This window comes from Watersipora subatra, chromosome 7, assembly GCF_963576615.1.
Source record: "Watersipora subatra chromosome 7, tzWatSuba1.1, whole genome shotgun sequence".
NCBI lineage: Eukaryota > Metazoa > Bryozoa > Gymnolaemata > Cheilostomatida > Watersiporidae > Watersipora > Watersipora subatra.
Genome location: NC_088714.1, coordinates 24,898,204 through 25,042,382, shown reverse-complemented (window position 1 = coordinate 25,042,382; position 144,179 = coordinate 24,898,204). Strand labels below are relative to the sequence as shown.

Genomic DNA, 144,179 nt, shown 5'->3' with positions numbered 1-144,179 from the left:
CATTTGTTAGTAACCAAAATGGCAGTGTCGATAATTAAACCAATCAGCAAACGAACTTCTCAAGTTTGGAATTAGAAATACAATGTCTACTTTTTTCTTCTTCTGTAAATAGAGATCTCGTTCACTCAAAAGGTTTTTGGTTTTTACACTGTTTGTTTCTTCAGCTGCCTTCAACACTTTTAATTCAACAAAAGTAGCCTATGGTATTTTACTTGTTTAACACCCTGCATAAGTCGAATTCTTCCTATTTAACTTTACTTACCGCTAGTAATGCAAACAAACTGCAGGAAAGGTTTTCCATTACTAATTGTAATTAAAAAACGTTCACATGAATGCTGTCAGATTATTGAAAAATAAAATTGTGACACCAAGAATACACAAAAATACTTTAATATACATGGTACATCGTATTTTATTTACAATATTATACATAATGGATTGTATTTTATTTAAGAAACAATCTAGTTTATCAAAAATAAGTTTATGTAGCTCAGTATCATTCTCTATATACCAACGGATTGATGAACAATAATATTGATAATATTGCATGACCTGTGAAGTGGCATCATTAATTGTGTTGTGAGTGAAAAATTCCTCAAAAATTGAGAACGATGTCTGCTTCGCTTTCTACAAGCAGAGGCTGTGTGTGTTTTAAGAGCATTGTCACACAAGAATTAGTGCTGTGATTTTGGCTGGACATGTCTGAACTCAGTGGCAAGGAAAAGAAACCTCTGGAGACACAAACAATTGCAGAGCGTAAATTAAGGTTTGATGCTATTCCTATTACCTCCGGTGGCTTTTTCGGGAATTGGTCAGATGTTGCAGACTACTAGGCGGTTGTTGCTGTCATTTTGTTAGCGAGTAATTAGATTGACTCATCGGTTGAACTCTCTATTTTAATAAAAAACAGTTTTGTTTCAAAGTCGGCTAATACGCGAGTATCTACAGTATTTGTCTTTCGCATATCGGCTTAGTTTGCTGATTCCTTACAAATGTCTAACCTTAATGTTCATTAATGCCAGTGTGAGCCCACAATTGCTCCAGCACCTATCCTGAAGTCCTTGAAGGCAAGGCGACGCCACTTCATATCTCAATGAAGCTGGCCATGATTCGTATGACAAGTACTGCAACTTTAGTTATTCCACAAAGGATATAAATTAGGGTACTCTCATAATGCCGTGTACATTGTCGTAGTTCTACAGTAAAGTATGTACTCTACTCTGATCATATTAATTTGTAACCTGTGATGTTTGCATAATAAAGATAGATTTTGGTGATCCTACAGTAAAACATAAATTCTGATGGCATCATAAAAAGGCATAACATTTTTATGGCCTCTGCAGCAATGACTAGACTCTAATAATCTCACGGTAAACAAAATGTAAAGTATAACCTTTGATGGTCCTATATTGAAATATTTACCTTGGTGGTCTAATAGTAGAGTACCTACTTGGGTGGTCTAACAGTGAGGTATGTACTTGGGTAGTCTAACAGTGAAGTATGTACTTGGGTGGTCTAACAACAAGGTATACTCTCCTGTAGCCTTACAGCCAATTATTTACTGGGGTAGTTCTGTAATGAAGTGTGAGATCTCCTGATCTCGCAACATTAAAAACTCTGTTAGTCTTGTAGATTCGAAACCTTGACTTGCGTAGGCATCCTTCTCCTACGTATAGTACAATGTTTTGAGGCACTAATATTTGACAATCTACTTCATTTTAATGGTTCAAGGTGTCCTCAGACATTCTATACATAACCCCGTAAAAGGTAATGAAGAAATATGAAGAAATTAAGAATATCTAAAAAATATTTTTGCTAAATGAAACACAAAATAGCTGATCCCTTCGGTCTATGAGGCTACCTTTGCAGGTCACTTTTATCAATGTGTGATTGGTTCAGTAATGACTAGATTGATTGGAGGGTGATTTTAGCACCAGCTGAACACGCTTTTATTCGACAAGCATTCAGTTACCATAGTTACCATAGCCTATTAGCGAACAATTTGTTTTGTAAGTTTATCAGATTAGAGTTTTAAAGATGAACTTACACAAAATTTTAGTAGATTTTATCAAAAACTATCAGTATTTTTCCATTATTTGCCAATGTTTTTAATGTTTGTCATAACCTGAGGGCAAGGATGTTTCAAGATTAAAATCTACAAAACTTTATTGCAGCTAAAATGCTCAAATCAAAAGAAAATGAGATTATTACGTCTGCAGAGTTGCAGAGAGTTGCAAAGAGACAGACAGAATAAAGATGCCTAAAGCTGAAACTTGAATGCGAGAGCCAACATAACTATAGTGACGATATCAACTAGTGATGACGTTTCGCGCTTATTTCTCTTTTTGAGTGTTTAAATCGTTACCAAGTTTTGTCGATTTTAATCTTTCAACATCCTGACAGTCAGATCATCTCAAACATAAAAAACAATCTCAAATGATAGAAAAATACCAATACTTTCTGAGAAAGTCTAATAACCTTTTGTGCAAGTTCATTATTAATGGTGCATTGCTAGAAAGAAAATACATTTGCTTATTGCCAGTAGGGCTTATGTGACTAAATTAAGCCTGGTTCCCATATACGCCACAAGCACTGGCAACAGCACCACTATCAGCGGTGAAATGTGAACCTACGCGCCGAGTACAGCCGAGTACCGCCGGTAGTTGCCGGCGGTCAACGCAAGAGTTTAGTGCTGTGCAAATTTTGCAAAAAGCCACAGGGAAAACCTTCCCGAAATGCACTGTACAAGTGAAAGTCAGCTCTATCGAAACAGCATGGAGAGTGAACATTTTTGTGCAATTATTAGCGATGCAGCTTTATGTGAACAGAAGCCCCCCGAGCCTAGCGACACAAGTGTTTTGCTGCGCAAGATTACCGATGGGGTCTCACAATCGATATGGGAACCAGACTTTATTGTGCACCATCATCTAACCCAATCAGCGCCAGAAACTAATGTTATTATTTTGCATGTCAATTGTGAGGAGGTGCATACAAATCTTAATGTACCACATATAACATTCTAGATGAATTTACCGCACTGTACGGGTAACAAAAAGTTTTTTTCAAGTTAAAGATGAAGATGTTATTAAAGATTGGCCGGTGTAATAAGTATGTGTGCAACAACTCAGTAATATGGCAAGGAGACTGTGTGGCGTAAGGATAGCACGCCTTTTTGCAGAACTGGAGTTTTCGAGTTCCATTTTAGTGCTAAGTGGTTTTTTCGTCCTAAGTTTTAGTCGCTGTAACTGGACACTTGAATGGCAGACGACAGACAAACAAACACTGATATTTATATATATAGATATGTATATTGCCTACTTGTAGAGGTTATGTACGCTGACCATGCATGCTCTTGCTTTCGTTCTATTAATAGTTTTTAATCGTTTACCGTTATTAATCCTATCATTCGGTCACAAACAAACATAAAGTTGGGATATTTATAAGCTAATCAATAACACTTCGCAAAATTTTTTTCAAAGCAAATCGTGACGTTTCATTTTCTGCCTTAATGAAAATGGAAGCAACCATCTTACCAATCGCGCAAAACCTGTGTCAAAGTCAGTACCATGCGTTACAAGTTTTGCAAGTTGTATGATTTTATTTTGCTTTTTTATTTTTAGATTTGTTGTTTATCAAAACATTTCATGGCTAGAAATATCTTGTTGTGCATCCGCAAACTGTCTGCCATAATCATGGCTTTATTATTATTATGCTTATTATTTATTATTATTATGCTACCGCTACTAGCTGACAACCTATTTTTTAGCAATATACTGTTGGAAGATATTGATGTCTGTGCTGATGTCAAGGAAAGTATGTGCCAAAACTTTGATGTTCCCATTAGCATTTGTTTTGGTGCCACATGTTAGCAACCTAAACATTTACTTTTACTGTAGCTGTACTTTTTAAATATTCATCCCGTTTGTTAATCCAAAGCGTTCATAGCATACATTGCGATGCTTGCAGCAAAAAAATTAGCCATTGCTTTGGTTTTTTTAGTAATTCTCCCAATCTACAGTTCTGGATATGACGTTCAGAAATTTTCAAATAGCGAATTACAAGTACATTTATTTACGCATTACTGGGCAGTAGTTCAGACCAACCTAGTGCAGATGACTAATTTATGAGGAGTTTTGTATGGTTAAAAATGAAGTCTCCAAGCTAGCAATCTGTATGGGAATAACTCTTTTTAAGCGCATTTGACTCAAAATAGCTGAAACGTGTACAAGTTTTCAAACCACAATCTATTACAGTGTTTTAAACATCAATTTTGTTAGCGGCAAAACGATTTTGTGTTATAATGTTAGAGGAAATGAGAATCAAGCAGAAACATATTATTAATGGCTATAGTAACACAAACTTTCCATTATTACTAGCTGTTTTCTTGTGTTGCTGGATTTCCTGAGTAGGCCTACACTTTTTTTTAGTCGTATTCATTAAATGACTTTTTCAGACAAATCATTTCAAGTACAAATTCTTTCCTCTTTTGCTAGTTTGATTTACAGATTTAATATAGCGTTTGATTTATAGAAATGAGAAACTTAAATCTGGATCATACATCTCTCAAAATACTAAGTAGAATAGTTAACGTGGACAACGATTACCAGCTCATGACTTTGGCTCACAAGATTAAGTATAGGAACTACCTAGCAGCATAGCCAAGTAAATATTTTAATACTATATTATTGTATTATACCTAGTATCTCACTCATCCCTTAACTTTGGTCATTTTAAATCTTTACCCGTTGCAGACTGAAAAAATCTTTCGAGTTAGTCTACAGCTGAATATGTCTTGTTGGTAGAAAATAGTTTTTCATCCATACTAATACTATTCAATCATTCTTCAATATATTTTTAGAATATAAAGTAGGTTTTTTAGAATTTATAGCCTTGATCACCACAAATGAGGGGGGAAAACCATCAAAGAAGTTTTTCAGCGTTGGTTCTAAAGCCTTGTACACACTGTATTGCAGGATGTTGAGGTTGTCCTTGCAGAGATTATTCTTTAGCCATGTTAACGTATTAACAATGGCTAACATGGCTAATGTTAACGTATTAACAATGACATCACAGAGACAATGCAAATGTCAGAATACATTGCAGCTGTCAAACTTTCCCGATATTTTGTAGTGTGTTCACGACAGTCTGTGCAATATCCACTATTTCGGCAATGGTAATTGGCTGTTTCAGATTGTGTCACTTATATTTTTTTCATGATGGTTGCTTGGGACTAGAATTTCAGTAACCGCATTATATAATGTGGACACTATGTCACAAACTTTTTGCCGATGCTACAGCAGATGGGTTTGTGATAGCGCAAATAATGTTACCACATGTGATCACCGACATAGCGTGAAGTTGTGACAGATATACTGTAATACTAAGTGTACCAGTTTTTATCGAATGATTCACAAATACATTTTCAAATACATGTAATTTAATTGATCTCTTTAAATAGAAGTTCTTAGGTAAATTTGAAGTTCACAATTTTGTGTTTTTGTATTTACATGAAAACGGCTAACAACCTCCTTAACTTTGATTTATATCAAAATCAGACATGTTCATATATAGTTTTTGGGTATAAAACATAAAATCTTCATCAGTATTTCTGATGAAATTGCGACAAAACTGGGGTAAAGACTAAGGTCAAGCTTCCAAAAAGGGTACCTGCTTGTTTTTGCTCTTTTTTGCGCAACTTGAAAACTACTGACTGTTTTTAAATTGTTCATATTTGTGAGCGATTCACAGAGGTGATGCATAGATATAGCTTATTTGGTACATAGTGCAGTTATTATTTGCCCGTCTACAATACAATAAAATGCTCTAGTAAGTCATAAATACCACCAAACACTCACATGTCATCAGTCATGGGATTTAATTGAAGCGCGCATGCGTAGCCAGATATTACAAATAAATCAAATGTTATGACACAGAGTGTTTATGAATGTTTTTAGGAAGTTTTTTAGCTTGGCTTGTGGCTATTCTTATGTTTTTATGCAATACAAACAATGATATGAGAAAACGATTCAAAGTATATCTACATCGACAAATAGCTGATCACAATTATTCTTAGGTAGTACACTTTTCTCAGTTGTTAGCTCATTTATTGCTACATATTTTGACTCATAAGATATTATTTATAAATGGAAGCAATTATGTTCAGGTATATAAAGTTGGCTGATATAATCTAATCACATATTATCAAGGCATTTCTTACTTTGGTAACAAACAGCGGTAGTATGACCGAGCAGATTTGAATGTATTAGATTCCCGGTAGACAGTGTTGAAAAAACTGTCAGAATTGACCAGTATATCTGCAAGTGTATAAATACAATAGCAAAACCGTCACCCTTTGTTACTAAACATTATTATTCAAACAGATTTATCAGAAAAACAATTTTGTGATTTGTAACTCTTAGTCTGTAGGCCTACTCAGCTGAATTTGACCTTCTTCAGTATGTCTAGTGCAAAACTTAGTCTGTTTAGTGGTCTTTTATCTGTTTACTGCTTGTTTTGTATTTACTGTTGTAAAAGCAAGTCTGCTGATCTACAGATAATACTACATTAAAATCTGAAGGCTCTGCGGTTAACAAGTAATAAAGTCAAAATTCGTATAAGGGACAGTCAGATCTAGTCATTTGATCACCACATTATAATGAAACTGAAAAACTCAGCGCTGATGATGGATTTTAACAATTGTGTTGAAATAGAAATGTGTTGTGCCAGTGGCCATTGTTGAAATGACGATACACTATGAATTTAATAATTTTGTACATCACCTCTTTTTAAAAAGGTTTGTTAAATAATTAAAAGCTATTCCAAGTTAGTACCTATTGCACATTTTCACAAAAATTCTTGAAAACTAAACCATTGGAAAGTGAAGGTTTGTCCTAAGTTTCAAACCTCTCCTTAAAATTCCTTTGTATGTGCCTAAAATATGTTCCGGGTCTGGGCTGTGTCTTTTATGAAAATTAAAGTTCAAATGTTGCATAGCTCCTTCATCTCAGTTTTGAGTATCAATATTAGACATTTAATAATGGTTTTAGAAAAAAAACTATTCCCATCAAAGTCATCTAAATTTTAGAAAAATAAACAGTCGAAAAAACTCTGCTTTGATGCTGGACTTTAAAGGTTGACTTGCAACAAAATTCACATTACAGTTATTTGATATCAAAAGATTCACCATGTCTTACCCTGTTGTGCTGTAAGTACCAAATATGTGGGAATGTGATTACAGGCTCTTAAAAGCTAAAAAAAACGAACAGTTAATCGCAGCTACAAAGACCGCCGTAGTTTGGATTCTCTTTGCAAAACGGCTCAAATGTGACGTAGTTGTGGTAGATGGTTTCTGTTTACACTTTCATGCAACCTTATTCGTCGAAATATTTTTACAAATATACTTCACGCATTCAATAAAACCATGTCTATTGTTCTTACGCGCCTATTTTATCGTCATTTTAATGCTGTCACCTTTAGCAGTGATATCTTATAACTTACCGTAAAAATTCATTTAATTTTTTAACCTTACCTCGAAGGAATACATATCATTGTCTGATAATCAAGACGAGCCTGTTGGTCCCCTGTGGTAATCAAAGAGTGCTGCAAAAAGTATTTGCGAAGTATTGAGTCACATGATCAGATTACGACTTGACGATTAGATCAAGCTGAAGCAAAACTGTGAAGTAGCAAGCATCTATATTTGATACGGGGTCTTCGATAAAACCCGAAGTGTTTGTCATAAACTAGTGCTACGATAAGTTTTATATTGAGCTTTGTATTGGCCTTTCAATTCACGTGAGAACATCACGTGACAAGACAATAACCAAACTGTAATGACTACGTCAGAGAAATAAAGAGATTCCAATCTACGGCGGCTTTTCGTTTTTGAGCTTTTAAGAGCTTGTAATCACATTTCCACATATTTGGCACCTACAACACAACAGAGTAAGACATAGTGAATCTTTTGATACCAAATAACTGTAATGTGAATTTTGTTGCAAGGCAACCTTTAACAAGTTTGTTGAAATGGAAATCGAAACCAATTGCTCTTTATGGTTAAATGGAGTAAAAAAGGAAGATCAGCAGGCAGTTCTACAGTAAAAGTTACATGCTGCAAATGTCAAATATAAAGATATAAATATAAGATATATATAGGTTATAATATATGTATAATATACATTATGTATATACTATATATATAATATTTATATATCTTATAATTAAAGCTTTCATAGTTTACAGACGCTTAAATTACTAGTCGTATCATTGAATTAGCTAACAATTTGGATGTAGGATTGGGAAAAGCAGAGTGACTTTGTCATATTGAATTGGAGATAGCTGCGTAAGTATTATTTGTTACGGAGTTAGCAAAGTCTCGGCTAGGCATTCATACTTTGTTAAGGAATCAGTCTCAGAATATGAGAAGTGCAGTCAATCTTTCTAAGTACACAAACCACCACTTTAAAATATTGGTAAATGGTGTTTGGGGGATTAACTGTCTGTTTACACGACATTATTTTTCTGTAATTCGTATTATTGACAACAATGAAATTTACAGCCTGTCTTTAGAGTCATAAATTCATTTGCATTCACGTCAGTGATGACGCATTGAACAGCTGATCTCTCTCCTAAGTAATCGTTAGCTTCAATTTATTCAATAAAAAACTTTCTGCTTCAAAACAATCTGACTCAATATTATACTGTAAGGGAATGTTAATGTGCAAAAAGTCTGGAATGCCAACTTGATTTTAATCCTATTATTTATTTAGTTCACAATATTAATGTAGAAACTTATTAACTATGGTCATGGTTAGCCATCATATCGTATTGTTTAATGATCCAATGTGAGAATAAATGACGGCCAGCCGACTGCGGAATGCAGCGGTTCAATTCATGGCTCCGTTACGATCAGATCTAGTAAGAAAATTACTTATAATAAAGTGAAAACAATTGAATACTGAAAACATTTAACTTAAATGAGTATTAGGTACAAGTTATCTGTTGTTTGTTACTCGGCTAGAGTGCAACGCTTGGAAGTCTCGGCGCGAGATAATTCTTGGAATTGTTTTTGTTTTCCCACTTTATCTTACGCTCGAGTAAACTCAGCCAAGTAGTTTCAATTTGTTTTTTCTATACTTCAGAATTATTTAGATTTGTGAAATTCTGGTTGTTTTGTGCGTAATATATTTTTAACAAAGTTTGAAAGTTTGAAGTTGATTGAATCCTTAGTTCTTTAGATAAAGCCAAAAAATACCAAGGATACTTTCGAGCGACCAAGAAATGAAAATTGGCTGCAAACAGAATATTAGGTTCTAATGACGCACTGATTGAAATACTTGGTAATGAAGGAAAAAAATAGATTTTTTCTTTTCAGCAACAAGAACCTTACACTAAATCTATTGGTTGTTCTATGCATAACATATACACACTCTATTGGACTAGGTCTACAGCAACCATCACGGTTCTTCAGTTACCTCAAAAACTTCACTTCTTGGAAATGTAGTGAAAAAGTGACTTGAGATGATCTGAGTCAGTATAATGCCAACATACTGTCACTAGTATGAGCCCTTATTTGGTTCTTTAGGTAACACACACTTTCATCAAAGTGTTTTCTTCTAAGTCTAGAACCTTTTCGCAACGAGCCAGTTAGAAGACAAAGTTCTTTGCATTGCTTGACTAGTACAGCTCTAGTAATTTGCTACTAGGTTGTGATTGGATAAATCCTCAAAGGAATGCAAACAATTCATTATTTATCAAATATTGCTCAGCTACAACTGTACACAACAACCAATATAAAGTTGAAAGGGACGTTTATAGACGAAAAGCCGTTTATAGTTTCATTTTTTCACGTAAAGAGTTGTTTTAGTTTAGGTATTTTAAATTAGCAATGGAATATTTCAGCTCAAAATTATTCTTGCATTTAAAATCTTACAGCGTATGTAAAAAATCCATTGTGGCCCTTCACTTCTTTAAACTAATAAAAACTGGCCCCTTTGATTTCTAATAGTATATGTGTTTGTACAATAAAATATAAACGTCACGGTTAAAAAGTGTTACAATATAAGACAGTATGACTGAATGGTCACAGTCAAACTCTGGCTAGTACTCGTAAACACGAGGGATCAGCTCTTCCTGCTCAGGGACCAGCTGGTCCTTTTTCTTCTACTATCAGCCAGATCAGCTTGGTCACCATCTGCATCTTGGCTTGGCCGAGTCGTTGATTCCCTGATCTGGCTGAGCAAGGCTGTTTGTCTCTCAGCTCAACTGAGCCGTGTTGTTGGTAGCTTGATATCCTCTCTGGGGCTGAACTAGGATCGCTAAAGGGCCGGCCAGTGGCTGCCACAATTATACAGTTTGGGAATTTTACAAATGCCTGACAACCTTTCAATTAAAGTTATAGAGCATAGGTAAAATCAATCAAAAGGCTGACAAAAGGTCATAGGTAATGTCAGGTAGATTTTCAGGTTTCAAATATTTAGTTTTCTAAAGCACACAAAAGATTCTATTTTAACATTTTAAAACGATTGACAACTAATTGTAAATTTTACTTGCACTCAAAAGGCTAAACTAAAATTACAACTGTAAGTAGCAGTATGGAAGAGTCCATAGCTGTTATAATGTTTTGGTGACTAGCTGTAATGCTGTGACTAGCTGTTATAATGTTTTGGTTGGTCCTAAAAATCGAATGTAACCTATTATTAACTGTATATTTAACTCAGATGTTAGATGGTTTTAGGTAAGAGCTGGAGATTGAACTATAATCAGAAAATAAAATCCTTTTATCAAGCAAAACTCTTAAGGATTTTTAAAAAACCTAACTGATGTAGCGTTGATGTAGTTCACAAAAAGACAAAGTTCTATTCTTGCACAACACAGATGCTGCCATAAACTAAAATAAAAGCGAATCATGATAATACAGGTTTATTGCTGCCATATGTGTTTTCCATTTGGTTGTATGGTGAAATGTATGACGAAATGTTCTAATCACCTATGTCCCACATACTGCTACCATATGGGCTCCACATTTCACAGCGTAGCAGCGCAGTTATGGGTCAGCAACAACTAATATCTCACAGACTCTTTTCGCTGCCTCTCCGCATACAGCCACCTCTTGGCATATAAGATTGGCTGATATGATCTGATCACATAATTATTATCAAAGAATCTCTAACTTTAGTAACAAACAGCAATAGTATGACAGAGCAGGTTTAAATATATTAGATTCCCAGTAGACAGCATTGACAGAACTATCAAAATTCTCTGATACACGTTCAATTGTATAAATATAGCAGCAAAGCCATCTTTTGTCGCTAAACAATATCGTTCAGCTAGATTTACTATCAGAAAAATATTAGTGCAACCAGTAAAAATGTGTCTATATGCAGCTAAATTTAAACTTTTTTCACTAAGCCTATGTATACTTGTATATTATGTGTACTGCAAAATTTAACCTGTGTTTGGTGAACTTTGACCTGTTTACTGCTATATTTATTCACAGCTGCCAAAGCAGCTCTAATAGTCTACTAGCTGACTAGCATTTCAAGGCTCTGCATTTTTTAGCAATAAAGCCAAAATTTAGATAAGGGACAGTCAGATCTAGTTATTTTATCATTACGATGAAACTGCAAAACTCAGCTCTGAGAATGGACTTTAACGAGTGCGTTGAAATGAAAATGTCATAGCCATTGTTGAAATGGCAGTACACTGATCATTCAATCATTTTGTATTTCACTTCTTGCTTGAAAAGTTTGTTAAACTATAAAAACAACAATTAGCATTGTGCCAAGTTAGTAACTATAGCATAATGTTGCTAAAATCACTAAAAACTAAACCATTAGAAGGTAAATGTTTGTCCTAACCTATATCTGGTTTCAAATCTCTCCTTAAAAATATTTTATGCACGTGTAAAAATTTTCATGGTTTGGGCTGTGTCCTTCAGAAAAGTTGAAGTGTAAATGTTGCATAGCTACTTCATCTCTGTTTTTGTATCAAAATTGGTATCAATTAATATTATACTAATATTAATTGTTTCAAAATTGTATCAAAACAGATGGTTTTAGAAAAAAACTATTTCCAGCAAAGTCATCAAACTTCTAGAAAAATAACTAATCGGAATGAGTAAAACATATTAAAAAGAATGTAGCACTATGCTATCCAATTAATTTATTACAAAAAAAGTATTTCAAATTTTAAAAGACAAACACAAGCATGAACAAGAACTAACATAGGTGACAAATTTTGTTTAAATAATCGCAAGTGTGTTTGTTGTCAGCAGATGACTTTCATGCCGCAAAAAAATGTAATAAATACTAAAAGCACAAATGTAACAAACTCAAACTCAATCCCTCAGCTCCGTCTTCATTTGATGTAAGAAATATCTATTAGATTCATCTTTCAGATACTTCCTACAAATCTTTTCAATGCTACTCAATGAATATGTGTAATTATAAGCTTTCAGTACTGGCTTTGACATGTTTCTCTGTGTAGCTAATGCTATAAGTTTTAAATTAAGTTTTAAGTTTTAATTTAAGTTTTATTTGCCATTTTCACCAATAGCCTGGGCATTCTAATCTTTTTGTACAATCTTATTCACGAAAACTTTCTCAGTTTCATCATTAAAAAGTAAATAGCGTTAAAACAAAAATTAGTTTTATTTCGTTCAAGTTCAAACTTTCAAAGTGTATTCTCGCAATCTAAGATAGAAGCAGTATCAAATAATAAAAGATAAGTTTTATCACCGAGTAGTAGGGTTGTCTATTACTACCAGGAGTCAAGTCAGTTTGGTAGATTTTTGTTGCTTTTTGCATGGTTTTTGCTCCATATTTTTGCACTGTTATTTTGACTGCACAAACAATAGACTATTCTATGTGACATTTAGGCACCTGTACAGAAGACTAAAGCAAAATAAAGACTGTCAGATTTTGAGTTGTTTTGATACAAACACTCCCAGCTGATTCAATTATGTTGGAGATTAGTTCACACAGGCAAAGTAATATGAAAAATATGAAAATGATTTAGGTTTGCATTTCGTAAGATGATGTCATGCAATAGTACGTGAAGTATTTAAAGCCTATTGCCTAGGGAGGAGCTTCAGTAATGTACCCGGTAAGTAGTCACAGTTATTTGTTGTTCCTTCTTAAACCATTGTCAGAAATACACATATTTCACCATCTTTTGTCAGATTTCATAATCCATGATATTAATCAAAATTCAATTGAAGGCTTGAGCCAACACCTGAATCAGATTATCTCCTTTACTCAATCTCATCACAATCATACCTGCCGCGGAGTGAATCATCTACTCCTGATGCTATCACTGTTTTAATAACATTTCATTATGTTAAGCAACTCTGCCAACTCAGTTTACAATAGATCTTTTGAAACGTTTCCAAGTTTGCAAAAGCTTACTAGAAAATTTTTTGTATGTTATATAAGCAAAAAATGGTGAGCCATATTGACTGCTTTTAAGATAATCACCACCGATTCCTCTGCACTGATTACAATAAGTTTAAGATATCAAAGGACCATTTAGAGTTTTAGACCAAAGCTGTTTGTTGGCCAATGCATGCTTTACATTTAATGGCGTGTTTGCAAGTATTTCAATTCAGTTTTATAGGTTTTCACAAAATAGGCAAATATGCTGAGCATTAACTTTCAAATTTTCTAATATGATAATGGTTTTGCATTGAATTCTATTTTCAAAGTTGCATACTGGTCATGTAGGCAACAAAATCGTCTGCCAACTTACAGTGAGATTTTCTGGAAGTCTCCTAATTTGAACCTGGCTTCAAAAAACTTGGGTATCAAGACAACCAAAAGATGGCTCACTTCTTTGGGTTGTCATGATTCACGATATATAAGCTTTAGTAATCTATGATTAGCATGGTGAGATGAGGCTTGTTCATAAAATAGACATACTAAATATATTCATCAGAAGGCTGTAGTAAATAAAAATTACACTAAGATAGTTGGCTAGCTGAATGTTCTGCGGATGCTTCCGGAATCAGTTCAATTCAGACGATTGCGCATAAGTAAGCTTTTAATGCGCGCCATCTGTTATTAGATGCTAGTTTCTGAAACTATTATATGACCAGGAGCTGAAATAAGGCTGGGCTGTATTGTCTTGTAGACTGTATCTTACAACATTCTTAATCAGCATATCATCTTGTAGGCTGATCTTATGACACACTCATTCAACATATCGTCTTGTAGACTGTATCTTACAAACACTATCATTCAACATATCGTCTTGTAGGCTGATCTTATGACACTCTCATTCAACATATTGTCCTGTAGGCTGATCTTATGACACTCTCATTCAACATATCGTCTTGTAGGCTGTATCTTACAAACAATCTCATTCAACATAACATTTTGGCATTTCCTGCATAAATAGCGATCCGATAGTGGGAAAAAAGACACAAGCTCTTTAAGTATATTATGGTATTGTGTATTATGGTATTATGTATTATGGTATTATGTAATATGGTATTATGTAATATGGTATTATGTATTATAGTATTACGTATTATGGTATTATGTATTATGGTATTATGTATTATGGTACCTAACATAGCATGTCAGTCTAGTCTTTCATAGGCTTTTCAGCTAACGTGACCTCATTTGACTTTATAATTATATAAGCTACGTTTGCAATATTTCTGTTAAATTGTCAACACTGCATCTTTAGATAGAACAAATTTTAAACATTGAATATTAAAGTTACTATCGCTCTAGAACACTTACCGTATTGTCAGCAATGTTGCTGAGCCACTTTTCTGCAGTTTTTTCGTTAACGTTTTTTGCTGAAATTAAGATGAGTTTATAGGTTGTCTGTAAACAGTTTATGACCCCTCTAAAATGGTTATATAAATTGTGAAAATGACAGTAATGGTCAAGCAGAATTGAGTCATTTTGGGTGTGAACTTAGCGTGACCTGTCAAATATTCTCTCCATTTCGTTAAACCGTCACCCTTGAACTCTTGTAGTATTTCCAACTGTTGCTATAATACATATGTAAATGTTGAGACAACAGCGAAATTATATAAAAGAACACAAATATGAAAATTATTAAACTCTCAATTTTAACGAGTAGGAGCATTTGAAACCAATCGCTCACCATCTATATATGTCAATGTAGCCTAGATAGTTAAAGGTTGACTTGCAACAAAATTCACATTACAGTTATTTGGTATCATAAGATTCACCATGTCTTACTCTGTTGTGTTGTAGGTACAAAATGTATGGGAATGTGATTACAAGCTGTTAAAAGCTAAAAAACGATCAGTTAATCGCAGCCACACGAGACCGCCGTAGTTTGGATTTGCTTTCCAAAACGGCTCAAATGGGACGTAGTTGTTACAGGATGATTTCTGTTTACACTTTCATGCAATCTCATTCGTCAAAATATTTTCACAAATATACTTCATGCATTCAATAAAACCATGTCTATTGTTCTTACGCGTCTGTTTTATTGTCATTGTAATGCTGTCACTTTTAGCAATGATATCTTATAACTTACCGTAAAAATTCGTTTAATTTTTTAACCTTAGCTTGAAGGAGTACATATCATTGTCTGATAATCATGACGAGCCTGTTGGTCACTTGTGATAATCGAAAAGTGCTGCAGAAATTATTTGCGAAGTATTGGGTCACATGATCAGATTACGACTTGACGATTAGTCTAAGCCAAAATAAAACTGTAAAGTAGCGAGCATCTATATTTGATACGGGGTCTTCGGTAAAACCCAAAGTGTTTGTCATAAACTAGCGCTACGATAAGTTTATATTGAGCTTTTTATTGGCCTTTCAATTCACGTCAGAACATCACGTGATAAGACGATAACCAAACTGTAATGAATACGTCAGATAAATAAAGAGAATCCAATCTACAGCGGCTTTTCGTTGTTGAGCTTTTAAGAGCTTGTAATCACATTTCCACGTATTTGGCACCTACAACACAACACAGTAAGACATGGTGAATCTTTTGATACCAAACAACTGTAATGTGAATTTTGTTGCAAGTCAACTTTTAAAGGAAGGCGGAATATCTGTAGGTTGCATAAATTTCAAAGCAATGCTGCACTCAGCGAATTAATAAATTACAAATATATGTCAGCTATTATAAGTGCATTCTGAATCACATGAAAGCCTCAATGTAACTCACATATAATGAACCAGCAGGAGAACTCTGACTCACTCACGTATGAGGGATCAACAGGAGAATTCTGACTCACTCACACATAATGGACCAGCAGGAGAACTTGCAGAATGCAATTGTCCAGAGCTGTTAACCAAGCATAAAGATCGTGCAAGATACTATTCATGGTACTTATGGTCAAATGACAAATCAAGTCGCAAAGTTTTTCTAAGTTGTGTGAATCTTTCAGGTTCAATGTTTAAGTTTCTTTTTTTAAATTTATTTGCACTACTCTTTTTTCTAACCTATAACTCAAGCTTTAGTCTATTAGACAAATTTATATATTTGCATATTTATATATTTGCATATATTGTACTATTTTTAATGTTTTAAAAAGAACAAATACATAAAGTGTATAAAACTTCACTTGGGAAACGTAACTATACTTAAACCTTCAGATATCTTTGCAGCGAATCATGACTTTCATTGAGCTCTGCCAACAATTTTAAAAAGTTAGACATGAATTTACTCTATTCATGACTGGATCATGCAGTAAATTGTCATGCTTTTAGTTGTCAGCAAACTACAATGTTTAGCAAAGATGATATTCTAATTATTTTTCTGTAAAAGAACTATTTTTGTCGGGAGATTCATTTTCATTTACAGATATCGAGCTGATATCAGAGGCTGTGATTGAAAGTAGTCAGCTACAGATAGAGTTGATTTGTGCCTCCCACCAACCAGAGGCCTGCTGAAGGTCAAGTTGGAGGTCAGCTGAGGATCAAGTTGGAGGTCAGCTGAAGATCAGGCTGAAGTTCAACTGATGGTCAGCTGAAGGTCTGCTGAAGGTCAAGGTAAAGGTCGGCTGAGGGTTGCCTACGATTGCTTAGTACTATCAGTTGTTTTACGTCATGAAGGTTTAATTGACTGTTGTTTTATACAAGTAGCCTAAAGTGGAAAAAGGTGACACAAATCGTTTGAGCATTTAAATCTTTCAAATAAGTTTTTTAATATTAGCTTAGTTTCTCATGAATTTGGAAACTTGGCTATTTTTATTGCCATGGTTTGTGAAAAAAACCAACGAAGCATAAAAAAGTTGCTAGAATTTGTGTAGAGTAATAATAATATTAATAATCCTCTAAATTTTTCAATTTTCGTAATAAAAATTTTGTACAGTCATATCTATGAGCCTCTCAACCACATAAGGCTATCACCTACACATATATCGCCATGACATAGGAATGGCGTATGTATGTGTAGGTGATAGCCTTATGCATAATACCATAATACACAATTCCATAATACATAATACCATATTACATAATTCCATATTACATAATACCATAATACCGTAATACATAATACCATAATACATTATACCATTATACTGTAATACATAATACCATAATACACAATACTATAATACATAATACCATAATACACAATCCCATAATACATAATACCATATCACATAATACCATATTACACAATACCATATTACATAATACCATATCACATAATACCATAATACCAAAATAGGCTACATTATACCATAATACCATAATACACAATTCCATAATACATAATACCATATTACATAATACCATATTACATAATACCATAATACCGTAATACATACATGTAATACCATAATACATTATACCATTATACTATAATACATAATACCATAATACACAATACTATAATACATAATACCATAATACACAATCCCATAATACATAATACCATATCACATAATACCATATTACACAATACCATATTACATAATACCATATCACATAATACCATAATACCAAAATACATTATACCATAATACCATAATACACAATTCCATAATACATAATACCATATTACATAATACCATATTACATAATACCATAATACATAATACCATAGTACACAATACCATAATACATAATACCATATTACATAATACATAATACCATAATACACAATACCATGACATAGGAATGGCGTATAAAGAACCTGTGGTGCACCATATAGATTTATGATATTGTAAATGCATTTGGTAATATGCTACCAAAGAAGTCATATACTATTCAACCCACAGCATTTGAGGATGATGTGAGATTTAAAATGATTGATTGGTAAAGCTGCCAGCTACCTTTCATAGTCAAGACAGCAGTTAGTTTTCTCGAAATGACATAATACCTTTTTTATAGGATAAAGTATATTGAAGTGGTAAAAACCAATCAAATAAATAACAATCATCTGTGTCTGAGGTGGAAACTGATTAGCTTTACAAATTTGCGGCAAAGGACGTAATAAATACGACAAGAGTTGAAATGCTGGATAAAAAAACGTTTATCTTATGGTTAATACTGTATATTGGAGGAAGAGAGTGCAAGCATAATTTTTCTACATCAACATCAATGAAATAAATTCTTGCATTGCAAAATGTATTGTAGTATATACATAATATTAGGTACATGCAGAAGTACATACATTCGCAAAACTAAACTTCTCAGATTACGTACAACCAGCCATTATTGAATGGAAAAGTGGTAATATGCAATGACATAGAAATCAGTAACTAGCCATATTTGAGTATTATCCCTCACCTGAGCTCATAACTGTAAACACATGTATGTAGTAGCTACAGGAAAATGTAGACTAACTGAAAACCCAGGCTAGAGTACGCACAGAGGTTTTGAAGCCATTGTCTTGCAATAATGTTAATGCCTTTGCTCCATAGACCATAAGGTTGCAACGTCTTTCCTTTTGGGGTTAATGGTTTGCTCAGTGAGATGAAGCAATATATATATATATATATATATATATATATATATATATATATATATATATATATATATATATATATATATATATATATATATATATATATATATATATATATATATATATATATATATATATATATATATATATATATATATATATATATATATATATATATATATATATATATATATATATATATATATATATATATATATATATATAAAATATGTATAAGTGGAACTTCACTCTATAAGTTAAACATTTTATTACTAATAGTTTCATGTGGTACAATAAGTATCACACTCTTCAGATAAAATGTCTAAAATGAATTTCATACACCAGTAATAAATACGCTGTTATGCAGATAAGCTGATAATTGGATGAGTGCACAGAAGCCAAAAGCCGAATAGTTAAGTGATACAATTACGTAGCAAGAACTTAGATGAATGTCTGCATGATCATAATAGCTCGTTACGTTTATTAAGAGTGCCTAGTGATGGTCTGTAAATAATAAAGAATTTCTCCCATAGGCTTAAGTTACACTTGTTGGAGATAGTGTTGTATGCTTTAGCATGTCTTAGAGTCTTCCATGATATTGTGTAGTTGGTATTATTGTCCTTTAGTGATCATATATATTTACTTAATTCAGTAGAGTTTCTCATAGATGGGTGGTTGAAAGAAGCTTTATGGTTAGTGAATCGCGTCTTGAAAGTGTTCTTTGTTAGTTAGTCCAATGTATGTTTGGGCTGGTGAATCGGTGATGGTTTTTACAGTAGCCTGGTAAATTAATGTTTTCAGGCATTCTCCATTCATCGGGCACTCTTCTCTTTTTCTACAGTTGCATGTTCGGTCTTCATTTGCGGTGTTGGCAGTCAGTATAATTTTGTTGTGAGCATTGATGGACTTTCTTATATTGTTCATACAACTGTAGCTAATTTTGATATTGTTGCTGTTAAATATTTTATGTAGTGGGTGCCTTGTCGTAAATTCCTTCTTGACTAGTTGGATGAAGAGTTTGCCGATGTTAGTATAGACATTACTGCTGTAAGGTGGGTTGTACCATGTAATCGCCCTGCTCCGTTTGCATTGTCTCTTTTCAGATGTAGATAGATGTTCTTGGTATGTTAGTTGGTGGCTATATCCACTCTTGGTTAGTGCTTCTTGGTAGATATTTGCTGTTTTATTGAAGCATTCAGCATCAGACGAAATTGTAGAGAGCCTCTTATTTATACTTGCTGGGATGTTTCTGATTATGCCAGGTGGGTGGTTGGATTCTTTGTTGACATACACTGGTCCTATATATATATATATATACAGTGAAACATGGATAACTCGCCCTCGGATATAGCGAACACATGGTTAACTCGACTGGATTTGCTTGGTCCGTTCCCACGCAATGATAAATGGCTCTATATAACTCGAATTCAACACTGTTATAACGAACTGTTTTTTGCCCAACAGCTACCGAAACGGTTGCTATCCCTTTAGAAAATCACTTTATTCCAAGCCATAGAGGTAAACCTCAACTTTTCGTAATTCATAAGCGTCGTTATTACCTCCATCGGTAAAATATTTTTGTCAACGACTGTTCTAAAGGTTTAGTGAAATTTGATTTATACTGCTATACGATGAATAGCACGGACTGGCCCGGCCACGGGCGCAAGGACTTTCGCCACGCACATACAAAACAAAAACAGCATGTTGTTTTTGTTTTGTATTTGCGTGGCGAAAATCCTTGAGTGCGTGACCCGGCTAACCCGTGATGATTAGTTTTTCGACGTTGATTCCGTGTTGAATTAACGTCGGAATGTTGAATGTTTAAAACGTCTTAAAAATGTTGTAATCAAACGTATACGTTATCTTAGCTAAAAAAAACTATTCATCGTTTGACCTAAACACAAAATACGTGTGTACATTCAATAAGTATCCATTCAAAAAGCGTGAGTGATATACAATGTACCGTAAAACCTCGTAAAACTTTTAATTGAACTGCCTCGGAGTGTTGCTCTTAACGAATCCCAGGTAAAGTAAGGTAATCTTTCCATAAACTTCAAGAAAGATCGGCAAAATTGATCGTGGGTAAAACGCTCAAAAGAAGTCTTTTCTTTGAGCATTTCAGCAACGATCAAGTTTTGCCAATGTCAATCTAAAAAACGTCCTGGCAATAACATCACCTCAAACAACAAACCAATCTCAAGTGATAGAAAAATCTCTATACTTTTTGATAAAAACGTTTTAAACTTTACATTAGAAGCATTTAATTTGAAACAAGCCATTTGTGCTTTTGATTTATATTATAGTTTGTATATGTTCATGTATCTACTAATAAATAAGTGAATACATGGACTTGTGACAGTGCTCTGATAACTTGAACACTCTGATAATTCGAACACTTTTGCTCGGTCCCTTGAAGTTTGAGTTATCCGAGTTTCACTGTATATATATATATATATATATATATATATATATATATATATATATATATATATATATATATATATATATATATATATATATATATATATATATATATATATATATATATATATATATATATATATATATATTTATATATATATATTTATATATATATTTATATAGATATATATTTATATATATATTGCTTTATTAGAAATAATTTTATTTCAAACATAAATAGTTGCCAAAATATGCCATACAACAATAACTAGAAATTCCACTGTCATACAGCCCACAACCAAAGTGATATTGGAAAAAAGAAAGGGTACTGATGGTTGAGAAATGCAATATTAGCAGTCAAATGGCACTGCAGTGCAATTGGATAGCTGCAATGTACTGGGTGTTATTATATACAACAAATAGCAATAATGAAAGGAAAAGATTATATGTTTATATCTCTCCCCCTGCAATAGGAGAAATACAATATTGGCCAATATTAGAAGTAAAATGCACTGATATTATTAGAATAACCAATATTATTAATATAGTAATAATATAAAACCAATGCACAACTTTGTTTACATTTCAAAACGTCATAGCTAACAATATCAAGAAGTTGTGATATTTATATAGCTTTTTAGAAAATCTGTTCTACATAGTCATTGTTCTGTAGTCATCCAAACTTATAATTAAATATTGTAATAATCTCATGAGAATCGTTAGAAAAAAATATCATTGTCATTTCCTTTACTTACACTGCGCTGGACATCAGTTAGAATACCAAAGTACTCAAAAGTGTCTAAAATGTCAGTTACTTTGAAATCGGCAAAAATGAAACGATTTCAGTACTCCTACGTTAATTGCAGAAACCTTCGGCAATTCGACAATGCTATAGACTGGTGAAATGTGCACGTTATTTTTTCGTGAAATGCGCGCGACTTAATCGTTTTATTCTCTGTTGCTCGGCGTTTCAATTTCCGGTCTTAACTTTGATAAAAGTAAGGCTTAGCAAGTTTTAATAACGATTTTCGACCAAATAAATCTGTCTATTTGGGTATAATCTGTTCAGATGGGTAAGTTTTAAAATACTGTCGACACTTTTCAAAGACTTGGTAATATATTTGAATAGGTTTATATGTGTTTTGTATCGTTATTATACTTAAACGACTCTACAAAACGATGGTTGAGTTTGTTGATGAGATTTCGAAACGAGGGTTTGTGACGTTGTTGATGAATAATTTTCGTAAGTTGTGTGCACATGCATTTATCGTAAAAACTCTCAAACTTCGCTCCGCTCATTTGGTCGTGGGATAAATTAAACAAAAGGGCAAGAGTTGGCCACTAAAATCAAGTATATGGTTTGACATGTAGTGAATGTGCAAGAGGCGAATAGTGAAAAGCAATAGCCCTTCTATGAACACTAGCAAACATTTGTCTAAAAGTGAGTGCCTGAGGTTTCACCTATACATGCTTTTTAAACCTTAAAATTCTCACAAATCAATGTAAAGTCTAAAAGAGCATGTACATTTTTTTGTATGCCGCTCTATATTGACTGAACATTTCAGGTGTCTGCCATTTGTTCTACTGATACTATTTTGCATGAAACACTTATAAATGTGGTTATGAATATCTAGCAACTCGCATAACTTGTATCATGCCAACTGCTATTCATAAAGGTGCAAGAATCACATCAAGGGCTTTGTGTGCATAAACACATAAAATAGGTCCGCTTCTCGTGTTACCCACACTTGATCATTGTTTGTCTGATAATCAATAAGAGATTTAGTAATGAATTGTGAAGTCATCAGCGACACATTCGCATCAGTCGTTGCTCAAGCATGACAGCTGCTTCATACAATGTTATCATCTTCTTAGTTTCCAAGAATTGAAAAAATTAACCGAGCATAAGTATTTAAAATTTATAAAAATCTTCTTTGTTATTATTAGTTTTGGAGTTGTCACGCTTGTTTGCAATCATGTTGAAAACTGTACTCAAGGTCTTATTGGTTTTCAGATTTCTTCCAATCTATTTTATCGTAAAATTTGGTAGCAGCATATGATTGTTTTTAAAATTCAACTTTAAAAATTACAAAGTTTATTTGAGAAATTTAAATTTAAAACTTCTGCAGCATCATCATAAATCTGTGGCCTGTTATTTGGAGGTCTTCCCTTTGCTTACCAAAATTTCTAATATCTTTCAGCTTTGGTTCATTAAAGTAAACAAAACATCGCTTATTATTTACACAAATTTTTCATGTGTTTTGCCAAAACCAAAGAATATTTATCATGTCATGCAGTTGGAAACATGAATCAGCTATTAAAAATTATTATAAAAAGAAGTTGTCTTTTCTTCAATTTTGTAACTATGCAAATAAGGAGAATGAATTGGGGCAATATTTTCATTCATATCATATGGTGGATAACCATTGACGTGTTGCTATTTTTAGATATTTGTTGACAACCTGTTGGCAACAATGAGCTGAAAAATAACTCCTAAGTTTTATGAGTTCCAAAGTGCTGGACTATCTCTTTGGCATAAAGTCACACAGATTTGATAACTTACATAGTTTTATTTAAATAAATACAAACTTTTAGCATAGTATAATTTGGTAATTGGTTAAGAAATTCAATGCCATATCTGCACAAAATTGAAAAGCAGTAGATTAAAAAACTTCTGCTTGTAAAAGTAATTAAATAAAATTATTTAATAGTTGGATACCGGAGTTGAGACAGAATTCACGCACTAAATATTATAATACTCAATGTAAACTGGCTGGCACAAAATATGAGACATACAATAAAAGAGCTGATGGTCGCACATCTTTAAATACACATATAAATATATCATGGAATGAAGTATAATACTAAAATGTGAAATAAGTTTTGCAGAGGTTATCACAGGAAGGCTTCTTAGGTGATTTCTTGATGCTCTCCTCTTGGAGGAACATATAGACTATAGTTTAATATTCTAGTAGAGACATTGCGGGTAGAAAGTCAGCCTCCCATTTTACTTGCTGGATACATGTTAGGCTCGCTCTATTTCGCATCTGCAATATAGAGAAACTAATATAATATAGTCATATTATATTATATTATAAATGTAATATAGTCATGAAGGCCTTGGCTTTATTTCTGTAGTCTGTATGTTTGTCTCTCGTTTACCCACTTTATCGATAAAATGTTGATTTATATTATTGTAACATTGTTCATAGGACTAATATGAGCTAGCCACTTTACCAGAGCAAGCAATCGTTCTATCTATCTTCTCATTTTAGTATTTAACTTATGATCTACTTACTGTCATAATTAGATTCACAGCAGCTGGAGTATCTACGCTAGTATCTTCCTGAATCTTTGGTGTATGCGAACAGCATGACATGTCAAGGCAGGTGTCTTCGCATATCATGGTCTCTTCTTCAGTCATATCAGACATCTCATAAAATTCCTTGTTGGCGTACAACTTTCCCATGTTGATAGATGAGATTTTTGACTGTGAAATTGCTTGTTTAGATCTCTTCGCTTCTACGCTTTGATCAGTTATGTTTCTTTAGCTAAAGGCACTCACCTTTTATAGCCGCGAAGTCTCGGCTTCCTCTGCCTTGCGCAAGAATTTCACACTCGTTGATTTTAAGAATTGGACATTCTTATTGGCTAATATGTTTTGACGCCAAAACATTCTTTGCACGTGTATTGGAATGAATGGAAATTATTTTTAGCTGGTCCCACTTATTGATGAGGGTCTACTAGTGTTTGCTATTTACATTGGTGGTACATCCATGGATTTAACGCAATTGAAATGCCTTAGCGAGGTTAACGGGAAATGCCAAGGTTATGATGAAGCAGTTCCTATTTGGTACTGAAGCAATATCTCATTGAGTCACATATGACATAAATTTTAAAATACACCACTTCATGCTACAAGATAAAGTGAATCTTTTGAGTTGCACAAGAAGACAACTTCTGTTTTCACTGTTAGATGTATGTTACCAAGTTTAAACAATGTGGTTATTCAAACGCTATTCTTTCACTTGGTTTTTGCTAAACTTCAAAAAGGATTCTAACAGTAAAGTTTTTAAATTAAAAAAAACTGAGCTAAGGCTATCGCTGCTGTGTTTATAGGCTAATGTGTTTTTAGAAGTTGTCGTATGTTCGTCAACTCACTGAAGTTGTTAGCGTTCACGAGGTGAAGCTTACGATTATTCTTTATTGGACAGATTCAAAATAGCTCAATAACATTTTGTTTTATAAGTTGTGCAAATAGATTTAAGAGCTAAATGTGTTATAATCATCATCCTACCAAGCTTTCATTGATATTGTGTTTTAGCAAACAATGATTTTATAAATGCAATTATTATAGGTATCACCTATAAATATATTAAAGAGCAGTTATGTTGATTTGTACCATTTCCATACAACTGCATGCAAAAGCTTGGTATAAAAGAACACTTTCATACGCGTTACTACAGTCTATCTCTTGGCAGTACAGATATGTAATCCGGTGGGCAGGAACAGGTCCATGCATACTGGCGTCTTTGATCAGCTGCAGCGGCTAGCTGGGTGATAGGTTTATCTATCTCCTTTTTTGCTATGAATATATTAGCTATATATTTATTTAGCTGTATATTTTATTTGTTTATATAGCTGTTTATATTAGCTAATATAAACATGTATGATAAATAATCTAGAATGTGGCAGCAAGGGCTCATTTCAGTTAAACAGTGCGCCCTCTCTATGCGATGACCCTGTCGTATGATTTTTTGCCTTACGATGTAGAACACAATGATTTTTCACCCTCTCCATACAAAATATTGTATACCATTTGATATCAACAAAAACTTTTTTCGAAAATTAAATTTGGCAGTCATTGTGCTGGTTTTGTCACAATGACAACTATGCCGATATGCTTCTTACTAAAATCCCTCTAACAACGAATGAAAGAGATACGATGCTCAATCTCACTCAGTTTTGCGTTATTCGTTATTAGTTCTTGTGAAAACGAAACCGGAATAGATGGGGGATAAAATTTTAGCAATGAAAAAGTTGAAGTTTGGTAAAATAGCTAAAAATGCATATTAAAACTTAGGTTTAAGTATGTGTTTAGTAAGCTAAATTAATTTAAATTAAATTCAACATTTATGTGTCCAAATAAGCTTATTCTAAGTACTTTTTTATGAATGACTTGACACTAACCAATAGTAGCAACCAGAAAATCTTTTACTGTCTATTTAATGCTTCACAAGCAGAACTTCCTGTCAGAGAGTTTTTAAGTCTCTTGATCATGATATAGTATGGGCTCCTTATAACTATAAGAAATTGATTATTATATATACAAAGAACACTTTTCTCTTATGAGAAATAATATTATACAGTTGTAACGGTTTCTTTCTAATAATCAGATGAAAATTTCATAAACTTATCATCTTGTCATGAAACTAAATTTTCTCATCTAGTATTGTAAAGAATTCAAATGCTTTAACCTACTCTCAGCAATAAAGTATGTCTAAAAGCTTCCGAGGAAGGTAGCTTTTGTAAAGAACTGGCAGTCCTTTCTCTGTTGCAACGTTGTTTTTGAGAATGTAATTCGTTTAGTAGTTTTGCACCTACGTCTTCTTTATAGTTGGTAGGAAAAGCCTTATCATAGATCACGTCTCCACAGCATAGAAAAAGGGAAATAAGCGCATGAAAGATGAACCTACACATGATCTTTGTAGATTTTATCCAAAAGTATCAGTATTTTTCTATCATTTGCAATTTTTTATGTTTGAAGTGATCAGATTGTCAAAATGTTTCTAAATTAAAGTCTATAAAAATTTATCTCGATTAAAATGCACAGATCAAGCGAAAGTGCGATTATGGTGTCTATAGTTACAAAGAGACTGACAGAATAGGAAAATGTAAAGCTGCAACTTAAAAGCAATAGCCGATATCAACTATTGCAATGATAACAACTAGTGACATCATTTTGCTCGCATTTTTCATTTGACTGTTTTATTTGCCACCAATTTTATTATAAATTTTAATCATGAAACATTCTGGCAATCAGATCACCTCAAACATCAAAAACTATTGCAAATTATGTAGAAATACCAATACTTTCTGATAAAATCTCCAAAAGTTTTGTGTAAGTTTATTTTCAAAACAAGTATTACCTTTGACTTCATTCTTAGCTAGCAATAAAAGATAATTCAAAGGACCAAAATAATTTGCATTAAATCAAAACTCTGTAACTATACTACCTTTAAGCACTAAGGAAAAAACTCTGAGCTTTGGTAATTACAAATGTTTGTAACAATTTGATACAAGATGTTGTTTGTTATTGTTGTTTACTTTTTAATTTTATTTTTATATGCGTAATACTGAATGTCCAGTGTTGTCCAGGTAATAAAAAAAGCTTTGAACAGAAAATTTGTTTTTATTTAACTTATAGCAACATTTGCCATTTTAATTTGTAAACTTCATATCATGAAAAAAGTGTTTTTTGTGCAGTTCTAATGAATTAAGAAAAAAAAGAAAACAACTGTGAAGGTTTTTAAACTTTTTCAAACGACTGTAACTTTTAAATTTTATATCATGAAAGAAGTGTTTTGGTAAAATAAATTAGGAGAAAAAATAGAACTGTAAAATTTTATTTTAACGTGCAGTTTTTTAGTAACTTCCAGGACAAGTAATGTATTGAGATATTTAGGTTTAGTAAGAGAAGTTTACGGTGGTCAAAGAGTTAGCTGTATTCATATTTTTATTTAAAAAGGTTGTTAATGAAAGTTAATCGAAAAAGCACTAAGAAAGCTTCTTCATTTTTAGAAAATTATACCTAAAGCAGTTTTATGCTTTATTTCATCATTATACTTTAAAATGCAATCTGTGGCAATTGCTATGGGGCTTTTGATTTATCTATTTATTTTTGAGTGGCTTCTTTAGCTTTTAGTTGAAGAATCAAATTTTGCTGCTGCTAGGGTCAGCAGGTCATCAACTTGCTGTTGTTCATCAGTAGCAATGATGGTTTTAATATCAGCTGAGTGATTATTACAACTATAACATATTATATATCATATATATTATATGGTATTGTGTACCATTGATTGAGTGACTGTCTAAAAATTGGTCAGCTAGTAAATATGAAATACCTGAAATACTGTAAACTTATATGTTACCAAAACTGTCACCTTCAAAATAGAGTTTTAAAATATTCGTTTAAAAAGATAATGAGATCAATTAAATAAATTACAGTATGCTAAAAAGAGTGTATGTGTATAGAATTAAAATTTTGAACAACAAAAAACAAAATGAAATTGAGAAAGTTTTGCTTCCACACTATTGAAGCAGCGGTTTGGGACCACAAAGATTTTGATACAGAAAAGAGGATAAGAATTACACCGATGCTTAGACGTTGTTCACAATATTAATAGGAGGTAGTTTTAGCTGCCATTGGTTTTTATGAGATGCCGAAAATGAGAAGTATTGTAATCAACCCATATATCACACTTGCATGTCTGATCCACACAGGGGAGTAATAATTATACGCTTTGGACAATATTTTAATAGACCGTTTTATTGCATCAGTCTGGTTTAGATTTAAAGATATAAGGAGGCTGACTCGCTGACTCGCTTTACTGCCCCTAATCAGTAAAAACTACAATTTTGCGAGGAGTCGTGCTAAATTCTAGCAGCCCACTCACAATATAGGATGGAATGTGTTTACAAAATCAATTTTCATCTTGCTTTGATAAATCATTCTTGAACACTTTATCTGACTTTTGACCCATAAAATGTAAATAATACGAAATCCTGTTTCAATTGTCATTGATGTTGTCACATCAATGAGTCACTAGACTGACTAGAGTATCAACATACATGCATACTGTTTTAGCAGGATGCTGTTGTTCTTGCCGGAACACTTTGTGCGCTCGTCGCCCACATATGTCAGATTAAGATCACTATAACAAGCTTTAGGCATAATTCAATGACAACTGTGGTATTTGCACTTTTTGAATATCCTAGCATTACTCATATTTGTAAAATGTTTAAAAGGTCTTGGCTGTTTTATGAAAAATTTATTACTGTTTTTGGTTTTTACTTTAGTACAAAAATGATTTTTATGGCAACGGAACAGTAAATAATAATGACAGATTATCAACTTTTACAATAGATTGCAATTTAGCAAAATGTGGAAAAAATACAAGTTGAAATTTTATTTGTTTATTTGGTTTCATTTATGTATTTACTTCAAAGTTTTGTTTTAGCATTTATATCAAAGTTTCACTTTTTCCATCTGTCTTTGAATCTTGCAAGATTTTTCAATGTAGCATTTAACCCACTGTTGCTTTTAACACATAGCTTATGCTTTCCTTTGTTTTAGCAAAAAAACTATTTTTTATGTTCACTGAATTCATGTTCAAGATTCATGGTAATATTTGTATGCTGTTACTTGAATTTTGTGTTAATATGAAGGAACTGACTTTGAATTTTTATTTATTATTTGTGCTGCAGAGTTATACGCACTTCCACCAATCACATCACAGTTTTTTAACATATTGCCTTATCCCAAACTTGCTCATTTCTGTGTTGGTGTTACAGGTTGCAAAATACTGCTTAAACTATGTTCAGAATATTCGTATTTATTCTTTCACATATATGAAAAACAACATTTTCTATATCCTGACACGAACATACTACATGTACATACACTATCGTATGTTTCAGTTTATGAACTTGCCCTTACTACAACCTTCAATTCTCTATCCTGACTCCTCCACAATACTAGTAGATTACCACCAGATTATCAGTAGATTACCACCAGATTATCAGTAGATTACCACCACATTATCAGTAGATTACCACCAGATTATCAGTAGATTACTAACTTTTAAAACACTTTTGTTTGATTCATTCAATAATTCCTGATTTCTGTCTTTTTATTTTTGGCATGTAATGAAAAACATTATTTTTTTGATGATACTAATGATGATAAAATGTTATACAGAGATACATACAGCATTTTAAAATAAAAATATATTGCTCATGACTACTACTAATACTTGTGGTTGTGATACTCCCATGATTTCAAATTTTTTTGTTTTATTTCAATCAAAAGTTTAAAATATGTTAGTAGGACCTATCGTAAAACAAGTTAAACATGAGCAAAATAATATCATATTTTTAATGTGTGATTCTAAGTAATTTTTAGGCTCACAGCTATTCATAGTTTGTATACAGCAAAATCAACACAAAACTTTTATAATATTGTTTTAGCTTAAAACAAAATGTATCCACAAAATTAAGTTGCAATTTTTTTTTAAACGATAACATGAAAATACATTTTACACAATTTTTTCAAAACAAAATTTTTAAGGATTTTTAAAAAAATGCTCGATACATCTAAAAAAACAATTATAATGAAGATTTACTTTGTTTCTTTTTTATTGTGAATTTGCAACATTTACACAGCCTGTCATGTGTTCAAATAACACCAGAGACAGTCATAGTAATATATTGGTTTTATACACAAGTGTTAGTGCCAGAAGATAATTCTTTCTGGAATAAAAGCTGTTTCCATCAGCTGTTGACAAAATATTTTGCATCTTATGTGATTCAGACATTAACATTTGACTTTGCAGCCAAGTACTCCCTATGACCTTGATCACTTCGCAACATCATGGAATCATTGTGGGGATACATACTGCGCATGACAATCTTTTATGGTGATTAGTACTGCTATGGTACGCATGATACTGGCAGTTGAATTTATGGGAGTCTGAAACATCAATTTACAGAACTCTGAAACATCAACCTAGTGGAATCTAAAAGATCCTGCTTAAAAAACTGTTTACCCACTTATGATTTACACACCAAGTATTCAACTACTAAATTTTGGCTGAAGCAAATTAGCAAAATAATTTAGCAACATAAATTAGCAAAATTTTTCTTTCTATGAAAGCTATGCTGACGGTAATATGCTGCTCGGTTCTAAAAATAACAAACTCAATTTAAGTCTAGTCTGTTCGTTAACAAAACCGGAAAGACTCCAGAATGAATTATTTAAGCAATGAGTTGAGTTTTGCGGAACGATGACGGTCATTCCTCCGTCAAGCGTCTGCACTGAGATATCATTTAATTATTCCTAAGAGTTGGCTGAGGTGCTAACTTCAACTCTCTCATGTAGAAGCGAAGCACTTGAGACACATTGGGTTAAAGGAGTACTTTTAGAGCTCATGCAGTTCAGTAGCTGCTGTATGCTGTTACGTTTACCTGCGGCTCGAGCATTTGGGCTAACAACATATGTTTTAGTCTACTCTGACTGTTACCGAAGTGGTCACATCATTTTTAATACACGTGATTAATAGTACTACTGACAAAGGGATGTTGAATTTCATTGCATTAAAAGCCAAGACAGTTTTATATCCTTTTTGTAAAGTACTACAAAATTTTGTGATAAAACTAACCTGCTTTCAATATAAAGTGACTATGTTTATTCAGATATTTTTTGAAATTGCTCTGATGAGTAGCTTAATTTTAACTGGTGATAATACTGTGGGTACACTATCAGGGAGACTAGTAACCTCTATTGACAGAAAGTTTCTGCATAGTTAGCTTGCTTGGTAAGGAATTATCATCATATTACTGTAAAACAGCACATCTGCTAGGTTCTCTGATGAAAGTTTAAAGTTAAATTTTCTATAGAGCTTACTTTTGACAAACAGTTTCCGATATTCACTTAATATATTTTAACTAATGTCGTTCGTTAGGTAAAATATATTAAAATAAAACTAACGGTTCTGGCCAACTTGGAGTGTGCAAGGTATGTGGTGAAATCCTCTAAAGCAGCTAGTTGCATAAACAATAAATGCATTATCATATGCCACTTACCAAAACATTTGATTTTGGACTAGGGCTCAGTTTCTTTCTAGTTGGTTTTAACTCATTAAAAATATTTTTGCAGAAGTAGAAACAGCCATATATTATAGCAGTGATTTAGTTATAAAGTTTCTTACGTTCTAACTTTTTCATTCAATATTTTAAGCTTTGTGCATGGTTTTTAGAAAAAAACAAATTATTGAATTTAGCTAGTTAAAGTTAGTTTTAGAATACCGTAGTTAATATTTTTTGGTTTTTTAAGATTTAGTAACATCTTTAGTTTTGCTGTATTATTTAACAAAGGATTCTATAAATGCTCTTAACATACATAAATACATACGTACATACGCACATACATACATACATGCCTACGTATATACGTACATATGTACATGCGTGCATACGTACATACATACATAAGTACATATGACATACGTACATACAAACAAAGGCCTACATACGTACATACATACATACTTTAATCTACATACACACATACTTTCACCTACATACATACATACATACATACTTTAATCTACATACACACACACATACTTTCACCTACATACATACATACATACATACATACATACATACATACATACATACATACATACATACATACATACATACATACATACATACATACATACATACATACATGCATGCATGCATACATACATACATACATACTTTAACCTACATATATGTACCTTATATGTACCTTATCTGTACATTATATGTACGTTATATGTACCCTACATGTACTTTATATTTAACTGCATATGTATCTGCATATGTACCCTACATGTACCTTATATATACCTTATATGTATCTGCATATATGTACCTTAAATGTACCCTACATGTTCCTTATATATACCTTATATGTATCTGCATATATGTACCTTAAATGTACCCTACATGTTCCTTATATGTACCTTATATGTATCTGCATATGTACCTTATATGTATCTGCATATGTACCTTATATGTATTTGCATATGTACATTATATGTATCTGCATATATGTACCTATGTATAAGTTCCTATTGCACCTCCTTTGTTTCTTTTGTTTAGCAATGAAAGCCTTTGTCCTGATACTCACACTCAATCAGCCAGAAATATTGCTTATTCTTCAGGACTTAAAAATGTCAACAACCTCTATGACTAGCCTTTAGCTTTCATCTACATCCTCATATCAAGTTAAAAATAGATTTGAGTAAAATCTTTCCCAAAAAACTATAAAAATTAGCAGAGTTAGATTAAAAAAGGTAAGTTCCTTAAAAACAAATACATGTAGATAGAAAACGGTATAACGCTGCTGATTAAAAAGACTTCAAAAAAGTTGTCTCGGCTTTCAAAACTTTTGACCAAAATATTGATTTTCATGGGTGTTGGTTACCAAAATATTTGTCACATTTGATTGTGAGTTCTAAAGTTAAATTCTTGCCCTTAGTAATCTGTATCTTCATACTGTACCCCCCCCCCCCCCCTCCCGCAACATTATTGAATAGCTAAACAAAATATGTGGCAATATGACATTAATGCGGCTGCAGTCAAAGTTTGAGTCATATAAACAAGATAAGAGAGCTTCAGAGTTACATGTTTATCAATGTTCATCTATTGATTTAGCAGGCCTATTCCCTATGTAGGACAATGTGGAGTATGTTGCTTCGTGGCTTTCTCTACTCGGTCTCAGGCCTAGGCAAAGTGGATTATGGTACTATAAGCTAATAATGCGCATTGTATTGAATAATAAACAAGAAGGACGATGTGAACTATTCAAAAAGTCACGCATTTCTTGGCAAGTTGACAGATGTCTAACATCCGTGTGTTTGAATTAGTTCACAGACTCGCTGGCTATAAGACATTTTCAATTTTGAACAATATTGTAAGGCAACGTCTGCCCTTATCCTTTTGTCTATGAATCCACGAACCTTGCAGCTAGGTTCTAGTTGCATTACAATTACCAAATTCATGAAAGTTGCTGCCAAATTAAGGCTGCCTCTGCGGGCAGCAACCTCAAATACCAGTTTATAAAAATTTCTTTCCGCTATGGACTAAACAGCATCATAAACTGCTATAATTGGTTAATCGTGTATTTTATAAAAACGCGTTTTATTTATTGTTTTACAAAAAAAAGATAAATCGCATTGCAATGAAGATAAGACTATATGTTTTGCTTTTTTTTAATTTGAAGCTAACCTAATGTACCTAAGTTTGCGCACCCATCTATGTAACCAAGTGAAAGTATGACAAATCACGATTTGGCGATATCTTTTAATATGGTGTAATTATTGTTTATTGATTTTTTCAAAAGTTGTTGAAGTGATTTTGTGAGAAGAATAAAATTATTTTACTCTTTTTAAATTTTTGAGATGAAAGTCATTACTATGGTTTGCTGCTTGTGTTTTTATATCGGCTAAACAGCTGTAGTATTTAGAATATATATTTTTCAGACATAAAAAACTCCTATTTTAAAGCTTTGCATGAAACAAGACAGAAAGAGTAGTAACTGCACCAATGATGGTAATTATCATACAAGTCATTTATTGAATTAGATTTTTCTGAGATTGCTTGTCAACAAATAGCATCAAGCACTGGTCTAAGGTTGTCAAGACATGTACTTGATACAGCAGTGCAAGTGAGAGTTGAGACAGGCAAATACAGTAAATATCATTATAGGTGAGCTAATCAGGACAAAGTTCCTAATAAGAGCCAGTATTCTTTTAGTATCATCCCATAGAAAGCAAATTGAACTAATGCTATATATTACGTATCTATAAAACATGTTATTGTATGGTACGCAAGGGTATAGAGTGCATCAAAAATGAATGGTTGGTTAAAGCTATTCTCCCACAAGGAAGAATATCATTATTCTATTGATTCCAGCGGGCTAAGATTGAGGACATCAGAGAAAAGCACTCGAGCGTGTCAACGCTTACATTCACCTTGTTTACACCTACGCGTATTATTCACCCGCCAACCAGTTTGAGATAAGTACTGGTGTACTAATCAGAAACCCTGTCTCTGAGTTTATAGCATGATAAAATTTAAAAGCAAGGGTAAAATGCTGCTGCTGGTCAAAATCAATAGCAGCTAGTGTTTTTGTTGTTATAATTATTACCGGGTGTTTTGTGGCGTTAAGCCATAAGTTTTCAAAAAAACTGCCAATAATTTATGTTATTAGGATTTATTTTGAGTAGTAATATTAATTAACAACTTTACAAGTCAGAACATGAAAGAAAATAATATATTTAGAAAAAATGGTAAAATTACATAGTTTTCCAGTGCAAGTAGCAAAAGATATGAAATGCAAATATTATAAGAATGAAAAGGTTTCCAGCGAAAACATTGCATAAATTTTAACCCAAAGATGTAACAATGACTAAGATGTTTTAGAGCGTTTGCAGTGGGTATCTTACAAGTTAGAGGAAGATCTTCTCACTAGTTAGAAAGCTATTAAATGATGAGCCTGATAAAAATATCATAAAACTGATAAAAAAAATTTCTTGTCAGAAATTTTTTTATTTCTTTTTGGAAAATATTTAACTATTCCTGAATTAAATTGTTTCTGAAATACAGATTGTTAGAATTTTCAACTAAAATGAAAAGGTTATGAAGAATGATGAGCCTGCCATAACTTGAGCATAGAACTCACAGAAGAGGGTTGAGCTAAATGTGAGAAAAATGGAATCAGTAATTTGCTTATTAGGGACCAAGTTTTTGGTCAAAACCAAACGTGAGTGGGGCTCTTCTATAGATGGAAGCTAACATGTTGCTGTTGGACACAATAAAGCCTTGTTCAACCTATTAGCTACGAATTTAACCAATTTTGTTAATTTGTTGCGGTGTGATCTTCACATAAGAAAAAATCGTTATATACCAAACTCGTACAACTTTATCGAAACAATTTTATATTTAATTCTTCCGAAAACACACACAGAATTATTGCCAACCATATCAAAAAAAGAAATGACAATAATAATGGCATGCTTCTGTCATGTTGTGACAATGCTTGGTAGTGTTCTCATGTTCTAGTAAAGAAACACACCGCAAGGACTAGTTTTTTTATAAACTACACTGGGTAGTCCTAACACTTCTCAAGGGCTTCTTCTGGGACTGTCAGATTAACCCGAAGTGATGCATTTTGCAACACGCCCAGTCTGACAGAGCCGGGTAGGTAGCCATTTCGCTTGCCTGATGTACGAAGGACAGAGGTGGATCTTTAATGTGCCCACGTTGTCAGTGTGGTACACACTGACTTGACGACCACACTGACAGACCGCTAAGTTATGGTCTAAATCTGAAAGACCCAGCATTTTAGGGTTGAAAGCTTGCTGAGAGCTTTTTGTCAGATCGGCATTAAGCAGGGCTCAAACCACCAACCTCAGGGTTGATAGTCAAAGACCCTACCACTAGGCCTCCCTGACACCCTAATGATAATAATTACGTAAAAAAGACATGAATTTGCACAAGGGTAACACGCATACTCAACCATGAAAACAGTGTAAAAGATTTTCCCAGATGATAGCAAAAACAAAATATGGTAATTGTATGGTTTGTGCTCTAGCCATAACGCCAAGTGCGCAGCTAGCTAATTCTATGAATAGATGTTTATGCTTATTTCATGTAATGCCCTTCAGTTTGAAAGTCTATAAACAGTTTGAAAAATTAAGGCTGAGTAACATATTGATATGTCAATTTCTTACATTCACCACGCGGACTTCCTGTACAACGAGTAACAAGGATACTGTGTACATGAGATTGCACGACTCAGCCCTATAATGTTTTGCAATAATAAACCTTATTATGGTGCGTCTCATAAGAGATGACTGCTTTTTAGCACTAGTAAACATTTTTGCCAAAATTATCATAATTACAACAAAGGTACTCATGAAATGTACTTGGGTGGTGAAATATGCAGTACACTTACATGTGCTGGTACCTTTGAAAAAATCAGTGTAAATATTGTTCTCTCACCACCAGTTTAGTAGAGAGCTGAATGTCGGAAATTTTTTTCAATTTGTCATCGACAAGTAGATCGGTTTTGACTGAAGCTAGTCGCCATTTGATCAATGTCACTCATGGCCCTAAAGCTCAGGCTAGCCAACGACAGGTAACCTGCAGTTAAAATTCAGACAGCAGACTTTGGAGACAGCAAAATAAGTGAAGTTTTTTGTGTTTTGCAAAAAATTAAATGACTTTTAGGCATACTTATAGGCTAACTAAGTTTAGTGTTTTGCTTTGTTTCCCAAAGAATACAAATCATTTCCATCACTTATTCCATTTACAGCCTCTTTGTAACAATTTTTGTAAAAACACTTTCAATGAAAATGCATTTTTACTGTGTGCAACGCTTGCCAGTGTTTGTTGTTACTAATATAAAAATAAATTGCAGAAATCTTTTCAAATAATCCATTTTGTTGAGCATTTTGGAACTGGCATATGTTTTAAAGCTGCTATTTTGTTGGTTCATTTAGTGTTTTGAATTTCTTTCTAGAACAACTAAACTGAGCGGTCCAACACCTTTTTCAGAATTCTTGCTGATGCCCGTATTGCAGCGAGCTGCACATTGGTGACCTTATTTTTTTTATTTCTTGTTTTGTCAACTCCTCCTCCAAGCTTTCAACCACGCCAAGTGGCCCAATCGCCCTTGGTAGCAGATTGTCTGATTTCCTCCACAGTTTTTCAGTTTTATCACCAACCTGATATTTTTCTACTTTCTCACGCTCGTTGTTTATCACTATTCCACCTCCTGGTTTTGGTACAACTATCAGCCAGGTGTGTGCGAGAAGTTTGTCTTTTACTACAATATCTAGTCTTCTAGCAACAGCCTTGTGGTCTGTCTGTGTTACCGTATTCCACAAGTTCTTTGTCTTTTCATTTTCCATCGCTGTATTCTGTTGATGGTCACGCTATTCCTTGCACAATTGGAAACCATATCGTTGAGAGATATTCCAATGCACAGTCTTGTTACACCATTAGGACCCCTTCTGTGCTATGTACCTGCAAGCTTAAAGCATTCACTATATATATCAACTAGCTGTGCTACCCAGCGTTGCCCGAGTAATAAAGTCTGGACAGAAAATTGATTTGTATTTAACATGTAACAACATCTACTATTCTAACTTTCAAACTACATATCATGAGAGAAGTGCTTTGAGTAGTTTAAATAAATTAAGTGAAAAATGAAAACAACTGTAAGGGTTTTAAAACTTTGTCAAACAACTGTAACTTTCAAGGTGTTATCCTGGCACATTGCCAATGGAAAGTTGCAGTAAGCTGCTAGGCTTCTAATGACGGTACTCCATGACATTGCATCAGCATTGTTGTCCAGCTGCAGTTATTCTAATAATAGCTATAGCCGAAATGCAGACAGACATACGATATACACACGGACATACTTTGAGAAATATATTAACGAAGGAGGAATTAGGGAAGTTAGACTTGAGAAGGAGGGAGATAGACAAAGCACAGTTTTTTGCTCTGTTGGGATCTACGAGGATATTACGGAATGTACTAGAACAAAAGGGAAGGGGACCTGACCGGTATACTATCAGACAAAGAACTGAGAAAAATCAACAAATAATCATGTGTAATTATTACGCTGGAGGAACACCAGTGACAATTACTGATGGAGAGAATACAACAACTACCTAGAAGAAGAAGATGATTACAAGTACCTAAGAATACTAGAAACAGACAAGATCAAACACAGCAACATGAAAACAAAGACACTGAAGGTATATGCAAAAAGGCTCAAAATGGTTCTGAGGTCAAGGTTAAATTCAGGAAACATGTTCAGCGCTATCAATACACGGGCTGTATTCCTGTGCAGATACGAACAGGAATTATTGAATGGTCCAAATATGACTAGAGGCAAACTGACAGGAAAACCAGGAAAATGATCGCCATATACAAAGGGCTACATCCAAGACTGGATGTCGACAAACTCTATCTGAGCAGAAACTAGGTTTAAGCTCACTTACAGTCAACCTTAAATGTTGCGATAAAAACCTCCCATAATAATATTTATCTATAATAATTGTAACAATTATAACAACAATAATAATAACAATTTCTACGCATTGCCTGAAATAATGTCAAGCAATCGGTTATTGTTTTAGGGCCCTGATCGCAATTGAGATAAATGTTGTTTTTACTTCCCACAGTTTTAATATCTCTCGTTACAGGTCCTGATACTTTTTCATTTTCTCATCTTATTTTTTTATTATTCTTATATCTCCTGGGGCAGCAATATCAATGACAGCCCATTCTTTCAGTTTTTCCTTGGCTGGAATGGTACATATCTGGTCATTGTGTTTCAATGAATATGTTAAAATGAACACTAAAACCTTAGAACACTTTCACCTCAGCATTCTTTACAACGTTTGCGTCAGTTTTCATATCATTCTCTTCTGTCTCGGTTGTCTTTAAATGTCTACCATATGCTCTCATATTTACCATTTCATGGTTGTCTTTAAATGTCTACCATATGCTCTCATATTTACCATTGCATGGTTGTCTTTAAATGTATACCATATGCTCTCATATTTACCATTGCATGGTTGTCTTTAAATGTCTACCATATGCTCTCATATTTACCATTGCATGGTTGTCTTTAAATGTATACCATATGCTCTCATATTTACCATTGCATGGTTGTCTTTAAATGTCTACCATATGCTCTCTTATGTACCATTTCATGGTTGTCTTTAAATGTCTACTATATGCTCTCTTATGTACCATTGCATGGCTGTCGTTTTCACTCTGTTTCTATCCTATATGTAATCATCCATGCTCTCCTTTTCATATGTAACCATATCCAGTAAAGTCATCAAACCTCTTCAAACTCCTTCTCTCAAATAGCTCTTTCCACTGAGACTCTCTCCACTCCTCTCTCTACATCAGCTCCTGGTTGTACTGCCCCATAAGCGTACACCATCGTTTTAGCTTGTCGATCCATATTTTCTAGCAACTGTAGATTCCAGTCTGTTACCCCTCCACCTTCTCTGACTAATGACATGTGTATATATATGTATAAATATATATTTATACGCCTATTTAGATAATATTTTCACAAGGTTGCACTAATTAAGCTTTTATTTTAGTACCTTCTCAGCCAGCTTTCGTACTTTTTTAATTTCGCTTTTCATTGCTTTATACTTTATGTTATCCAAGTCCATTGAACCTAGATGTTTGTAGAAAATGTAGCAATTGTTGTTTTACCTCAGTCTTACTACACTGGTAGAATTAACTGTTTGGGCTTTAGTCAAAAACTGAATAATAAAATTCATATTGTTAATTATTTAACTACCTGCAGCCTTAAAAAAAGAACAAAGATATATAACCTAGTTTTAAATATGTGAAAAAAAATTTGTTTTTGTAAAATAAAAATGAATCTCCAATTGTTTAGGTTCTTTTGTCACAGATGCTTTTCTGCCTGAATATACCTAAAAACCACAACGTGCCAACGTTGTGTTATTATAGATTTGCTATCGGTGATCAGTGATAGGCATAAACCGGATCCTTGTAGATAAAGGCTTTGATATATTTAGCCTATGTTACAATCATCAACGAATAAATTAATAGAATTATCTAGTGGCTTTGAATAGGCTAGTAGAATTGTAAATGAACCAGGAAGTGAGAAAGCAATCACGCTGATCATGTTTTGACCCGGAAGTATGTGTCTTGTCTTCACTAGACTGTTGTTTTTAAGTAATTCTGCAAATCACTAGATGCTGGTTAACGTCCTACGCCGCTGTTTTTATAAACATTAGCTAATGCCTCACTCCAGAAAAATCTGTAAGTGAATTAAATGAAAACAGTTCAATGGTGTGCTGTACTTCAAGGATATAGTTACATCCTTACAATTACAGGATGTAGATACATCCAACAATATGCAATAGATTGCTTATCTATGGAAGAAAAGTATGACAAGAAAATCCTAAAACCATTTTGCAAGTTATATGAATCCTGGTAATTTTGTGGCATTAATCTAAGGCTTAACTTGATAAGTGCGCTTATCGTTATATGATAAAAATGTTGTTAAACTTTAATAAAATATCATTTGATCATAACGCATAGCGAAAAAAGTAATTATTTATGCAAAACATTTTCCAAAAATGTTGTCTAGTACAACAATTTTAGTTGCATCTGTTCTTATTGTGTTTCTTATTTTAGGTAACAAAGACATGCAATATTTTATGAAAACATCAAGGTGTGTACCTTTTGTACAAGTATGTACAGTATATATTCTGGTTTCAAGTTGTCTTTGTTTAACAATCGGATTACATTCTGATGATCTTGTCGTTAAATGGACACCTTCTTCGAGCCACCGTTGATAAACACTCTGCTTGGTATTATGCTACTGTACCGTATATGTATAGACTAATATTTACGCTGTGATGTACTTTGTTACCTTTTCTCTTTCTCTATTATCAATTGCCTTTTAATGATAAGCAGTAAACTTGAAACAAGTATATTAAAATTTTTGTTTTTTTATTCAGCTTTCGTTAGTCCACGAGTGTGTATACAAACGCTACCGGTACCATAAAATACATTGAGGTAGATGCTACATATTTTACCCCCGATCTATATGCTTACTTTTATTGGAATTAATTTTTACATTTAGTGTTTTTATATATCATTAAAATATACATTTATTTATAATGCGTATTTGTAAACATTGTAAACAAATAAACCTTTGTTTATAATTTTTAAACTATGGCAGAGATTAGCCTAACACCTGATGTTATATGTGTATAAAAACAATGTCATGGCCAGCAAACATGTGTTAGTGAATAAATACATTAATAAGTGGGCATTACTTGTACACTTGAATAGAAACCATGGAGTACAGATACAGCAGCACTACAAACTATGGGTACACTGGTATAGGAACCATGGAGTATAAATACAGCAGTACTACATGCTATGGGTACACTGGTATAGGAACCATAGAGTACAAATACAGCAGTAATACATGCTATGGGTACACTGGTATAGGAACCATGGAGTATAAATACAGCAGTACGACATGCTATGGGTACACTGGTATAGGAACCATAGAGTACAAATACAGCAGTACGACATGCTATGGGTACACTGGTATAGGAACCATGGAGTATAAATACAGCAGTACTACATGCTACGGGTACACTGGTATAGGAACCATAGAGTACAAATACAGCACTACTACATGCTATGGGTACACTGGTATAGAAACCATGGAGTATAAATACAGCAGTACTACATGCTATGGGTACACTGGTATAGGAACCATGGAGTATAAATACAGCAGTACTACATGCTATGGGTACACTGGTATAGGAACCATAGAGTACAAATACAGCACTACTACATGCTATGGGTACACTGGTATAGAAACCATAGAGTACAAATACAGCAGTACGACATGCTATGGGTACACTGGTATAGGAACCATGGAGTATAAATACAGCAGTACTACATGCTACGGGTACACTGGTATAGAAACTATGGTGTGCAAATACAGCAGTACTACATGCTATGGGTACACTGGTATAGGAACCATGGAGTATAAATACAGCAGTACGACATGCTATGGGTACACTGGTATAGAAACCATAGAGTACAAATACAGCAGTACGACATGCTATGGGTACACTGGTATAAAAACTATGGTGTGCAAATACAGCAGTACTACATGCTATTGGTACACTGGTATAGGAACCATAGAGTACAAATACATCAGTACTATAATTTATTCTCTTGAAATTTTATTTTTTAATAAACTTGAGCTGGTCGGTGATAGTCATATATAATCATATAATATACGAACTGAAAATTATAAAAATATCCTAACTTGAATTAAAAATATCAGATGACATTTTTTAATTCCAGTTAGTCGAATATAGTCTTCAATATTTTACAAGACTAACAAATACACGTATATAGTATACAAACTATAACAAACTTATAGTAGTCAGCAAGAAGCGACGAGTATTATAAACTTATAGTAGTCAGCAAGAAGCCACGAGTATTATAAACTTATAGTAGTCAGCAAGAAGCCACGAGTATTATAAACTTATAGTAGTCAGCAAGAAGCCACGAGTATTATAAACTTATAGTAGTCAGCAAGAAGCCACGAGTATTATAAACTTATAGTAGTCAGCAAGAAGCCACGAGTATTATAAACTTATAGTAGTCAGCAAGAAGCCACGAGTATTATAAACTTATAGTAGTCAGCAAGAAGCCACGAGTATTATAAACTTATAGTAGTCAGCAAGAAGCCACGAGTATTATAAACTTATAGTAGTCAGCAAGAGGCCACGAGTATTATAAACTTATAGTAGTCAGCAAAAAGCCACGAGTATTATAAACTTATAGTAGTCAGCAAGAAACCACGAGTATTATAAACTTATAGTAGTCAGCAAGAAGCCACGAGTATTATAAACTTATAGTAGTCAGCAAGAAGCCACGAGTATTATAAACTTATAGTAGTCAGCAAGAAGCCACGAGTATTATAAACTTATAGTAGTCAGCAAGAAGCCACGAGTATTATAAACTTATAGTAGTCAGCAAGAAGCCACGAGTATTATAAACTTATAGTAGTCAGCAAGAAGCCACGAGTATTATAAACTTATAGTAGTCAGCAAGAAGCCACGAGTATTATAAACTTATAGTAGTCAGCAAGAAGCCACGAGTATTATAAACTTATAGTAGTCAGCAAGAAGCCACGAGTATTATAAACTTATAGTAGTCAGCAAGAAGCCACGAGTATTATAAACTTATAGTAGTCAGCAAGAAGCCACGAGTATTATAAACTTATAGTAGTCAGCAAGAAGCCACGAGTATTATAGACTTATAGTAGTCAGCAAGAAGCCACGAGTATTATAAACTTATAGTAGTCAGCAAGAAGCCAAGAGTATTATAAAATGAGCCAGTGTTAGATTCATTTATATTTACACTATCCTGTCTCACTTGGAGAGAAACTGAAAGTAATTTATTAATTTGGAAAGGAAAGTTTATATATTTTGTGGTAAGTTGTACCATTAGATATTCTGTGTGACACTGTTATTCATCTTTATTTCCGGGATCCTTGTCAAACAACAGTATTTCATATCTAAATATACCTATGTTCTACCAATAAACACATTTCTTTATTTTCCAGCAAGTTTGGTTACTAATAACTACGATGGAATATGTTTCCATCTGTCTAAAAAGCAAGCGAACGGCAACAATTTTAACTTTTTAAAAACACGCAAACCTGACAATGTATTGAGTAATGCTGTGAAAATGTGTTCAACATCACAGTTTGAATTTATCAAATAGCAAGAAATGTTTTGTTTCTTTTAAGCAGTGGTATCCAGCATCGCTGTACGTATTGCACCAACCAGTTTTGTATGCTCTTTCATGGTAACCTTCTTTATTGACAAGTAAAACATGGTTTTTATATTTAATACAAGTATATATATTACTGGTGTGCGAAATGAGCTGTGTGTTAACATCACTGTGTTCAGAGAACAAAGCCAACGCAATGCATAAACTTACGACCAATTATATATCATTTCATAAATACATGACCTTGCAAATCAGTGTGACTTCTGCCGATGTCTTTGAGAAACCTCTAAGGAACCCCTGAGATTAACTCACCAAACCTCAACGGTTAGATTGAACCCATGTTAAAAACTACTGCTTTAGACCATGCTATGCTACACGCTGACACATGCTGACCTTGTGTTTAGTAGGACAGGTTTGAACAAGTTCTGTATAAAGCTGTAATATGACAGCACGTAGTCAATCAAACGATTGCATTGAAGGCGAGTGATTCATCAATTTGACAGGTTGATACCGCAGCCTTGTATTTGCTCAAATCTAAGAGTGAATCTCATATACAATGAGCACAGCTTCACGCTGGCTGCACAATTGGAACTAACTATTTTGATTATGTTCTGAATACAATAGAAAGAAGTTGTAGGAATGGCGTAACATATATTTGATTCATATCAGAAGTTATCGTATTAATTAATTATATAAACATTTTAATGATATGATTGATGTAAAAACATATACTCATGTTGTTTGAGAATAATATCACAGTTATATACAATTATATTAAAACTTAATTGCTTTTGTAAGTTTAGTAAGAACTGTTCTTCACCATTGTATTCAGAGTTTTCGAGTGATAACATCATAAAGTATGAAAATAAATTAGTTTAAAAATGGCACAAATATGAGTTTCTAGTGAGAAAATAATAATGATTAAATGTGTCTTTCCGCCGGCAGAAGACGTCTGTATCTTTCCATATCTTTGACATCTATTTATCTATATCTTTGTTACAATATAGGTATTGGAATAGCTGGTAACCATTCTTGTTCAGGCGTTTCTGTTTCATATATAGAGTTGTGTTTTCTAAAGTCCTGTAGAAATAAGTTTCACCATTATGTTATACATCTAGTGACTCCTGGTGACCAGGATAGCTAATATACTAGCGCTAGCGTGAAACTTGTTAGAGATATCACTCTAGAATGTTTATGATACCTTTTTTTATGTAATAGAACTATTAGTGTTTGTAAGTTTTTTAACAGCATTGATATGCTCTTACCTTTTCGACTGATAGACAAGTTAAACGCTGATGTGATACAGCCTTTGCTTCCGCACTCATTTCATCAAATACTTCTGAAGTGTTGCAGATAGTTTCCTCAGAGAGAGAAGAGATTTGATAAAATTCTGGATTAGCGTATAAGCGACCCATTGTTCTATAACGAAGAGTTTGAATAAGGCTGACTGCGGCTTAGAGATAACCCAAAGATTTGAATAGTCAAGCATAATTTCACCTCTTTTATAGCAAGGAGCCAGCTGATTATTGACGTTTGTTTACAATAGCTGTCCAATCGTTGACAGAGTAAACCGACACTAGGTGATGTAATCATTTCCTCTTATTGGCTCGGTCCTGACTAACTATAATTCGTTTTAGTAAATAATGCACCAGAGAGTAACAGGTTGTACTCCCTTAGTTCAAGTAAAATATTCATTCCGTATTGCAACAATGCAAATGGAGAGACTGATAGAATGACATTGATTAATTCATTGATTGAATCAGCTGCAGTTGTGTAGGTAGAGTATTTATACTTGAACTAAGAGATGTACAAATATGGTGAGACTTCATGGTTTATTTTAATTACTTACTGAAATGTTAGTCACCTTAAGTGCTGTGGGCCATTGATGGCATTTGCCCTCAATCTTTGCTATTGAGGGCCAATGATATCAATAGAATTTGTTTGATTTTATAAGAATATGCTATTATTATTAGGCCTATATATTATTATTATTACATTATTATTGCTTGTATAAGTCCTACAATCAAATGAAAGTAATAGTCGTACAATTTTAGAAATTAAAATAAATTTTATGGCTGAAAATTCATGCTTTTCTTTATGAAAAAACAATAAAGTATTGGATTTTTCACAACAATGTATTTTATTAGCGGTCTACCAAAATTTAACGGAAAAGAGCATCTTTAAATGACAGACGGCTGGCATTTATTTGTTGATTTACAGTTACGGGTGAAATAGGTTTAAATGATTACAGTAAATAATATACAGATTTTTACATCCACTTGATTAACCGTAGATCAAAAATTTTTGAGTTTTTATAAATAAACGTATTTTTTGTTTAGTAAAGCCAAACTAATATAGTATGAGAACAGGTGTTAGAACTTTAAAGCTAACCAGGCTTGAGGTACCATTACCAGATGTCACCATTGCGTAGGTACAAGTATTTCCAAGAAACAGCTAAATCTTCAAGAAAAGAACAGCTGTAAGTGGTTCATATAAGTTGTATATTTGGCCAAGGTCAGCAGCTAGTTGAAACACGTACGTACTACGTCAACCCTAATAGCAAATATTAGGTTTTAAAACTTCACTGCAAATGTTCATTTTATCAGCAGGAGAGCATGACTGGAAAGCAAATATATAGAGACAACGATAGAATTATTTCACCAAAAAGAGTCAATATACTTCTACCACAAAAATGTTTTCTATAGACCGAGCTGAATCGTTACGCTTAGCTCACAAAAGAAACCTGATTATGCACAAGTCGTCATCACCATTGTTCGACTGTACTCACACCTACGCTTGATTGCTTTGAGTATCATGCGAAGTGCCGAGTCATGCCCAGACGTGACTCATATTCCTGCGCGCTGAATTACGCATTCTACTCACACGCATTGGTTTATTTTGCAAGATAAGGGTGAGTTGATAACAAATTCTATGAAAATTCCTTTGTGAGAGTAGAAGATAAATTGGGGACATTTGTAACTGTGTGCTTTAGAAGCTCCAAACATACTTAACTGTTTTAATGAAACGATAATATGCCCTGGTCTGTACATTATTGTGCATTGATCTGTACAATGCGAGTGGTGAAGTAATACCACCCTACAGAGGAAACTGTAGAAAGCTGTATATCTGTTATACATGTGTATGAAGTAGCGCGGATGTTGAAATATGGCCCAGCACTTCAGTGCTTGTTAGAGTTTTTTGAGTTGTTTGTGTTGCACTGACTAATTTTGCTACTAGTTCACTAACTTTTCCTAAATCTAAAGCTTACTAGAAACAATAGGCTACTATTACGGTACATTTTTGAGTCCAATAAATAAAAAAACCAAGAGAAATAAAAATGACCTGTAATGAATAGCTTCCCTCTCCAATATACTACCAGTGTAGGAATCATTAAAATAATGTGAAGAGATCAGGGGAAACTATAGCTTGATGTAGCCAACAGAGTCTATGTCTTGGGTTGGGTGATCTTGTTGTACCGATAAAAAACAGAACCGCATAAGCACCTCTATTAACATTTTATAGTTGTTTATTTTTGTGTTACACAGAAATGCATCTAAGGTAAATAGGTAACCTTGATACGTGCTTACACAATTTTGCAAAAGCGAGTCGATGTGATTTAAACCATAACTGTCACGTACAACTTTTATCGTATTTACTAGGTAACCCAGACATGCTGATTTCAATTTTGTACTCAAAATAAAGATTAGTCCACTAACTTTCAGAGTAATGAAGGCTTTTTTACCGCGTTTTAATATCGGTCTCAAAAACAACACAATCGGCACAACAAGCTCCGCCCATAAATACGTGACGTAACTTAGCTTTTTAGGCACAGAAGTTACGTAGGGATGTTTAGACCGATTTAGAATAATAGAGATGGGTGTTTTAAAATCCATTAATATCTAAATTCAGCCTTAAAAATAATCTTTGTCTTTTCTGAAAGGTAGATTAGCTATTTAACATTGCATATTTAAAAAGCCCGATAACAACGCTACCTTGTGATAAAATCACGCTTTTTGAGCTCACTTTTCTCGGCGTCCAGCCTATTTAAACATCATGTAACAAGTAACGAGCAATTTTAAATAGTTTATATACCTTTCATAAAAGACTGCGATGATTTACAGGCTGGATTAAGATAATAATGGGTTTTAAGACACCCATCTCTATTCTTCTAAATCGGACTAAAAATTCCTAACTTCCGTTCCTGAAAAAGCTAGGTTTCGTCACATATTTATGGGTGGAGCTTGTAATGCCGATTGTGTTGTTTTCGAAACGGATATTGAAACGCTTTAAAAAAGCTTAAATGACTTTGAAGGTTAGTGGACCAATCTTTATTTTGAGTACAAAATCGGAATCAGCGTGGCTGGTTTACCTAGAAACTACGATAAAAGCTGTACATGACAGTTGTGGTTTAAATATTGTACTAGTAACCTTATAGCATTGTATAACCTTATATATTGACCTTTTAGTACATGGTCAGTGCTAAAAAAATTGACATTTCATCTGTATGAAAAATTTACTCTAACAAAAATAGTTCAACTTAATATGTGGTCATGAGGCACAAAGAATGACTAGCGTGTGGATTAGTGATACAATGTCGCTTAGGATATTTGGCATACCAAATTTATTTGTCGCAAGCTTGAAACAGTTGTATTTATCTAGCAGGTTAAATACCTGTCAGTAGTAAAACCTTCTAAAATATAATAATAAAAAAGCTATAAATGGAACTGAAAGTGTAAGGTCTTCCTTTTACTTATGCTCCCTTCAAAAAATTTTTTAAGAGTATTTTGAAGAATCGAGAAGAGGTGGTCTACCAATTTCAGAGGATGAATATTTGTAAAGTTAACCTAAAGGTAAACTCTACAAATAGCAAAAAATAGTTAAATATATTTTATAGTATAACCATATCTTTTTTGCTGCCGTAGAAAATGAGGTGATCTACCTGACTGTTTATATTTTTGGCCGTTTTGGGTTAACTCAGCTGTTGGCAAAATAAGAACAACCAGAAATTAAAGGCAGATTTTAACCCGTAAAATAGCAACTTCTAAAGACTTTAGGTGAACTGATGCAGAAATAATAACACAACAGATTTTAAAATTATTAGATTTTTTTTCATGGCTCTAAAAACCAACAGCTCGACTATTTTTCTAAATTGTCTCAGCGTTTTGAAACCTAGCAATAAATTAAAAACTGTTGGCTTGTATAATAAAAAACTCAAGAAACAAGCATTACTAATTTAATAAACAAGTAAAAGATTAAATCTACTGAGTTGATAAATGTTGTGACTTAACTGTCTAGACCAGTGATTTTTAACCTTGTTGGACACACTGAACCCCCCCCCCAATTTTACATGTGTTTTCACCAAACCCTTTTTATTTAAAAATAAAATATAATTTTTTTCACTTTAAAGATATATGTATGTTTTACTGATATAATAAATGAACTGTGCATTAGCATCGATGTGTTCAAAGAACAAAACCGCTACAATGTATGAACTCACAACAAATTACATAACTATTATAAAGACATGAATGATCTTTCAAAACAGCTTAACTTCTGCTGTTTCCTTTCAGAGTCGCCCCTTGAATCTCTGAGACTGACTCACTGCACCCCCTATTCCCCCAGGACTTGATTGAACCCAGGTTAAGAACCATTTATATAGACTAATCATTTGCTAAAGTAGGTGCTCATAGAAAATTTGTTTAAAGGTTGACTTGCAACAAAATTCACATTATGGTTTTTTGGTATCAAAAGATTCACCATGTCTTACTCTGTTGTGTTGTAAGTGCCAAATATGTGGAAATGTGATTACAAGCTCTTAAAAGCTCAAAAACGAAAAGCGGCCGTAGATTAGAATCTCTTTATTTCGATGACGTAACCACGAAATTTGGTTATCGTCTTGTCACGTATGTTCTCACGTGTATTGAATGGCCAATAAAAAGCTCAATATAAAACTTATTGTAGCACTAGTTTATGACAAACACTTCAGGTTTTACCGAAGACCACGTATCAAATATAGATGCTCGCTACTTTACAGTTTTGTTTCGGCATTATTCAATCAAAAGTTTTTGTGGTATTAATCCTCATGCTGTCCTGATTTCAAATATCTGAAGCAAACACCCGTAAAACTATGTTGTTGCATGATTATGCAGGTTAATTTCTGATCATTTCAGTTTTCTAATGCTTGAGGATAACAATCTGTACAGATATGATTAAACCACATACATTTTTATTTGCTACTTTGAGTCATATATACATGTATACGACTCAAAATGAGCAAATTTATCTTGCACTGTATGTGCCTGCTTTGTATGGTTTAGACAATTCATCGTAGAATTAGTCCTCCTTGAAGATTTTTCCAGCATAATGAATGCAAGCATTTTCCAGCAAAATGATAAGCAATTACCATTTGTCATTGTTTTAATGCCAGTTAATACATTCCTGGTAGTCAGCAGTCTAGTGCTGCTCACTGACAGGTTCTGCCAAAAAAAGACTTCACCTGTTGGATAGTACTTTAAAAAGAAGGCCTTCCGGTGGTATTGGCAGGCCTTACAGGTGCCTGACAGGTTATTAAGCCTACGCAAGCAGTGAGTTAGAGTTTCCTCCAATCCAAACATTTCCTAGCAAACCAAATCATTTGCTATATACAAACAAGAAAAGCTATTCTTGTGCATTAAATCACAATTTAGGCTTGCCTCAGATTTGGCATTCGAGAGGTAATACTGAGTAGTTGACGGCCAAAGTAACTCAGTACATTTTATCTCTTCGCTTGACTGGCCGTGACTGCTTATAACAGCAGCCTAAAGGCTGGCCCACAATGTATCATCACATGTCCGGGAGGGGGGGGGGAAGGGTTCTCCTCTTGGCGATTATTCGTTAACTATGTGCGCCGTAAAGGCCGGTTCCCACTATATCACCATTTGTCAGCGTTTCCATTTCGGTGTTCACCATTGATTATGTAAACCGAGAATTGATGGCATAGATGAAGCATTGTGGACACGTCGGGAAATTTGCAGCTGTCAACCTTTCTCGATATTTCGCCGATCATCGACGACCGCCTTTCAAATGGGAACCATTTCAGCGATCGTAATCCGCGGTCGTGGATAGAGTGATTTATTCATATCCGTTTATGATAGTCGCTGTGGGACTAGTTTTCGATTCAAGTCCGCGAAAACAAAAAGGTTTTTTTGCGAAAATTAAAAAAAATAAATGAAAACACTACGTCAGGGAGTATTTTCTAATGCAAATGCGAATGGGTATGTGATAGTGTGAACATAGTTATCATCGGCGATAACCAAAGTATTGCAGCAACAACGCCGAAATACGGCGATATAGTGTGAACCAGCCTTTAACTGATGACATCGCCGAGGCAACGGGATTATGTCGGAAAACAAATGCAGCTGTCAAACTTTCTTGATATTTCGCCAAGCATCGACAATGGTCTTGATTGTATCTGCGGGACTAGTATTTCATCGTTTCAACATGTGCGATAAAAAAGCTGCGTCACAAACTATTCGCTAATGAAAATTTGGATGGGTTTGTGGCAGTGTTAACAATTTTATCCCATTTTATTCAGTGTGTACCAGCCTCTTTATAATCTAACTCAGTGGGTCCGACTACAGTATTACTAAAAAAAGACGACCCGTACCATCATGGATTTTGGACACAGCTATATGAGTGTTGGAAAAAAACATGCACATACTGATGCTCGATAACACAAATATTAATCAAATATTAAAAGGATTTAGTTGGAAAAAAGCGTGTACATTGTTTTGACAGAAGGATGCACAAACTGGGTCATTATTACCAAAGAAGCATTGCAACTGGTGTGAGACACAGTAACTAAGGAATCATCAAAAATTCGAAAAAAGCAATTTTTTGCTGCTGCTGCGATGCTGTCGTGTTAGACATAGGACCATTTTTGAATTGGTACTAATCCAAGCATATAAATCACTTCCTATCTACATTCATGTTAGGAATGCAAAGCTTTCTTATCTGTATAAACTGTATTTGCATCTCAATATGTGCAAAAACCTTGCGTACTAAGTATTTGAAAGGCCTTGAGAGTCAATGAAACTGCTATTAACTTGCCACTCAAAAGATTGTTGAAAAAAGGAAAGATTTTCTTTTGGGGGGAACAGACTTATTTATGCATTGTAATATTTGCATATGTAATTGCTATGTAATGTAATTTTAATGTATTGTAATGTAATTATTATATAATGTAATGCAGGAAATGTTTATAACAGCGTATACATTTACACCTGTGCAATATTAAGCAATTATTCTTCTTTCTGAGTTCCAAGCGGACTTTGAACAGGATTACCTCTCGGTAGCCAGTAAACAAAAAGTTATGCGTGGAGGTGGTGGTGACTATATCTATAGCACCTGTCAAGCACATGCCTAGACTGGTCTGTACAGCTGTTTTATTGGCTGAAGCTTTTGATTCATGCACGCACTTGCAGTTACAATTAGCAAAAGCCATGAATTTCCAAGATTTAATTGATTCTCCTATTTTTTGATTGTCTGACATATGGGCGCTTGATGGCGAGCAGTCAATCGCTGAGTAAAGGGTTAGGAATGAGATGAATATATCATGACAATGCGGTTTTGATATCAGAATGAATGAATCCTTCTGTTACAATTTCATATTGCGTCTTTAACAGGCTGCGGTAAGACAACAAAACCTTGAAAAAAAGCAGCAACTGAGAAGGCAGCAATTGAGAAGGCAGCCTCATGAACTAGTTTTTATAGCTGTGTTAGTGTTATGCATTGCTTGCCTTTGGTAATTTTTTCACGGTTTCTGTCCTCATTTTTTTACAAGGCAGTTACATACAAGCTTTCAACTCATTTCTTCTTCTGTGATTGGAACAAATTGCCAACATCTAATAATTATTTTGAAAACGTGGCTAGCTGTTTTAACAATTTTTCGTCTAATAGCAATTCTTTTAGCAGAGAAACGTATTTTCAACACCCAATGTCGAACCATTTATTCGATTTTATATCTATATAAAAGATTAATGTAAATATATATATATTTACATGAGTATAGTTATAAAAGATATGTATAAATATATGTATATATATTATATAATTATACACTAACAACCATATTATAATAATTACTTATGAACAACCGACTAACACTGAGATTTATATATATTATGTATATATAATATATTATGTATATATAATATAATATATATAGATATTATATATAAATCTCAGTGTTTGTCTGTTGTTCGTGAGTCCAGTCATAGCGATAAAGATATTAGAATAAAAAATCTGCTTCGCATTGGAATAGAACTCAGTACCCCCAGATCTGCAGACTAGCATACCAACAATTACATTACACTTCCAACAAGCAACTTGAAAGCATAATTGCCTACATCATACTTATTATACCTACCAATCTTTAATACCAATTGGTTAAAATAGCACATTTTACGCTTCATTTAAAAACTTGAAGATCATGATTGTGTGAGAGATCATTACCGCAATCTTCTTTCCTAATGCTGGCTTCAGAGAGACAGACATGGCTTTTACTACAGTAAAAATTCAAACTAGCTTAGGCTACTCAATTTCATAATGTAAAGAAACTTAGCCAATTGAAAATACATTTTTTATGCGAAAACTTTTTTTATTACCCGAGCAACACCGAACATTCAGTAGTACATATATACATATGTATAATACGTACATTATATCATTATATATTATTATTGTATTATTTGTGAGCAACCAATAACTTGTTATAACACCACCTTTCACTAATTCAAAAAGTTATACTTCATTTTATGTTCAAAGTTTGTTTCAGTGGATTATTTTGAATTTGGTTATACATTTCCCGCAATTAAATAAGAGATGTCTGAACTAGTGCTGGGCACGGGTTATAAAACCCGTTGAACTCGCGAGTTTATATTCTTTCAAGTCTCGGGTAATAAAAATTTTGAGCATTTAGATTTTGTGGGTTCGGGTTTTGACTTGCGAGTTCGGATTTTGGTACACGAATCCGTCAAGCACAGCGGACAAAAACCCGGATTTATTGCGCCCTGCACTGTTTAACAACCCGCTTGGTAACGCTGCGAGCACAAATATCGGTCGATAGAAAATAGTAAAAAATAATAAATAAATTGTATAAAATTATAATTGCATTGTAAATCTTAAGATATGTCTGTTTGGAAATTTTAGACGTAAAGACCGTATCAACAAACTCGAAATCCGAAAAACCTGTTGGCCAAGAAGCACTCGTGCCAAGCACTACCAGCTACCTGATACTCGAAAAATTCGAACGGAAGTCTAAACTCGTTGGCCGAGACGTACTTATGCCCAGCATTAGTCTGAACCTGTTTAGTTAAATCCCAGGTAAAAATGAGTGTAGATTGTTTAACCTTGTTGAAAATTTAGTTGCATTCAGAAGACCATCTTCATGCTGGGTACTGCTAGTATCTTCATCTTCCAGCCACGTACTGCTAGGAGACAATTTATGACAAAAAATAGGTCTTATTGAAAAGATTTATCTTTATTTATCTTTAAGTAAATTCCAGCTGTAAGTAAATTCCAGCTGTAAGTAAATTCCAGCTGTAAGTAAATTCCAGCTGTAAGCAAATTCCAGCTGTAAGTAAATTCCAGCTGTAAGTAAATTCCAGCTGTAAGTAAATTCCAGCTGTAAGTAAATTCCAGCTGTAAGTAAATTCCAGCTGTAAGTAAATTCCAGCTGTAAGTAAATTCCAGCTGTAATTAAATTCCAGCTGTAAGTAAATTCCAGCTGTAAGTAAATTCCAGCTGTAAGTAAATTCCAGCTGTAAGTAAATTCCAGCTGTAAGTGAATTCCAGCTGTAAGTAAATTCCAGCTGTAAGTAAATTCCAGCTGTAATTAAATTCCAGCTGTAAGTAAATTCCAGCTGTAAGTAAATTCCAGCTGTAAGTAAATTCCAGCTGTAAGTAAATTCCAGCTGTAAGTAAATTCCAGCTGTAAGGAAATTCCAGCTGTAAGTAAATTCCAGCTGTAAGTAAAAAAAACTTTAGTCAAAATGTCTGAACATTTCACCAGGTTGCGTACAACTGTTGGGAGTTAAACTGTTCAGGCATTTCCTGTTTGTGGCCACCCGCTGCGGACACTACTCATTTCTTGAGCATAGTAGTACAGTTATTACTGGTGACATTCCTTTTAGGCTTTGCTTGTGGGTGCTTTAGTTGCTTGTAAGATTTTCTGCAAATACTTGTATTACACAAGAACTCTATAGTAATGATTATTTATTTTGCGATTTGGTTATATAGATTTGGTTTACGTTTGTATCATTTTTTTATCATACCTAAATAGAATAGGTAATAAAATTCAAACTATTTTTCAATTTTGCTGTCAGCTGACTAATATACACTGTTGATCAGCCAAAAAGACCAATTTAAGCTCAGCAGGCCTTCCTGTCATCACCAATAACCTTCCTAGCAATAGCTTTTTCTAAATAGGTCGGACACTCTCGACCACTCCACCACAACAGAGAAATTTCTTCCACAAACACTTCTTTAACAGATCTTTATCTATGTCTCTTGCCTTCTGAGCTCTACATTTTTTCTCATACCTGTAATTAGCGGGTAACTTCAACTGCCAACTTTTGTAGGGGTACAGCTGACAGTCAAACAAAATAAGTAGCCATTGGTCAACTTCATTTTCCGTGCGATCTTTGTTTGAGCTGATAACTTTACTATTCAAGATAAATTATATGTCTTTGTTGCGGTTAAACGAATGCGTGATTTGTTGAAATTGTTACAAGTTTCTTTAGTTGTTGGAGTTCACTATGAAATATTTTCTAAAATGAACAGTTGAAAAAAATAGCTTTTAAATTTCTGAAATTACGTATTGAAGCCACAATGGTTAATGAACCGGCAAAATCTGTTGTTAACATCTATGGCAACTGCCGAAATGGTTTTGCAGTATCTTAGAGGTTCAATTGGGTACATGTTCAGCTCTAGTTTGGCATATTTTAAATTGATTTATGGATCATTATAAATAATTACTATATCAGAGTGACAGAATGCAAAACCACTGCCAACAAAATGAGCATTACAGTTTAAGATGCTCTGAGATCAAACACTATCAAAAACAACGTAATTCGTGGAAAATCTGCATTACATATTAATGGCAAATTATTGCTGGCAAAGATTCTTGGAATCAAAACTTCGTTGGGTTAAACAGAAATTTATTTTGCATCAAAAGATGCCCTGATAACTCAATAGCTGTTGACCGAAACCCAAACTTTTATCAAACTGATCCGGATATCCTGAACTGTGCACTTTGGTTGGGAGCAGAAGTCTACGTACAAAACGACCAGCCCAAATCTCTAGGTAGTTGCTGATGTAACAATGGGATGGTTTGGTTAAAGACAATGCAAACTCAAATGAACTTTGATTTGATTAAATTTACATGCAATATTTTTTCTTATTACATGACAGGCAGTGATCCTTCTACAAAATGTGACTAGTCACCATCACATTGTATATAAAGGGACTTCAAAAGCTTTCCATATATACGTAATGTTTGGAATCTTTATAAGTAATTTTATACGTAATTCAAGTTTGAAACTTATTTGGGCGCTGAAAGAAACTCCTTAATTAATAATATTTAATATTATTTATTCTTCAACTAAACAAAAATATATTACAGTAAAAGATCGTAACTTCCTAGCCAATATTTGGTACGATAAAATGCTTACCTATATACAATAAAATTCAATTCATACATACAACAGGTAAATTGGGTCATATATCAAACAGATGCAAAATGTATAAAAATACAATACTACAAAAATATAAAAGATCTAGCAATAACTTCAAAAACGCATGAATAAGTAAATTTTAAACGTCAGTAGTTTTGGAAGGTTGCCAGCGAGAAGATTGACTATCTTGACGGCGATTTAAGATCTCTGACCTTCGCCTTAGCAGCATTTCTGTCTTGGTCATGTTGGCATCATACGTTGGTTTAAGATTATAGTGACTAAGCTGATATTGATGAGGTGATTTGTCCCCTGCGAGAGTCTGACTAACGTCTGACAGAGTAATGCATGGCTTGATGTCTAACTGCACAGTAATTTTGTTATCTTGACCGTAGAAGTGAGCCTGCGGTGTATAACCTGATGTGAAAACATCATCGTCAGAAAGTTCAGCGCCTGAAGAGGTGTAAGAGCCGAGTCTATCACCGGTAACAGATTGTCGATGACTGGTGTCGGTTGCGCTCCGCTGTTGCGCCTTATACATGAATGGGCTGACTACAGCGGAATTCTTATCCGGTAGTTTCTGTTCCAAGTCGGAGACAACACTATGTGAAGAGCTGGTGGAAACGCTGGCTACAGCACTAGTTGTAATACAGGGTGCAGAGCCAGCCGAAACACCGGCTGATAGGCGGGGTGCAGAATTGATTACAGCAATAGGTGTTGAGCTGACTCGATCACTGGCTGATGAACTGTCGGCGGAGCTATGAGAGTGACGTTCTGAATCAGTGGAGTCACCTTGAGATTCAGTTTTACAAGAGTCTGGTAACAACGCAGCACTTTTCTTGTGACAGTGATTACCTTCGCCTCGAGGTTCTCTAAAAGAAATAGATGAGACATAGGCGGAATTTCCTGTCAGACTATTTCCACCGGATGAATTTGTAGTTCCATTTTCTGCTCTTTTTGATGAGCTCATTTGCGAGGGCTTCACTTTGGCTAGGCCAGTAATTCTGCTGGAAGTTTGTTGCTTGGAGCCCGGCGGTAAATAAGGAAGTTGGTGTGGTTTTGCAAAGTTCCGAGTAGATGCGCGTTTCTTTTGACAACCAGACGACATAGCCCCGTCACCTGAAATCAACAAAATAATGTCATCAAAATAAATGCAGCAACCCCGCGACTAGGATCGTGGAAATATTAGTAGCAACCAGAAATTGGCATACGGATATAAATAAATACAACACCCAATAAATTCAAGGGTATATCAACCAGCCCATAACAGGAGAACAACAAGTGAATTATGCATTCCAGACAAAAATTATATGATTGCATAAAAGTTAGGAGAAGACACAAATTTTTGTGGCCAGTAAATGAAGTTTGACACTGAGCACTGCATATAGAGTATTCCATGGACTGTAGATCTCAATGAAATTAAAGTACTATTGGCTATAAAAGCTAATCTAGAGGTCAATTGTGATTTTGTAATTGTACAACAGGAACTGTGAAAAAATGACTTATAGCAGATGTCTGACTCATCTCTTGACAAAAAATGAATGAAAAACTATAAAAATCTGCTCTCTATGTGAACTAGAATAATGTCAAACAACTATTTTAGTTTTTTGAGTAAAATAATTAAGCCTTACCATATATTGCAAAGAAACAATAAAGACGGGCTAATGCAGTTTTTGCAAGATTATAAATCACTACAGGAGTGAACACTCCTCCAAGTGTACTAGCTAGTAAATGTATCCCGTGTATATTAGCGTGCACGATTACAGGACAACAAGAATATTGTACAACTCTATGGACAGCCATGTTACCAGAAGTGAGACGGCGTTTAGTCTGTACCATCAGAGTTGATCTCAAAACTAAAGAAATAACCATGCTGATAGAGTATAGAAGAGCAACCTGCCCGTATACAAAGAGTACGATGGAGTGAGAAGAATCTGTTGGTGCAAAGTTAAAGATTGAACTTACACAAAAAGTATCGCTATTTTTTACACATCGCGATTATTTTTGATGTTTGAAGTGATCTGACAGCCAGAATGTTTTAAGATTAAAAACGATAAGGTTTGACTCCGGTTAAAATGCTCGAATCAAGCAAGTGTGATTATAACATATAAAGTTGCCAAGAGGCTGACAGAATAGAGACGCGCAACTCATCAACTTGAACGCAATAGCTGATAACAACTGCAGCAATGATAGCAACTGGTGACTACATTTCGCACATATTTTACTTTTGAGCGTTTTAACAACTATCAAGTTTTGTTGATTTTAATCTTGAAACATCCTGGCAATCAGATCACTTTAACATCGATACTTTCTGATAAAATCTACCAAAATTTTGTACAAGTTTATCTTTCAGGTGAGTATGTGTTAACAATTGAAGACAAAATTTGTCTGACGTAATCTTATAAGTCGTAAAGAAATTTGCTGTACCACACCTTTGTTTACAACTTCAAAGTGAAGTTTCTATATTTTTACACGAGCAAAAACCTAATATAAGCATGAACATCTAACAAAAATAAAGAAAGGAAAGTATATCTACAGCCTCTTAGTGCTTTAAAACAAATCAGATGCAAGATTGAAAAGAAATAATAAAAATTTTAGCATATTTTGATCACCACCTCTACACTTCAATAGAATTATGAACAACTCTATTGACATAATAGATGAAACAAATATAAACTTTTATGCTACAGTACCGAATTAAATTCTGCTCTAATGGCTTTAAAAACTATTACTACATTTGACCGAAAATAAAAATTCATGCTGCTGTTTTTCAACATAATTATAAACTTGATAAAATCCTAACTTCTCATAATGGAAGTAAAAATGCGCAGTAGCAATCTGATTGAATATCATAATTCCCTTTCGCAAATTAATTATAACAGTGACTGTGACACAAAATGACTTCTAACCATTCAGTTATTTAAAGTGCAATTAAAACACATTATAAACCATTTATCAGTTTCTTAAATACAACCACAACCTAACCGCACCGGCTATGATCTAATTCAATGTTTAACCAGCTAGCCGTACCATAAATTTAAATAGCTTTACTCCAATGCTAACTTATCTTCTCTTTTCACTATCTGGTAAAATTGCAATAAAATTGATTAAAAAAATCCAAAACAATTTTTCCTAAACAAAGATTTAGCATTTTCTTGAGTATGAAACTTTTTAGCCAAAGGGATCAAAGTCCAATCTATAAACCTGACTTTATACAGGAGAGGAGTGAAACTTCAAGCAAAGGATTTTAAGTTTCAGAATGCGTCGTCAATTTTAAATGAATGTGATGGCTTAGAGTTGCTAGATGAGCAAATAAAGATATAACTTGGCTGTGCAATTGGAGTTCTTAACTTCATTCATTTGATTGCGCTTACCTAGGATTGATTCGGCCACATGTGGGAAAAGGGAGAACGATTCAAAATAGTGCAAAAATTGGATCTGGGATGGAAAGGTAAACAGGCTATAGTAATGATAACAATAGATCACTCAATTCCATCTGGCAAAAACTATATCTGCTATAAATCATGCAGAATTAAATTTTTTAAATCTGAAAAAGTTGTATAAAGTGACCTTGACTTGTCAAAGTTTCTAAAAAGTTGATTAGACACGTACAGAGAGACAATGTGATAAATACTTGCTTCCTGGCACACCGATTTTTCGATCTATAGCCTTGTAATATTGCCAAATGAATTCTGGCCAACTCATTTATAATTCATGTCGTACCAACTTCTGTATTTGCGTTATTGAATTGCGTTATTGGATTGCGTTATTGAAAGCGCTAAACGAATTCTGGCGATCTCATTTGTAATTCATGCAGCACCAATTTCTGTAATTGCGTTATTTTAGTATTTAGTAATGCGTTATACTCCCTTTTTATAGATTTACCAAAAAAAGCAATTTAGTACATAGAAGAAAGCGCCTGCCAACGCACAAACACCTCCAACGAATAGTTTGTGTTGCTGGTACAGATCTATGTACGAATAATATGAAGCAACTGCAACAATACTAGTTGGACTAACCTGCAGCGCGATGCAAGGCAGCACTCGGAGAAACAGCTTTGCCTTCTCGCCCTTTTACTGCCGCCATTTCTCCTAGAGCATCCCTCGATGTACTCGCAGCACCAACTGAATCAACACGACTCACCAACTTTCCAGCAGCATTTTTCTCCTTTGTTCTAGGCAGAGAACTCGGTCTAACAGCTGATTTTGGACTAGACTGCGTAGGACCTGGAGGAGTAACGTTTCTACTATTACAACTGACGGATCTAAGGGCACTAGTGCTTCTTAAAGCAGCAGTACTCGTCTTGCCAAGCTGGGAGGCAGCAGCTGCTGTATCATTATCCGAAGCGGTATTTTTGCCTACACGTTTCGCTGATGCAACATTAGGTGAGTTCTGGTGAGCGGATGTCTGGTTGCGTTTAACAGGAGTTGATATCCTTGACGATTTAGCATTCATCTGGGGAATGTTGTTGTTACTTCTCGAGATGACCTGAGATCGCTGACTATAGACAGGTTTGACAGAGTTGGTGGGTTTGGAAGGACCATGTGATTCCTTTACTTTACTGTTAAACTTTCTAAATGGACTTTCTGGAGCCCTGGCAATTTTGCTCTGTCGGCTTAACGATGACTTCGCACCAACACCGCTGACAGCTTTTTTGGTAGCACCTTCAGTGTTAAGTTTTCGTCCTGGATAAAGAGGTTTGCGGCAACCTCGAATAGCTTTCGACTTTTCCAAATCAGAGATTGGTTCTGCGCTGTTGATATTTGGTTTAGTAATTCTGGGTCCCCTATGGCCACATTTGTTGGGAGTCTCCCCAGTGCCTTCGTTAGCTACGCCATGATCTTCCTCATCTACTGAACTGACCAGCTCTGGTGCGGTAGATGAGTCTTCAACAATACATGACGGAGGCGCAGGTAGATTTAAGGTAACCATATTAAAAAACTTATCCTCTGGTTCCTTGGCAGCCTCTTCAATGGCAGCCAAAATCGCGTTGACATCCTGTTTGAGTAGTTCACCATTTTCAATGAGAAACACGTCTTCAAACTCATCCTCGTCGCCTGAGATCTCGATGTTGCTCTCGATGGAGGGCCCATTGGACGTATCGGTCAAGAGGGCAATAGCCGATTGGACCTCACTCGTAGTGACGGTGTAGGTACGACGTCTCAACTCTCTCTCTCCGGCTGACAGCCTCCTCTCCTGCAGCAGTAGCAAAATATGATCAGCAGTGTATAAATAATACAGATAATTATAAGAGACCAACTAAAGCAAGACTAGATACTAGCCTATGTCTGAGCATTCCATTTTTACGAATACTTCAATTGTTTAGTTCATGTTAAGTACTACACTTAACATATTTTCATATATTCACATTAGTATTTTCTATAGCATTTGACACTGTTTTTTCAACAACCCAAAAGAACAAATGTGCAGCCATATATAGTCTTGTTTTATATAAAACAGTCAGAGCCTAAAGACAATTTTGATGGCCTAAGAATGCCATTCACATCGGGGTTAAAAAACAAGCCATGAAGCATACCAATACAGACTTTAAATTAAGGAAACTCAGGCTTGCGGAATAAAACCCTTTACTGCCGACAGAGAGTCTGCATTTCAAAACCTGATGGTGGCTAAACTATGACACCTAAATCTGGACACCAAGCACGGTTCAGCAAACTTACTAGAATATGTTCTACAGGTTATTACTGCAGAATTCATAATTATACACAAAAACATAATTTTAAATAAAAATCATAGGATAATTTCATTGAGAATAAACCGACCAGAATTAACCACAGCACACAGAAAGGATTATCAGATACAGCTTCTATCCTAAGAAAATCTACATAGTAAGATCACTAACGACCCTGTAAGAGTCAATGCAGGCAGTACATGCAATACAGGTGGCATGCAATCATATAGAAATAGGAAGCTGGACACGAATAAGCTGAAGCAAAGAGGGAGAGAGAGTTTATAACGCAATGCTTACTTTAGTAGGCAGCTGACATGCTCGGTGCTCGAGGGTCTGACTTAAACAATTATATCTAAAATATAAAACACAAAAACAACAAAAATCAATTGACAACAAACGCAAAGCAAAGAACGGAGAAGACATTAGAAAGAAGAATGAGAAAGACTCGTGAGGGGACTCGATAAGGGGCCACGAAAAGAGAACAAGGGTGGACTAAGCGGAATAGAAGGCTGACTGAGAATATATGCGGTAAGCTCATTGTCAGCAAGAAGAAATGAGCCAAAAATGCACTAAAAAAGCTCTCCTTCCTCTCGCACCTCTACTAATTACCGTACTTTTCGGACTATAAACCGCACCCCTATATAAGCCGCATCCTCTTTATTTTCCAAAAACCGATAATAAAACAATACAGAGGCCGCGACTTTGTATAGGTCGCAGAACTCAGGACTGCTTTTTAATGCGGCAGCAACTTTGCTGTTTAAAACGGAACAGTGCCAAACGGCACAGTTTCATATTAACCGACGCTTTTTAACTTAGTGCCTAACGGAACAGTACCGTGAGGCATTGTTTCATATTTTCTTTCACCGCTAGAAGCGCACTAATTGGAGGTTCTGGTTAATGCGCCCTAGCTGTAAAAGAAAAAGCCACAGATTAGCTGCACCCTTATATAAGCCGCATGGCTCAAATCATCAGAAAAAAGTAGCGGCTAATAGTCCGAAAAGTATGGTACATTTCTTGTGTGGCCTGGCAGTAGTTTAAGTTCTTGAATATACAATGTTTACCCATCTGCAACTATGACTTAGTAGTAATGGATTTAATACACAGCCAAATGCCCACTGTTGGTATCAGATTCACAATCAAATGAAGTTATTATATATATATATATATAGGCCTATATTTTTTTTTAAAAGTCATACTTCATCCCAACTTAAAATGCAACCATATTTTACATGTTAAAAATTATAACAACAGAGCTTACATTAACTGTAGGTCATCACAAAATTCAGGTCTAGCGGAGACAGACCTTTTATATAAATCTATGGTTCACAACATTTATGAATTACAATATTTTTGAATTTAGATGATGTTTATCCTTGGTTAATAGACACCAATGAGAATGCAGGTAACACTCATGAACCCTGAAGAGACAATATATATATTTTAGGCTTCTATTCAACCTTATATTGAACAGCCGAGGACGAATTCTCCATTCATAAACATATTTGTTGATAAGCATCAAAAACTAAAGCTCAAGTAACAACACATTTTTATCAGCTCCCTACTGTTAGGACGATTATGAGAACCACATTCGTAAATAACACAATTGTGAAACATCAACATAGATTTCAATTATATACGCAAACGAAAATTACCTTAATTTATGCCCATTACTTTTATTGTTTGGCGCTAGCTTCAGCCACATTTAATAATTGTGGGCATTCGTTGCGAAACTATTTTTCCACAGACTTGTATCTATACTTAAAATATATTGACCAATAAGATGCGATATCATTCGATAATTGACCAATAAGATGCGATATCATTCGATAATTGACCAATAAGATGCGATATCATTCGATAATGGAAAAAAGCTTAACTCGGTTTTGAACTTATATAATTAGCTATAGAGGTTCAAGATTTTCAAAAAATCACCAGATGATTGAATATTGCAAATAGACGATTCGCAATATATCACGATATCATTATTATGTAAAAAAACTTGTAAATATTTGTTAAAATTTGTTGTATATTTTAACTTAAAAAGAAACTGTTTTGTGTTCTGATAATTACAAACATTTATTTCATGAACGACTGTTTATTTCATGAATGACCTGAATGACACATTTCACGGAATGAGTGTATTAAAAAACTAGATGACCAGGGCATTTTAGTTCCAGTGTCGTTCATTCTGAAAATCGGCAGGTGTGAGATAAATCGCTATTACATGACTATATCGTTTATACGATATCTCTTTAAATGGGGGCGATTTTCATATCGTCTACCTGAAAAATCGCCACTCATCAATTAAATCGCCACAAACAATTAAATTGCCACAAACAATTAAATCGCCACATCTTGAAACTGTAATTAGCCATGAGAAGCACTGACGGAGCATCTAGAAAGCCGTGAATGAATAAATCCCATATGAGTAGGCTACCCAAGAATATGGAGGGCCTGTGAAAAGGCCAAATGAAGGAATGTAATAAATAAGCGGAGTATAAGGAAGAACTCTGAAGGTATGAATGTGATTAGCGAATGAAGAGAAGCCTGAACGAGTGGGACCGATATCTGTGAGACAGTAAGTAGGAGTTTGATCATCACTCAACAGAAATGACAAAATATCGAGTTTGTGGACACCTAGAGTTCATTTGCATTTTTGACAAGTAATTAATTTTTTGAAAGTGTCAACCTACACGTTACCAGTTGTAATGCCAAAATAATAATTACCATAAGAAATGAGGAAAGCAAATTTTAAAGAGAACAGCTATCAGTCAGAATGAGGGTGTCTTTAAGGTGACCCGAGTAGACACTGATCAGTTGTTACGCAGAGATGACCGGGAGATGCATCTCACTCTATCCCAGATATTGATCAACAAAAATCTCGATTGAAGAGAAGCCATTACAGGCGTCACAGGATACGCACTGCTAGAGTACTAACAAAACATAATAGAAATATTTATTGATTTCTTGCCAAAACATTTAATGCTACACAATCGTATGCAAAAAATAAAGCATTGCAAAACAAACTTTGTTAGTAATAACAAAAAATTGGGCAGAAAAAACAAAGAAAATTATGGTATGGAATAATTATGGTGCGCTTTTGTCAAACAGTAAAAAATTCCAAACGCGCCTCTCGCCAATCAATATTATAATTTTTGAATAGATTGTACGAATTCTTGTGTCGCAACCATAAATCTCCAGATGTTTTTCATTTTTGCTAATCTGACCACAGCGTGGCAGGAAATACAAATGCAAACGATTAATTGATTCAAGCGACAATTTCACTTAACAAGAATGAATAGGTAGATATAAGCTATAAACATAAATTTTGAAAATTTGTGCCACGAAATAAATTCGCGTGAAAAGAATTGTATGGGCGAGACCAACTGACCTTGAGCTAAGCTGTCCAGTAGTCTGAGTACCTTCACAACAAAAGAAACGATGAAGAAGAAAAGAAATGGGTGAAAGACATAGAAATACTAAAACAACCGTAACTGCCCCAAGCCATGCAGGTCTCCGAACCAGGATAACAACTCATAGCAACAACAAATAATACAACATCTACTGAACCGACACATGTACCAAGTGTTTTATACACACACCTGTGAACACTAGTCACTAGTACAGGCACTATGGACTAGATGGTGATACAACTATAACATGCAATGCAGCACAATGACGCCAAACCAGACTAGAACTTGTATACCTTAGAGAACTGATTGAGAAGTTGAAGAACTACAAAACAGAACCTACCTGTGTCGACTTGTACACGGTAGACACACTTGACGGAGAGGTGGAAATGGTAGCTGTTGAGGAAGACACATGATCAGATTTGACGGAATCGGTAGATGTATCAGTAGAAACACCTAAAACAAATACCCGTCGTAAAATCAGTGTGCAGTGTTTTTAAAATGAACGCGTTGTATCTTTGAAAAGACAAAATATACATTAACACTTTGCAAATAGCACTGAAAGGAGAGAACTTTCCACATATAACATATCCCATAATCAACAACCTGAGACAGCACATTGCATTGAAATTATAGCAAAGCGCTTGATGAGGCGACCCAATGATACTAATGCTACTAAAAATATTATAGCATGTTTGTTGATATTTACTGGCTCAATACTAAAAAGCCTGGGCCCTAGACAACCCTGATCCTATGCTCGCGTAAACTTGGCCAAGTAGTTTGTATTTTTAAGCATCCGGTTTACGTATGAATAGCAAATGTTCATCGCTTTGTGCATAGTAAGTTTTCAGCACAATTCCAAAGTTTTATGTTGATTAGATGATTAGTTCTTGAGATATCGCCGAAATAGAGGCACTTTTAATCGACCGAGAAATTAAAAATGGCGGCTGAGCTAACATTAATTTCTAATGGCACACAGATTGAAACTCTTGCTAAAAAAGCTCAAAAATGTACAAAGCTAGAAAGCTTGATCTCCTCAGCAACAAGAGCTTTATAGTAAAATTATTTGTTTTTTTATTCATAACAAATATACACACTCTATCAGACTCGGTGTACTGCAACCATTGTTTCTTTATTTCCCTCCACAAGATCACTGCTTTGAAAGAGTATTTGAAGACTATTACATGTACTCTATAAAGCTTAAAAGCTTCAAAATAATATTCTAATTGCTTTGACAGCTGATGGAAAGTTGTAAGTATAGTCTAGGATCAAGGGACCCACTTTTATGCGCAAGATCAGGCTTCAGTGTTAGGTCACTTTTATGCACAAGATCAGGCTTCAGTGTTAGGTCACTTTTATGCACAAGATCAGGCTTCAGTGTTAGGTCACTTTTGGAATCACATTTGGAACTATTAAAAGCTTCATCAAACCTAATACTAATATTTCGTGTAACGGATTCCCCTATATTTCGTGTCACGGATTCCCCTATATCACAAGGAAGCTAGGAAGGCGCAGAGTGCACAAGCCCTCTGTCAGCGATACAATCATTGGCACCCTACAGCTCAAAGTGTTTACAGTAAAAACTAAATTAATTGAGATCTGAGATCTATAGTTTCCTCATAGACTAGAAATGAGGAATAAGTCCTCGGGATAAGTCATCAGCTTGCCAGTTTTGGCAGCCCCATACTGCCCTGCCATCTATACAAGCGGATGCTCGCTATTGCAAAATGCTTATTTTTAAATCTTTTTTAAACAAGAGTGAACTCCAGCACATACCAAACGCTTCCAAAATCATATTTGACACAAATACCTTTCCGATATAGGCATTTTTGTGTTCACAGCTGCCGAAGCATCTAAATATTTGCTGATGAAAGTGGTCATATATAAAGTGACAGGTACACCCGAGTAAATTTGCTTGATGCTAAAAGAACAAGACACAACTACCACAGCAATGAAAAAACTAACTAGAAAATCTACCTTTGCTAGATCTCTGAGAAACGACCATTTCACCAGACGAAGGTAGCAGATTGACTGGCGAGGGTTTCACATGCACGGGTTTGGGCAGAGGGCTTGGGGGTTGCTTCTTAAGAGTTGAAGGTTTGCCCTGTAACCGTGTGAACATCGCACTACATGATGATCGTATTGTATTTATGCACACATATACTTGACATTCATACAACATAGGCCTAATCAACTAATGTTGAAAAACAAACTGCTTAGACATAACAAAAAGTGCCTTCACACTTTTTTATCACCACGGTATCATGTTCACTTCATAGTATTTAAATTTCTAATGCTGACTTCAACTCTCTTACCAGTGAAACAAGCCACTTACTGAAGGTTTGGTGCTGTTAGAGCCTTTATAGATTTTGGAAGTCTTTGTAGCCAGAGGTAGCATGGAGGGCTTCTTGGGGAGAGCGGAGCTGATGCACTGGTCTAGGAAGGTTTGACTGGTAGTGAAAGAGCCTTGGCTCGCTTCACTGTCACTCTCGGAGGAGTCAGATACTCCACCCTCAGCCTGCCCACAAAACGGCCTACGTTTTAATGAAATCCCAGGCTTCCAAATGTAACATATCATTTGAATGCATGTACATATATGCCAATGCTTGTGTTATACATATATACTAGTACCTAGGCAGTCAGGTGCGCTGTGAGAGGTCAAGGCTAATAACTATGTGACTATAAGTATAATTATTTGAGGTGGTTGAGTGGTGAATTTGGTAGAGTGTCGATCTACCAAGCAGAATTTCATGGGTTAGCAACCCTTTAAGAGTGATCTCTTTTTCTAACCTCTGAAGTGCGGCTTCGAAAAAACTGACATAGGTCTTATTATAGGAAAGATTTGCTTGCTAAGGTGTGTACAGATGCGGTGGTGCGTGCGCTCAAATGTATGTAGGACTGCACCTATGTGTGTATGCGCTTGTATGAATGTATTTGGATATATACATATTGCAGCGCATTATCTATTACACTGTACTAGGTATACCATGCCTAGAGAAAGAAGTAACGCTCATTTTTATGAGCCATGGCCATGCTGTGTATCTTTTAAAATGCTATAATAACACTGGCTCTTGCTTGAATACATTAAACAATAATACCAAGGAACCCAATCTAAAGGGAAAAAATCAACTCCACATTTTATATATCAGACATATTATCGAATATTTTGTTATAAAACTATTGATAGAACGAAACAAAATCATATACTATCCAACCACAAGATTTAGTTCTAATCTAAGAAACAACTTTGGTAAATCACAAATGAGGATCTCCCAGCTGCCGCTGCCAAAAAGAACCAACATAAATGAAGCGATGCAGTAGTTCAGGTAGTATTATCCAGACGGTTATTGAAAATAAATGCATGATAAATACTAACAACCACACACTATCTAGATAAAAATGGCTCAAGGTAACTTTGCATCAGTGGTTTTCGCAGATAATTTTTATAACTGTACAAAATGGCTAATGAAACCTTTTTGGGACAGTATGAACGGCAGTCTAGTGTACGGCCGTTCACTAGATTGCCAGTAAACAGTTGAGCGTTAAACTGCCGTTAAACCGTTCACTAGACTTCACTTGAACTGCCAAGATAACACAAATTATTAATTATTTTACAAAGATGAGCTATTACAACTGCAAAGACTCACTAGTTGTCTTTAACTTCTAAGGAGCTTGCTCATGTAAAATTAAAAAATAAAACGAAGAGACCATTTTTTGATAATAAAAAGAAAGAAAACCTTGAATGAGTGTTAAATAGGCTAATAGCTAGCTGTCTATAAGACATTACACGTTAGCACGCTTCGCTATGACCTTGAACGTTCTAGAAGGTTCTAGAAAGGAAGGTTGAAGGTTCTAGCGAGGAATATTGTGGTAACTTATATATGTATATGAGTAAGTTATGCTTTATAAACAAGGTGACATTAAAAATATATATACTAGAATGTAGAGACTTCTCATTTTATGACATTCAGTTATTCTTACAACCATGTCTGACAGTCAATAAAGGAACTATGTCTGACAGTCGATAAAGGAACTATGTCTGACAGTCGATAAAGGAACGATGTCTGACAGTCGATAAAGGAACAATGTCTGACAGTCGATAAAGGAACGGTGTCTGACAGTCGATAAAAGATCGATGTCTGACAGTCGGTAAAAGAACGATGTCTGACAGTCGATAAAGGAACGATGTCCGACAGTCGATAAAGGAACGATGTCTGACAGTCGATAGAGGAACGGTGTCTGACAGTCGATAAAAGAACGATGTCTGACAATCAATAAAGGAACGGTGTCTGACAGTAGATAAAAGATCGATGTCTGACAGTCGATAAAGAAACGATGTCTGACAGTCGATAAAGGAACGATGTCTGACAGTCAATAAATGAACCATGTCTGACAGTCAATAAAGGAACCATGTCTGACAATCAATAAAGAAACGATGTCTGACAGTCGATAAAGGAATGATGTCTGACAGTCAATAAATGAACCATGTCTGACAGTCAATAAAGGAACCATGTCTGACAGTCGATAAAAGATTGATGTCTGACAGTCGGTAAAGGAACGATGTCTGACAGTCGGTAAAGGAACGATGTCTGACAGTCGATAAAGGACCGATGTCTGACAGTCAATAAAAGAACCATGTCTGACAGTCGCTAAAGGAACGATGTCTGACAGTCAATAAAGGAACGATGACAAGTTAATGAATCATCTTAATTAAGTTTTAACATCTAATAGTAGTTGTTGTTTAAATCAGCTGGCTTTAGAACTTTGGCTCCCTAAAATGACCAGCTATAATTAAAATCTCGTCTCAAATTTAAACATGGTTAACACCCTTTTAAAGGCACAATGAATAGAGCAAGTCCTCTGTTAATAAGCTCAGCTATCAGACGTGACAATTCTTTAAAAAACCACCATTACAGCAAAAAATGCAAATTTTTAAGACAAATATGTGCACGCTCGACGATATCGCAATATGAACAAGTACCACACCGTGGAATATGACTAAAGCGATCGGAATTTCGACTATGCGTGTGGAAGCACACATGTGCAGACCTGGGCACGTGCTCATCTAAGCGTTGACGCAAAGTCGTAGACTACAATGTAGCAATGGATAAGCCGAGTGTTGTTGTTTATAAGCCATTGTTGTGATTAGGCCTGTTACATAAATGCAATATAAATAATGCGACCCCGATAAACTACAATCATTTTGGTGTAGTATAAATATATAGACTGTACGTCAAACTGGAAGACTCCCAGATTAGTAAATAATGCTAACCTCACGGTTAATAGCTAATTTATGAGGAATATTTTTTGTCAAGATTGCAGTTATCGACGTTAAATAAAAAATTCATTTACATGAATGAAAAGGTCAGAATCCTGAGCAATGCGCAGTCAGAAAACATGCTGAAATCATACGCTCTAGTATCTAGTCTCTGTTAAATACCAACACCCACTTGCCGGGATGTACCACAACGAGGTCAACCAACTGTTATTATATAAAACACATGGACACACCAGCTTGTAAATTGCAAGTCGCTTGTTAGAAAGGTTTGAAGAAAGTCGAACGCACCGTTAATCTTTATTTTCGGAAACTGCGTTGTCAGCACCCAGAATGTCATTTTCTTTTGTAATACTATTTAACCGACTGAATCGCTGGTTAGCAAAAAATACAATATTAAAGATGCTACTTTTTAAAAATAAAAAACAAACGAAAACATCTCGGCTAGCGACGCCCAAACCTTAGTAGTATGACTAGCCCATTCACAGAGCTAACATAAATTCACAAGCCACTTGCGCAATGTGAGATTTTTCTTACCAGTTACTACAAGTTTCTCAATGCTTAGCATGATTATTAGAAAGAAAATAAAAACCAAGCTTTAGAAAAGCTGAGTAATGAGCTGCATGAAAACAAATGAGCTAAAATTCTGATTCGCTGAACCGAGCCATATTTCTGACATACATTCTCAAGAAAGTCACTAAAATTTTGTTCAGTCAATTGTTTAGCTTTATATAGTAGTCATTGGGATTCCGTTTTTTATTGCCTCCATGGAAGCAAATATTTGGTCATGTATATTAAAAACTGCTCTAAAAACTGAGAATCCTAACAGCATTTAATATTATCAAATGGCATGTGATTGCGGCTTAAAGTGGCACTGGTTAAAAGCTCAATGAATCCATAAATACAACTCCTATCCGGAAAACAATCATCACAACTGTATCCAAACGATCATGGATTATCGTCATGAGTCTACATATACGTACATATGTATGTACATATATATATATATATATATACATAAATGTATGTACATACATACATGTATGTATATGTAGATTCGTGATAATAATCCATGATCATCTGGATACAGTTGTGGTGATGTTTTTCAAATAAGAGTGGAATTTATGTACATATGTACCCACGTATGCACATACATATATACACATACTTATACATATATTTACACTGTTTATATATACGCCAAATAAAATATATACTAGATTAGGATATATTGGATTAGAAAATTTACATCTATTTTACGCTTTGTATAACATAAATCTATATAACGTAAGCGCTTTCAAAATAGATTATTTACGCTGTAGGAAAGTCTATTGTATATATAACATAAATACATGTGTACATACACACATGTACATATATGTATATATAGATATATATTTACATATTGTGTATATATATATATATATATGTATATATATACACACAATATGTATGTATAGGAGTAGCTGCGAGAAAATACATTGAGTTTGCAAAATAAGAAGACATCTTTTAATGTAAAACTTCTAAACCCCCCTCCCCTACCAACCCGCCAAATAATTATTTAAAGCGCAAAATAGTCGGTAGTAGTTTGATCAAATGGCATATTTGTTTGTATCAATATACGTAGCATGTATCTGCCCGTATTTGTTTGTATACGTAGCATGTATCTGCCCGTATCTGTCTGTATACGTAGCATGTATTTACCCGTATCAATATACGTAGCATGTATTTGCCCGTATCTGTCTGTATACGTAGCATGTATCTGCCTGTATCAATATACGTAGCATGTATCTGCCCGTATCTGTCAGAGTATTTGGTATTCGGAGTTTCGAAAGAGAATAAAAGATGCTGACCTGGTGGGCCTGACCGATGGATGCCATACCAGCCCCTGGAAGACTGTCACATGAGGAACTCAGTGATGAAAGTGGTGAATTCCTACTGAAGCAATACGGCGTACCTTCTATTGGGGTATAGGTCTTAGTCATCTACAATTCATACCAGAGTAGGCGCATATAATATTTGGCCTTTTAGACCTACGATTATGCAAATGTGACAGAATCAGTCCAGAAAAAATATGCAGGCGCCAGGCAGACGACATTTGCTACTGCCAATTAAGTGACCCAGAATATATCTTCTATCGCGAGAGAGATAAATATTGGTCAGAGGTGACAAGAAGAGACATTTGTGGTGACATAGTAGCCTTCGTGCACCAATCAGTGGTGAAAAAATTAATTGGCTAAAGGCCAAATGAGTGTCACCAAAGAAGTATTTAGAACGAAATAACGAGTACCTGGCATAGATTTTTCTGGAAAGTTACCAATGAATAGTGTCATCACGAATACTGTCATCACGGAAGTTATATAATTAATGGGTGGACGAACTGAGCTGACATCTGGTGAAGTTGGTAAACAAGGCCAGGTAACAAACCGAGTGACGTGATATTTTACTAAGGGTAAGGGTTAGCGCTGCAAGTTGAGTGCCAACTTGAAATTTTAAGATGGCAGAATGCCATTGAGACATTGGTGTGGGCATCTGAGTCCTCAAATGAGATGTAACTTTTTAATATATGCGTAGGTAGGGCTTGAGAATACTGGTAAAAACATGTAGATTATCCGGTTTGAACTTGCCGAGTAGAAATTGATGGACAGGACTCAAAACCTGTAGAATATTGGTATTTAGCCAAGTATCTATAGCGGACAACTAATGGTATATATAGTTTTATCAGCTGACAAATGATGTTTGCAATTTGAGCTCTCATTTTTGGAGGTATAGCGTAACATCCAAACCAAAAATTTAACATCAGCGAAAGTTAAAAGCATTCCCTCAAACTCAGCTGTTTGAATGACCAAAATAAAATCATTTGTTGATTGCTAATGCAAATTAATATCTTTTAATTTATGACTTTGGTCATATTGATGCTGCCAAACGATTATAACTGGCACTTTATTTTGCAAATATACTGAAAGAGATGTTTCCTTCTCACAATAACATTGTTAAATAACACAAGAGCAAAGGTAAAATAATTCATCAATCCTAATAACAGTTATTGAACAACACTTAACCAAACACTAGAAAGATGTTCTAAAGCTTCTCTTCATTTCATGCCTATTTATTAGAAATATATTTATATGAAATATTTAAATTTTGTCTATTTATCAGAAATTATATAAAATAATCAGATTTAACAATTTGTGTATTTGTTTTAGATAAAAAACAGCAATAACAGAGCAATATATTTGTTAATGTTTCTATTCATCACAAATTAACAGGTAACATCAATTAAATGAATGATTTCGGTCTAAATTTAATAAAAATATACCTATGAAATAAAAAAATGAAATGTACTTAAGTTCATTTAAATGCAAAAAATTATTAGAAGTGCTTGAAAAATGATTGAGATGGACAATAAATGAAGGCTAAATGACAATATTTTTTTCAACAAGCACATTTTTTAAAAATTGCCTCAACATAGTTTATAATTAATTTTTCTGGCACCAGGAGGCCGTAAGGCTATATCTTTATTAATTTTAAAAGCACCAAACCTTATGTTGATCAAATTTGTCTAGAGGACAGCAGCTCAGTGACTTACAGCACACTGTATAAACAGGTTATTTTTCTATGCAGCCATTTGGAGGGGATAATTACTCAGCGAACAAGTAATATAAATTAGAATGAAGTCTAAGTCAATGATGGTTACGAAAAATAAGAAGTAGAAGCGATAATACCATGTTAGTGGAATAGATGCAACAGATATTGCGTGCGTGACGTATACTGAGACTAAATAAGAAGTAGAAGCGATAATACCATGTTAGTGGAATAGATGCAACAGATATTGCGTGCGTGACGTATACTGAGACTATATAAGAAGTAGAAGCGATAATACCATGTTAGTGGAATAGATGCAACAGATATTGCGTGCGTGACGTATACTGAGACTAAATAAGATTGAAAGGAGCCAACATTCTAATAAATTACTACAATTATTAAAACCTATTAGTTTTCAAAACCAACTAGTTTTTAATAATTTCATTAGTATACTCGAAGCTGGTCCAACCAAAGTTAATTAAATACTATTAAAATACTAAAAGACTTGAGAGTTTTGAAAAAGCCATGAGATTTCGAAATTAAAAATACTTGCGGAGAAATAAATGTTTCATTATCTGAATTTTTCCCTTTGCGGTTGAATAATACACTGCCTTCCTGAGACATATCAGTCAAAGCCTCCCAGCTACACAAAATGAAAGAATTCAAAAGACCGTCTGAGACTCCAGACAAATGGATGCCGCATAAACGACAGAAAAGATAAACAAAACACCCTTTCATGAATTCTCACGATCGTTCAAACTAAAAAGTTATATAACTTCAATATATCAACAAGAAGACAGGCCGATATCATTGTAGTTACATCAGTCATCTGTCAGTAAGATGCTATGCAAATCTTTGACAAATGAGCAACTGGGCTCTAAACAGATTTATCACAAAACTCGTTTCAATGATTGTGTTTGCGAAATAATAGTCTATTATAAATATATGTATGTATACGGCCTCAAGATTTATAATGTGCTAAGTAGAAATAAATTGTTTTATACGCAAAATGATTTGATGAAACCTGAACCAAACCGCTAATACAGCTGAGAGCTAGCTCAATAAATAAAAGAAGAATATTAGTGCAAAACAGATAAGCCCGGTAGGTTAATATAGATTAAAAAAACTGGAAATGCAAAACTTGCAAAGTGGCCACAATGTGGATGTCGTATATGTAGTTTTTCACTTCGCATACCAAAAAGGAAGAATATAATTGGCAGCATTCTCGGTGCTTTATACTTTTTAAAAATACTTTATACATTGCTTAACATTTTTATAATCTGAATTTCTTCAGCTGGGACCACAGGCTATCAGTGAGTAATATTTATAGGCTGGGTGACAAACCTGGAAGTAAACTTGCAGAAGAAATGTATATATATATATAGCATTTTTTTTTATATATATATAAAAAAATTTTTTTTATATATATATATATGTGTATATATATAGCAGCAAATAGCCTTGCTGCCTTATATATATACATGTATATATATATATATACATGTGTATATATATATATACATGTGTATATATATATATATATACACATGTATATAAGGCAGCAAATATCTATGATGCAATACTAACTTCATCTCTGCTCTGAAATCCATCAGATTGAGGTAAATTGAGCCGGTCGATTATTCCATCGGTGACAACCAAAGTAGGTCGCTGGTGGGTGGCTACTGCAAAACCTACCCTCTCTGCTGAAGCTTCACTCCCTAAACAATCAAATAAACAGATCCAAGATTAGACATTAATGATACAAAACATGGTAACAGATAGGATCGTTGATTCTAAATTTAAAAATGACCTTTACTATAATATTAGCGACGCGAAACTTTGAGCAAATTGCTGCCTTGTGATACAAGCTATGAGATACGAGCATATGAGATGGTTCTCCAAGCGGCCGCTAGGTGGCCAAATATGCCGTAAGCCGCTTTAGAGAATAACATTTCTTGGTCTTCATCGTCAGATCAATTTGAAAAAAGTTTTAAAACGGCCAGCTAAAAGTCATAGTGAAAATGGGGCAAAACTCGCCAAACCAGAAGAAAAGTAATACGAAAATGAAAACAAAATTAGAATTAAGTTTATTGTAAGACTAAAACTTATTTTTAAGGGTGTGATTAGTAAGCTAAAATAATTTAAGTTACAAATGAGTTTATGTTATGTAGAGTCAAAAACGTAGCGCCACATGGCATAGCAAATGTGTTGCCATCAAGTTTCTCCCACACGTCGTTAGCTGAATAAAAAGGTAAGAACTCCATACAGTATTGCACATAATATTATTGTATTATTTTATTATAAAATAAATATATTATATTATTGCAGACCATAACTACTAGATATGTATTAATAATATAATAAATATATTATATTATTGCAGATCATAACTGCTAGATATGTATTAATAATAAAATAAATATATTATATTATTGCAGATCATAACTGCTAGATATGTATTAATAATAAAATAAATATATTATATTATTGCAGACCATAACTACTAGATATGTATTAATAATATAATAAATATATTATATTATTGCAGATCATAACTAATAGATATGTATTAATAATAAAATAAATATATTATATTATTGCAGATCATAACTGCTAGATATGTATTAATAATAAAATAAATATATTATATTATTGCAGACCATAACTACTAGATATGTATTAATAATATAATAAATATATTATATTATTGCAGATCATAACTAATAGATATGTATTAATAATAAAATAAATATATTATATTATTGCAGACCATAACTACTAGATATGTATTAATAATATAATAAATATATTATATTATTGCAGATCATAACTAATAGATATGTATTAATAATAAAATAAATATATTATATTATTGCAGATCATAACTGCTAGATATGTATTAATAATAAAATAAATATATTATATTATTGCAGACCATAACTACTAGATATGTATTAATAATATAATAAATATATTATATTATTGCAGATCATAACTAATAGATATGTATTAATAATAAAATAAATATATTATATTATTGCAGACCATAACTACTAGATATGTATTAATAATATAACAAATATATTATATTATTGCAGATCATAACTAATAGATATGTATTAATAATAAAATAAATATATTATATTATTGCAGACCATAACTAATAGATATGTATTTTTTACTTTATTAGCGTAGGTAGTGAAATAGAACAATTACAAACGCATTTTCCATCGTAATATCCTGTTTTTAGATGGTTTCTCAGATAATGGGAGCGGATTAGTTTGCATTTAATTATTTCATAGAAAAAATATTGATTTGAGATATGAGAGAATTGACTTACGAATTCCATCCCGGAACGCATTAAACTCCTGTTGAGCTGTTGATATACCTATGTTGTATTACTATATGTTGATATACATATGTTGTATGACTGCATGTTGATATACCTATGATGGATGACTATATGTTGATATACATATGTTGTATGGCTATATGTTGATATACATATGTTGTATGGCTATATGTTGATATACATATGTTGTATGGCTATATGTTGATATACATATGTTGTATGGCTATATGTTGATATACATATGATGTATGACTACATGTTGATATACATATGTTGTATGGCTATATGTTGATATACATATGTTGTATGACTGCATGTCGATATACATATGATGTATGACTACATGTTGATATACATATGTTGTATGGCTATATGTTGATATCCATATGATGTATGACTACATGTTGATATACATATGTTGTATGGCTATATGTTGATATACATATGTTGTATGACAACATGTTGATAGAAAAGAGAGGAGTCAGAGGATTTAACAAACAAGAATGAAGAGAGAACGGAGTCTGAGGTAGGTTGCCCAGGTTTAGCAGCGTTACAGCAACTACTCACTCTGTGGTGACAGCTTGAGGAGGAGCTGAAGAAAGACTAAAGCCTGCCCTAGATAACATGACCTGCTCGTGACCGTTTATCTCGGACTGATGCTTACGCAACCACAAATGACAATCTACCTGCCCAGCAGGAAATGTCATGTCAAAATTTATGACCAGATTATAAAGTTTTGAAAAACAGCTTTTACTAAATTAGATTAATAGACCATTGGCTAACTGGCTATCGCGTCACGACCACCTGCATAAAAATTTGACAAATTCATACCACATAGTTGAGATGACTACGATAATGCATAAAGAGGAATAACACAATATATCTCTTTTCATTCGTCTTTCACACCAAATGATAATATGATTATAAAAACAATATATTCATCAAAAATGTGTACAATCATCATAACACATTCATAGACTTGAGAACTGTCTAAGAGATTGCAAAAGACAGGTGACCAGTTGGATTGAACTAAATTATTCAGCATGGACGTGTCTTGCAACTGATAAATTTTGTCAACTCATGGTAACAGCGTATAGAATGATGATAAATTAATGATATTTTTAATCAGTACATTTACAGGAGAGCCTGTCATATTGATAAGCAGTTTTATTAATGAAAAAAAGACTGTTATGAACTTATTCCGATATAGCAAGCCTTATTAAAGGAGATATGGCTTGACAATTTGAAACTATCCATCGTTTTTTTGGACGTCATCAAGTCGTTTGCACATGCGCTCGTTCACGAAAAAGCCGCCATTTTTGTAGAAAACGATCGTTTTTCTTTGATTTATTAGTACATTTATGTGTTGTTTTGATACTATAATAAAAAATTGCAAACAAAAACGTCATTTTCAAATTATCATTGCAAAAGCTTCGGGTTACTAACGAAAAAATTGTCTATAAAGATGGCCGACAACGATAAAAAGAAGTCACGAAAAAACGAAGGATATACAGTACGCTCTCGGGTTACGATGACCCTGTTATACGATTTTTTCACAGTATGACATAAAACATGATAATTTTCCATCTTCTCCATGAAATATTTTTCGCCATACGATATCAACAAAACTTTTGTCCGAAATTCAAATTTGGCCGTCGGTTTGCTATGTACAGCGGAATAAAAAATATGCCCATGTGCTATTCGCCGAAATCGCTCACACAGCGCATGAAGAAGATACGATGCTCAATCACATTCAGTTCAGCGTTATTAGCTATTAGTTCTTGTGAAAACGAAACTGGAAACAAATAAATGATAAAATTTTAGCCAATGAAATAGTTGAAATTCATTGAAATAGTTAAAAATACATACTAAAACTTAGCTTCAAGTATGTGTTTAATAAGCTAAACTCATTTAGTTAAATTCAACGTTTATGTGATACGTCTGCCTCGAAGGTAAGAGTTCTCTACAAAATGTACTGCACATAATACATTGTAACGTTACATTTTATGACAAATCATAACCAGTAAACCCATTAAAGTTACTGTAGGCAACTATAGTTACTAAGGTTAACATATCATTTCGGTAAAAATTACAGTACGTATATAAAATTTTGGTGATTTTTGCCAGGTGTGTTTGCATTAGATATTTACTATGGGTTTCTATATACCTCTAAACGAAATTTTCGCCTTATGAATCCAACACTGGAACGAATTAAAATCGTATGAAAAGGGTTCACTGAACAGCAGTGACTTTTTCATGTTTGATTTTATTCAAAACAAATTATAGATTTGGACGTCGAAAGCTTAAAGGGTCACTCGAGTCAAGTTTTAAAAGTTTTTGACAGAAAGTATAGATATTTTTCTATCATTGGAGACTTCGTTGGTTGCTTTAGGTGGTCTGACTGCCAAGATGTTTCAAGATTAAAATCAGCAAAACCTAATTGCAGTTAAAACTCTCAGAAGAAAAAGACGTACCTAGGTTTCTACGCACACATTGTCATTAGTAACGCTTTCTGTTTGTCCCTCTCATTATGACGGCTATTGCGTTTAAGTGTTACGCACTTTTATCGAAATATATTTTATGTTGTATTTGCTTATTGTTGTTGAAATAAAACTTCAAATACATTGCTATAAATGTTTCAAATGATTTAAAGAAAGGTTGGTTAGAATTTGCCTCTTTGCTTTCTTCTAAATACTGATTAAACACGGAGTACCCGACGCTGATAAGAATGTGTATCTATCACTTATTTAATCTTGAAACATCCTGACAGTCAGATCACCTAAAGCAACCAACAAAATCTCAACAGATAAGAAAAATATCTTTACTTTTCGATAAAAACTTATTAAACTTGATGTGAGTGACCAACGTCGCATGACCCACATTACATGACCAACATTAACGCGGAGCGAGCAATACCTTATATATGAGTGTAAAATCAAAAAATTAGACTATTCTGATAATTTTAGTTCAGCTAAAATGGGAGATTTACTGTTTGTGTAATATTTGCATAACAAAATAAAATCCAAATCAAAAAGATTTGCAGATTTTTGAGCCGCTGCAATAGCAACATACTAATGTTTATATTAGCTGCAATAGCAATATACTAATGCTTATATTAGCTGCAATAGCAATATACTAATGCTTATATTAGCTGCAATAGCAATATACTAATGCTTATATTAGCTGCAGTAGCAATATACTAATGCTTATATTAGCTGCAATAGCAATATACTAATGCTTATATTAGCTGCAATAGCAATATACTAATGCTTATATTAGCTGCAATAGCAATATACTAATGCTTATATTAGCTGCAATAGCAATATACTAATGCTTATATTAGCTGCAATAGCAACATACTAATGTTTATATTAGCTGCAATAGCAATATACTAATGCTTATATTAGCTGCAATAGCAATATACTAATGCTTATATTAGCTGCAATAGCAATATAATAATGCTTATATTAGCTGCAATAGCAATATAATAATGCTTATATTAGCTGCAATAGCAATATACTAATGCTTATATTAGCTGCAATAGCAATATACTAATGCTTATATTAGCTGCAATAGCAATATACAGTCAAACATGGATAACTCGAACTTCACGGGACCGAGCAAAAGTGTTCGAATTATCAGAGCGTTCAAGTTATCAGAGCACTGTCACAAGTCCATGTATTTACTTATTTATTAGTAGATACATGTACATATGCAAACTATAATATAAATCAAAAGCACAAATGGCTTGTTTCAAATTAAATGCTTCTAATGTAAAGTTTAAAACGTTTTTATCAAAAAGTATAGAGATTTTTCTATCACTTGAGATTGGTTTGTTGTTTGAGGTGATGTTATTGCCAGGACGTTTTTTTAGATTGACATTGGCAAAACTTGATCGTTGTTGAAATGCTCAAAAGAAAAGACATCTTTTTCTTTTGAGCGTTTTACCCACGATCAATTTTGCCGACTTTTCTTGAAGTTTATGCAACTTCAAGAAAAAGTTACCAAAGAAAAATCTCTTACTTTACCTGGGATTCGTTAAGAGCAACACTCCGAGGCAGTTCAATTAAAAGTTTTACGAGTTTTAACGGTACATTGTATATCACTCACGCTTTTTGAATGGATACTTGTTGAATGTACAGACGTATTCTGTGTTTTGGTCAAACGATGAATAGTTTTTTTAGCTAAGACAACGTATACGTTTAATAAAAAACAATTTTAAGACGTTTTAAACATTCAACATTCCGACGTTGATTCAACACGGAATCAACGTCGGAAAGCTATTCGTCACGGGCTAGCCGGGTTACGCACCCAAGGATTTTCGCCACGCACATACAAAACAACATGCTGTTTTTGTTTTGTATGTGCGTGGCGAATATCCTTGCGCGCGTGACCCGGCAAGCCCGTGCTATTAATCGTATAGCAGTATAAATCAAATTTGACCAAACCTTTAGAAAAGTCGTTGACAAAATTATTTTGCCGATGGTGGTAATAACAACGCTTATGAATTACGAAAATATGATGTTTACCTCTATGGCTTTGAATAAAGTGATTTTCTAAAGCGATAACAACCGTTTCGGTAGCCGTTGGGCAAAAAAACAGTTCGAATTAACAGTGTTGAGTTCGAGTTATCTATAGCAATTTATCATTACGTGGGAACGGACCAAAGAAACTGTTCGAATTAACCATGTTTTCGAGCTATCCGTGGCCGAGTTATCCATGTTTGACTGTACTAATGCTTATATTAGCTGCAATAGCAATATACTAATGTTTATATCAGCCTTTTTGAGCCCTGATGGTATTCTGACAAAATACAGCGCTTGTCAGAAACACTGCCGGCCGGTATACTGACATTCATATGACTCTGTTTACGAATGCTGTTTCCAAGTAACAGCACAAACCAATCAAATTACTTCTTACATAGAACGTAAGACCAGAAATTTTACTTCCATTTTCAAAAATCTCCACCAACTTCCTTCGTTATTAAAACAATTTTAGGTCAGGGTTCAAAGAGTTAATAGTGAACAGCCCCAATAAACTTAAATTCCTTAACAATCTAGTATCAGAAGAATTGGATAGATGGCTATGCAACTATAATTATATTAGTGATATGACTCGTTTTTATGATAGATATTAGGCTAAATTGAACAGTATGCTGAGACAATGGGCATTGACCAGAGCAATTGATCAAGTAGATATTTGAATAGACACCGTCGTGTTTGTCTTTGACCAGCAATGCCCACATACTGGTTGATTATAAGTTGTTTCACTGAGAAAACTATTCTTACTTCTAATAAATTTGTCTGCTCAAAATGATTTTTTTCATATGCGTAGACTTTGTCGCTGTCACACCCCTTTTAATCATTCTGTAGACTAATATTTCAAAAGAGCTAATCCTAGCTGTGATTCGTATATGATTGTCAGAGTAAAGATGATGGAGCTGAAAGTAAAGACATCAACTGTGTCTAAATATACTAGGTGAAGACCTCCATATAAAGACCTCCATTTGATGACCACTATATGAAGACATCCATAGAGGGGGTTGTCATCATAGGATGACTATTGATCATGCTAGCAGTTCAATGTTTTTCCCTAATTTCATTGTAAGCAAAGTCCAAAATATACCGATTGCCAAACAGATAGCCAAAATAACATGTTTTTTTGGAAACTGGCTTATAGCCAATTTTCAATTTGTGTTAGCTCGACCTAGAAAGACTAGACTCCTAGCGAACATGGAATGAGCGATTTGTTTGCGACCCTTAACAAATACCCATCTTTGGGTTCAACTGTGTAATAGCAAAATTTTCGGGAATGAGGAAACTTTTTTAGCCAAATACTGTGGAACAAAGAAAATAGGACTAAGTGAAAAATTTAATTAATGGATGCCACCAGATTTTACTCCTTGAAATAGGCAAGCCTCATTTTCATATATAGGTCAAGCTAGAGCGAAAAAGCCAAAAACAAGTTATGTGCTGTATCCTATCAAGAGCTACCTAGAGAGGTAATTCGAGCGAGCTGGTATGCTTGTAAACAATTGCACAGAATGTAATTACAGCATGCTGACCAACTGTCGCTGACTCACACAAATATGTGAGGTAATTGATGTGTATATCAAATGACAATTTGTAAATAAATAATCTAACACAGTCTTACATGTGCATGACAAAACCATTACCTATTTTCACCATTAACGTGCAGGCTTATTTCTGAATGAATTAACGCTACTGTTTTCATAATTTGTGAGAATCTTTTGTGAGCAACTTAATAACTGTTGATATAGTTATCTTCTGAAACGTAGGGTTAGGAAGTGGTTGAAACTAACTAACAAACTCCCGACGATGGCACTAAATAAAAAAAAATCTTACATGGCATGGGCAGCCATTAAATTTTAAGAGCGACTTGTATATGATAGAGAAACCCTCTTCATAAATCAGGTATGACAAGACAATAAGCCTTCAGTTTGTTTTGTCGCTGAATAATATAGATTTGTTATCTTTAATTCATCTTTTAGGTAAAATGATATGATAAAACTGCCGTGTAACGGAAAGAGATATTAATTTTCATTTCATTTCCACACACAAAGTGGTCAACTAGTGACCGGTAGACATTTTTATTATGATAGATTTATTATACCAATATTATGATTGTGGGAAATGACACCCGCACAGCCTTATATCTCACTAACTAACATAGGGATAGAAAAGGAGTAACCTGTAATCTTTCTTGAAGAATGGCTGGAGTTAGACTGCCCAACTGTAGACTGAGATACAGGACTGCCCTTTCCTTGATTGCCATCCTGCACTCTCCGTTGCATAGCCTCAGTCACCCTGTCGATGATTGTCACATTCACCCCATCCTCCTCCTCCTCGTCACAACTTAGAGAACTTAGGGACTCGCGTCTGGAGTAGTTAAACGGTGTCCCTATACAACATTATTGTTAAACAGTGAGCTACTTCAAGTATGCAGCCTTATACATCGCTAGCAGACATACTATGTGCATTATTGATAACAGATTTAAAAATCGCATATTATTTCACGGACCACACACGGTGTCACACACGCTGCCATATCAGCTGCTTATGAATTGTAATATTCAAAGTTTTTATGAATATTTTATTACACTGTTATTCTTTAAAATAAAGCTGCCTGCATTAACCGAGATACTTCAATGGCTTGACGAGTCATGATGCTACCAAACGACATTTCTAGTGCAAACCGAAGACGAGATTTTTTGAGAGATATCCAGATAGCCTCGATGAATTTGATCATAATGAAATGCTCGAATAATGAGTAATAAACACATTCATTTAGATTAAGCAAGGTGAAATTTTATTTGCACACACAAAATGTTTGTAATATGCGACTATCAATGAACTACTGTCGATGACACAAATTTGATTGACAACAGGTCGATACATTAGAAGATTGATGAAAATATCACTGCAGGACGACATCGAGTCAGCAAGAATTGACAGAGATTACATTGGCGGAATTATATAGACCAAACCTGAAAAATTGATTTTGTCATGGAAAAAATTTGACCCTCAAAGATCGAACTGAGCTGCAGATATACCAGATTGAAAAATCTAATTTTGCGACCGACCTTGACACACTGTTTGCTTGACCACTACAGTTATTGCTTCATTGTTAATCAGTTCACCAAGAAAGACCTCATGGATTGTGATGAAAAAGATCGTTCAAGTAAAGTTTTATGAATCAATTGGCAAATATCGTGGCTTTACGTTTTACCAAGATCAACCCTTAAAAAATTGATTAAAAATTGGTCACAGAGAGTTACTAATTATGTTGCAGAGGCGTGGTAATAATGACATTTGGAAATACTGTGCACCGCACATCTGGTTTTCTGAAGTCTAAAATGGTGTTATATTTAAGGCACTACAAGACCACACAACTCCCACTTACCTTCCACACCAAAGCTTTTCATTTCATCATTGTCCATAAGACCTGCTGCTGTAGGCGTTTTGCATTGCGCATTAGATATAGACTGAGGTCCTTTCTGGAGCAAAGAGGTAGGCAAATGTGTAGCGCGCTGCATAGGTGATGATGAAGCCTGGGGGAGGCGAGTGAGAGGTGTCTGTGAGGGTGGACCGGTTGCACTTCCCTGACGCTTGGGTAGGAGGGATGGAAGACGGGATGGAGACGAGTGGTTCGCAATTGATTTGACCGGCTGTTTACTGGTCGGCTTGGACCCAGTAGATCGACTAGTTGAATAATGTGAGTCGATAGTTAGGTCTGACAAGGACGTGCTCGTAGAAAAGTTATTCGGAGTTCCTGCAACAGGTCAAATACAGCAGATTGGAAGGTTGTAACAACAAAATCTCTTGTTTTCTTCCATTAAAGAGTTACAGATAACTTTACAGATTGTAGTTTCAATAATACTTTTTTGTAATTTCGCCCAAATACCAGTTTTTATCAACATTTTCAAGTCGTGAAAATGGAAAGCAAAATATCGACCGGACACAGCTGCGATGCTATATAATTACATTAGAATTGCTCATTTTGAGAGCTACATAACAGATTTTTTTTAAATTTTCATGTTGGATAATGGAAGAATTTTGGCTAGCACACTGATGTAGACACAAAATTAATGTAGTTCTATAACCACTGCTCATCGCAAAATATGACACAAATCTTTTCAGTATTCGTAGAATCTGTCTCAACCTTGCATTTTTATTATCAGCCAAGTCGAGTAACCATAGTGAGGCAACAAGGAAACTGGATGGGGAAAATGCATTCGAATGGCATCCAACGGAATTGCTTTCGTCTTACGTACAATCATTGGCTAATCATTGACCTTGTATACAGTCCTTACTTTGCCAAAAAAAAATGACCACCTCATGTCACAGCTTGGAGCATGCATTGCGAGTGTTTTTCTCTCCAAAACTGGTTTTTTGTTCTTCAAAGTCACTACCGCAAAACAAAGTACTCTCAATATATTGTTATAGATAGATGTAATTTTAGAATGCTGCCGGTTAGCCTGTAAGTTAATTTACGGAGAAGAGAAAACTGAAAACTTTATGGATACGCTGACATAAAAACAGGTTGATGACAGCGGCTTTATGTATATATGTTCTATGTTTCATCAGTTAGTCAGAAATAGCCGGCTTTATGTATATATGTTCTATGTTTCATCAGTTAGTTAGAAATAGCGGCTTTATGTATATATGTTCTATGTTTCATCAGTTAGTCAGAAATAGCCGGCTTCGTTATTTCTACAAAAAAATAACGATGCCGGTTTTAGTCTTATCTTTACCCATGAAAACAATCAACGGTAACTGTTCTTTTGCAAACATCTCACATGATGAGATGCAGCGTTTGTAGTCGAGTCTTGAGGAAGCTCTAACCTATTGCATTCCGTTAAGATGACATAAATGAGCGCAAAACACTTGAGATCTGATTACAGCTTCACAGTAATCAAACAGGCTATATAGGAATGTCAACGTAGGCATCATTTACTATGAAGTGTGCTCTATAACGCCTGACACGACCTGTTTGTATTATTCTAATCTTATTGTTACAGTGAAGAAGAAGTTTGCACCGCAAGTGAATTTATTCTCTCTCTAGAAACCAATAGCTAGCTTCGCTAGAAGTCGTTTATAGCTGGCACTGCATTGACTTAGCCTAGCTTCAAAACACGTTTGCAAATATTAGTCGGAAGGCACGAGCTTCCTATTGTTTCTTCACTTGACAAACACTTCAATGTCACATATGCTTTCCAAATTAAAGGAAGTTTGGTAATAAAATTTTAGAAATTTAAGAGGAAATAACATTTGCAACATAACGTCATATTCGTCATATTTGCCCTTTGTATATCCCTCTGTGAGACAGTATATTCAAATGCTACCGTCTACATAGTTGTAGCACAGTCAACACAATAAATCGCACCGCACAGGATATGGCTGTTATCATACTACTAAAGTAGCTACAACTAAGAGATGCTACTGGTTTAAATTTTCTTGTTAGAAGTTTGTTAAAAACAAAATAGCAATAAATGCAGTGAACTTTTATAATATCGCACCAGCCTTACTATATAGCTCACAAAGAAAAATAACAATTGTTACTATAATAAGAGCCGTGTCTACTTACCTGTCAGTCCGAAGATACAATTGGAACCGACTTCCACTACAGTTTTAGAGCTGGCTTACAAATTATATAATATTATCTTACTAGGAAAGACTGGATATAAATCATTTTGTCTGTACCATAATTATTAAAATAAAACTCTACATTTTATATGTAGACATTACCGGTGCCATATCACCTTCCACGCCTGAAAAGAATACAATTAGTGAGGTAAAATAGATTTAACGGAAACATTAAAATAACCACTAACCCTCAGTTGCATAGTTTCGTATGGAGTCTGCAGAAGTTTGGAATTTCACATCTGTAGCCCGCAGTTCGTTGCTGGTATACTTGAGAGATGGCTTTTCAGAAGATGGCCCAGCGCCTTTATCTTTTTGCTCTGGTTCCTCAAGCTAACGAAAGACAAAATATAGTGATATTCAAGTGATATTCATATTTACAAAAATTTAACACGCTGCCAAAGAGATAAAAGGTTTTTATTTCACTCTGGCAGAATTTGAGGACTTGATAGAAACCATGCAGTTGGTGACACAGCTTTATAACTTGCTTGAGATACATATATAGAAGGAATAACATTGACAGCACGAGCCAATTCAACTTCCTATTGCAACAGATTTACGGGAATTTTAAATGACTGGCTAAAATTTTGGATTCAAGGCAATTTGTGTTCCAAAGGAACCATGAGAAGAGAAATACCTAATCAGTCATGCATACCTTAAACAGACATTAAAATATATGTAGAGTAAAGCCGGCAAACACAAGTGCATTTTAACGTAATTATCGCTTTTTGTTAGCAAACCTATGGTATGAGGAAATAGAAATTCAAGTTGTGCATTAAATTATGTTGCCAGATGATTATATTGCCAGATAAATGTTATAACTGATCAACAATAACAAATCAACAATTGAATAGATAAACCATCACACATATCGAGAAACCAATATAATAATTTAGACAGCTTCAATGGAATTCCTTCAACAAGAGTAGATAAATCTTCGTAATCACAAATGAGTTGTTCAAAATTGCAAAAGTGATGTGCTCACCTATATAATGTTGGAAAACAATAAGCTAATCTTGGATAAAAATCAGTATGCCAATATATAAAAATAAAGAATGATTTGAAAGTGATTATGGCTATAGTTAGACCAAGTTATCGAGCACAATATGATCTAACTTGTTCTATCGTTCCCAGTGGTTCCAATCACACACCTGAAATAGCTGTTTACTGAGACAACTCGTTTTAGAGAGAGAGTTAGTAAAGACTGTAGAATGTGGGGTAACAAGTGCTTGCATATTTTCAAAAAGCTTTGATAAAACTTTATCCATGCATCAACGTAGCAGCAGGCAGTGCCTGTTGTTTATCGCTAGCCTATGTATCACAATTTCAGTGTCGAATGCGCTGTTCATTTCCTTCATCGCCTACTCAAAAATTTTAATAAATGGAGACTGCGGTGAACATGGAATAGCATAGCTTTTATAGAATAACGCAGCCATAGAAACAATGTTTTTCATTGGAATATAAACCATTCACATGTTCAATGCTAGTTGCGTATAAGACAGCAGAGTAATAATTCTTTTATAAGTCTATGAGTCTAAGTCTATAAGTTATAAGTCTTGAGCACATAACTCTTTTGCTGCAAGAAGCCTTATAACGGCTTGCCTTAGTACCTATGCAATAAAATAGACCACAGATCCACCCACAATTTCGCCACAATAAATTTAGGATATTGGGTTATCATTTAGCTACAAAAACGAAACCAGTTAGTTTTTTTACTCACAATTTACATCATACTATCGCGATTTCCAATTTTTAGTTTACGATGGATGAAAAGAAGAATTGTAAACAGCGACCTAAAGATATTATTGCTTGCAAAATACTTCAACACTAGGCCTCAGATATTTCTAATAAATATATTTTTATATAGGGAATGTGGGTTTGCATTTTGGTTAAACTGCAAAAACAATAGCGCTCTCCTTATGCAACCGGTTTTACTAATCTAAAAAAAATACTAAACTTGGCTTTTGTTTGCCGAATGCATTGATTCTGAGGCCAAGTTTTCTGCTGGTTCTGAAAAACCTTGTATTAGCAGTCTATGACAAAAACTCTAACTTTCACAGCAAAAATACCGAGTGTTTGGCGGCAAATAGCTTGTGGCATAAATTAATTCCGTGAGAAAAGCAAAAAATTCCGTAGCGAAAGAGTTAATACAGCCAAGAACCAAGGGATCGCCTCATCGATTCATGTTTGATTAAACCCTTTCAAATTTTGCCTTAGTCACTACCCATTTTGATTCGCTACGATAGACATGAAATCTTTAGTAATGCACTAATAGCATTATTGCGGTATCCAGCTTATTGTTTGCAGTAAAATTCTAAACTGCAAAAACTGCGCTCGCCGCTAGCGAAATTAATCAATGGGACACCAACAGTGCATCAGTGTTCCAAAAGACTAGTAAAATGCTGAACCTAGTGCCTTCATGATACGTGGCTCTGTCTATATATAGGGAATCATTCTCTCAGAAAAACCACTATCACAAACAATGCAGCTTCTGACAACTCCAGTGGTTTAAAGTACCTCAAAAAATGTCCACGCTTTGTTTTGCATTGAATACAGCCGCTAATAGCTCTGTTGACATCTCTGCCTCAATCCACGGAGAAATTTAATGACAGGTATGGATACGTACATGCGCAAACAATCACTGGATAAATGATACAACAAAGGTATCCACGAATATCAAATTTTCGAGATGACCCAAATCCTGATAAGTACCAAAAGGTTTTTTTGCTGAAACCTTAACCGGAGTAATGTAGAAGATAGACCTAATTCAAATAACATTCCTAAGTTCACACCGAGTTCATGAGGTATTATTTGATACTATGGGCTGTAATCTAATGCCACAATGATGGAAAACTTTTGCATTTTCTCAGAAAACCTGACTGTCAGCTGGAAATGATTAAATAAAGCCTTAGCTTACAATTCTGTGAAACAGACTTGACAAAAACTATGAGCTCCCTTAAAATAGAGCAATATAATGCATTTCCACTCTTCAAATGGGTTTGGAGTTGCTTCCACTTCAAATCATAGAAATAGTAAAATCAATGCCCCTTTGCTTTGCTAAATTTTCGTGAAGCCATTCGCTGTGAGAGTGCTTCAACATCAAAGAAACGTTCACTGCTGATGGATCTGAATCGGTAATACTAAGATCTCCCAAATGGAAATAAAAAACTATGCACGCTTCAGATACAAAAACGTTCTTCTGTTACTCACTACTGTTTCTGTATGACTTTTTGCTTTCACATTAACACTTACACACCAAGGATGGGCTGCTTTTACGCGGATGACAAAAAAATATCTTTTTTAATATCCACAATTGGAAAAGTGACCTTGACCTGAATGCATGTCAACCTTTAACAAGTTTTGTTGCGAGGGATACATCGAGAACCTTGAAAAAATCTATAGTGCAACTTCGAAGCGTTGATACGGAATGATAGCAATTTGTTTGCGATGGAAAACTCCAAACTCATTCGAAAAGTGGAAGCGCAGTGATATTGAGCTCCAAAACTGATCCTCTATGTTCCTAACTCTATGGACCACAGCACTTATATAGGTATATAAAACTGATCATCTATGTTCCTAACTCTATGGATCACAGCACTTATATAGGTCCTGATAAGCTCATTCAATGTCAAATGCATAATTTTGAGCTCCTAATATATTGATTTATAAATGTTACGGCCTTGATTGGAAAGTGTTTTAAAACAATGGTTAGTGCGGCTATCAATTCTATATAGCGAAGATTTTTGAAAATTTTTCCCCACAAAAGTGCTAATACGTTAAAAGATAAGCAAGTAATCTAAACCCATACTTTTAACATTAGAAAGCTGTACAACGGTAAATTTTACATAACAGTTTTGATCTTTTAAAACACTAATCTAGGTAAAAATGTCAGTCATGAGAAAACAACTCTTGCAACAGTGAAAATGGCTACTAAAGTACTAATCACTCATAAACTGGTTAGAAAGAATGTACTATTGGAAAAAATGGTGGTCCCTGAAGCTGTCGCAATGTAGTAAACACCTTGCATAAACACTTGGGAATTACCCATGAAAATCCGTCAAAAACGTATAAAATTTGAACATTATGCCGCATCCTTATAATTTTTTCTGTAACCAAATGAGAAGAGCTAAGGCAAAAAAGCATAGATAAGGGCAGATAAGAGAAATCGGATACCACAAGGCTAATTCAATTGAGTTGCAGGTGTCAAATATACAATGACAAGGCGTAACACATAGTTGCGTCATAAGAAAGTTAAAAACACACGATAAGGAAATGATGCAATGATCGAAATGCAGGAAACTTGGTAATAATAAGCTCATAATAGTCCAAGTAGTTATGCGCTCTCCACAGGACAGTTATTTCTCTAACTAAACATACATTCAAGCAAACATTCCATATTTTGTGTAGAAGTTCACGCCTGGCCTTTTTCATCGCTGTGGAAAAACCTATGACAGCTAGTAACATCATGCGATGAGACAAGATAAGCTGATAGAATTGAAAGGGCTAAACAATTCTAGACAATGAAGGCCTTGTAGATGAGAAATAATTTTTTCTATAAAAAAAATGTGCCAAATGATGTTGCTATCTCGCTGCCGTTGCTGTCATTGATATTGGCTGTTGCGTTGAAGATGCAGCATTACGTGTCTCTGTCAGACTATTGGCAACTATAGCTAGTCTATTCACACTTTCGTTTGATCTTAGAGTTTCAACTACCATCAAGTTTGTCAATTTTATTCTTGAAAAATTCTGGCAGACAGATTACCTCAAACATGAAAAACAATTGCAAATGATAGAAAAATACATTTGCACTTTCTGATGAACTCTACAAACAAATTTGCGCAAGTTTATTAAATTACTTTAGTGGCATTTGAAGTAAGTCACTCAAGTTCATATTTAAAAAAAAGAAAGACCGAAGACTTTATCAAATTACTGCTAGGAATCAAGCAGATGAAAGCCTAATTAATGAATTCCCTCAGTTGGGGTTGGCACATTCCGTAAATTGCTCTATATGATACAGATGGCCAGCTTTAGACTTCACCCTACAACGGGACCCATATTCCAGCATATCATTAGCGAAATGCAGCTGGCTACCGTGCCAGAATGACAGTCTCCATTGAACTGAGACAATTAAGTAGATAAGTGTCAGCAAGCATCAAGCAGTTTCCGCTGAAGCCCTGGCATGACGGTAGAATAAACTAAAACAACCTGTCAGCATAGTATGCCAGCCTACCTGCGATAGTTTGCACGACTTCTTTGGTATGGCCGAAAAAATAGCATTGCTGAGGAGATTATCGCCGTCGCTGTCACTACTGGTATCGCTGGCTGACAGAGCACCCGCACACGCCTGTTGTTTTGTGGCCTCTTTGACAACAACTTCCGACGGCTTTGCTTCAGTCTCGCCATCTGCATTTAGAAAATTTAAAATGCTAAACAATGACAGACCGCTTCTACTTAATCAAAAACTTGGTAGATATATTACAGATTCCCACTGTAACCAACTTTTTTCAATGTCATACATAAAATTAATAAAACAAAACTGCTCATTATGGCTTGTAAGAAATACTTCAGCCAACATCATCAAAATAAATTGCGCATTTCTTACACTAGGGGAGAACTCCTTGTGTTTGTACACATATTTCTGAAGTATTAAATGGAAAACAATTGGAAAGTAAAAGGTGTATGAAATGATGTTTACTTAGAATTGACAATTCAACCCAAGAATATTTAGTCTAATCTTAAACAAAAGATAATAGTTTATTTACATATTTATTCATACTATGTACAAAAATGATGTTCGGTTTGCTCTAAATACAAATACAGATTTAGATGCTGAGATTACATGGACAACCAACTCAAAAACACATTCTCTGCACATAGAAAAATGCGCTGTAAAAATATACAAATATGACAAATGGAGATCAGCACACGTTTAAAAAAATAACAATGTTCAGAATTGCAGTTACCCTGTAAATGCATGATCGCTTAAATTTCAGAAGAAATGGTGACAGCGTTCATTTTGCACAATGCTGTACCTCATACATACATGTATGTCAACACGCTGCCAAAGACAACTGAAAGAACGATGTGATTAGAACAAATAGAAAAGGAAAGCGGAGCAAAAAAGATAAACTTTCCCCAAAGTACAGTGCCACCCGCTTTAGGATATATTGTTATTGGATAGAAATTGATATTTCCTTATATCACAACAGGAGTGTTGAAACTGAATGAGGCATGATTTAAACCCACCTTTTAAATTTCATTACCTGAATAGTTTATGCGGAAAACGTTTGACACCTAAGCTATGTCACACAGCTATGTACAAATATATTGGATTAAAATGCTAATGAAAGCAAATGGCTGGCAATGAAATTGAATACACAATGTACGCTGCCAATTTCGCTACGTATGTTATGCAAGCGAAAGCGGCTAATCATTGCGCAGTGTTAATGCAATTGAATTGTCATAAATCTAAGCTGACTGAGAGAAGTTGTGCCACAGACCAACGGAAGCATCGACATAATCAGCTGATTGTGTCAAAGCCACACGATACTTTACGCAAAGCTTTAGGTAAAGGTAGCGTTAAGAAGGCAAACTGTGGAACATGAATGTTACAACAGAGAATGACTATCAACTCGGTTGTTCAGGTACCGAGCCACTCTCTGCATATGTACACTTCACACTCTCTACACTCTCTATCACAATGTTTACATGATGTCGCTAATCCGCAAGTTTGCGTTCTCCCAAGATGAAAACGGCATAAATCCGCAAGTCAAGCAGGTTTTGCTACTCATCAATTTTAATCGAATGTTTCATGTTTGCCAAAGATGACAACGACTCTGGCGAATGATGCGCAAAAAAATGCCGTACAAGCTAGTATATTATGCATATTATTCTTTGCATAGTATTATGTCAAAAAATTCATCTTTTCTACTAATGCAGGCAATGTTAAGCCAGTGTATTGTACTCGTACAGTATGTTGTCATGGTTTGATTAATCCGAAAGCTTTTGTCAGCCACATATTGAAAATGGTGGGAACCTGCAAGTCAAGCGCGTTTTGTTACTCAAAATTTTTTATCGAATGTTTCATGTTTGTGAAAGATGGAAACGACTCTGGCAGATGATCCGCAAGAAAATGCCGTGCAAGCTATTCCATTTTCAACATTTCCCTCACTTCGGTCATTGCCATTTCAATTTGACGAGACGGGAGTGGGCCGCTATGACCTCTGACGTAGAATTCCTTATCTTTTTTTTACAAAGCGCTGACTTTAATGCGCAACAAGTGAATGTCCGTTGAAACACTTATCGCGTGGTAACAGAATGTGCGCACAACTCCAAATTTGCATCATCTTCGTACGATGGAAACGGTGTATATTAGCTGCTGAACAATTCCTGACACGTTTACCAGAACTAACAGCCAACAAATGATCCAGGAATTATACTGGAATAGCTTGCAAACTGTCCAATTGTTGAGCAAACTGCCCTCGGATAGAATGCAAATTGTATAAAATATGATGACAGCGGGCATGCATTTACAATCTGCCGCAAAGTTAGCCGAATTTGCATATCCTAACCAGGCAGCTGGGATTCATGTGTACATTTTTTTTCACTTTCCAATTAATCTAATAAGTAAGGCAAGGGAGGTTTTTGGCAAAAGTATTTTTATTATATAAACATTGCTGCAGTATCTAAAATGACAGTTAAGTTTGGCAACAAATCTACAAAGCATCTCGATAACTTGGCCAATTGTGACGAAGCCAGCGAGACCCTGAAATTTTTCAAAAGACCTTGCTTGGGTCGGCCCAAGGTCTACAATACATTTGTGTATCTATAAACTACTGCAAAAAATAGCCAAACTGGTGGAAATACTTCAGAGCAGAAAAACTGCCTAAATATAGCTTTAAATACCAGAATCCAGACCAAAAAGCTATAAATATTTTGATACAAGCAGCAACAGCAATACAATAACTAATATAAAATTTTATGAATTTAAATTTAAAATTATTATCATTATTCTATTTAAAACTGCTCTTAGCATTAAGTTGCAGTATTGTATTTATATGGTTGTTGCTACCTAACAACTACCTTCGTAATAGTTACAAAATTACTTTTTTATTCAAAACGTTGTTTCTTATTCATATTAAACTTTATATACAGCAATTCCTCAAGTTTGGCGGTTAATAGGGACCAGCCCCCTGCCAAAAGTAAAAATCCACCAAACTGAGAGTAACAAACTCGTATCTGATAAAGTCACGGTTTCATTAATCGTAAGCAATTTCTTCTTTTTCCAAGTTCAAGGATTGAGGGCGGTTAAGCGACCTAATGAAGGGTGTCACACATGCTTTACACTTTTACACGTCACAAGATATAACAGGAGAAATAGTGAACTGTGGCAGCTACTAGTGCAATGATGATCGCGATGGGATCTTACTGGGTCAGAGTATCAGAGAGATTTATATATTCTATGTATTTTAGTTTTATATTTATTTTCTTTAACTTTTAATGAATATTTTTTACCTCGCAAAGTACTGAAGTCTAAAACCTGAACTGCCAAGTAGCGAAGGATTACTATGAAACGTTTCAAGTGTTTGTCACAGTTTGTTTGTTTTAAAGGTTTACAACTTTATATTTTATTATTATTATTAGGATCAATACTTGCAAAAATGAACAGTTTACAGTGGTTCGGGAACACAGATGAAACTACTCAAAACGGTTTCAAACTATTATTGACACGCAATTATGTCAATATTGAATGTAATATATACGACATATATATGTAATATATACGACATATATATGTAATATATGCGACATATATATGTAGTATATACGACATATATATGTAATATATACGACATATATATGTAATATATACGACATACATTGTCAAGTATTGGAACTCACATGTTTATAGCATGGATGAAATGAACAGTGAAACTGAACACAGTTTCAAGGACTGGGATGACTAATGAGTCCAAACTGAGATGTGAACCAAAGAATCAGTAAGTCTATGTACGGTTTTGATATGGACTACATAAATCTATATTTAGACCTGACGGATGTGATTAAGTTATCAAAATCCGGTAAATGTCTTGAAGCCAACAGCTAAACAGTAGGCCTATGCAATTTTAAGAAATCAATTCAACAACTAAGAGACAATTAAGTCATAAAAAATGAGCTGAAATAATTCATCCGGTCATAAATATTAAAAAGATTTGTGAATCACATTCGTGCATCTACATGACGCTGCCTAACTACACTGTCCAAGAAATAACGAGTGTGGAAGGATATAAAAATAGAGATATTCTCGATGAGGAATGGCTCCATAAGAGGTAAACAATACTCATCTATCTTGAGAACAGGTAAACAGGGAGTGGAAAGGTACCGCTAACTTATGTCAATAAACAGCCGTATCATAAAAAAGCAAACTGTCACAATTGCGATTTAATAATAAACAAGGTACCAGGTACACATATCCTTGCCAACTAAATACGATTGCAAAATTAATAATAAAGCGGGAGCTGTTAGCATAACATCGAATATCATTGATTACGACATGTGCTTGACAAGGTTTGGTCAACAGGTGCTACTAGAACTCTGCACTTGATAGAACCAATCTACCATCACCGTAAAATGCACTGGGCAAATCTATAAGCATTGCAGAAATGCTTGAATGGCCTGCAGGCTTTGCAGCCATAAATACACTGTAGATTAGAAGTTATGCACGCCTGACTTCATACTGCTATAGCTATCTCTACCTGATTTATCTAGCTCATTGAGCTCGTCGTCGATGACACTGAGGTCGCTGAGAGAGGTCGCTGTAGATTTGTTGTAGGGAGTGTCCTCAGTGCAATACGCCATCACTGTTTCCTCAGCAAAATGATCATCATCAGGAGTAGGTGAATTGGCTGACACTATTGGTGGGGCTTGCCTTTGCTGCAAATCAACGACGGTAAGGTTAGGGCAGTGGCAAACACTCTCATATAACCCGTTACAACATGCCACTATTGACAGCTCTGATAGTAAAGCATCTCTACACATTTTACAGATTTGTGTAAAATGTTTACAGTACAGGAGAAACGTGTTATGAGATGTTCACTTGTGAGAGGACAACTCCTTGTCAATATAGAATACTTTGTGACACAGTATAGTATGTTGGACAATATTATCAAGCACATCAAAAGAACCGACTGCGCAAGTTGTTCTGGCTTCCTCAGATTCATGTAGAAGATATATTCAAACAACCTTAGCTAGTTGAGTTGATTTGAGGATTCTCTTAGACGGCATCCTCAGCTTGCTGCCAAAGGTGGTTTTGCTGCGGGGTACTCCCTTGCTGACTTGACGACTGGCAGCTGCTGTTACCTGACTGTCTGACGAGCTTTTGGGCAGCTTCCCTCTATTACTAGGTAGTGGCAAGGCAGAGCTGATGCATTGCTGTAAACAAATTGTAAAGGTAGGTTTAGAAGTGTGATATTGGCCTCTGCAGTTAGCTTGGACACGCATATGCTACCGGTTGAGGCCCCAGCATCACACAATAAACCAGTGGAGAAAAAAGAGAATTATGTATGATATATTTAAACAGACACTGAGATTTGATTGAACGCAAATGACAATTACCGTTGTTTCGAGAACTAAAAGAAAAATATTTTCTGGTACGCTCTTGGAGGTACATTTGCTGAAGACTGCATGTCAGGCTTCAGTTCTAATTATAATAAAGATCAGATTTTCGACAAGCAAAAACGTAGCGCAAATCTTTATCTCTGTTATTGGAACGGAAGACAAACAAGATATATCGGTCCGCAATGCCTCACCTTCATAATAGAATCACTCTAAGCCAAAATTTAAAATTTACTAGTGGATAATGCAAGATTTTCCTAATTAGTGGAACGACGAGAGATCCGCCAGCTGATACAGCTTGGCGTGTTTTTTTTGTAAAAACATTGTATATGGTTTGTCTGTGGCAGATCATAACCATAAATGAATCCTTTATGATCCACCGAAGAAACAATAAACGACGGCACAAACAGTCACTGCGCCGAGTACAAAAATATAGAGTTGCACCATCTAGTGATAGAAAGAGATGGTATGGAAAGTGTGCTAATAACAAACTAACTAGCACATATAAAAACAGTCATGGTCACCAACAGCTATGCAAAGGTGGCTATTATTGGATATTTGAAAAGTGAGCTGTGCAAAGAAGAGAAAAACTGCAACTTGAGACGAGTCAACTAAGAATTGGTAAGAAAGTGGATGTTGCAAAAAAGAGTTGAGAAATGGGTGAGATGGTTTCAAGCGAAATGCGTTGGAAAAGAAAAGAGAAAGTGATAGACAAAACCAAGGTGAAAACAGGGATAAGCTACACAAGCGATGAGTGAGTGGTGGAAGTTTAACAGAAATAGAGAGAGAAGAGCGAGGATAAGGGAAGAGCTGAGATACCATTAAACTCTTCAAAATACTGAGTCAGCCACTAGTACAACTCTTGAACTTTTGAACTCCGACACAGAGTTGTACCCCAAATACACCCCAAAAAGACAATGATGGCAGTAAACAAGGCAATAGATATTCAGCCCTTTCACACCTAGTCGACTCTTAACTGTACAAGTAATGAATATATTACCAAAACAAACTTAGAAAACTGTAACATGGTCTACAGTTATAGATTGTTCCTAAGGCTTCAACTATAACTTAACATCGTTCTTAGGGTTTTAACTGTAATTGTGCTTTTTTAAGACTAACTGTAACTAATTTGTAAATTAGTTCTTTATTTGTCATCAATTTTAAGGCCTTAGCTGTGACTTAATCTTTGCTTTAGCTTTACGGTTTAACTGTAATTCTCATCACATGCGAACTTCTTTTATAAAATTATTTTCAATCGTCATGGGGACTAGAACTAGCCAATATTAGATACAAACCTGCAGCATGAGATCATCTCCATCAGAAGATGAATCGGAATCATTCATGCTTTCACTCACTGTCCGTGACCTCTCCATGACTTTTGCTGGTGCACCATCAGCAGCTTGATTAGTGCTGCTGGCAGCGGATGCACATGCTGTGGTGTCAGATTGTTCTTTCTTTTTCACACCTAACGAGGCTGGCTTAGGAGGTAAGGGTGGAGGCTCCTCATTCGATCCGTCATTTACCACTTCAGCGGCAGGTTTCACCTTCATCGAAAGGTCTGCGAAAGAACAGAGAGTTAGATAACACATTATATCTCGGCCCCCTTCCATGATCACTTAAGTCTGCTCTTAATGTTATTGTTGTATGAAACCACCACTTTGTCTATGATACCTGCACATGAGTGTGTATTAGTAATGAAAGTCATACGTTTGAAAACAATCTTTAGCGATACTCACTCTAGTTTTTTTAAACTCGATATGTACATTAATAACGATGGACACTCAAGTAACTTTCCCGATGCAAAAGTGCAATTGAGACTAACAAATTCCTCCAATGAAATCTCAGTCACATAAAAAGGTGATGAAGAAGCACTCACAACTTACAAATGTTACCTGCTACATTAAAATGATGTATCAAAGTCATTGGTACCCTGTCTAGCGAGGTCCTTAAGCTAACGTTGAACACTCTTTTATCCTCGCTATAACAGCCTTGTGCAACATGAGTAACCAGCTCTCGAGGTTTCACAAGATTTCTGAAAGGCTCAATAACCATTTTTACACGAAGGACTGTAGAGACAAAGAACTAGCATCTTCTAATTTTTTGTCAAGTGATGGTAGGCCTACGCCTAAATAAGAGTCTACTAAAGGTCAGCTCACCCAGATTTACACTAACTTACTGTCAAAATCTGTCTATTGACCTACAATTTTTCTGCCCAGTGTGCTCAATGCCTAAGCCTTGCATTTTTCTATCCTAAACCTGATAAATTGGCAAAGAATTCTGTAGCCTCAAAACTGAAAACCTAAACAAGTGACTTATTATTCCCGACTGTAATTCCACCATGGCACCTAGAGCTCAAGCTTGAATCTTTAAGATTATATGATTTGACTTCCAACGGAGTCTTAAGTTGGTGCGATAAGAAAGCAGAGCTTTGTATAAACAATATGAACCAAACGCATACCAAGAGGCTTCAGTGAACTGCTCATTGCTGCCGCTGTTCCTATCGACTCCTTGCTCATGGATGAACGTAACATAGTGAGAGTAGACAAGGGTACCTCGGGCTCATCCAAGAAAGTAAGGGCACTCAGACTACTGCGTGTAGAGTTTGGACCAGGTGTACCTAAACATACAAAGTTTCCTAAGCAGATGATAGCAACTGATACACTGAACAATACAGAGTGGCTGAGCATGTGGTACAGTGAGCAGGTAATTGCAAAGCCTGATACTACAACGGGCCAATGTTGTTTAGGCATGCTGTTTATAATGGTTCCCTGGAACAGCTAAATATTATCAAATAGTGCAAGCATTATAAGACACATTTTTAGGAAGCTAATCTTCATATTGACCACATGAGCAGTTATCTTTTCAAACGCACAAGGCAAGTTAAGATAACTCCAAATATGATGTAAAAGTGATAAAAGGGTATTGTAACTAATACAGTTGGGTCATTTTTACAATAAGGATCCTGTATCTAACAGTTTGGGTAAATCTAGATCAATTGTTAGAAATCTATAGCCCTTCAAATGTTAACCATAACAGCCTTGCATGCCTTCGTAACGGAAGGGATTGGCCAACACTTATTATAAATCAAGGAATACTGAAACACGAGCTAAGAGTTGCTGTAAAAGGGAGCAAACACACCATTATTAGTAAAAGGGTACTTCGGCCTTCACCCAAACATTATATAGCAAAAATAAATTGTTCACCGTTTATGACAAGGCCTTTTGTTATACCAAATGCTTATTCCTACCTAGTCAAAAAATACTTTTTAATGTTAGTATTATTTATATGTCAAAATCTTTAGTCAAAACTGTAGTTATCTTTTATCATTATAGTTCATACTATTTGATTTGCAGATGTTAGGAAAGCAAGTCACGGATTGAGTACCTCATCTGGATTTCTTGGCTTTTTACATGACGATCAAGGAGTTGTTTACTCAAGACAACTCCTCAAAAGATCTCATTTTAAAGGTGAACGTGCACAAAATTTTTAGTAAATTCTACCTGAAAGTACCAGTATTTTTCTATTATTTGTGAATGTTTTTGATGTTGGAGGTGATCTGATTGCCAGGATGTTTCAAGATTAAAATTTATAAAACTTGATCGCGATTAAAATGCTCAGATTAAGCGAAAGTGTGATTATGACGTCTTGAGTTGCAAAGAGACCGACAGAATAGAGACGCCTCACGCTTCAACTTGACCGCAATAGCCAATATCAGCTATCACAATGATAACAACTAGTCACGTCATTTTGCACGTCTTTTTTTTCTAAGCCTTTTAATCACTATCAAGTTCTATTGATTTTAATCTTGAAACATCCTGCCAATCATATCACCTCAAAGATAAAAACGATCGCAAATAATAGAAAAGCACCGATACTTTCTGATAAAATAAATGAAAGTGTTGTGTAGGTTCCTCTTTAATACTTAAATACCTTTTCAGAAGTATGTGACCAGCACTTTACTATAATCTATATACATATAGTATATATCTATATAGTATATATAGATACTTTACTATAGTAGAAGATATAATACACAGAAGAATTAAGTCTACGGAAAGGCTTTCAAATTGGTTGTTAAGTTACTAGCGGGTCATTCTGTGACCAACCTTCTACAGCGTATGTCCTCACGGTATCTGACAGGAACTGGTCTACTTTACTGTTAGCTGAAAGCGAAGCCTTCTGAATAGAATGCATAGATGAAGAAGACACAGGTGCTATCACGGGAGCGGTTGACCGCAATATTCCAGGTCTTTTCATTTCAGGAGCCCCCTTAGCTACCTCAGACAGATTTGATGGCTCGGACAAAGATTTCGGTTGAGCTGAACTGTTTCCTGTCACTGTCAGATCACTATTTGCGAATTGTTGGCGAGTTCTGTCTAGCTGTGAGGTATTATGGATTAGGCGCGCAGGAGCTTGTAAAGCTTCTGCATTCTGTACCAAGGCGTCGGTACGAGTCATCAGACTTTCTGTGACCATTTGTTTTGGTATGTGTTGAGGTAGGTTTGGCGTGTGCTGTGTTCCATATTGGGCCTGCTGAAACTGTGGGTGGGCAGAGACTTGATGAGTGGGCTGACAATACTGATCAAGCAGATGCTGAGCGTAGTTGTTGGTGAGTTCATTGCTGACTTCAGGACCTTGGAGACTGGCCAAGCCTGATAGACTGCCAAACATTCCTGACAGTCCAAGGAGGCTAGCTAAGTTTTGTGAGGCCGGATCAGGTGGTGGCTGGGAGTACTGCGTCGAGCTTAACTGTTCAGTCGGAACCAAAGGAGGTGTTTGCGCATCCTTTCTTAGCTCTGTACGCTCTTTGATCTTCCGTCTAGTAGTCGGACTATGCTGAGTAGTGCCACCCGGGGAGTCGGGGAGATCACTCGGTGATACAACTTGAGAGGCTCTCCTAAACAAACCAAAAGAATATGATGCTCAAATCATTAGATCAAAAATAATAAAAACACTAAATAATGAACCACAAGCGCATCAAGGGAAGATAAATACTAAATAGATGAAGCATGAAAGGGGGAACGCAAAGGCAAGTAAGCAGCTCACCTGCTGTAGTCTGAGAACACCGAACTGTGAATAGATTGTTGATCGCAACTGGAAAGAGATGCGAGAGAGCTGGCCCTGCTGAACATCATTGGGGTTTCCTGGACATGGGCGTGTTCATCAAAGGAGACAGACTGCGAAGAGCAAATATATTTATTAGCTTTAGATGTATGATCAGGGGCAGAGAAGGTATCAAAACTGCACTAATCAAGAGCAAACACAGCTATAAGAAGTAGCTACAATCACCTTTTGCTCAAGGGGAGTTTTTAGAAGAGGAGCTTTGGCATGCGATGAAGGACTTAGGACTTCATCTTCATGTATTCTCTCCAGCCCACCCTGTGTGGGTAGAGCTAGAGGTGCGGGAACACTCTCTCGAGACATCCCATTGGTTGAAGTACCTTTTGCGTCGATAGCACTGCAATGAAACAAAAGGATTATTGCTAGAGAATGTGACAGCTATTGTCAGAAAGCACCTGCATCATCTTTTCACTTTAGAAAACAATCATATTATGAAACTTCCTAGCAAGGGTTGGTCAAACAATTGCAGTCAAGCGTAAATAGTAATGATACTAAATACAGTTAATAACACTCACTATTTAATAATACTTAATATTTAATAGTAATTACTATTTAAGAATATTTACAATATAATAATACTTACTATTTAATAACACTTACTATTTAATAGTATTTACTATTTAAGAATACTTACAATATAATAATACTTACTATTTAATAACACTTACTATTTAATAGTACTTACTATTTAAGAATATTTACTATTTAGTAATATTTACTATTTAATATAATTACATAGTTAATAATAGTTTTTTTATTGCTTGTGTGGGCACATTAACTATAGTTAATAGCTAAAAGCAACGTCAAGAAATGACCTCACCTGTTTAGACTGCTAAGAGAGCTAACCCTACTGATGCCAGTCAGGGGTGTATCCTCTGTAGCATATGTCTTAGGAGGCTCATCCTCCCCCTCCTCCTGATGCTTAGGAGCACTGGTGATCATGGTAGGAACTTTCCCTCGCAACCCTTGCTTAGCCTCTGACGAATTACCAAGTTTCGTGGAATCTTCATTGACCTGAGATTGTGTGCTTGTAGGTTGAGAGCTCACAGAATGCTCATCCTTTTCCGAGATGGCCTCTTCTCCTATCTGCGATACAAGAATAACGCTGTATTAACACTTTGAAGACTAGGCTTGAGACAATTCGGGAAATTGTTTCCCCCTGATCCTATGCCTGGCTAAACTCAGATGCGTTGTTTCGCTTTGTCTTTCCACATTTCCGGTTTACTTGAGTAAACCGCAAGCGCAGAACAAGTAAACCGGTGCGTAATATGGTTTACGTATTGCGGTATTGCGCAGCGGTTTACTTCCGGTGCGGTAGATGTTTTCAGCCTAATGCCAAAGTTTCAAGTCAATTGGACTTCAGAACACTTCTAACTGACTGAGAAATGTAAAATGGCTGCTGAAAGAACATTAGTTTCTGATGACACACTAATCGAAATTATTGGTGAAGGCTAAAAAATAGACAAAGCTAGAAAGCTTTATCTCCTCAGCAACAAAAGTTTTATAGTAAAACTATTTGTTTTTCTATTCATAACTAATATACACTGTCTATTAGACTCGGTGTACTGCAACCATTTTGTTTTTTTCAGCAATCTCCAAAACATGACTTCTTTGAAAGTGGGTGACAAAAAACTATTTACTCTATTTGATTTCTGTTTTTGTCATTGAGTTCTACAAGCTTGGAGTTTCAATATGATGTTTACTTTAACAGGAGTTGTGCTATCCCAAATGCTTTCACAGTTGATGGAAAACTGTTAATATGGTCTAGGATCAGGGGACCTGCTTGAATATACAAGAACAGACTTCAAAGTATTTAAAGCAGTATCTGTGCATTCATGAGAGGATAATTCCCAAATTGTAAATGAATACCAGGATACCTTATTGAGTTCATTCATAGAAGTGGCAGTTGAGAGGTAGTTCATCGGGGTGCCCTCTGTGCAGAATGTCTTAACTTGATCCTCTCCGTGTTGATCCTCTATCCTTGACAACTCTGGCATAGCCCGAGAACCTGAAGTAGCAGCTGTTCTTTGACGGGGCGCTTGTCTTGGAGCCTGCTGTGCCACTGCAGGCTTCTCTGCCATAGCTTTAGCTCTGCAAACATATGGCGGTAATAAAGGAGTAAAACAAGTCATATTTGTATAAATTGCTTTTGTCGAGTTACTGGTACTAAACAAAAGAGAATATTTTATGGTAAGATATAATTTTCAATTCAAAATACTAAGCATAATTCATGTCCTCTGACTTTATTCCAAGGAAGTTCCCGAGTCTGTGTGATTTACTACCAAGCGTCCTTGACTTTTTAAAAAATTACGATTAAGCATGCTTCATCACGAGGACAATTGAAAATTAATACTTCTGATGGATAAGACAGTTCTAGACAGGTTTACCCGTATTAAACCTCTTCAGTTGCAATGATAAAACTATGGAGCTGAGTCATAAACAACGGTGCTAAGCTATGACCGATAAGTGTGACCGCTACATGGAAAGCATCAGCTAGGAGGTCTCTGCTGGCAAAATTAATTGAAAAACCTAAAAAAATGTGACAACCCATAATTTTTTATTATATTTTAAAAGAAATGCGTAGATATGACGGAGCTCCTCTCAATGTAACTGTTGAAATTTCTAGGTCAATAAACGGTAAGTTGTTTTTATTACAATCAAGTGACATATCTACCATATCTTCCATTGACTATAACCTTGAGCCCTTGGTAATGATTGCGAATACAAACTGGCCAACAAAATTTAACTGAATTGCCTTTTAATATCAAGGAAAAAAATGCTTTCCAATTTTCTTTTTCGCATAGCGTGTAACCTTGATGACTCGCTCGATTCCGACATGACCTAAATGGCTGACTCATGCTCGGAGAACAGCGGAAATATCTTCTCCATGGTAATACTAAAGTACAAACTTGCCCTGCACAGCCAGCTGCTTAAAAGAGGTTATTGAAGAAAGTAATTTGTGAAGTTGTCTCCACTGACATAAAAGTTTGAGGAAGCAATTACATACAACTTACTGTAAGTAGCCACTGAACGAGGTGAACAAATCAAGAGCAAGGCAAAGAATATCAGGAAACATACTTGATTTGTTCAAGGGACGGGATATCAAAGTCCATAAAGTAGGAAGGATCCATGAAGCTGCCAGAGCTAGTCTGGAGAAGCATAGCTGGATCGTGGTGCAAGAATGCTGCTGGCAGTTGACTCACTCCATAGTTCATGTGCTGCCGCTGTAGGGCACTACTGCCATAATTTGAGCTAGAAATTCCTGAAGCAAAAAAGACTGCCTGAAATCCTCTTACTAGCTCATCAACAGTATGGAAGTTAAATAAATATATATGGGTAGATGAGGTGGAACAAAGTTAACTGAGATAATGCATATATGCCAGAGGAGTTGTCATTCCATAGACAAGCTATGACTCAGTAGGCTTCTGTTCCTATGTTCAGGTATCAGAGACGATACAAACTGAAAATTTTTACTTAGTCTGGCACTACCGTATACGGTAGATATCCAAACATAAAAACAACAAGCAAACCTCTGAAGATATAGATAACAACTGTTGCAGTCGCAATATGAAAATTACGCTCTACCAGAGTTGGCACAGAAAAAATCAAATGATTTAAATTGTTGATATAAATCATGATTTAAACAAGGTTTTTCAAAATAAATCGTAATTTAGTTTTATTTTTATGATTTTTGTACAAATTTGTGCAAATATCAGTGTTTCTTGACAAAGCATCTTGTTTTGATGCGTGTATAACAATTCTGCAAACACTCCGCTGTCATGAATTAGCAAGTATGGTGGAGATAGTTGGCTTCATGTGTAACACAAGGCTACAGAATGACCTTTGAAATTGGGACCTGGGAGTTTATTCAGTATTTTATGTGGCTGTTGGGTGCAAGAAATATAAGAAGTTGTCAAATTAAAGAAGGTAAGTCACCAATGCTGAAAAGTGGGTTTGCTGGCATTCTGACGAGCAATACAATCGACTGAGAATTTACTAGAGCAAACATGAGTGAAAAATCAACTTATCAAAAAAATTGATTTCAATAAAAAAATCATTATTTTTCCAACCTTGCTAGTTAATAGAACCATAATTTGATTATTGTAAGGAGCCTTCAACTAAATGCCTCTATGTCCAAGATTAAAAGAGAAACCTTAGTGCACCCTACAATTTCATGTAGTGCTCTAAGCACTATCGTTGTATTGAACAGGAATGAACTAACCTATCTACCAATAGACTCACTCGAATCATCAATAGAGCTAAAAGAACAGACTGTTTTGATAGTTCTATAGAGGAGAATTAATAACACGCATAACAAAACTACATGTAGAGACGTTTTTCTCCTCTTATTTAAATTGTTATAGATAGTGAGAGAAATATATAGAATTATCTGCTGGGCCGGTGTGAATATACTTAGCGTGAGTAAGCTGCATGTCTGGAAGACTGTAATTAGCAGTCCATGTCTTACATAACTAGACCTGTGTCACTAAACTAAGAGAGCTCAAAGTTAAAAACTGCTAGAGATAAACAAAGACGGAGTGCAAGACGCTAGGAACAAGCCTTGCTACACCTTTTCCAAGATTCCAAGATGCTCATTTAGGTTACACGTATAATGCTTATAGCATCACCTGTATCCTTTTTAAACATATTTAAAAAAAACATTTTGAAAACTTTCTGATTTTGAATTAGCTAACAGAATGTTTAATAATTAATTTATTTGAATTTATTGTGTCTTGCGTTACTTTTAAAATTATTCTGACAATCAACGACTCGCAGTGTCAACGCCTGAGAATTAGCCAGCGAATTCATTCAATTTTTCTCCAGTATTGTTCAGATTTATCACTATGTTTTGCGCAGATGAAGGCGATTTTGAATTGTAGGCACGAGGAGTTACTGCGCTGTAAGTGTTCCAATGGACATTCGTTTGCTGCTAAAATATAAGGATGTTTACACCAGAGGTCATAGAGTGCAATCATGTCTCCCTCAAACCGACATAAGAATGACCGAAGTGAGGGAAATGTTGAAAATGGAATAGCTTGCACGGCATTTTCTTGCGGATCATCTGCCAGAGTCGTTTCCATCTTTCACAAACATGAAACATTCGATAAAAAATTTTGAGTAACAAAACGCGCTTGACATGCAGGTTTCCACCATTTCCAATTTGTAGCTGACGAAAGCTTTCGGATTAATCACACCATGACAACATACTGTACGAGTACAATACACTGGCTTAACATTGCCTGCATTAGGAGAAAAGATGAATTTTTGACATAATAATACTATGCAAAAAATAGAAATAAAAGTCATTACACCAAAAAATAATATGTCAACATTTTAAAAACCCTGTCTGACAAGTGTAGACAACTACAAAATCAAAATGCAGTGTTAATCAAAATAGTTAACCACTAGTTAATAGTTGCTGAGACTGATATATGAAGGCATACCAGAGTTGGTTAGAGGCAGCTCGTACACGCTCCCACTCTCTCTGTACATCTGGCTGTAGTCTACTGGTTTCTCTGAGGAGTTGTCTATGTTATCATCGTTATAGGTCATACTGAAGTTCGCTCTGGAAGATCTGTCATCAGCCTCACCACTGCCGGCGGACATCATGCTGAATCTATTATCATTGAGGGGATGGGTGGGCATCGACGGTGCGAAGAATGCTGCTGAGTTATGAGAAGTCCCAGAGCTGCTGCAAATGAAATAAATATAATTGACAAGACTAACAACTGAATACAAGGAAAGAAGAACGATATCTAAAGGAATATGTACAGCGTATATTCTATCTAACCAAGGTGAGTGAGTTGCTCACCACAGATGAGTTTAGTTCAGACCAGTAAGATTTCGTAAGCAGGTACTCTTGAATATTGATGTCCGGGTTTGTAATATGAAATAACGAACTTAGTTTGCATGAGAATTCTAATTTTTGAAGGTTCGATCTTACCAAATGATATAGAGCTTCCAAATACCATAAAACCTCTATTGGAATGCCATAGCAGCTTATTTTCAATCATTCCCCTAAAGAGGCATTCCGTCAGAGGTGGCGTTAAATACAGCGCGGTGCTGTATTATCCGACTAGATTGTTAGAATTTTGGGAAGATATATTTAACCCCTTTACTGGTGAAGTGATGTTAATGTTAATATATTTTGCACTATCATTTGGGCAGATGGACATTAATGTTGTCAGCCTCAGCATCTTTGCTAAACGTTTTTCATATACGTCAAAGCATCTGATTGAATTAAACATGGACCTACATAGATTACAAAATGTTAACGAGATACAGCTATTACTTATTTTGATGGTGTCGCTTTAAAAGTTTTAAAGAAAGAGTCGTGATGCTTTAAAGTTAGAAAATAGACATACAATTGTTAAATTTTAAAGACACTTTTGACGTTTTAAAGTTAGAATATGCCATAACAATAGCTGCTATTACATCATACGGCGTTCCGGAAAAGTATTATCATCGTTCATCAAAAAGTTTTAAAATCTTCAGGTAAGATTGTAGACCACATCATGGACGAATCTGAAAACATGGATAGGATTTAGACCTTAGTGATGTCTAATCGGAGTGTAGTTCTGATGATTGTGACGATCGATCTTCTCAGATAGTACATCGTCACCAAAATCGTGGCAACCCATCAGCAACAACAAAACAATTAATTGTTATTGATTGATGTAATCGAGCCATTATATGAACTATATTGTGGGCACTTATCTCCTGATCAATTTCTATTACGGGTTTGTAAAGATCATAGAATGTGAAAGTGGCAGGCAAATACGTAGGGATGGCATTCAATTAAAGGGTAGCGCTGTATATTTCATCCTTTCTATAGTGGCGTTATATTAGAGGTGGCATGTTATATTAGAGGTGGCATTCAAATAAAGGTAATGTTCAAATAGAGGCTTTACAGTAAGCCTACTCCCTTTCAAATGACATTTTCTAACAATTATTGTTGAAACAAGGCGTTTGACGTGGCAATATTTTATAAAACTGGCCTACAGAAAATTTATATTAAAGGAAATTCAGTGTTTTCAAAACATTATGTATGAAGTTTTAATACACCGAGTCATGAATGCATACTAAATGTAATGTTTGAGACTGCGGGATGTACATAACTTGTCTAGTGTTGTTGAGTGGCCTGCGAGCAAGCTTGGCACTATCCACCGAGCATGCCCGTGGACATAATGCTTTCAGTTGTGATTTCAGTGCTAGTTTACTTCAGGTCGGAGCGCCACTAGTGGATGGCTCCGTGACAAAAACAGTGGTCAGAACTGCTCTTTAGTTTAGGAGGCAGTTTTGTCGACGACTGAATACCATTAATAGTCACGATAAAAAGACTGCATTACAAGCAGCCAAAAGAACTAGCAAGCGTATTGCAGCTCGGTAACTACGTTAAAACCAGCTATTGATACCAACCTACAAGCACAATTGAGTGATGATCTTCACACAACTGGGAATAATTTAATAACTCCACTAAAAACTATCAGTGGATTGGACCCAAGAGAGAGGCATCGTGCATTGTGGAGAGAGTCATTAAGTGACGATCTAAGCTGAAGCTATACAGAACTAACAACTACTCAAGAACATAATAAACCGGAAACCGAACCATTAACTTGGGTCTGCCAACGACTGAACCGCAGTGGCTGGAGTAAAAATTTTTACTCGACCAACTTCAGGGTGAACAACGCAACCTTGAATCAAATTAGAATGAGTGTTTTAACCGCGATCAAGTTTTTTCGATTTTAATCTATAAACATCCTGGCAGTCAGATCATCTCAAACATCAAAAACAATCACAAATGATAGAAAAGTATCGACACTTTAAGATGAATTTTATTAAAACATTGTGCAGGTTCATCTTTAGTGAGTGAAATTGCTACCAGTCTGTCACAATCATTTTTATTCATATGAATACGCAGAGCAACTTTGGTCTCTGCAATTCAAATATAGTCTGATTACAAATGTTGGCTCTGTTGATATCTGGCGAATGTCACAAGATTGTCTTACGACAAGCAGAATATTGTTACTAACCGCTTGTGGTGAACCCTGGGAGAGAGGGCAGAATTATTGCCACTTGTTGAGATCTGTCTCACAGGGTTGGTGCTAGCTTGCAGGGGGTAATCTGAACTCTTTGTCATCAAAGTAAAGTTGGAAGCAACAGGCTTGCTTCTTGGCGTGCTAGAACCTGTGTCAGTATGTCAATTTAAGCGAGTCATACACATCAGTATGTGGCTAAGTTGTCACCAATAAACAGCTGGCCGGCAATGCCATGTGGTTGCACCGGCTTCATTGTAAATGTCCCACAAGAAGCAAATATCTGAAATTCACATCACTACTTTACTTTGGCAATAACGTGACATTTGACTTGATGTATATTTTACATATTAATAGTGTTACACATTTGATGTTTTACTTTAAAGTTTAGAATTGAGAATCAAAATAACAAAATAAAAAAGAAAAATATTATTTTATGATTGCAAGTTTTCAATTGCATTCAAAATAAGACTTAACCTTTGGTTTTGTATGTTGATGACCAGAGATGACAAAAGACTCGCCTAACTGCGGAAGGGCTGTATCTCTTGACTTACCGACACCAGAGTTTGAACTACTGGCTTAGCAACAGCTCTGTTGATAACGGCGAAGAGCTAGACCGAGTATGATATCTTTTATAAAACAAATACAACTCGACACATAATGATCTAAAGAGTTACACCCGTACCACTATTTATGCGAGTGTCTGAGCTGTGTGTGGAAGAGGGAACTCTCTTCAACTGGTGCATTTCCATGTTAGCCTGCATGACCTCCTGCATTATATTCTCAATCTTGTTGAGTGTTGTCAAACCCTCCCTATTGGTTAGTGACGAGCAGCTGCCCACACTATCTTGGCTCCCTGTCTTCTGTACCTGTGAGAAAAGCTTCTGGTCAACTGAGTAAAGATGATAAACAGCACAAAACCATCAAGTCTATGTCTAAGTCTATGACAAAGTCAACTAGTAGCAGAATCTTTTCTAGATGCGAAATACTGTAACATCAGTAATTAGTACAAATATTACTAAGTCATGTTAAGACAGCGATTATGACCTACAATTGTGAGTTGTGAGTTGCTGTCAGCGTCATGCGCTGGTCTGCCTGACAAACCGCTAAGCAGATTCTCATACGCTGCAATTGGATGCCCTGAGACAATCATTGCGTTTCCATGATACTGTTCACTAGTAGGCTTGCATCATACTGTTCAATAGTAAGCTTCCATGATACTGTTCACTAGTAAGCTTCCATGGTACTGTTCACTAGTAAGCTTGCATCATACTGTTCACTAGTAAGCTTCCATGATACTATTCACTAGTAAGCTTGCATCATCCGAGATGGAAATGAAAAAAAACCCGCAAGTCAAGCGAGTTTTGCTACTCACAAATTTTTATCAACTGTTTCATGTGTTCCAAAGATGACAGCGACTCTGGCAAATGATGTGTAAGAAAATGCCGTGCAAGCTATTCCATTTTCAACATTTCCCTCACTTCAGTCGTTGCTATTTCAATTTGACGAGACGGGAGTTGGCCGCTATGATCTTTGGCGCAGAATTCCATCGTTTTAACAAAGCACCAGCATTAATCGGCAACACGTGAATGTTAGTTGAATACGTATCGCATAGTAACTCAATGTGCACACAACTCCAAATCTGCAAAAGCTTGCAAATGATGGAAATGCCACTTGCTAATGCAATAGCACATGCATGACTGTATAACCAAAACATTTAAATTGTTTTCATAGGTTTAGAAAGGCAGACCGCTATTGACTGGTGTAATCTTCATACACTTGACCGCTCATAAATGCTATTAACTGAAATGTTATTTGATGCTTCCACTAGGTTATTACAAGTACATCCGATTATATGATCATTTCCTGTTGCTCATCATTATAACTTTGCTTTTGTAAAATTTCTGGCAAGTACAAACGTTTTAATCTTTTAGAAATACAAACAGAATACTAGATAAACTTCTCATTTGCAAAATTATACAGATATATAATTTTGGGTTGAGCTATGAGTTACACGGAACTTTATTTAAATGTAATTTTCATCTCAAGCCGACTGCCTTTATGAAATGATTTTCACTCTGCATGGGGATAACAACCAGCTAATGGTTCATTAAAAATAACTGGATGATACGAAACTATAAAAGAGTGCTGCGTTTGGGAGATGTACATAATATATATATACATGTACATAAAATATATATATATATACATGTACATAAAATATATATATATATAAATATATATTAAATACTATATGCATTAAAGAATGCAGGGTATTAATATAACTAGATTGTTGGAATCAACTGACTAATACTTTATCTTGTGATACTGTTTTTTTATTTTGAAGTCACTGCAGGCTGTCATTCTGCTGCACTCTTCATGTGACTCGTCACTAAGACTAAACTAAAAGACTCCAAATCTGTACAATAATAAGAGCATTGTCCATTCATTAAAAAATTCCAACGTTAAAAAAATTACCCCCTACAGGAAATGATCTCAGGTACTCTGATTTCTATCCAACGTGTTAACCCCTACACCAATGTCACCATCCACAACCAAGAAAATACTGATTACTGATGACGATTTCTCATGATGCACAGAACTGACAAGCGTACTAATATGTATACGTGTTGGTAAAAACAAGGTGCTAATTAGAATTGATAAAAACTAGCCTGCTATCTTTCATCACTTTACAGTACTTGCATTCTCGTCAAACTTAACATGTTGCGATAGTTGGTAGGACAAAGAAGGTTTTATGAGACATGTAAAAAAGTTGGCACAACTCCTCATACACACTAATATAATAATAAAGTGACTATTCTGTGAGTATGTAATACTAGATTACGTTAGAGGGATGTTTTAAAATGTGCTCAAACCTAACAGCTTTTAAGCTTTCATATCCTATCAGCACCAGATTTATATGAAATAGTACAGATGACAGTAGTTATGATTGAAAAACTTAAAATTTTAAGAATATATTTTAGCAGTAACATATTTTACTAATATTTAAATAGCAGTTTAAGTATATTAAGCTGCTAATTTGTATCATTATTCTTACTAGCAATTGGCTCAATCAGCTTTTACCTCCCAACCATTATTCATACAAATACACAAGCCTGTCAAGTGAATACTTTGAGTAAACCAAAAAAAAGAGAAGAGAATGAAGTAGACTTGCCTACAAGCTGTTACGAATACTAGAGGCATGCTGTCTAGACTGTGAAACCTGGCAGCCAGTGTTATTAGTCATGTATGCAGACATACAAGCGCAGTGTATATCCGTTTTGTATCTGATATATCCGATATATGCCTAGGAGCGAGCTACTGATTACCTTGCATGTAGAGCATCAGAGAGCATCAGGAAATGAATAATAAAGACGCTAATAGCCATGCAAAGGCATAAAGTCTACTGTTACAATTTGCACTGCTGACTGAATATTCATACGCATTGATTGACAATTAGCTAGAGCGCCTGCAAACAGTTGTCGGCTCAAATGACGGATTTACACCACAGAAATGCAGTGGATTCGCAACGGGTAGTTAATGGATGTGCCCAATTAGCGAGTATCGATAAGCAAATGCTTGCCCGATGTTGACTGAAACGCTGAAAATCTGCTGAAGCTCAGTCAGTATAATTTTAATGAAACGTCCGTCGACGCTCCTGTTGAGAAAGATCAAAGGTCAGACCAACATATTTAGATCCACCCCTGAAAGCCCATGCCCGCAGTTAATCGAATCAGACAACATCAGTAGCAAAGGAGAGTCAATAATTAATTGCAATCTATAGACAAGCGATGTAGGTGCTGCGATGTAGACCTCATTTGTCATACCTTGTTCACTTGTTATCTTTACAATGTTATCTACATAGACATATAATATAAATGAAGAGATGGATTGTTGCTTTGTTTCCTTGTAAAACACTTTGAATATGAAAAAGTTTTAAAGATGAACTTGCGCAAAAATTTAGTAGATTCTATAAGTATCAGTATTTTTCTATCATTTGCGATTGTTTTTTATGTTTGAGGCGGTCTGATTGCCAAAATGTTTTAAGATTAAAATTAATAAAACTTGATCGCGATTAAAATGCTCAGATCAATCGAAAGTGTGATTATGAAGTCTATAGTTACAAAGAGACTGACAGAATAGAGACACGTAATGCTGCAACTTGAACACAATAGCTGATATCAACTATAGCAACGTTATCAACTAGTAACTAGTGATATCATTTTGCATGTACTTTTATTCAGGGAGTTTTAATCACAAGTTTTATCGCTTTTTATCTAGAAACATCCTGATAATCAGATCACTTCAAACAACAACAATCACAAATCATAGAAAAATGCTGATACTTTCTGATAAAATCAACAAAAAACATTTGTGTGAGTTCATGTTTAATTAACGCTTTACTCAGTAAGCAGCGGCCATATTTATATTTTAGCAACTATATTATCGGTCATCAGCAACAAATCCACAGAACTATAGGAGACTTTTACAAATTAATTAAAAAGATAATTATAATATGCATAGCGTAAAGTTTGCAAGAAATTAGGTGGAAAAAGGTTTTATTGAAATAAGTTAACGCAAAATAAAAACTGGCAGCAAATTAAAACTGATATTGAAAAAGAACAAACCGCATTTTAGTTGAAAGAGATGGGATGGTGCGATAAGAAAACTCAAAGTAAAATATAATTGACCTAAGAATATGTACACACAATAAAACCTCAAAACACAAGATTAATCCTTTCCAAGAGCTGCTTCGCCAGGATAAACCCATCATACTGTATGTTGAACCAAATATTCCCATTAAAATAAGCTATTATTCAACCTACAGACCATCTACCTACTATGACTCCTTCATCAATACTGTAAGTCATACATATCACATTAACACAACTTGAGTCTATAAAGCTATGTGAAAGGTAAAAGTAAACACGGAACTTAATGTAAACAACCAAATTTGTAAATTACCAATTATAAGTTCGTTTTATATGTCTATCCGAGGCTCAGCAACTCGAAAGTTCATAAACAAAGATGGGCATAGAGCTTACTGGTGTGCCTTACTCTGCTTTAGATCCGGTCAAGCATAAACTAACTTTCTTTATCAATTTGTATCGTTTTCTCTTTTTTAAATTTGCTTTTCACGGTTTACCAGCCCTTTTTACTATACTTTCAAGAAATGTTGAACACTTTGTTGGAAACTACTTTAGAGACACTGTCTGGTGTTTGCTAAGTCCTATATTCCCTGGTTGCGAGTTGGGGCGGCTGCAAATGTTAGGTGATTAGTTATGAACACCTGGGGGCTTGGGGGCGGTGTAAGCGATCCAACTTGGTTCGGAGCTCTGGACCGTTTAAGCATCAACAACCCTCGGAGTACGCGTGAATGCAATCGATTGTAAGCATCAGAATATACATAAATATATTGTTTGTGGTTCATGGAAAGCCAAAGTTTTTCTTCATTCAACGAACAATATGAAACTCATGAGACTACAGATTTCTGTAAGGGACATTGACAGAACAAGAGCTATTACTTCTTTATTGCAATAGCTCTTGTTCTGCCAATGCGTCCATGGCAGAAATCTTTCACAACTGATTCTGTATCTACATGTATTTCAACATCTTTCTGTATGTGTAATATTAGAAGATTATTTAAACGAGCCTGCCCCATAGCGCTCCTCATCGATGTTTCGATTTGTTTATGTTACGATAAGGACAATGCGAGTTCGGAGTGGGGAGGGGGTCTTTTTCACACCTCCACTATAAGCAATAAAGTTCAGTTTCCAGGTCTTAACAAAGTCTCACAAGGTCACTCATTTGGCGAGATCACCACAGAGACAATATAGAACGCTAGTTGCTAGTAAGTTACATGTAGTTGTTGGAAATTCCAAGTGGATGAGCTTAGACTGCAATTCTTAGTACTTAGCTGAAAATCATTAAAAAGTTGGGGTGGCTCAGCCACCCCAGGGAAAATGGGCCTGCTTTTGCTTGAGTTTCACATCATATGTCGTAAATTTCATACGATGGGTCGACATTCAACTACTTATATTAAAATGAGCTCCAAAGAAAAAGCAACAAAGTTGACTCTAAAAATTAAAGGACAAAGAGAATAGAGAAAAGCTAGAAACTGAACTGCTCACCTTGGAGAGCTCTATGGATGAATTGCTCACCTTAGAGAGCTCTATTGATGAACTGCTCACCTTGGAGAGCTCTATTTATGAACTGCTCACCTTGGAGAGCTCTATTGATGACCTGCTCACCTTGGGGAGCTCTATTGATGAACTGCTCACCTTGGAGAGCTCTATTGATGAACTGCTCACCTTGGAGAGCTCTATGGATGAACTGCTCACCTTGGAGAGCTCTATTGATGGACTGCTCACCTTGGAAAGCTCTATTGATGAACTGTTAGAATAATCCTGAACTGTTCTTTGCTTGTTCTCCTCTTGGTTACATTCAGTACCCTCTCGTCTATTGCTAGAGGTCTTAGACATCTTGCAACTCTTACCGCTAGACCCTATTACCAAACAAAACCTGGATCACCAAATTGTAACAAGAAGAGATAACAAAGACATCTACAATTAAACTTGCAACAGTCTATGAAAGTTGAAGAACTCTGATGTCAGTGATAGTTGGTGTAACCATGAAAACAATGACTGATGGTGTATAAACTAGATGCAAAACAAGTTGATCCTTCCAAACTAACCACATGTTTCAGTAAGGAGGCCTTCTATGAGCTCACCTTCAGCTTTAAAGGCGAGGAGATTCTTAATAGTTGCAGCAGAGCCAAGAGAAATGAGACGGTGCTTAGAGGTGGTGAGATTCTTTAGCATCGGAATGGCGGAGAGTTCAATGAGGGCTCTTTGATCATCTGGACACCGAGCGGAGATGTTCCAAAGGGCGCCACACGCATTGCCAACGATGGCCAGTGATGGAGACCTGTTCGAAGTTATTCCGCGATACAAAACAACTTATGAATGTATATAAGTAACCAGAGCTAATGAATTCTTGAATCTAATAACAGTAGAAATTAGACGAAATGTTGTAAGATAATTGCTGAGTGACCTTTAGGGTTTGACCTTTTTCATGTAAATAGGGAAAGTATTTATGCGCGGTCAGAAAAGACTAGTTCTCCAGTTCTATTTCACATTCCTAGTTCTCTCATATGATCGATACAAAAAGGACTTGAACACTTGAACGTTAAGACACCATAAGCCCAGTGTAATCAACATAAATATAATCAAGTTAACCTTTTTCATCTTAAAAGTGCACTCTTTTTGTGATGTTATTGTATTGTTTGCGAGTTAAAACTTTAATTCTCCTAATTACATAATGCTCTCTTTCACTGAGATCTTTCCTGTATTAATGAGATATTAGCAAAAAGTTAATTGGTGCTAATTCTTTTTCTTAAGCCATTGTGTTTAATTTTTAGAAGTTTTCTCAAATGTTTGACATTTTTATTTCCTTACCAATATAAATTCAGATGTTATTGACATTTTTAACATTCATATCTCAAAATAACATTTAGTTAACAGTATTTAGATTAACCTCTACTTAGCAACCTAACAGCATTTAGTTAACAGAAATTAAATTTAACACTACTTAGCAACCTAACAGTATTTAGTTAACAGTATTTACATTAACCTCTACTTAGCAACCTAACAGCATTTAGTTAACAGAAATTAAATTTAACACTACTTAGCAACCTAACAGCATTTAGTTAACAGAAATTAAATTTAACACTACTTAGCAACCTAACAGCATTTAGTTAACAGAAATTAAATTTAACACTACTTAGCAACCTAACAGCATTTAGTTAACAGAAATTAAATTTAACACTACTTAGCAACCTAACAGCATTTAGTTAACAGAAATTAAATTTAACACTACTTAGCAACCTAACAGCATTTAGTTAACAGAAATTAAATTTAACACTACTTAGCAACCTAACAGCATTTAGTTAACAGTATTTACATTAACCTCTACTTAGCAACCTAACAGCATTTAGTTAACAGAAATTAAATTTAACACTACTTAGCAACCTAACAGCATTTAGTTAACAGTATTTACATTAACCTCTACTTAGCAACCTAACAGCATTTAGTTAACAGAAATTAAATTTAACACTACTTAGCAACCTAACAGTATTTAGTTAACAGTATTTACATTAACCTCTACTTAGCAACCTAACAGCATTTAGTTAACAGAAATTAAATTTAACACTACTTAGCAACGTAACAGCATTTAGTTAACAGAAATTAAATTTAACACTACTTAGCAACCTAACAGTATTTAGTTAACAGTATTTACATTAACCTCTACTTAGCAACCTAACAGCATTTAGTTAACAGAAATTAAATTTAACACTACTTAACAACCTAACAGACAGATCATTGCTTCTAATGGATAAGAACAACAAAAAAGAGGAGATTCTAAGCCTTAAAATGATACGAAACTTTTGTACTCGTGTCTTATTTTTGGCCAAATTATAACCGGTTATATGTATTTCAGGAATACTAAATTATTGTAGGTGGTCCTATACTTCTGCGCATGACTGTAATCCTAAGCACATATAGAGATACCAAACAGCACCCACACAATATCAACCCAAATGTAGTATGCTAAGCTCTGAACAACATAAATATCATGTGACACCCAAAGGTCTGTGCAAATATAATTTCAATTTGACGCAGAGCTTGTACGACACCCGAATACTGAAGAAACGATGAACTCACTTGAGATGGGAGAGAAGTATTTCTAGGGCATTGTGGTTCCTCAGAATCTGTCGGTAGTCGTCTCTCACAGCAATTACACTACTTATGTTCCGTAATATACCACCTACATTAAACCAACAGCAATGATATGCTCATGATCTCACCATTATCTACACATATATAAATCTCAGTGTTTGTCTTTTTGTTAAACCCTGTGTCCAGTTATAACAATTAAAATCCAGCAATGAAAAATCTGCATGGCACTGGACTTGATCCCGGTACCTCCAAATCTTAAGGCAGCAAACTCGACCATTAAGCTACACGGAATATAATATAGCTCTAATACAATACAATATATCTTAACTAATGCAAATAGTCATTACATTGGTTAAGATACTCATGCTTGAAGCGCTTGCTCGGGGGTTAATAACTAGCACTGTTGACCGCTACGCCGCTACGCTACCGCTGGCCCAAAACGCAAGTATTGTTTTAGTAAAGACCTAGCTTTCCAGGTAAGTTACTCAAATTTATTAGGTAATTATTCTATTTCGGCTAGTTCTACCATAAGTTCCAATCCACAGATGTATCCATAGACTTGCCTGAACACTCGACGATAGCCAATGTCCTGCTGGGTGACTGGTACGACAACATGTTAACAAGAAATTCGATAGAGCCATCCACCTCACAAATACATGTCTTGTTGTAAGTGCAGTGAGCTGACAAATTCCATAAGGCGGAAAGAATAGACTTGAGGGTTGACTCCTTGCCAACCTATTAAACATAAGAATCAAGGCTATGACCGCTTTATACATTGAAGAGCATGAAACAGATTCTATTCCGCTACGACCTTCAAGAAACGTTTGTTGATCACTCTATGGACTACAATATTAAAACCTGATGCAAGCAATGTCAGTTTATGAACTACAACTTTAAATCCTGACACAATACGTATCAATCTAAGAATTATGGCAACAAAAAACAGTACTCTACGAGCTACAACCTCAAAATAAAACGCCATACATACCACTCTATGAACACCAGCCACAAATCCTGACATTGCTACCTGAAACTGGTAATCACTACTAACTAATGCCCACTACTAACCGATAATCATTGCTAACGGATGAACACTACTAACCGATGATCACTACTAACCGATGATCACTACTAACCGATGATCACTACTAACCGATGATCACTACTAACCGATGATCCCTGCTAACCGATGATCATTACTAACCGATGACCACTACTAACCAATGACCACTACTAACCAATGACCACTACTAACTGATGACAACTACTAACCAATGACCACTATTAATCAATGATCCCTACTAACCGATGATCACTACTAATAAATTATTACAACTAACAGATGATAAGTACTAGCTAATGTCGTTACTAACAAACTTCCCAAATAAGAACCACTAGTAGCCTGAATAAGGCTGCGCATGTGCCATTTGGTGAATTTATTGCTTGCTATAGAAAAATGGTCTCTGTTAAAAATGGCCCAACTTTAAGGTTGATATAAAAGTAGTTAGTCACTAGCCACTTGGGAAATGACCTATAATAGCATCTCATAATTGTGATCGGTAATTGGGGTGCAAAAATAGACGAATCCATGGTAAGCCCCAACAACTGCTGCAGAGGAATTAATTGGCAAGAGTTTGTAACAATTATTATTGGCTCGCACTGAGATTGATAATTGAAGTTGAGCCTTCAAGCTATAAAGAGAGCTCACTATGGGTACGATAAAGAGGCTATAGTTATACCTGAACGGCGGTGATCATAAGCTTTGTGGCTGCTCTCGAAAGTCTAAGGTGCCTCTTGCTTGCCTGATCTGCCTTCCATGATAGGTTCCTTATCACACTCGCTGCCACCTGACAAAGGTCCTCGTTGAAAGACTGCAACTGCAGTACTATAGCGTCGAGACAGCTTTGCATCGCACACAGCCGAGCCTGCACATAGAAACAGTGCTGACATACTTGCCAACAACAAATACAGCACGGTGCAACTGTCTTTGTTATATGCTGTATATCATATCTGCAGTTTTCTCTTTTTGTATGTTTCATAAAGATTGACATTGTGGTCTAATCAAGGAGCGATTTTGATTTTGTTCTAGGGTAAGTTTTTTCAAATAAATGAAGTTGTTTGGAAGGGAAAACAAGGAAGTGTGAATGTTAGCACTCCCCAATTGCTGTCGCAAATTTGTTGATACAAATTCAATGATTGAGTACTCCCAACTACTGAAGAATTATTGACAGCATAGCAGGATTATTGACAGCATAGCATAGCAGCATAGCATTGGGACTGCACTTCAGTTGAAAGATGAAGAGACAACTAAACCAGTAAAATAGCTGGTATTGAAGTTATACACATGCTAGTCAATTGTATCCCTGCGATCCGATCCGCTATTATAAGGCAAGCTCACCTTGACTGTTTTACATAACTTGGATAACAGAAACATAGACACCATATCAACCAGTGTTTGAAAACCCAGTCTATATAATTGTATGTTAATAACCCTGCCTCTATGATTGTCAATTTAAAACCATGTATCTCTGACTATGTGTCAATGACTATGTGTCTGTGACTCCGCATCTATGACCATCTGTCTGTGACTCTGGGCCTATGACCATCTGTTTATAACCTTGTATCCATGACTACGCATCTATGACTCTGTTTCTATGATCATCTATCTATAACTCAGTGTTAACGACTCTGTATCTGTGAACCTATATCTATTACACTGTGTATTACACTGTGTATTACACTGTGTATTACACTGTGTTTACACAAGTATCATTATCATCCCATGCTTTTTTTATTTTATGTTGTCTAGTGTTTCCATTGAAATTATTTTAGAAAATACTTTTGAATTTGGAATTGTCAGCACTATGGAAAAGTACTACGGTGTATATTTCAGGTATGTGAAGAGCATATAAATGTCATCATAAAGCCATAAATATTTAAAATCACTTTTCATAATCGATTCTTTTATAATAAATTATTTAGATAGGTTTTTTTCCGTACTAAAACAACATATAGTTCATTTGATTGCGTTGGGTTCCCTTGGCTAAACATCATACTAAGATGGCTTTACTGAACACAACCTGTCACTTTCAAGACTTCATCTGATTAGCAGTTATTTTTACATATGGAGTGCATCGCGTAGGATGAATAGGATGTCTAGGATGAATAGCAATTGGATAAAGGCAAGGAATGGATGAGAAAAAGAGTAATCTGATCATATGAAACTTATCAAATGGGAAAAAACAAGAGAAATCAACCTGAAACCTACCTTGTTAGCGCTGTCCCCAAAGGTAAGATTAGTGAGGGTCATACAAGCGTATCGTCGCATGGTAACTCGCTGCAAGTCAGAGCTTGCGTTGTATGATGATTGGTCGAATTTAATCAGCTGACTCATGCAGTGAAGTCCACCTGCAACAAGTTGATTAGTTGGCCAGGTTTGACTCACAAGGAACCAGCGACTTCTATTAATTAAACTCCATGCTTTGAATGGGTTCAGAGCGGCTCGCTGTCGATGAATTCCCACCCGACCATTCCAACGATTCGGAGTTGTACTATGGCTATTTCCAATATTCACGATGTATCCTTCACAACAAAACTTGTTATAAGTAAACTCACTTTCGGGTCACCATAACTTCTCAATTCATGCATAGTCAACTAGTTGCACCAGGCCAGGATGGTCGATTGCAATGTTGAATTTTTTTACTTCTACTGTGGACAGCTTAGTTTTGCTAAGCTCTCCCCAGCGCTACTTAGTCTGATAGATTTGAATCAATATTACTTGAAAGTAATATCGATTCAAATCAATCAGCGATGAGCATTTCTATGGTGCCGAATAGTACTCTCACGGCGAATATCTTTGCACAAATTTAGCAAAGTGAAATGGAGTCACAATCATTTGGATTTCTGTTTCTATGACTCGGAGCAAAAACAACTGATTTTGAGTGAAAGCGACTCTGAACCCATTTGAAGCATGGAAAGGCAGCAAAAACTATCAAATGTAGTTGAAGCTACCAAATCCGAGTTGAAGACCACATAAAACAGAGTGATGATTATGCAACAACATCATCAACACAATTCTAATGCCTTGTTATGCATTAGAATCCTGTTTCATTCTAATGCATAACAAGGCAATATAACACATTGCTAACCCATCAATTGCGCTTGTTGCAACATACAGCATTGCACAAGCACAACTGAGGGGGGGGGGTAGCAACTCCCAAACAATTTCAGTACAACTAGTAGTGACTTTATAAAATGTGTTAATGTATAAACTGCCATAAACTGTTAAGGACTCTCAACACTTTAGTAGCACTAAAGATATATCAGATATATGCCTTTGTCATTGGCCAGATTATCAGTGCCAAAAGATAGCTGAAAACCCAATCAGCGTTACATTGCAGCATATATATATAAATGTATACAAACACACACATATTCATGTAGACATATGTATGTATATGTGTATATATATATATATATGTATTTTGTTTTTTCAGTTTGTATTAATTGTATCATTACCAAATCATCTTTTATTGTAATCATAGCAAAACAGATCTAATTTAGCTATTATTGGCTAATTATTTCGCATTTACATTTAAACACTTTTATAGTTGTTTCGTTTTGTTTCTTAATTTATTTGAACTGCACAAAACACTTTTCTCATGATATGAAGTTTGAAAGTTAGACATGTAGCTGTTGTAATATGTTAAAACAAATTTTTCTTTGCCAAGATTTTTATTGCCCGGGTAACATCGGGCATTCAATTAGTATATGTAGATATACATATATATACATACATATATAATATATAAATGTACACATATATATATATGTACAAGCATATATATAATATGAATGATACTACACGACATGAAGTAGGTGCTTCTGCCCAGCAATTGCGACCAACAGCAGTCAGCGTTGAAGGTCGTATCTTATGGCAAAAACATTAACCACAAAACACACAAAGAGTATGACTATCAATATGAACCTGAGATCTATGGTGACAGGTGACCATTTATGGAAACATTGTGTCCATCAATCCCAACAGCATTTGCTGAGAAGCTGACTATTCACAGGTTTCGGGTACAATTACAGCACTTCAGAACTGAAACTGAGTCAAACGCATAACCTACCTAGGGCACATATAGGCTGCCTTCCATGGTCATCGAAAGAGAGTTTCATCAGGGCTGCTACAGCCGGCCCCGGATCTCTGTCCATATCACTTGGTGGCCAAATGGATTCAGCTAAGGGGAGTGATGCGTGGTCAAGTTGTTCATCCTGTAACACAAGAAGTCTGTCCAAGACCTACCGGGTAGCGATAAGGAAGCTGTAGGTAACAGACCTTGATATCAAGAGACAATGATTACAAGATCTGAATATACAAATCATTGCTAGCATAAACAGATGATTCTAGAAGCATAAGAATGATGCAACATATGTAGGAGCTAGTGTTCGGTGTCAACCAAGCAATGCGTCTTAAGTAGCTTGTTTATGGACATATTTACATAATGCCATGCTGACCCTTGTGGCTTGTAATGCTGACTACAGGGAGGTTTGCCATGTTTACCTTGAATATTACGTAGCTTGATGCCATTGTATTGTCTATATCGAGTTAGAATCTTAAATTAAACTGTACTTGACCAGTTCTGGTTAAAACGACTAGAATGATTACAGCCTAAAGAAACTAACAGCACACGTAATTATGCTTTTAGAATGTTGCACAAAACCCTTATAACGGTGACCTTGGGATCTGCCATGTTACATTTTCCACGGAAGATTTTTCTATTACCTGTATAACATAATCTGACAATGAAGAATGGTTACTCAGCAAGTATCAGTGAGCCACTATCAATACATTAGAAATTTGATGAAGACAGCTATGGAGTGGCATCGTACCAGCACAGATCAATAGAGATTGGTTTTGTAAGGTTGTTAAAATACAATTTTAACACCCGATCCAGAACGAAAAAGCCCCCAGTGAAACAGAAAGAGCAACTTAAGTTTTGTAAAACTAAATGTTGTATTTCAAAGCAAGAAATCTGGTGAACAGAAACTTAATTTAAAAGTTTCATTTTATAAATGATAAACAAAAAAACAGCAAAACACAACAACACATTTTTTAAATTTAACATTCCACAGTAATTAACTTGACAGTTTTCATGGCGCCGCAATTACTTCACCACACTTTATCAGCAACTAGAATAAGATGTTATGGCGCTGGTTAAATCTCATGAAGTACCATACACCAATTGATACATATCAAAATTTCACATTTTAACAGAATGAATCATGTAGCAGATAAACGAATTTTGGTTAAGGCCAATGACTTAGTGTCGAGACGTTATAGTTGTTTCGAAGTGCGTGAATGAACAGAGCTGACCTACATAGCCTCATGACATTCCGCTCAACCAATCAAATGTTCTAGTTCTAGGACGGGCTAATACTGATCGGAGGCACAAAAATGACATCATACAGGACATAGTGCCAAGATTTCAACATAGAAATCTACCTAATTGGTTGACTAACCATCACTAGATTTCTCCATCGACTCAGTGTTAAAACAATTACACTTTTTACAACAAATCAGATTTTTTTGATTTAAATCAGATTTTTTGATTTAAGTCAGATTTTTTTGAAAACATCAACTATCAGCTTTTTTTCAAAACCGCTAACATAATATTATTTTATTTTGTTGAAGTGTGCCACATGAAAACATTAGCAACATAACAAAACAACTTTGCATCACTTTAATTTATTGAAAGTTGTTTTTATTTTAATTGTGACCAAGTTGTGCAGTTCATATTCACAGTAGACCCTCCATTAGTTCTATTTTATGGGGATAAATTCATGTCAGCATTCAGTGTCTGGTGTTCAGGACCTTGTAAATGACGTGGAAAAATAAAAAAATTATCAAACATGAATTTTTAGGATGATTTAAATCAATGATTTAAATCATTTGATTTTAATTGGCCAACCCTGCATCGACATAAGACACCTTCGCATAATGACAGTTTCCAACCAATTATTATGATGAACACTTACCAATGAAAGACAGAAATAGATGTTTGTTAGATGTTGTAGGTGTTACTATGAAACCAGATACACTAGCATTTCGAGAATTGGTTATCAGCTAAACTCAGCGGCAACATTTAGTATTTTTATAAAGAATGTTTGGTGGATCAGAAACGGCATGCGTGTCACCAAGAATACCATAAAAGAACCAAGATTTTTAGGAGCACTGTTGGCGTGTGCTAACCATTCAGACCGTAATCGGTTCATTCTGTATGTGACGGAAAAGTGATGCACACCATTGCGCCTCGGGTAAAGCCTGACTCGCGCTGAATGTTACTCTAACATTGCCATAAGAGGTATTGGATGTTAATAAAAATGTACTATCTAACACTAGTTGACCTAATTGAACATTGATGAAATTTTTGTTGGCAGAGTTACGTTGCATTTGTTCAATTTTGACAAATATTAAACATCCTAACCATATAAAAAAAATAAAGAGTTACCAATATTCCAATGATGTAAGTTTTTCTATATCTTATGGTCTACCAGCAGTCAACTTATCAAGTAAACCGTTTGAAGGCAGAATAACATTAGTAAATTCAATCAACTTCCTCAATAGACCTGAAGGTCTCCCTCTGTGGCTATGTCACATAACCAAAGTATATCGAATATATTGTCTGCTCTGTCATAAAAAAACGTCTACCCTCTACTATAAGTTCCGGCAGACAAACAAACTTTAGTAATTGCAAAGAACTGAATCATAGTATTAAATTCATCTACGCAGATTTTCCTCAGAGATGGAGAAGTTATAGATAGAGTTTACATTAGTACTACAACTAGGCAGTAGTAAGAGAAACATGCGTGTGAACATGCGTGTGAAGTCGTGCGTGTGAACATAACTTCCTAAGGGCATCAAGGGCAAAATATTTTGAATGAAGTATAAAAAGTAGTGTTATGGGTGGCAACATATATTTTTTATCTGTAATCATAACTGAAAGAATATTCTTTCAGTTATAAAAAAAGACTACAAATAACTAGGATAGATTACTGCAATAGAAACGACACTAGGGCGTATTCTCCAGCAACAGCCATATGTGTTGTAAAACTGGCTGTGATTGGCAGGGCTCACTTAAGTTTGAGAGTGACCATGTAGGACTTTTTGAATTAGCTGCACCAGGAAGTGATCAATATCAATACTGTTTTATGATTGGTCAGCAAACAAGACAACAGATTTCCCATCAAACTTCATGGATTCCAATGCAGTTTAAATTAACACATTTTTGTAAATATGGTTAGTGTCGGCGCTGACAATAACTTTAAAAACTGAAGAATATATTCCGCTCGGTCTAGTACTTGAATTAGATACGAGTAGAAGTTAACACGCTGCTAGAGTTAGATGCTGTCGAGACTCACCTCCCTGATAGCCTCACAATGAGCCTGCACTGTCTCCAAGTATTTTAGAATCTTCACCTCGCGTCGACTTTTTTTATCATCAGGCTTTGAATGAACGATGTTGTGCAACGCTTTACATGCCCTCGCACGACACACTCGCCCAGCCGTCAGTGACCCTTTGTCCGCCTCACTTCCATATATCAACTGCAAAACAGCATTCGAGTTTTATTCAGCAGCCTGCCTAGAGTAGTTATTTTGAGGAGACAGACTTGAAGGAAGCCGAACAACAACTTCCGACAGTATTCGTAACTGCCACTAATACCATTAGCTACAACAACTGTTCAAATGTACAAGGGTTGATTAGCTGCCATTGATCGACCAGCTTTAAATGAAGTAGCAAGTACTTTACACACAATATACTAGGGTTGTCAGACTTGATGTCAATTACTACAGCTTAGTGGCCAGATGGTAAATTCTGTACAATTGTAACCAAGCCATGCCACCCTCTTAGGTGTTACTACAATTTATTTGCAATAGTAACAAATCATACAGTATCCATGGCAACTCCCCTCAAACTGAACCTTGTCACTTATGATATAAATGCATGAAAGATAAATCACAACCAGTGTTAAAAGTATGAGAGGAGTTGCTTCCCCAACAGCATCAGAGGGTACAAAGAATTCTACCAAATCCTCAGGATATAACAGGTTCCACAGCCTAGCTTCTCAGTGAACCTACGATATTCCTTTCAGCCATACCCAGTTACCCTCAATTTCTTTTACACAGTGGGAGTTATCTTTTCATACATAACCTAACTATCTCAAACATAGTGCAAATCCCCAGCTCTCGCTCCCCCTCCCCCTCCCCCTCCCCCTCCCCCTCTCTCTGCATAATGCAACTTGAACACACAATACTTTACACTTTACAACAAGTGCAGGCACAACACATACCTGTACTAGTAATGGCAGACACCCCGATTGTCGCATGGCAGCGCACGAGTCAGCAGACGAAGACATGGCGAGTAGCGTTTGACTCATGTCCTCTGGGTCATGAGTGCCGAGCATTGAGAGAAGTGAGTAGACCATTTGGACCTGTAAAGGGGAAGAGGACTATGTACACACATCAGATCCTAGATCACACAACAACAGAGATTTCTACATTCAGTCTCACTCGCAATGTTTACACGATGCGATTCATCGCAAGTTTGTATCATCTGCAAAATAGAAATGACAAAATCCGCAAGTCAGCAGGTTTTGTTACTCGTCAATTTTAATCGAATGTTTCGTGTTTGCCAAAGGTGACAGCGACTCTGGCGAATGATGTGCAAGAAAATGCCGTGCAAGCTATTCCATTTTCAACATTTCCTCACTTTTTCCTCACCATTTTTTTAACAAAGCACCAGCATTAATCGGCAACACGTGAATGTTAGTTGAACGCTTATCACATAGTAACTCAACGTGCACACAACTCCAAATCTGCACAAAGGAAACATCGGTACCTTTCGGTGTCCACGACACCGAAAGGTAAAACCATTTATGTTCATGGATGGGTAGTAAGCTGTCAGAAGCTATTCAGCAGTAATTGGCAGCATCAGTAGAGACAGACTAGAAACAGTGATGTTTTATGGCCTTCAGTAATGCGAAAAATCTGAATGATGCAAACACAGGTCCCCGGCACATCTATGTGCAAACTAACCTTGGAACCAAGGGGCTGGCTGCCAGAGAGAGGCTGAAGAGCTATAGGCACCGAGTGTACCTCAGCGGGTTCGGTTGTCTGCTGATTACTGACTCTATTCGAGGGCTCCTTGAAGTGATGAGATGGCCGACTAGAGTGGGAGGATATGCTGGAGTGAAAGCTCATCACCGACTGCGTGTCTTGAATTTGTGAGGAGCTTCCTTTTCCATCTGCAAGTTAACTTGTGAATTCGTGATTCTGTCTCAATTAATTTCTAATAAGTATCTTGTTTGAAACACTTTGAAGCATCGGGCCGAGGTAAATGGAAAATTGTTTTCCTACTTCATACTAACCCGGAAACAACTCGGCTGCGTAGCTTCGCTTTGTTTTTTCCGCACTTCCGGTTCTCGCAGGATTACCAAATTTTGGTTACTTTGTGCATGATACATTCTTAGTTCAATTCCGAAGTTTCGAGTCCCCTAAACTATTAGTACTTGAGATATCCCCGAATGACCCGACACTTCTAATCGATCAAGAAATAAAAACGGGCTGAGAATCGGTGTGTCAGAACAACAGCTTCTAATAACACAATGAGCGACATTTTTGGTAAAGAAAACTAGAAAGCTAGAAAAGCTAGAAAACTAGAAAGCTTCTCCTCCTCAGCAACAAAAGTTTTACACCAAAACTATTTTGTTTTCTATTCCTAACAAATATACACTCTCTATCAGACTCGGTGTACGGCAGCCATTGTTTCTTCAGTTACACGTACATGTCTCTCTGAAACATCACTTCTTTGAAAGAGTGTAAACAATAGCTATTAACTTTATTTAATTTTTGTTTTTCTTGAGCTTTGCAAGCTTGGAGCTCAACTATGATATTCAGTCCAAAAAGTGCTATTCTAAGGGCTTTTAGTCTTATGAAAAGTTGTTAGTACGGTACATGATCAGGGAACTCGCTTGGTTATTCAAGATTAGGCTTCAAAATGCTACAACGTTTTACACAAGGACCTTCTTTGTAATTTAGAAGCGCATAAGAACAAGGTAACTCATTCTAATTGTTTGTCACTAAAAATAAACTATACCAACAATACACAATTTGTGTAGCACATTCAACAAACACCTTTGTTCATCTAGTAAACCTAGTGAAACCTAAACCACCTAAAACCTAGTTCACCTGGACTATTTCTATTTCAAATTTGCTTATGTGAACAAGAATGTTCTTTAGAAACTACTTACAAAGTTTTGGTATATTGCACTACAACAAGTAAGCGTTATTCATCCATCTCACCCACACAAACACAGAATGTCTAGAATCACTGCGGCACAAGCTCGAATGTGATGTCCCCACAATTCTTGGCAAATACACCGGCTAATGTGCCATTGTACTGAATGCAATAATTCAGTAAGAGTAATTCGCAGGTATTACGGATCACATTAGCAAGGAATGAATAATGTAATACAGGATGTATGGAGGAAGCCACATCATACCTAATGCATATAGCTACTTCTAAGTGCCTAGGTGGCAGTCTGAAGCAGGACTACAATCAGAGTTGCCAAAACAACCAGCTTAGCTGTCTTCATTTCCCGTGAATGTGGTTCTAATATTATTTGCTGACAAACCAATTGGATTACATTCAAATCCAGACAGTTTGACTTTTCTAACATTGATGGTAGAAGATCAGGAAAAATTACTTTAGTATAGTAAGCTGTCACTCGTTATAGACTGAGTCTACCATGTGACTAATATAGTGAGCTGTCACTTGCCACAGACTGAGTCTACCATGTGACTGATATAGTGAGCTGTCACTTGTTACAGACTGAGTCTACCATGTGACTGATATAGTGAGCTGTCACTTGTTACAGACTGAGTCTACCATGTGACTGATATAGTGAGCTGTCACTCATTATAGACTGAGTCTACCATAACCTATAAATTTTAAAGTTTTCACAGATTCTATAGCAAGAATATGTAACAACTCCCCAGCTTTTTAAAATTCATAGACGTTAGAAAAGAAAAATATTGGAATGAATGAAGAAGTAATGACTATTTTAATGAGTTGAACAAAACAAAAAAATGATACCTTAATGTAAATAACCAAGAGTTTACACGAAGATGAATTCCCAACCAAACGTACAATAAAATGAAACATTAGCTTTGGCTCGGTGATTACATCTCACACAAAAATTGTCTTCCTGTTTTATCCAACTCTCCAATTCAACCAATAATAATGCAAATTACATGAATACCTGAATTACAAATTACTTGAACATCATTACTTTCCCAAATTACTGACCAACAGTGTAAATCTAACTTTCTCCAATAGAGAAGCAACAGAAGCCAACAATCGGTCCTCTCTCCTGATGATTTGATAAAACCTTAAGAGATCTATTAATTTGACTCAAATAAATTTTGTTACAAGGTTCCGTTGATGATCACTACTCACATGAACCAAACCTACGATGTGTTATACTGCAATAAAGATGAATTTGCACAAAGATTTAGTAGATTTTATCGTAGAGTATCGGTATCATGTACCGATGTCAAAAAGAGAAGGACAAACATAAAACACGACTACCGACATCATTTTTGGTGACATATTTTCCTTCTCAGCGTATTAACCGCGATCAAGTTGTGACGATTTTCATCTTGAAACATTCTGGCAGTCAGATCACCTCCAACATTAAAAACAATCGCAAATGATAGAAAAATATCGATACTTTCTGATAAAACCTACTAAGATTTTGTGCATTTTCATTTTTAAGTATATTTTAACTAAGCATCTGGGTATTTGCCAAGAATAATACTCAGCCCAAAATACACAGAAAGCTCCAGAGAGAAATAAAACTAAAAGACATGGCAAAGTAGTCAATTGTTGCAAAGACAAGAACAGGAATAGGGCATGTTTAGGTCTTGATTTCAAGAGATTAAAAAAACCTGAGTTGAGACAAACCTAGAAATGAACCTAGAGATATCATAGAATCTAAGCAAAATCCATAGCTAAAGGATTCGGGCTGATATGAGAACAGGTGCTAGCAGGTGACTGGTTAATAAAGATATTGGAAAACTTGACTTAAGACCCTTCCTCTAGCTTCTGCAACCAACTCCAAATGTCCTAAAAGGCTTACCAACTACGATAGGCCAAGCACCATGGTAGAAGTCAGAAAGCTGCTGAGGGGTGGCAGCTTTAGAACACCCTCTAATATTTTCGACCACTGGTTGATGTTCACAGTCCGCCGTCATAACCACCTCAGTTGTTTGAGTGCCAATAGTTATAAGCTCGTTGCCATGCCGATCAGAAGAAATGACACCTGGCCCGACGGCATGATCTGCTCCTGGCAGCTCAGCAAAGTGCACCTGTAATGACACGCATTGGATGAGCGTGAAGCGAGAATATCCAGAGCCTAGGGATTACTGCACAGTTTATAATCTTTATACATATCGGTTCGCAATGACCCCTGACCAGACATAATCATGACAGCAGCGTTGTCATTCAAGGTTGCGTACCATTCAACTACGAAACGTACAAAAAATTGCAATATTAATTTCTATTTTGCTCCTTTGTCTTTTCAATTTCTCACTAAAAAACATAATTTTATGTAAAATGTTTTCATTGCATTCACTGCTTTGGTACAATACAACAACTTTTCAGTGATGATTTGAACCAACATTCCAGGCCTGATGTTTCCCAGTCTGACCCTATATGTGAAACTGTAATGCAGCATTTGTGCCAACTTAAATTTTACCGATCTACTCTGACATTACGTCAGTCCATAGTAATGGTTTTATTAATCTTTTAAGGTACAGACCTTGTCTCTAATAAATTTATGCAATTAAAAAAAGCTCGTTTAAAAAACCACCAACATTCACGTTAATTTTCTGTTAATCCGTACAAAGATTTTGATGCTTTCGCTTAAAATTTAAAATTCTTTGTTTTACAATGATGCCAGGAGTTGGCCTGGACAGCCCTGGAATGTCAGCAAATAAATTTTACAAGATGGCTTATAAACTAAAGACTTATTCGTTACAAAAAAGACAAAACTAAATGATCTTCATACTTGGCTCCTTTTACAACCTCGAGCTGTGATGTAGCTGAACACAGAACAATGTTTAAGAGAATATATTCATAGGGAATCAATAACTTATTATGCTAAAGACAGTGTCTATGGGTCTAGGTGTCTATGAGTCGAAGATAGCCTATGAGATAGACATTTACAGTATCATGTAATGAGAGGTTCTACTAGTAGTTTGAACAGAGACAGGGACAAAACTTTGTCGTTAGTTCCATAATTTACTATGTTAATATTAACTTACTATGTTTTAATTAATTTACTATGTTTCAATTAATTTAATATGTTTAAATTAATTTACTATTTTCCAATTAATTTAATGTTTCAATTAATTATTTTTCACTAAATTTATTATGTTTTAATAAATTTACTATGCTTCCAAGAGTAAAATGGACTATGACTCGAGCACTGCTCATGCAGAAGTATGTACAATAAACACAGATAGCCTAATGTTCTACTAGTAAGGACACACTCATACAGATGAGTATAAGCTATCACCTAAATCGCGGTCTAGTCAAAGAGGAATGCACGCTGTTCTCTCTTATCTAGACATGATTAATAGTCTCAGCAGGTCATGAATCATATTTTCACAGTAAAATACGATCAAAAGATTTCAGAGCGCTTCGATTAGAACAAGCAGTATTATAGTGGCACTATAACACCGTATTGGCGATATTATAAAGGAGAGATTGTAAGATCAATAGCGAGCATTTTAATCAGTCTGACAAGCTGACAAATAGCAGCCGTTGAATAATTTAATTTCAAATCTAGAAAGAAAACAATTGGAATTGATCCAAAAGGAACTGAACAATGAAAAATCGAAAAAGTTACCTGACCAGTTTCAGGCTTGAGGTTAGAATCAATAGAAAGTTGTAAAGACGTGACACAGGCAGCGAACACGAGGCTGCTGGTCTGTTGTATGTGATCGCTGATTAGGCAAAAGTTTGCAGCTGGAGCGGGTCTTTAAGTTCAGCAGGTCCTAATTTTATAACAAAACTTAAAGACGAACTTGCACAAAAATTTTAGTAGATTTTATCAGAAAGTGTCGGTATTTTTCTATCATTTGAGATAATCTTTAATGTTAGAGGTGACCTGACTGCCAGGATTTTGGTCTTGAAGCATCTTGCAGATGCTTCAAGACCAAAATCGACAGAATTCGATCACGGTTAAAACGATCAGACAAAGAAATCGATCTACAATCCATCATTTTTTTGACGTCATCAATTCGTTTGCACATGTGCTCGTTCGCAAAAACGTCGCTATATTTGCAGACAAAAGATCGCCATTCTCGTTCACTTTACGTTATTTAATAGTATTTTCGGTGTTGTTTCGATATTAGAAAAAAAAATTGCAAACAAAAGCGTTGTTTACAAAAATTAATTGCAGAAGCTTCATGTTTTCAATGATAAAAGTGATCTACAAAGATGGCGGACATCGATAGAATGACATCCCACAAAAAACGAAGGATACATCAAACATACAGGCCTACACAGCCTGTACAACAGTTCACCTGCTGAGCTGATGGAGTGTTGGTAGAGACATCCCGGTAAACGAGTCCATTCATTTCCGACTCTGTATGGTCACATGACCCTGAGTCACGCCGTTCTCTTCTCTCTGATGACCAATCACCATCTATAGCCTCAGCTCTTTGTCGTATCCTAACAGGTATGGGGGCTATAGCAGGCATGAGCCCAGCAGTTCCTTTGCTAGACACCATGATATTTTTATTAGCACCATGTGAATTTGCCTGCAACAAACATCAGAAAAATTATTTTTCAAAGCATAACCCTAGATGACATTTCAAGTTCGGGTGACTACCATGGCTTGATCCTTTGCAATCAATGCTGATCAGAACCGTACCCGTCCAAGCTTTTCAGATAATCAGACAGAAACGAGGATGGAAACACAGGCACTTTGCTGACTCTCTAGATTGTTTTGGTACCCAAAAACATACAAGTGACTTACATCATATGAGAAATTATAAGTAGTGCGCACAGTTGCTTTTGACATTAGAAGGGAGTATTAATGACATCTATACGCCATAATCTGTAGTGCCAGAAAGAAAAACAAGCTTCAACTTATCAACCAGGAAAGCCAAAACTTAACAGAAAAAATTGTTTCACATCTGCCATACTCCAGGCTTAAGCTATAGAACTGCTACTACAGCGGTACATTTTGTAAATCCCAGCAGTGAAGGAATCGCTAAAAATAACCCGGCAGATGTTCAGTTGGCACAGGATTGTGCGTATTTTGCTTAAAGGCTAGTATCCACTATATCGCCGTATGTCGTTTGCGATGTTATGAACACTGTTACCACAGACGATCGTGGAAGTATTCGGGATCAGCGCCAACATAGGCCTACAGTGTGTATCCTGTTTATCGTGTTAGGCCATATGAAGGACATTAGTTACTTGAAAGGTGGGAGTAATGAAATTTTAACAAGAACAACATAGTATTGTTTTGAACGGTGAAAACTATGACCATGTGGCTAACGTAAGTACAAGATCAGACAACACCTGAAAGACTGCTATTTATCAGAAACAAAATGATGAAAAGAAAGAATTGATTCATAAACATAAATCAGTATCTCGGCAGGCACTCAAACAAAGGAGAAAAGCTTCAGTTTTAAAGTGACACGTCGATGTCAGCGCAGCTCTTTCATCTAGCGGTGCAAGAAACAATGCAAATCGCATAAATCAACACTGATAGAGGTGGAAGCCCTGCCAGGCCTTATAAACTGACTATCTGTAGCGTGTAACAACCAGCCAATAAGCAGAACAGCACTATTCACCACCAGCGGTTCAACCAATGTCACAAACTTGCAAAAGGCTGTGAAGAACGAAAAGCCTGGAACCCAAAAGAGAACCCTTAGGCCAATAACTGTTCAGAGAAGGGCATCCCCTTCCGATGAACAAAGACTGAAAATGCCAATAAAAAAAACCATCGCTGTCAAGTTTTAATAGCTGAGACCGAAATAATGAGTACTAACCAGAGAAGAAGAGAGAGCAGTCGACAGAATCCCTGAAGAGCGACGCAAAGCCCAATGCTTGCTATACGCTAAGTAATCACATATTAATCTCTTTCTTACCTAATCAATACGTAGAGAAGTGAGCTAAAGGCGCTGCCAAGGGAGCTGCTGAGAGCTCTCTAACTCCCCTCATAAATAATATCGATTGTAAATATATGACTCATGCATATAAATCATCAGCAGATGCTGCCATAGCCCAACCTCCATACGCATAGCCTCAGTATCAAGAAACTATGCAACAGCGAGTACTGACATGGAGCGTATAGAGCAAGCTTTGTAATGCGTAATTAATTTACAATGAATGCATTTACTGTCATCTCTAGCTAGCAGAGGTAAACAACAAACTAACTGCGTTAGAAGGCTGAGAAATAAGACAATTCCATAGCTATGAATAAATTGACTCCAGGATTTAATCATCTCAAACACATGTACAGCTATGGGAAACAATCTTAGACTATCTTGTATGCCTATAAGTTGAACAAGTATTTTTAGTGGGTAAGTGATTAAGTGTGTATTTAGTAAGCTAAATTCATTTAACTTAACTTCAAGGTTTATGCTATATTACGTAGCGTCACAAAGGTTTAGCGTAGCAAACGCGTTAGTCTCTCTCACAGTCATTAGCCACTACGTCTGTCTCCAAGGAAAAAACTACATGCAGTACTGTGCATAGTAATGCTACATTTTATTGCAGATCGCAACCACCAAATAGGTATTCATTACTTTTTGAGCGAAGATACTACATTACAACACTTGAAAACGCGTTTCTAAATCAAAATAGCCTGTTTTAGGTTTAGGTTCTTTTTTTCGTATTATGGAAATGGATTAATTTGTATTTAGTTATTTTATTTAGCAAATATTGCATTGAAATACGAGAAAATTTGACATACGAGCTCAGTCTCAGAATGCATTAAGCTTGTAATTCGAGGTAAGACTAATTGATAATTTGCAACATTTCCAGTCTTAGTAGCTGTAAGTTCACTCGCTGATATAAACTCTCTATTACATGTACACGTAAGTAATAACAGGCATGAGGAGATAATCAAATAAAACCACATATCATTTATAAACTTCAGGATATGAACTTTTTGAGAAGCGCAAACATGCTATTGACTTCTTAACTTGATTTAGCAAAGCGTTTAGCATTTGCAAACGTCCCTAATAGAATTAGCATTTTCTTCTCCAAGTAGCATTGACAGCATCTACTAAAATGAGTTCTGAAAACAAAATTGTTTGTCATGGCTTAAACAAACACACTTTGGCCTAGTGTACTGACAGACTACTATTGGTGCCATCGTCTGCCTCGCCGTCCTGTATGGTTGCTCAGCAAACAGTCTGTCAACCTTTTGTTGACAGACGGTGCAATACGGAATAACACTACCTATTTGTTGTATAACCAATACGGCGGTGAAGTAACCAGTTCCACCTTAGAAGATGCCATCAACCGCGCGAACAAGTTTGACCTCCAGGGTTTAAGGAAGGTACAATGTATCAGTAAATTGTAGGCAGTCAACAATGAGTAGCTCAAACAGTCTTGTAGCAGCAGAAGTAATTAAAGCCAGATGCTGGGGCACTACTTGATCAGTTTCAAGTGCAAACAGCCTTTAAATTGCACTCCAAAACTGAGTTGAAAGCAAATTTTCTTGGACTGTTAAAATTTCATACGCTTAAGGTTATGTTACTGGATATGGACAGTTATAATCAGGATTTGAATGAGCTGATGAGCTAACTGTGTTTCTAGATATTTGCTGTCTAAAATACTCAGATTGTACCTTCAATCTGCCTGACCATCCATTATATTCCTGTTTCCCCAGGAAATCCATTACACCTTATACTAATTACCAACACCTTGCCAATCCAATTTATAGAACAGCGGTCTACAAAATGACCTTTTTCTTCCGGATTACGCATAATTTCACTTCACTATTCTATATTTTATTGTCATTTTATTTTCATTTCATGGTTCAATTTGCTTCATACAGCATTGACAGTTGACCGCTCATATAGTAAAGTGCGTACCTATTGAAATACTCTGAAATCCAACCAATGAAATGCCTCTCAATTTTTTGTTAAATAGGATTCTCATGACAGCTACATGTCATTCTATCAATTTAAAACAACCAGACAGGGCAATCGTGCCATGGATCTGTACTTCGCACTCCAGAGACATTGCAGTAATGGTCTCATGTATGAAATAAACACAAGGTTGAAAAACTCACCAAAGAGGAAAGTTCAGTTGATTTCGGTTGTTGGACCATATCGATGGAGGCACCTGGCTCTTCAGATCTGCTACTTCGGTTGCTGGACCCAAGAGACCAGCCAGTGAGACTCTCTAAAGCACAAATTAACAAAACCTTGCACTTGTACAGCATGCATACCATACTTGTGAATACTAGGTACTAGTAGATACCCCCTACACAACTAACTCAAGCAATAAAAATTAGACTACCAGCAAGTGTAGAGCATAAAATATGACAAACAATTGTCCAAAAAAGCAGAACTGATTAGCGGGTAGTGTGTGGTTAACTCCAGAAACAATTACAAAACCACTGCAACTTGTGGACCGACAACATTGTAGATAAAAAATATTTTACCTGTCCCTGGATCAACTAACTGCCTGTTAGAGATCAGGCAGCAGCATGAATGCAAGCTCAGCAGCCAAAAAGCAAACTTCAAATTTGGTATTTTGTAAACTAAACATACAGTCTTTGTGTGTACAGCACAGGAATGTCTTTCTTATTCGAAACATGGCTGCAAATCTATAATTGTAAGTTTTTCAGGCTTTCGACTCTCTCACTTTACAAAGGGGTGTAGTCTGCTCTTTAATGGGTAATACGAATCACTATCAGAGAGCAAACATGGTAAGTGGTAAAAACATGGCCCTAACGCTTGTAACATGCACAGAATCAATGCGATACTTTAAACCAACAGAACACACCAATCAATTTATCCTTAAGACTAACAGCATTGAATTGATCAAAAGAGAAACAGGGTTACAATTATACAGAAACTACCACCGGTCTAGTAGAAAAATGCTGACTTACCATCATCATGAGCTCTGGCACCTCGACGCCTCTGCATGGCTGACTCGAGCCGGGCAAGATGTGTCGAGTTGTTGGTGAGCTCTTGCTGGAGTTTGCTGTTGACCAAGGTCAGCTGTTCGACCTGAGCCATCAGCTCTTCCAGCTGGGCTGCAGACATCTTCTTAGCTAACTTTTCTACAAACTAATGGGAGGGTTGCTAAATCATTGGCCACAAAAAACTAACAGTTTAGTTTAGTTTATGTTGTTGGTTACACAATGACAAAATGATATTTTCTGTATCTACATGTAACTTCTTTAAAAACAAAAAAGATGAGACATCACTAAATGTTAATGAGATCTAAATGCTATTTGTCTCAATGGTACAGAGAACCTTTCTCTAAGCAAGAAGCAAATACGAGACACTAGTGCAGGTGATAGAAACAATACAGGTGGTCAGTCCTACTTAACTATGCATGATAAGGTTAAAAATGAAACAGTAAAGTGAATAGCTCACAGTGTTGTGCATACATACAGACGAAATGGTGACAATACAGGCAGCTATAGCAGGTGTCTCAACATGATAACGTCTCACTGTCAGTTGTAAAAGCTCCGACAGTATTGCAAATCAAAGGAACATCACGAGAAGAGATATTTGTGGTCTGATAAAATGAATGGTCGCGGTGATGAAGAATAAGTAGAGATCAAATCTACGACCGTGTTTGACTGAAAGGACATTGCTTCATCCAACCACAAATTTAACCACAGGAGTAAGCATTCACTCCTCTACCTGATAGATAGTAGATAATGAATACTCTTAATTGATACTTGTTCACTGCATTGGAGACACGCTACTAGCATTTCCTGCATTCACTCCATTTCAACAAAAACTCAACCAAATCTCTTCAAATCTCTGCAGTAAGAAATATATGTTATGATATTGGCTGCGTATGTGGCCCGGACAGCTGTAGGCCATAGTTAAAAGGATTGATTAACAGAAGTACTTATGTAACTCACATACCTATAGGTTCCACGGTGCAACTACACTGTCCTCAATCTTATGAAAGACCCGTTATCCTTCCATAGCCAAAGCAGAACAACTACAATTATAGATTACTCAAGTAAACGGAATATAGAAGCAAGCTCAATTAGAGCATCACAACAGACATGAAGGTGGATAAAATACCCCTAGAATCTCAAAGACAAGTATGTAGCTTTTAATGAAGGTAGGAGCAATTATGGCAACTGCTAACTGCTGCAAGTAACATCTTTTGCATCCACTCCTGACAGCTATGTGCATAGCAATAAGTAAGCAGAGAGGAACAACAGCCATATAATATTACCTGAGAGGCCGTGGTTAGTGAACATATTTTGCAATTAGCAGAATATACACCGACTACACCTATGCCCTGACCTGTTAGCTTAGCACTCAACTTTTGGAAGTCTTTCTTGTCGAGTGGAACATTTATTAGCTAAGCAAAACATTTCTTATTTTTTATAGAGCATATTTATACATAAAAACATATTTATATAAATATATATACATAAAAAATTTATTTGTGTTGAGTAGAGCTGTTATAGAGTGCATAGCATTTAACAAGTGTGCCCGTTTTTTCAGAAAGTGACAGCACTAGAAACTAACCAAATGCTTGAGTAGCGACAACCATCTATCAACTTACAAATAAGTATGGTGTTGTTAATCAATCAGGTCATCTTACGCTGCCAGTACACCGATATACTCTGATACTCTAAAAATCATGCTTATACTCAGTCTAGAAGGCGGGAATTCTTGATGGCCTAACAACAACCTAATCCTAAAAAGTCGCGACTGCGTACAGCTAGATATGAAGCACTGTGTATCAGATTAGCATGAGCTAATAACTTTTGTGAATGGATAGACATGAACGGTTAAGAAGCAGCGAGTGCCTGATTGTACTTGTTGAAGGTGTGCAATGGAATTGAAAGCTGCCATTGACTGATCTTCAAAGGAATCTTTCTACTTCAAACTTAATTAAATTGTTTGCAACTTGCAGTACGCTTGAACTGATTAAAGGGAACAGTTAATGCATCACTTTGAGGTGATATTCATAAATCATTTTGATGACTCTCCTGGAATGAATGCATTAGTATAACTACAGAGACAGAGCCCGCCAATGATTACTGACTGATGAATGAAATTATGCTGATGGAAATGCAGTGTAATGGAAACCAGATAACTTAAATTATATGAGAAGTCTGTTGCAAATCTTCATAATTAATGTATGCAACAAGAAGCTTGGTGACTGCTGACGTACTTCAATACAAACCACTAGCGGTTCAAACCTGATTAAGCTAATAAGGTTATATAAATTTGAAGCTTTCTCAGCACAGCTTCAATTATTTATAGGCCTACAATACGCGAGAGACCAAAGGTGAGCTGGCCCGTGTTTAAATGCAGTGAAACAGAAAGCTTGATATTAGTGAATTATGAAGTTTGATTTTAAGGAGCGACAGTTTCCATTCGCCCTTCAGATATATGAGACGCCAGAAACATTTCATGCTAGTCATTAAAAATGAATAGGTCTATCATTCCCTGTGTGAAAGTTACTGGTATACATGTCAATGAAGCAACCAAAACTTAAACGAGCAAGTGGCGCCGTGGAATAACTACCAATAAATATTTAACATCACATTGATTAAAACTTCAAATAATACCTAAAACTAAATGATGACAAAAGGCAAAACGTAAAAGTAGGGTAGTAAACGTAGAACTACACATTGAAAAAGGAGCTCACAGC

General features: G+C 35.4%; 2 protein-coding genes across 2 annotated transcripts; both read right to left on the bottom strand.

Annotated features, from left to right (window-relative positions):
• Positions 1-57,133: 57,133 nt before the first annotated feature.
• Positions 57,134-113,628, bottom strand: LOC137400580 (serine-rich adhesin for platelets-like). The gene is made up of 25 exons (XM_068086910.1): positions 113,527-113,628; positions 113,161-113,359; positions 112,473-112,626; positions 109,884-110,128; positions 107,518-107,701; positions 106,317-106,530; positions 105,260-105,525; positions 104,608-104,776; positions 104,365-104,495; positions 103,425-104,215; positions 101,777-101,935; positions 100,614-100,876; positions 98,947-99,135; positions 98,460-98,637; positions 93,935-94,107; positions 88,896-89,037; positions 86,465-86,833; positions 85,253-85,462; positions 76,777-76,907; positions 73,458-73,589; positions 68,665-68,847; positions 68,307-68,433; positions 66,673-66,785; positions 61,250-62,426; positions 57,134-58,349 (listed from the first exon to the last, which is right to left on the bottom strand). Exons 1-25 carry the CDS (start codon positions 113,626-113,628, stop codon positions 57,373-57,375), a joined length of 6,978 nt encoding a protein of 2,325 aa, XP_067943011.1. The 3' UTR covers positions 57,134-57,372.
• Positions 113,629-119,164: 5,536 nt separating this feature from the next.
• LOC137400579 (adenomatous polyposis coli homolog) lies at positions 119,165-141,583 on the bottom strand. The gene is made up of 14 exons (XM_068086909.1): positions 141,427-141,583; positions 140,602-140,714; positions 136,868-137,104; positions 136,189-136,269; positions 134,416-134,644; positions 131,312-131,520; positions 130,567-130,707; positions 129,638-129,820; positions 126,346-126,490; positions 124,482-124,621; positions 122,953-123,138; positions 121,777-121,948; positions 121,199-121,301; positions 119,165-119,402 (listed from the first exon to the last, which is right to left on the bottom strand). Exons 1-14 carry the CDS (start codon positions 141,581-141,583, stop codon positions 119,165-119,167), a joined length of 2,334 nt encoding a protein of 777 aa, XP_067943010.1.
• Positions 141,584-144,179: the final 2,596 nt, after the last annotated feature.

What these genes read in the sequence shown, in the direction of transcription:
- LOC137400580 (XM_068086910.1), bottom strand. Translation starts at nt 113,628, where the DNA reads ATGATTGTCTCAGGGCATCCAATTGCAGCGTATGAGAATCTGCTTAGC. An exon ending in AGACACTCGCATAAATAGTG is followed by an intron (nt 112,627 to 113,160) that starts GTACGGGTGTAA and finishes ATACTGACACAG; the next exon opens with GTTCTAGCACGCCAAGAAGC. An exon ending in GTGTTCTCAGACTACAGCAG is followed by an intron (nt 104,216 to 104,364) that starts GTGAGCTGCTTA and finishes TGGTTTGTTTAG; the next exon opens with GAGAGCCTCTCAAGTTGTAT.
- LOC137400579 (XM_068086909.1), bottom strand. Translation starts at nt 141,583, where the DNA reads ATGTCTGCAGCCCAGCTGGAAGAGCTGATGGCTCAGGTCGAACAGCTG. An exon ending in TGCCAGAGCTCATGATGATG is followed by an intron (nt 140,715 to 141,426) that starts GTAAGTCAGCAT and finishes TTTGTGCTTTAG; the next exon opens with AGAGTCTCACTGGCTGGTCT. An exon ending in GCCAGCCCCTTGGTTCCAAG is followed by an intron (nt 130,708 to 131,311) that starts GTTAGTTTGCAC and finishes TCCCCTTTACAG; the next exon opens with GTCCAAATGGTCTACTCACT.